Source organism: Panthera pardus, unplaced genomic scaffold (assembly GCF_024362965.1).
Source record: "Panthera pardus isolate Hobbes unplaced genomic scaffold, ASM2436296v1 HiC_scaffold_8, whole genome shotgun sequence".
NCBI classification, from domain to species: Eukaryota; Metazoa; Chordata; class Mammalia; order Carnivora; family Felidae; genus Panthera; species Panthera pardus.
In genome coordinates this window covers 1,343,590-1,457,966 of record NW_026527013.1, presented here as the reverse complement: position 1 = coordinate 1,457,966, position 114,377 = coordinate 1,343,590, and the positions used below count along the sequence as shown (strand labels likewise).

At 60.1% G+C, this 114,377-nt stretch overlaps 5 protein-coding genes across 14 annotated transcripts; 2 read left to right on the top strand and 3 right to left on the bottom strand.

Moving 5' to 3' along the window:
- The first annotated feature begins 5,450 nt into the window (after positions 1-5,450).
- JSRP1 (junctional sarcoplasmic reticulum protein 1) lies at positions 5,451-9,171 on the top strand. Of its 2 annotated transcripts, XM_053896870.1 has the most exons (7): positions 5,451-5,508; positions 6,341-6,650; positions 7,035-7,072; positions 7,232-7,361; positions 7,707-7,883; positions 8,446-8,546; positions 8,649-9,171. In XM_053896870.1, the coding sequence occupies exons 2-7, from the start codon at positions 6,533-6,535 to the stop codon at positions 9,078-9,080; spliced, it is 996 nt and encodes a 331-aa protein (XP_053752845.1). In that variant the 5' UTR covers positions 5,451-5,508; positions 6,341-6,532; the 3' UTR covers positions 9,081-9,171. The 2 variants fall into 2 exon arrangements, with proteins under 2 accessions (XP_053752845.1, XP_019289651.2); XM_019434106.2 differs by lacking the exon at positions 5,451-5,508 and having other exon boundaries at positions 6,275-6,650.
- A 218-nt stretch (positions 9,172-9,389) lies between these two features.
- Positions 9,390-12,478, bottom strand: AMH (anti-Mullerian hormone). Its single transcript, XM_019434074.2, is given in 6 exon segments — positions 9,390-10,385; positions 10,463-10,578; positions 10,580-10,623; positions 10,717-10,825; positions 11,035-11,177; positions 11,748-12,478. Coding segments are annotated over 6 exon segments (1,761 nt in total). The 5' UTR covers positions 12,187-12,478; the 3' UTR covers positions 9,390-9,475.
- A 474-nt stretch (positions 12,479-12,952) lies between these two features.
- Positions 12,953-23,599, bottom strand: SF3A2 (splicing factor 3a subunit 2). 6 transcript variants are annotated; one of them, XM_019434077.2, is made up of 10 exons: positions 23,485-23,599; positions 19,105-19,188; positions 18,621-18,784; positions 17,339-17,410; positions 16,257-16,303; positions 15,719-15,828; positions 14,551-14,600; positions 14,327-14,467; positions 13,972-14,040; positions 12,953-13,867 (listed from the first exon to the last, which is right to left on the bottom strand). In XM_019434077.2, exons 3-10 carry the CDS (start codon positions 18,744-18,746, stop codon positions 13,067-13,069), a joined length of 1,416 nt encoding a protein of 471 aa, XP_019289622.1. In that variant the 5' UTR covers positions 18,747-18,784; positions 19,105-19,188; positions 23,485-23,599; the 3' UTR covers positions 12,953-13,066. The 6 variants fall into 6 exon arrangements, with proteins under 6 accessions (XP_019289622.1, XP_019289624.1, XP_019289623.1 ...); XM_019434079.2 differs by having other exon boundaries at positions 19,129-19,188; XM_019434078.2 differs by lacking the exon at positions 23,485-23,599 and adding an exon at positions 23,269-23,387 and having other exon boundaries at positions 19,129-19,188.
- Positions 23,600-23,748: 149 nt separating this feature from the next.
- On the top strand, positions 23,749-26,095 carry PLEKHJ1 (pleckstrin homology domain containing J1). 2 transcript variants are annotated; one of them, XR_008420168.1, is made up of 7 exons: positions 23,749-23,956; positions 24,069-24,136; positions 24,230-24,296; positions 25,160-25,250; positions 25,342-25,405; positions 25,487-25,681; positions 25,911-26,095. XR_008420168.1 is itself a non-coding variant. In XM_053896875.1 (6 exons), the coding sequence occupies exons 1-6, from the start codon at positions 23,749-23,751 to the stop codon at positions 25,550-25,552; spliced, it is 564 nt and encodes a 187-aa protein (XP_053752850.1). In that variant the 3' UTR covers positions 25,553-26,095. The 2 variants fall into 2 exon arrangements, 1 of the variants encoding a protein (XP_053752850.1); XM_053896875.1 differs by having other exon boundaries at positions 25,487-26,095.
- Positions 26,096-28,609: 2,514 nt separating this feature from the next.
- On the bottom strand, positions 28,610-90,948 carry DOT1L (DOT1 like histone lysine methyltransferase). 3 transcript variants are annotated; one of them, XM_053896850.1, is made up of 29 exons: positions 90,619-90,948; positions 73,953-73,996; positions 65,438-65,512; positions 63,333-63,396; positions 61,736-61,964; positions 60,818-60,912; positions 60,398-60,460; positions 53,517-53,572; positions 51,384-51,463; positions 47,665-47,733; positions 46,935-47,041; positions 46,616-46,657; positions 45,651-45,761; positions 45,282-45,516; positions 44,770-44,883; positions 44,039-44,130; positions 43,621-43,722; positions 43,219-43,356; positions 42,406-42,531; positions 40,687-41,171; positions 40,361-40,496; positions 39,825-39,971; positions 38,596-38,710; positions 37,085-37,647; positions 36,648-36,850; positions 33,761-33,825; positions 32,350-33,273; positions 31,040-31,592; positions 28,610-29,549 (listed from the first exon to the last, which is right to left on the bottom strand). In XM_053896850.1, the coding sequence occupies exons 1-28, from the start codon at positions 90,697-90,699 to the stop codon at positions 31,075-31,077; spliced, it is 5,079 nt and encodes a 1,692-aa protein (XP_053752825.1). In that variant the 5' UTR covers positions 90,700-90,948; the 3' UTR covers positions 28,610-29,549; positions 31,040-31,074. The 3 variants fall into 3 exon arrangements, with proteins under 3 accessions (XP_053752825.1, XP_053752826.1, XP_053752827.1); XM_053896851.1 differs by having other exon boundaries at positions 36,648-36,769; XM_053896852.1 differs by lacking the exon at positions 31,040-31,592 and having other exon boundaries at positions 90,619-90,946.
- Positions 90,949-114,377: the final 23,429 nt, after the last annotated feature.

The window sequence follows — 114,377 nt, the reverse complement described above, 5'->3', positions numbered from 1 at the left end:
ACCAAGACGGAAATCAGACTGTGGGAGCCTGTGAGAGGCGAGGACCCCCAGACTGTAGGGTAGGAAAGAGGCATATCAGGGAGGGCCTCGTGGAGGTGGTGAGAGCTGAGCTGCTGGTAAGGACAGCAGAGGATGTGGTGCCTGACGGTGAGCCCAGGCTTCATGTCCCGGTGAGATCAGTGTGGCGAGGTCCGATATCTGGGGGCACCAGGGAATCTGAGGGTCTCACTCTGATTTTTAAAAAGCATGTGTAGAGTATAGTTGGCTGATTCACAACCTCCCCCTCAACATCCGCATCCTAGTTCTGGAATGTGTGAATGTGTCACCTCACCTGGTAAAAGGGGAACAAGTCAAGGCCCCCGAGGCGGGGGTGGCCCTGGGGCCCCGGGGGGGGGGGGGGACCAGCCCTGCCCAGGCCTGGGCGTTAGGACTTCTGACCCCAGAGCTGTCAGAGAATTGATGTGTGTGGTTTTAAGCCCTCAGTTGGTGGTGATTTGTCACATTGGCCCCGAGGGACTCCCACTTAGAATGATGTACGTGGGTCAGTGACGTGGGGCGTGTGGCCATGTAAATTCCGTCCAAACGCACGGATCTCCGGCTCATGCTGCAGCATTTCAATATCCGCAACCGACTTTGCAATAAAAATTCAGGGGGGCGCCTGGGTGGCTCCACTCGGTCGAGTGTCTGACTCTTGATTTCAGCTCAGGTCACGATCTCACGGTTCAAGGGTTCCAGCCCCACGGCTGCACTGACAGTGCAGAGCCTCCTTGGGATTCTCTCTCTCCCTCTCTCTCTGCCCCTGCCCCACTCATTCTCTCTCTCCCTGTCTCTCTGTCTCCCTCTGCCTCCCTCAAAATAAAGAAACCTTAAAAGTAAAATAAAAAGTAAACATAGAAAAAGCTTGGGTCTCCCTTCATCAGGTCCACCTGGCCCTTTCTCCCAACCTCACTCCCAGGAACGAGACAGCAGAAGGGTCTTGGCCCCTTGAGCAGGGAAACGGGAGCTAAGCAGTCACCAGCCATTCTGAACACGTGTCACACAGCCCGGCTGTGCGTCAGGCCCAAGGAAGGCTTCAGACGGCTGCAACCTGGCCACGAATCCACACAGGCGTCTGCGGCCGTGCGATAAAGCACAGGACACCAAACCGTGCTGGTGACATGGTGACAGGCCGGTAAACACGCGGGTTCAAAGAACCAGAGGGGGCGTCGACCAAGAAACGGGTGCGGAGTATCTCACACGGGCCAACTATTTCTTTGTCTCGTTGATATTTTCCGATGCTCTCTTCCTTATTTTACTCTGCGGTGCCCAAGTGTTTTTACAAAGGTTTCATTTTAGAAAGAAAATGATCCACAGGCTGCCACCCGAACGTAACGGTGGCACCGCTCTTTGTCCCGCCCCGTGTGGCCCGCACCTCTGTTTTTACCACGCTTTATCTTCGTTTCTGTAGAATTTCTGTTGCTAAATACAAGAGCAGCCGGTGGGCGTGACTCTTGATCTCGGGCTGTTGAGTTCGAGCCCCACGTTGGAGCTAGAGATTACTTAAAAAGAAATAAATGCAGGAGCAGAGGATGTTCACTGAGGAAACGAAATACACACAGGCATGTTTCTTACAGACATTTCTTTATATATATATATATATATATTTAATTTTTTTAATGTGTATTTATTTTTGAGAGAGAGAGCGCGTGAGCTAGGGGAGGGGCAGAGCGAGGGAGACACAGAATCCGAAACAGGCTCCAGGCTCCGAGCTGTCAGCACAGAGCCCGACGCGGGGCTCGAACCCGCGAACCGTGAGATCATGACCTGAGCCGAAGTCGGCCGCTTAACCGACTGAGCCCCCCAGGCGCCCCAAACCATAACATGCTCTTGAGAGAAAAGAAAGCGTAGTTTATCAAACAAGATGTTCAGATCCTCACGGATGATGCTGGTTTTTAAAAAGTGAACACGTAAGTGATGTCACCACGGAGGGTCATGGAAACAGCGAGGAAAGAATCCTCAGATGTTGACAGCGTCTGCGTTGGGACGGGAGTACGCTGGGCTTGCTAAACACTGTCCTCGCCGAGCTCGTCTACGTTTTCTAAATGTTCGGGCTTTGTCGTGTAATAGGAAGAATGCGCTCTGTTTTGGGGGCGCGGGGGGCCGCTGGCCTCAGCTATGCGGGTGGGCACATTTGTCAGCTTTCACGGTGGCTCCTGGGGGGAACTTACTCGCTCAGGGTTTATGCTGCTGGTGACCCACTGCTCCGATCCACCTCCCCTTAGGGTCCCGAAGGGGCTCTCGCTTTCCAGCTGCAAACCCCTGGGTCCGGGTCTCAGGATGAGCCTTCGAATATGGAGAAGAGAGCCCAGAGCCCCCCAGAGCAGGGGACCCCTGCTTCTCTGCACGGTCACGTGGGGAGAAGGAAGTTTGGGGATGTATGTGTTTCTTGCAGCTGCCGTAACTAGTAACCGCAAAATGAGGGACTAAAAACAACTTCTGGGGGCAGAGTCTGGAACCCAGGCATCCGCAGGGCGCCCTCCCCCTCTCTGCCCTAGAGGTGGGGAGGGAAGGGGGAGGGCCCTTCCTGCAGCTCCTGGTGGCTCGGACATTCCACCGGTGGCCGCGTCCCTCCGTGTCTGCCCCCCCACCCCCCGCGTGTATCTACATCATCTCCTCCGTGCGCGTGTCTGTTTCCAAAGTCCCTTCTCCTTACAAGAGCCCCATCCTGAGAATGTCACAGACTGGGGGGGTTGTAAACAACAGAGATTTATTTCTCGGTTTCGGAGGCTGGGAGTCCAAGGTCCAGGCGTCGGTAGATTTGGTGTCTGGTGGGGGGGGTCCCATTCCTGGTTCGTGGACGGCTGTCTCCTCCCTGTGTCGTCGTGTGGGGAAGGGATGGGGAGGGTTCTCTGGGGTCTCCTTCATGAGGGCATTGATCCCATCCACGGGGGCGCCAGCCTCACGACCCAATCACCACAAAGGCCCCACCTCCAAATACCGTCACGCTGGAGATTAGGTTTCAACATACAAATTGGGGGGGGGGGGGACACACGCCTTCAATCTGCAGCGGACCCCAATTCCCAAGTAAGGCCACGTCCTGAGGTTCTGGGTGTTAGGACCTGAGCATGTGTTTTGGGGGGGGGGGGGTACAGTGAACCCAGTACCGGAGTCAGAGGCGTGTCCCAAAGATCAACCTTCCTCAAGGGGCCTCATGTGAGCCGTGGGGGAAAAATGTGGGAACGGGTCCCGTAGGGCGAGGGCCCTCCTGACTGAGTGCGGGCACATTTCCCACAAGCGTATGACTTTTACAGCAACCATGGGAGCCCGGCTGCGTGAAAATTGATTGGGATTCCACGCGGGGGCTCTCTGAGCCCAGAGACCCCCGTCCCAAGTCCTGATGCTCCTGCTCCCATGCTGCCTCACGGGAGACCTGTTTGCACTGGGTAATTACTATGACAACCAACGTGTGTCTGGGGTGGAACGGACTCACTAGGTTCTGTCCTGATGGCGGGATATAGTCCACCGTGTTTTGACAGTTTAAATTCAACAGGGTCTCCTCCCGGTGCCGCTGACATCGGGGCGGGTCACTCTGGGGGCAGAGCAGCGTCCCCCCGCCCCCCCCCATGGCTCAGCATGGGGCAGAGTCACCCTGGCTGAGAACCACAGACCTACAGTTACAGAAATCGTGTCTTGTCACATATTTTAAAATATATGGCTCATCTACGGTATTTGAAAGGTTTTGGGGGGGCGCCTGGGTGGCTCAGTCGGTTAAGCGGCCGACCTCGGCTCAGGTCACGATCTCACGGTCCGTGAGTTCGAGCCCCGCGTCGGGCTCTGGGCTGACAGCTCAGAGCCTGGAGCCTGCTTCGGATTCTGTGTCTTCCTCTCTCTCTGCCCCTCCCCTGTTCATGCTCTGTCTCTCTCTGTCTCAAAAATAAATAAACGTTAAAAAAAAAATTAAAAAAAAAAAAAAGGTTTTGGAGGCTTTCAAAATAAGCTTATGACTTTTTTACTCTGACGGTTCACGTTAGTTACTCAGGGGGTTCTGTTTATCCAGACAGCTCCTGTGGAAGGTGGGGACTTTTTTTTTTTTTTTTTTTTTTACAGGTGATGAGTCTGGCATGTAAAGGGCATCTCATAAATCCGGTATTAAGAAAAAAAGACTTCAAAGCAGGGACTCCAACAGGTATTTGGACCCCCGTGTTCATAGCAGCATGACTGCTGTCCTTCGGTGGATGAAGGACAAACACGCTGGGTCCACTTACACCCCCGAGTATGACCCAGCCTCAGGAAGGAAGAACGTCCTCCCACCTGCCACCGCGTGGAGGGACCTGGAGGCCACTGTGCGCGGTGACAGGAGCCGGACACAGAAGGACACGTCCCGCGTGACCCCACGCACAGGGGGTCCCCAGAGGAGTCCCGTCCACAGAGACAGAGAGCAGACGCTGGGAGCCAGGGGTGGGGCAGGGGGCGGGGAGTCCGTGTTTACTGGGGGCAGCGTCTCAGTCTGGGGAGATGGAAAGCTCTGGAGACGGGTGGTGGGGGCGGGTGCAGGACAGCGTGAGCGCCTGACGCCGCTGAGCTGTGCGCTTAGAGACGGTTACGATGGTGAATTTCAGGTTGTGTGTATTTAATAACCACAATAAAAAAATCAACGTATAAAAATCCACGATGAACATGATCTCGACCTTTTCTAAAGACGGGATCTGACCCGGGGCTTGACCACCCACCACGTCTTCTCCTCTCCCTCATCTCACCCTGTCGGATGCCAGCGAGCGGATACGCGCCGCGTGTCCGCCCCCGCCGCCCGGCGGACGGACCCGAACACGCGGCGCTCAGCGAGGGAACCCGACACGAGCGGCCATGCGGCGTGTGAGTCCGCGTGTGAAACGTCCGGAACGGGCTCATCCGCGGACGGGGAGGGGCCTTGTGGGGGCCGGGGGAGGGGCGGTGACGGTTAACGGGGAGGGGGTTGCTGTTGGGGAGACAGAATGTTCTGGAGTTGGTGGTGGTAGAGCCACCGCGCCCATGGTTGTGAGCGCGGATTTCATATGGATTCCAGGTGCGGAAACAGGCGTCCCAGCTGGCGTCTTGCCCTCAGGCCCCTGGCCCCACAGGCCCCACCGGGCCCCAGGAGCAGGGGTGCAGCTGAGCCCCGCAGTAATCGATGCTCCACATGCCTGCTGATGGAATTCGAGGGACCCTCCCTGGGTGCTCCCGCCTCCGAGACCTCCCTTCCTGGGCTCGGGGACGGCAAGCAGCTTTCCCAGGCCACCGTGGCCAGCCCAGCAGCGGCTCTGTGCTGCAGCGGGGGTGGGGTCACCCTTGGGCCAATGCCCAGTCCTGCTCTGAGCGTGGGGGCCACCCCAGCAGCAACCTCGTGGCCGGGCCTCCCCCCCTCTCCCTGCAGCCTGCTGAGCTCATTGGCCCAGGCCGCGGCCTCCAGGCACCTGTTGCTGTCTGTCTGGGGGCCACCCTCCCCGTGCTCCATCTGTCCAGCGGGCTCACTGTGGCGGCTGTGCACAGTAAGTAGGGCAGGGGGAGGCCTGGGCAGAGGTGGGGGGTCCCCTGGGTCTGGGGGAGGCCATCTCGGAGGTCCGCGGGAGTCCCCAGCTCTCGTGGCGGCCCCCCTACATACCTGAGGGCACATACCTGCGGCCTGGCCTGTTGGGGCCCCTCCCCCAATGCCCTGCTCCAGCCCCAGGGAAGGGTCACTTTTCTGGCCGGAGACGTGACACAATGGTGCTGGCAGCCAGGGGCACTGGAGACCCCAAAGGCTTTGGGAAATCGGCAGGACTGGGTTCGACCATAAGCTCCCTCTGACCTCCGGCTGACGGCTGTCTCCAGAGACTCAGTTTCCTCATCTGCCCTATGGGAGCAGAGGCAGTGGGAGGAGGCCCCAGCATTGGGGTCAGGAAGCTCCCGGGGGGCCCCTGCCCCTCCCTGCCTGTAGTGGCCAGAGTGAGGCTGGTCCTGACCGCTGCAGCGTGAGCTTCTAGATTTAGGGGTGGGGGGGGGTGCAGCAATGGCAGACCAGGATGGTCCGGAGACCCCATGTGGACAACAGCCTGGGAGGGGCTGGCACCACGTTGGCCTGTCGCGCTGGCTTCCGGCGCCGGATAAAAATAGTCCCTGCTCTCAGAGAACATGAGTCGACCCTGGGGCCAAGGGTTCTGGTCTGGGCTCTGTCTCATCTCCGTGTGACCTTGGGGGGGGGGGTCCCAGCCCTCTCTGGGCCCCAGCAGCCTCCTTGTGCTCAGGGAGGGTGGGCTATGGGGAGGGGTCCCAAGGCAGGGGGCGGGGGGCATGAGGGCAAGGCTGTCCCGCCACGCCAGGCTGAGTGTGAACTTGCCAGGTGAAGGGGGTTGCGGGCAGAGGGGCCAGTAATGGCTGAGGTGAGAGGCGGGGGCCAGTCGATTCGTGTACACGGGGCGCCCCCCAGGTCAGGCCCACAGCAGGGCCTCAGCAAGTGCAAGACGCCTCTCAGGCGAGACGCCTTTTCTGCAGCCCTCCTCCCGCCCATCTCCGGATCCCAGGCTTCTCAGACGTCTCCATGACAACCAGGGCCTTGCAGGAGCTGGATGGGGGCCTGGGCAGCTGCCAAGCAGGCCAGGACCTCTCCACGCTGGCTGACCCCTGCCCTGACCAGCCCCTGGAGGACAGGGCTCGAGGTACCCACAGAGGCACTGGCAGGATGGAACCCAAGCCCCTGTCTTCCCATTGAGCCGGAGGTTGACCTCCAGAGACCGGGACCTAGACTCCCACGTTGGACTGGTTTAAACTATGCTCCCCGTTTCCGACCTCTGTCCGTTAGTGCCTTGGGGATCTACAAAGAGCCCCAGAAACATAAGCGCTGGGCCCCGCGGGTCAGGAGTCAAATCCCCGCTTGCCCGCAAAGTGCTGTGTGCCTGTGGGCAGGGCTGCCTGTGGGCCTGTTTCCTTTCTAATCTGTAAAATGGGAGCCATCACCCACCCTTAGCCCTGCAGAGCCTAGCAGAGGGTGGGATGGGCCCGGGGGTCTCACGACCTTGACTCTCTCTCTTTTCCTATTACAGCAACACCGAGGCTGGCCGACTCTAGCAGCTGGTCCCATGTGAGCAGCCGGGGCCCCGGGGTTTCAACCTACGATGCCCCTGCAGCCAGGGATACGCTGGCCAAGGGGGTGGCTTTCTATACTCCGTGGGAAGGGTGTGGGCTCCCTTAGGGGAAAGAGACAAAGGAAACACCCCAGGCGACTGGTGACTCCTCATAGGATTCTCAAGAGCCGGCAGCAGAGGGCAGCCCCACAGGCAATGTGGATGCCAGGCCCAAGAAGACCGAAAAAGAGCCTGTGACCAAAGTGGCCCTAGGAGCTGGGAAAGAGAGGCTGAAAGCTGGAGCAAGTAGGCTTGCAGAAGGCAGGGGTGAGGTGGGGCGTGGGTGCGGCCCAGCAGGGCGTCAGATCCTGGGCTGCTGGGGCTTTGGATGTAGGGAGAAGGGAACGGGGCGCAGTGGGGCTGCTGGCTGGGTTCTGTCCCGGGTGTCACCAGCGGTCACCAAAAGGGCTTGGGACCCTCTGCTAAAGCTTAACACAACCTCAGCCTGGGTTAATTACCTTCTAGATTATTCTCCCCATCCCAGGGAAGCTCCGAGGCATGCAGGGCCTCGAGGCCAGGCAGGGAGGAGCTGAGATCAGGGCCCAGGTCTGCCCCGTGGGGCTGTGCCCAGCCCAGCACTTGCTCCCGCAGCTCCCCGGAGCCCCGCCCGCAAGAAGGCGCAGGCCGCCCCTCCCCCGCAGCGGCCACCGCCGCCCCCGGCCCCGGCCCTGAGCGAGGAGCTGCCCTGGGGAGACCTGTCACTCAACAAGTGCCTGGTGCTCGCCTCACTCCTGGCGATGCTGGGTTCGGCCTTCCAGCTGTGCCGCGGTGAGCCTGCGCCCTCCGGGGTGGGGTCTTGAATACCCGCCCCCGCCTCCCCGGGCTGGTCCCCTTCCCCCTCCCCCCGCCCCCGCCACGGTGTGGACCTCAGAGGAGTGCTCGTCCCCCCACTGCCCCGCCTTGTGCAGGCACACTGCTCAGCGACTGACCTTGGGCGCCCCCAGGGCGGGGCCTCCTCCCCCACCCCCACCCCCACCCCCCACCCCCACCGGCGACCTGACCCTGGGCCCTTCCTCTCCCCACGTCGGATTTTGGCGCTCCTCCCCCCTCGGTGAACAGGTCCTCGCCCACCTCGGGCCCTGCCCCTAACCCCGCCCAGGGCTGGCCCTGTGAGCCCCCTTGCTAGTGTGTGCGCTCCGGGCAGCTCTTGCCGCCCTTTTGCACCTGGAATGAGGGAGACTGGGAGGGAAGGGGGCGCCGCAGCAGTGAGACCCTGGAGCCTTCCCTTCGGAAGGCTCGGAGAGGGGAGGGGGGAGGGCTCCAGCGGGGAGGACGCGGGTGGAGGGCGCGGTGTGCGCCTTGGCCTGGGCTGACACCCCTCCCCTCCAAGATGCTGTGGCGGGGGAGGCAGGCACCCCTGCACCTGTCCCCGAGCCGTGGGTACCGCCCAGGTCGGCACCGGAGCCAGCGTCGCCCCGGCCCCCGCCCCCGGTAAGCGCCTCCTTTAAGTGACCGCGGGCGGTGGGGGGAGGGGCCTGGGCCGGCAGGGGAGGCGTGCGCTGACCCCGCCGTCTCACACCGCCGTTGTGGCAGCCGAAGCCCGAGGCCTGGGTCCCCCCATCGGGACCGCCCGCGCCCCAGGTGGAGGCGGAGGAGAAGGCCGAGGTTCCTGGGAGCCGGGAGGCTGCAGACAAGGCTGCTGGGGAAGAGCGCGCGCCCAAGGAGACGCCTCGGAAGGAGGAGAGGCCTCGGAGGGAGAGGCCGCCGAAGGAGCAGAGGCCGCCGAAGGAGAGGCCGCGGAGGGAGGAGAGGGCTCGGAAGCAGGAGAAGCCACGGGCCGCCAGGGAGCCCCGAGGGGCCCTACCGCGGCGCTGGGAGGCAGGCGAAGGGGGCCGTCGGCCTTGGACGCAGGACTCCGGAGACCCCGGGCGCAGGAAGAGGCAGGCCTGGGGCTCCCCGCGGCGGCCGGACGAGGACCGGCCTCCGGGCCGCCAGAAGCAGCGGGCTGGCAAGGGGCGGGACTGAGCCAGGCCTCGGTACTGTGTGACACACAGTCCCGGGACCCCCGCTCGGTGGCCCCCGCGGTTCAGTGAAATAAATTGAGTGCTGCAGCCCCCGGGGCCGCCTGCTCCTTTGAGCCTCGACGCCGGAACCTGCCTGGGCCTGAATGGCGGAGATGGCAGCTCTAAGGGGAGATGGGGGGAGGGGGGGAGGGCGCCGGCCAGGCAGCGACCCGACCCCGCCCCTCCTGCCAGGGGCGAGCTGGCCGGGAGGAGGCCCCCCCCCACCCCGGCGGTCCCCACCGCGCGCGCGCACACACACGTATACGTCAGCCTGTGCTTGCCGGTCTTTATTGGGGCGATGATGGGGGTCCGAATAAATATGGGCGGGGACGCCACTCGGGGGGCACGGTGCGGGGCTCACCGGCAGCCGCACTCGGTGGCCACCATGTTGGGCACGTGGTGCGCGCTGATGCGCTCCTCCGACAGGCTGATGAGGAGCTTGCCCGCGTAGGCCGTGGGCACGCAGCAGGGCGGGCGCGCCAGGGCGGCGCCGCGGGCCTGCATCTTGAGCAGCAGCACCACGTGGTTGCCGTAGCGCGGGTTGCGGTCGGACTGCGGCCAGCCGCACGCGCCCTGGCAGTTGTTGGCCTGGTACGTCTCCGGGATGAGCACGGAGCGCTCGGCGCGCAGGTCCACGCTCAGCTCGCGCAGCGCGCACGGCCCGTCGGCCGCCCCGGCCCCCGCGCTGCGCTGTGCCCGCGCCGGTCCGCCCTGCTCGCGCCCGCGCCACTCCGCGCGCAGACCCTGCAGCGCCTTGAGCAGCAGCAGCGCGCGCAGCGGGCCGCCGGGGCCGCCGGGGGCCCCCGGGTCCCCCGAGTCCCCCGAATCGCCGGGGCACAGCGCGAGCAGGCGCGCCAGCAGCGGCGTGGCGGCCGGCGGCAGCCCCGGGAGCCCGCGCAGCTCGGCGGCCGCGGCCTGCAGCTCGGCGGCCACGCGACGCGCTAGGCCGGCGGCCCAGGGCGCGGACGCCGGGCCGCGTGGAGGCGCGGGGTCCCCGGCGGCGGCGGCGGCGGTGGGCGTGGCGGGTGGCAGCAGAAGCAGCAGCAGCGGCTCGTCGCCGCCGTTGAGCAGGCGCTCCTGCGCCGCAGGGTCCGACAGGTTGACCAGGCCCTGCGGGAAGCCGGCCAGCGCGCCGGGGTCCAGGGCCAGGCGCGGCGGCGAGGCCTGGGCCGGGGGCCCCCGCAGCGCGCGCACCAGGCGCGTGAGCGTCTCCAGGAAGGGGTCGGCGCTGGACCGTGGCTCCTCAGGCGCCTGCTCCTGGGAGGGCCTGGAAGGCGGAGTTGGGCGGTAGGGGGCAGGCGCAGGGTTCCCCTCCCGACACCCCCAACGTGGGCCTGCGCACACCTGGGCGGCGGGAGAGGCACTTGGTCCAGCAGGCCACGCGCGGGCAGCGGTGCAGGCGCGGGCCCCGGCAGCAGGAGCAGCGCCGGGGTCATGCGTGTGAAGCAGCGGGGGTCGGGGTCCGAACAGCAGCTCCTGCAGCTGGGCGGTGCTCAGGGGCGCACCTGCGTGGCGGGGGGCCCGGGGGCCTGGCTGAGCGGGGGGCCGAGGCCCGCGGGCCGCCCGCCCTTGCCCAGTCCCTCTCTTGGAGAGCCTACCGTCTCTGCGGGGTTGCAGGGTCAGGGTGAGCCCGGGGCTGCGCCAGGCCCCTTCTGGGTGGTCCACCGCCAGCACCAGGTAGCGGGTGTCCCGGGACTGACAGAGGTTCTGTGGAGACGGGGGCTCAGCCTAGCCAGGTGGGGGGGCGAGGACACCAGCCCTGCTCTGCCCATTGCCCTTGACACCCCCCTTCAAGGTTCCAACTAGCAGACTTGGAACCTTTCTGTTCAGCACAGTTAAAAAACCCCATTCCCCCTCCTCTGCTGGGTGAGGGCTCCTGGAGGCCCCAGAACTAACCCCCTTCAATACCCTGGTACCTGGGTGCCTGGCAGCCCAGCTCCTGTGACCGTGACCTCGGGGCCAGGGCCAGGGTACAGCACCAGCATCGCCAGCTCTAGGGGACCGGCCCCTCCAGGCGGGGGCTCCTGGAACTTCAGTGAGGGTGTCGGCTCCCATGTCACTGTGGCCAGGAGGGACAAATAGGGAAGGGGCAACACCTGAGTCACCGAGGCCCCAGCCCCTCCCCGAAGCCCGTCTTGCAGTTCTGCGGGGAGAGCCCCCACCCCTACCGGGAGAGGCTTGACACCCAGACATCGGGTGCAGGGCCTTGCCCCCATACGAGGAGCCTGGAGCACCCCTGGGGTCTGTCTGGGGCTCTCCTTAGTGGGGGGAGCCCATAGGGTCCCCTGGGAAACCATTTCCTCCAGCAGCTCCTGGGAACAGGCCACACACTACCCTTGGAGAGGGGGTGTGGGTGCAGCATGGCTCTGCCCCGACCCCCTTCTGCTCCTTCATGGGGTGGGGGGGTGGTGAACACCTCCCAGGAGGGCTGCAGGAGAGGTGGGCTTGGAAGCAAAGCATCGGGGGGTTTGCAGCCCCCGGACACGAAGGGCCCCCACTTCCTGGGCCCTCGGCCTCAGCCTTCCCAGGAGGCCAAGATGGGTCTAGAGTTGGGCTCCGGCAGGACCTGGTCTGGAAAGAGTGGTGGCAGCGTGGCCCCCCCCCAGGCCGTGGCCCCCTCCCTACATACCTTCCTCCAGGTGCAGCACCACCAGCCGCCGCCCCCCGGGCTCCCCCAGCCACGCCTGCAGCTGCCGCAGAGAGAACAGGGCGGCCTGCCTGTCCCTGGGGGCGCAAACTCCGAAGGTGGCCAGGCCGTGGGGACCCCAGCGGGCCCGCCGCACGGCCTCGAGGAAGGCGTGCTCGTAGCCTCTCGGCGCCCCCACCACCCGAAGCGGGGAGCCGCTCCCGTTACCACCCCTGTCCAGCGTCACCAGGCACAGGGGGTCTTGGGGACCGCCCGGGGGCTGCCAGTCCCAATCCGGGTGGAAGATGAGACCCCCGGTGCCTGTGGCTGGCCCTCCGGGCAGGGCCGGGGTGCCGGAGACCTCTTCCCCAGGGTCCCCGGCCATCAGCAGAGCCCCCATCACCGACAGCACGAGGGCCGGCGGAGAGAGCAGACCAGGCATCCTAGCTGCTGCGAGGGGCCGTGTTGCTCTAGCTTATATGGAGGAGACCGGGATGTTTGTGCAGGAGCAAAGCCCCTATCTCCTTCTGGGGTGTGACCTTGGGGGCCAGTGTCTGGTGCCCCACCATGGGCCCGGGCAGGCAAAGGAGCCTCTCAAAGCCTCTTCTGTTCCAGCCTGACCGCCTATCTTCCTACCCGTGATACAGAGTGCCGCCCGTGCCCAATTGGTCCAACGACTGTCCTTGATGAGGTTTTCCCCTCTGCAGGAGGGAGTGGGAACCAGACCAGGGAGCGACAGCGCAGACTATCAACAGCTCTGGGATGGGGGCAGGGGGGCAGGCGCCCTGGAGGACTCCAGCACCCAGCTCTGATGGGGACCAGAGATCTTGGTGTTCAGACCGCTGGGTGCATGGGCTTGGCCGGAGGGTGGTCTCCCAGCGAAGCTGGGGCTCCCCAAGTGCTCGTTCACACTGCCTCTTGGCACCCTGGAGCTGCAGAAGCACAGCCATTTGGCTGGAGACCCCAAGGAGGGTGAGCGGCCGCAGAAGAGAGCCCAGACCCGCTGCTGACTGCCTGGGTCTGTCCTTCACCCACCGGCATCCTGGGAGGACACAGGGACACTGAGGCCCCAATTCCAAGCTCCCCACATATATGGTGGGGGTGCACGTGGGTGTTCGCCAGCAGCGAGTGAAACTACCACACCTACTGACCCACAGAGCCCCCCCCCCCCCCCCCCGGTTCCCCCACACAGCAGGTCACTTTGGGCATCAGGGGAGACCGTTTAATGACCGTCGGGGACATGGCACAACCCTGCACAAAAGCACATAGCTTGGAGAGAAACAGGACAAGACAGCGAACTGGCCTGGAGAAGGGGCAGCTTTTTAGTTGGCTGGGGGAGGGGGTGGAATGTTCCCAGGGCCCTCGGAGGGCAGCGGGGGCCTCAGCATCGGAGGCATGGGAGTTGGGGGGTGCACCCCGGGATTTGAGGGGTGAACTCCAGGAGGCTGGGGGTGAACCCCAGGAGCTGGGGGATGGACCCCAGGAGCAGATGGGTGGACCCCAGGAGGTGGGGGGTGAACCCCAGGAGGCTGGGGGTGGATCCCTGGGGCTGGGGGGTGGACCCCAGGAGCTGGGGGGTGGACGCCAGGGGCCTGGGGGTGAACCGCGGGAGCTGCGGGGTGCACCCCCGGAGCTTGGGGGTGAACTGCAGGAGCTGGAGGGTGGACCCCTGGGGCCTGGGGGTGGACCCCGGCAGAGGGGGGAGGGTGGACACCCGGGGCGGGGGGGTGGACCCCTGGGGCTGGAGGGTGGACGCCCGGAGCAGGGGGGTGAACCCCAGATGCTGGGGGGTGCACCACTGGTGTCGGGGGGTGGACCCCGGGAGCCGGGGGGTGGACTCCTGGTGCCGGGGGGTGGACCCCAGATGTTGGGGGGTGGACCCCAGGAGCTGGTGGGGGCAGCTGGGGAGGGCCCGGGGGCCCGGAGGGTGCAGGCCCGCTGGGCGGCATGGGCGGAAGGGGCAGGCCTCCTGGCGGTGGCGGGGGCAGAGACTCTGGCAGCGGTGGCCGGGGGGGCAGACCGTTCATCAGGGGGGGCGGGGGGCGCTTCACCCCGGGGGGCCCAGCGGGGAGGCTTGGCGGGGCTGGAGGCTTCTCCATCTTGAAGTGGAACTGGAGGAAAAACTGGAGAAGACGGAGGGGGCTGAGCGGCGGTCCAGAGGGGACAGGCCGGCCGGGGCAGATGCCCAAGGCCCCACGAGCGCCTGGACCCAGACCGACTCACTCACCTGCTTTGTTTCCCGATTCCAGTGAGTCCAGAACTTGCCCTCGGCCTTGTCGATCTCCCTGCTTGGCACCTGTGTGGGGAGGGGGGTGGCGGCAGCTGATGTCCCAGCCCGGCTACCTAGCAGCCCTGGGGCCCCGGGGAAAGGCTGTGCTCTTTGCCCGGGACGGGGTTACGGGTCCCCAAACAGCCTGGCCACAAGGGTGTCTTCCCACCAGGGCCACGTCAGGCTCTCTGCCCTTCGGTGGGGACCCACCTCTGGACGCCCAGCCCCCGGCTGTCGCTTCACACAGCTCCCCAGTCTTCCAGAGGCCACGACCCACTGGGGGACGGCTGCTGGGGGACCCCGTGGGTGCTACCTTGAAGGCAATGGTCTCGTAGGGCTCGGCGGCCATCAGGAGGTACTGCCAGCGCCGGTCCGGAGGCTCGATCCTCTGCTCGTAGGCGGACATAAAGCGGTGGCGGGGCATGACGCCCTCGGCGATCTCGGGGTAGTCGATCTGGGGGGTGGGGGAGGGCAGGTGGCAGCGCCGCCATTCAAGGGACCCCCTCCCGCCCCCAGTCGGGCTCCGGCTGCCCCTACCTGGAAGAGGAGACTCTGCTGGCCCATCTCTGTGTCCCTCTGCTTGGTCACTGCAACACACGAAGGTTATCAGGTCCAGGCCAGCTCGTGCTCCCGGAGGCTAGGGGACCACGGGTGTGGACGAACACCACCCGCGAACGGGAGGGCAGGACGCTGGGGCCCGTCGTCTGGCTGGTGAACCAGGGCTACCCGCCCAGGACCGTGGGGTCCCTGCCTGAGGTCACAGAGTCAGGGGTGTGCGTGGGCAGGACGCGGGCCCTGTGGCCCTCACCTCGAGGCCTGGGACGACACTCAACGGAATCTGAAGAGGGCGCACACTGTGCACACACAGCAAGCGGGGTCTGTGCCCCTGCTTCTGGGAGGACGCCCTTCACGTTAGAGCCCTGCAGCCAGGCCTCCAGTGGCCCTGTTCTCACTTGCAGACCGCTCTCCATATAGCTCTGGAACATGCCGCGCTCCCCCCCAAGCCCTCCAGCGTCTCCCCATGACACTCAGGACAGAGACCAGGTGGCCTACCATGGCCCAAAGGCCTTTGGTGGCCTCCACCTGCCCCCCCACCCCCCTCAGATCCTGTCATCCCAGCCCTAGCTTATCAAGCAGACCTGCCCCAGGACCTTTGCGCTGCTGTGTCGGGCTTGGAGTGCCAGTCACGCACAGACATCACTACCTTTAGTTAGAACAGCTGCCTGCTAGCTCTTTCTTTCTAACTCCCGGAAACACAGTCCACTATATTCCAACGGAGCCACTTAACCTACTTTCTGGCAGGTGATCCAAGAACCCTCCTCTCTGCCGTCAGTTCCACTAAGTAAGTGGTTTCTTACAGAGACCTTCATCCTCTCCTCCGTCAGGCTGAAGCACCAACACCCTGTCCCAAGGTCAAGGAAAGGGCCCCCCCCCCATGGTCACTCATGTCCCCCAACAGCATAGTAAAGAACCACCTGCTCCTAAGACACGGGGACACGGGGCCCGAGAAGCCTTGACACTCTGTTACGGCTGTTTGGGAACGTTGACAGGAAAGGGGGGCCGCCGGTCCCAGCCTGGTCCTTCCGATGGGAAACAGGAGAGGCACGGACAAGTGGGGGTCTCCGCAGCAAAGGGCCAGAGAACAGCAGCTACTGTGTGGCTCAAGGACAGGGCTGCGGGCCAGACCGCCCCCAGACAGAATTACCTTTGTAGCCCGGGCGGCCGATCTTCACAAACTTCTTCACCTCCACCTTGACCTTCTCTGGCGCCGGCTGGGCGGGGGCCTCTTTGGCCTCCTTGGCGGCTCGCCGGGCCCTGCAGGCGGGACAGAGACGGCACTGTGGCCCCCCACACGGGCCGCCAAGGCCACAGGCCCAGGTGCTGGGAGCTGTCCAACCCTCACAGCGACCTTGGGAGTTTGAGAGGCCAGGGGCACGGGGGTGGGGGTGCTGGCTAGGGGTCCCAGGGTTCGCACGCAGTGGGGCCGGGACAGGCTCGGGGCACCTCTGTCCCCATCACATTTTGTGCTGCCCCTCACTAGGGGGTCTTCTGTGACCCTCACCTCTCTCCCCGCGTTACAGAAGCCCCAGGCTGCAGCACGATCAGCTTGACCGCTGGGGAAAGAGCACCTCCCGCCCCTCCTCGCGTCCACCCTCTGCTCGGCCCCAAGGCCCGGGAGACCCCGTGACGCAGCTCCTGGAGGGGCTGGACCCCGGGCGCCGGAAGGGGGCGCAGCTACTCACAAGTTGGTCTGATGCTTCTTCCCCTGGGTGTGCGCCAGGTAACTCCCCTGTAGCGGGAAAAGCACACGGGTGGTTCGAGACCAGGTGAGCGAGGGCGGGGAGGGCAGAGAGGAGCCGGCCTCTGTCCACAGGCCCTGCCTCGAGGCGGGCGCTGGGTGGCTGCCGGACAGACAAGCTCCGGCACGTTCGCACGAAGCGGAGCAACCCCGAGCCGGAGAAGGCGTCTGCGAGCGCCCGCTGGCACGGCGCGTGGGACTCGGGAAGGCTCGCCGCCCAGCGCCGCGGGGGGTGATCAGTGGGCCCGGCTGCACGGTGGAGGCTGGTACCCCCCAAGTGACGTGCCCCGTGACCGCCGGGTCCGACCTGACGACAGCCCAGGGGACCTCTCCACACGGAGCGGGGCGGACTCGCCGTTTCTCGATCGCCAGGGGAGCACCGGTGGCGTCTGGGGAAGTGTGTGGTGGTCGTGACCGGGGCGGTCCTGGCATTGAGCGGGTGGGGGATGCGGCTCAGCACCCCCGAGAACGACCCGACTCCTCTGTCAGCACCGCCGAGGGGGACAGACCGTGCGACTCGGCACCACTTGTGGCCGCAAACAACCCGAACGCTCAACAACGGGAAAGGGGAAAGCCGGATCTACTTGCTCCGGGGCGGATCTGCGCACCGTGCGCTCGTGGCGGACTACGCCCTCCCGGTCACTCAAAGAGCCCACTTGGAGCCACACCGACGAGATCCCAAAAACCGGATCTAGAACTCCCGGGCACGGGCCTGGCCCAGGGCCGACGGCACGCTCCCGCAGTAACGGTAGCGGCGGGGGTTACGGCGCAGCGGGGGGACCGGGGGGGGGGGGGGGACATGCAGACCGGGGACGGGGTGCTTGGCCTGCGCCCGGAGCACGCAGGGTCTCCCCTAAAGGACGTGCCCGAGAGCGCAGTCTGCTGAGGTAGCAGGCCCGAGCCCCTCCACCCTCGGGCGGGCCCTGAACGATGTCCCGGAATTACAAAGGGGGCAGCGTTGCCGGGCCAGGCGGCGGGGGACCCCGACGCGCAGCAGCAGGATCCACCCCAGAGCCGAGAACACACCTCGTTGTTGTGCAGGGTCAGGCACAGCTTGCACTCGTAGGAGCCCAGGTGGTTCTTCATGAAGTAAGGGTCCTGCGGAGGGAAACATCCGTCAGCGGCGACCGTGGCCCCGCACGCGCCGTGAAGAGCCAGAGCCCGGTCTTCGTCCAAGCAGCAGAGGCGGCTGCTTTCCCTCGGGCAGGCGTTTGAGGACAGGGGGCCAGGAGGAGCCCGTGGCCCAGGCTCCACGGGGCCCTCCTGAGGCGGCACCCGCCCCCCCCCCCCCCCACCCCCCCGGATCCCGTGGACACAGGCCGCTCGGCAGGGCTGGGGGCCCACGATACTGGTTCTCCACCCGGCCCCGGTGGCGGTTCCAGGTCCGGAAGGAAGCAGAGCCAGGACGGCATGGCTGAGCGCCCGCCTCCCAGGCCAGGCCAGGCCAGGCCAGGGGCCCGTCGCTAACCTCGCCGGCTTTGCCAAGCTCTGCGGCACAAGCCAGACACCAGAACAAAAGCAAACGCCTCAACGAAGGCCCGTGGAGACCCTGGTCTCTGCACGCGGGGTTCCCAGGCCAGCCACGCAGCCTTCCACGAATAGGGGCGGTGGCACAGACCCACGGGGGTTCAAATCCTAACTCGCTGTCCCGTGACTGTGTTGTTGTTGGCCGTGACGGTTCTCCCTCGTCTCCTTGGGAAAATGGGGACGGGAACACAGCTGACCTCACAGGTGAGGCCTGGCACAGGGTGAGAGCTCTCGTCTCAGAGGAGTCTGAAGTCTAAGGGGCACCATGCGTGGACCCAGGGCACACTGGAGTTCGTCACAGTTGGGGTGATCCTGGCACTGAGTGGGCGGGGGCCGGGATGCTGCTGGGCTGCCAACAGCACCCAGGATGCTCTGGCCCTAAGTGTCCGCAGTGCCGACGGGCAAACCCCGGTCTACCGACAGCTCTGAACCGCCAAATAAAACGTTGCCCTTCGCTGCTCGTGGCCAGAACGTCGATCCACACGACACTGTCTTGGTCCTCGCCACTGGCAATTCCCCACGCCTCTGGTAAGTCAGTCACACAAAAAACTCACGCGATAACCCCCCTCCCCCCCCCGAACAGCAGGCGGTCTCTGGGGTGGGCAGCTGGAGCTGCTCTAGGTCAAGTTCTCTTGATTACAGACCGGGACCCGAGGCCCGGAGAGCTGGGCAGCGGGGCGAAGGGCACCAGGTGCGGGCGTAGTGAATGTGGCTCCACTGACAGAAGGCAGAGCGAGGGAACACGGGACGGAGGGGGCTTCCTGCCCTCGGTTCAACCCACCTTGTTGATGTCAATGGTCTCCAGGGCCAGCTGCCGGAGGCGCTCCCTGCGGTCTCGGTTGCTCTCTGAGGAGGAGGCCACGCCTCCACTCCCCGTCTTACCCCCAGGGCGATGCTGGAAGTCCATGGTGATGGCCTTGGGGCTTTACCAGACCCCGGAGAACCCTGCAGGGACAAGGGAGAGGCTGTGACAGTGCAGGAGAGACCCCCTCCCCCCACCCTCTGCAGTCTCCCATCCCTCCCCCTGCCCCCCACCCCATAGTCTCCCACCCCGCCAACTCCTGATGGGGACAAGCCTCATGGCCTCCCACCCTCCCCAATCTTCAGGTAGGCTGAGGGCCCAGAATGGCCCAGGCACGCACAAACCAGGAACAGGATAAACATGCCTGGCCCTGGGGGAGGCCTGGACAGGAAGCCCCCGCAGCCCGAAAGGTGTAAAGGCTCAGAGACCCAAAAGGGCAACGAGGAAGAAACGGCCAAGCCACCTGCTTCAAGAAGCCTTCCCGGACCTTGGCCCGAAGTCTCTGTGTCTGCTCACTTCTCCGGAGTCCTGTAGCTCAGCCGAAAACCTGCTGAAGAGGAGGAAGAGAATCTACCTGTTCTTCCTAACGCACAAGAGACATTCAAGACCTGACTGTGGCCCAGGAGGGCTCCCCTGAGCCCTCGATACCCCGTTCCGCTCCCTGCCACAGTGCCTCCCACGTTCTTCCAGACTCGGCTCAAACCCAACCCCCAGGCACCTCTCTCTCGTCTCTGAACACTCTCCCTCTTGACTGGTCAGTATCAGCCCCGCTGGCTTAAACCCACACTATCTTGTCTCTGCAGAAGTGAGCTCACAGGGACAGGCCCAGCAGTGAACATGACCGCACAAAGACGCCCCCATTCTAATCCCTAAAACAGTAAACGTGGAACCACATACGGCAAAAAGGACCTTGCAGGCGGGATCGATTCAAGGTCCCAAAGTGGGGGTGACCCTGGGTTCCCTAGGGGCCCAGTGTCCTCACGAGGGAGGCAGAGGGTCGGAGGCTGAGAGCCAGGCAAACCCTGTGCTGCTGGCCGCGAGGATGAGGAGGGGCCACAGGCCGAGGACGCTGTGCCTCTGGAAGCCGGAAAAAGGGGGAGACGGGGCTCCCTGGGGCCCCTAGAAGGAGCACGGCCCTCCATTTTATACTTCTGATTTCCAGAACTGCACAGTAATAAGTCTGTAGCCCTTAAACCACTAACTTCGTGGTGATTTGCTATAGTGGCCACACGCAAGGAACACAGGGGGTACAGACCAGCTGTGCTGTGGACCTTGGAGTCACCCTGTAACTCTAGAGGAACCTCGACCTCTCCCTGGCCCGGTTCTTATCCTCTCGATGAGCACACGAAGACCTCACACCCGGAAACCAGCAACGGGACGTTCCGGATGGCTGCCGACTCAGGGCAGTTATACCGGTCACAGGGTCAGACCCTGTATTACAGAAGGACGCCTGGAGCTTCCCACTTTGAAACGCTGTCAGGCCAAGTGCGGAGGCCAAGCACCGCCAACTATCCCAATCACTCCATCAAACGGCACTTGGTCCTGAGAAGAGGGTACCACGCCAAGAGCACCCCCTGCCAGGGAGGCAAGTGCACCGGCCCACGGAACCCCCGCTGCCTCGCCACCTGTGCCGTTTGCGGCGAGCCCAGGGAAAGCTGCACCCCAACCCTCCCAGGGGGGATCCCCGTGGTCCTGGCTGCCAGACCTGGTCACAGGCTCCGCGGGGGAGGCCCTGCCAGGGGCTGAGCTGTGCCGGCATCTGCCATGAAGCACCCGCTGTGCCTTGGGAGACTCCAGCGTTTCTGGGGCAAGTGGTGAGAAACTCCTGGGGTCAGGGGGAAGGGGGGAGCACAGAGGGACACGACTGGCCCTCGCTGCTGCCCACAGCACGGCCGGGGGCTGGGGAGGTCTCTCCCACAGGTCTTGAGTGACTTACGGGCCTCCGTGGGGAGCCTCCCACCTTCTCAAGGACGTTACGGGAGAGCGTTCATCCAAACAATGAAATGGGGTGCCTGTGGGGGAGCGTGTGCTGATCAAGTGAGCAGCAGCTGACAGTAGATGAAAACGTGCTCAACATCACTGTCCCCAGGGAACCGCAAATCAAAACCACACGGACGCACTGCCTCCCGCCCATCAGGATGGCTGCTGCCAGAAACAGAAAACAAAGGCAACTCTCCGGAGTCAGGGCCGGACTCAGGAGGAAGCGGTGTCCCCCCCGTCTGCAGAGGAGAGGACGACACAAGCTCAAGGCCCAGGACACAGTCTGTGCTGATGCCTTGTTTCCCGTCATGTGTTACATGGGTGACACTTCCGGAACACTCCACGGACCGAGTGGGAGCAAAGAGCTGCCCAAGTGACTCGGAAGGCAACGTTTTAACAAAGCCAAGGGTTCCCACAAGTTTGGTGATGAGCCCGGTTCCTTCTGAATGGCCAGATAAGCCCCTCGAATGTTAGAGGCCGGCTGGGGAGTGTGCCCCGCGGGTGTCAGCTCAGGGAAACCCGACTCAGATACTGAACTGGTCGCCACGTCAGAGGGAAACCAGTGACCACTAGAGACCCAAACTGCTGGCTCCTAGCAGCGCACTGCATACATCATCCCTGTCCCCGCCTCCATCCCCAAGAGACCTCGTGCCCAGGGGCCTCGACAGACTGCTCGCACAGACCGGAGTTTTATCGTCAGAAGGACTGGAACGAAGGGACACTGCACTTGGGCTGGCACTGTGGGGGAGAGCCCAGGAGAGGAGGGAGGGCCAGGCCGAAAAGAGGGAATCCCATCAAAACCTGCCCACCAAACAGCAGGCAGCCTGCCCTTCCCCCACGCCTTGCCCAGCAGGGCCAGCTGGAGGCCCCCGGCAAGAGCACCAGAGACCAGCTCCTGGGACTCTGGCCGCTGGGGTCTCGCACGCCCCAAAGAAAACACCAGCGCCTTCCCAGGCTGGCCGGGCAGTGAGACTCGCTAAGTGAAGCTGGCAATTCAAACATAACCAGATATGAAAAACCCCATGTATCAAGAAAGGAAGGAAAGGAAAAGGAAAAGGAGAAAAGGAAATGAAGCAAGGAAGAAAAGGAAGAAAGAAACCTGACAGAAACCTCCCCAGATGATGGCAGCGTCCTCCTTGATTACCCACTACACCACGAAAGCAGTGCAACCCGCCAAAAGTTAGCAAGGCGAATTAAAACCAGAAGGAAACTTCAGAAACATGGAATGATCCAAACAAAACACAGAACACGAGAGCTTGGAAGTACAAATTAAGCAAGCCTTTTACAAAAGGGAATAAAAAAGGGGAAGATAGGTCAGATTTCAGAGCAATAATAGAAAGAAGCATGGGAAGCCTTACCAAAGATATGCGAGAGCCTTACCAGAGAGAGAAACAATATCCCAGGGCTGAGGGAATCTGACAGTTCAGATAGAAACAAACACACAAAAACCCATCAATGAAAACAATCGTGAAACTCTACACCACCAAGAAAAACCTCCAGTTTCTATCAAAGGAAAAAAACAGAAACAAAAGGTCAGACACCAAAGGAGAATCAGAGCAGAGATAAGCAACACTTTCTCAGTCTCAAGATGAATTTTCGACCTAGACTTTTACACTCCAATTTCCAACCGCGAGAGTAAGGAAATAACCAAGGACTCAAAATCAATTCCTTTGAAAGCTATCTGGAGATGCATCCCGACACAACAAAGGAAAACAAACAGATAATCCGACTGAAAACAGAAGCCAATCAATAGGTGTTGAGATGTTGGGAGCTTCGAGGAAAAAACTTAACAGGTCAAGAAAACCAGGCTAACAGGAAAAATGCAGAAATTAGGGGTTTTTTTTGGGGGGGGGGAGGGAGAACAATGGAAGAAAAGCACACAAGTGACCCCGATAATTGCCTTCGCAGCAGAGAATACTTTCAGCCTTAGGAAACAGGTCTAACGATGTCGCTAAAACTCCTGCAGAAAACACATTCAGAGAGCGGAAGGGGAAGCTGCAGTGGGTGGGCGGGAGGCAGAAACAAGACCCACCAATCATGAGAGAAGTCAGCAGGTCAGGCCCCAAACCCACACGGCCAGAGAGACCCGCTCCTTACAAAAGCAAGGGCTCGCTTTACGGAGAGGGAGGCGGCCTCCGGGGCCCAACGAGGGAGCGGGAAGCTAGCAAGCGGATGATCAGCGCCAGCTCCTCTCGGCCAGGAAAAGCAGCCCCGGACACGCGAGTCTGACCAGGGCCAGTTAACGGGCTCTGGCCGCCTGGGGGCGGCGCCGAGCGCCCCGCCCCCCAGGGCCGCGCTCCCTACTCGGCGGGCCCGGGGCGGCCGTTATATCCCCCACACAACAGGGGCGGGCATGGAAGCTTCCCGGACCCGAGAGACTCAGGACCGCACAACCACGGCGAAGAGCCGCAAATCAGTGCTCGCAGGGGTCCTAGGGGCGCGGAGGGCACCATGTGAGCCGCCACCCGACCCGATCCCACGGGCCTACGGAGAGACTTCCGAGGACGCGGGAGTCGTTTGGCTGTCCTGGCGCGCGGCCGTCGGGAACCCCGAAGCCGCCCGGCCCTCGCTCGCACCCCCCGCCGCCCGCGTACGCTCCCGTCCAGGGAAGCCAGGGCCTCGGGGCCCCCCCACCCCCCGCCCTCACCGTGCTCCGTTCCTCACTCCGCGCCCGCCGCCACTACGACTACGTTACGCGCAAGCGCATCTCATCCTAGGGAAATACTTCCGGGGACGAAGCGGGCAGGGCCTCCCGAGTGCGCATGCCCGCCCTGCCCGGAGAGGTGGGCCGGAGGCTCGGGAGGCGCGAGAAAAGGGGGCGGGACTGAGAGTATGGGCCGGGATTCTAAGTGCGCGTGCGCACCAGCCTCTTGACGACTTCTCGGTGGCTCTAATTCGCGCGGGCTCAGGTCTCGCGGGAGGTCGGGTTGCGACTCGTTCCGCTCCGCCTGCTTCTGTCCGCTTCGGCAAAGGGCACCACTGGTCGTGAGGGTACCTTACTCTGTTCCCACCCCGGGTCCAGCTTATTGCGCAGTTATATGTGACGATCGTCTGTTTTGCTTACTGTCTCCTGCGCGCCGCGCGCCCGAGGTCGACGGGATGGGTGGTTCGGCAGCGCGCAAGCGCAATGGCTGCGGTAGTACTTCCGGGAGGACGGCGCTGTGGGACTTTTTTGGCGCGAGGGCGGCCGGCGGCCCGGAGGGCGCGGCTCGCGCTCCGTGTTTTGGGTCCGGGCGGCGCCATGCGCTACAACGAGAAGGAGCTGCAGGCGCTCTCCCGGCAGCCGGCCGAGCTGGCGGCCGAGCTCGGCATGCGGGGCCCCAAGAAAGGCAGCGGTGAGCGGGCCGGGTCACCGAGGCGGGCGCAGGGGGACGCGGGCGGGCGGGCGGGCGGGCGGACGGGGGTGGGCGGCCACCGAGCCCGCGCGAGCCTGCCCTGTGCTCGCAGTGCTGAAGCGGCGACTGGTGAAGCTGGTGGTCAACTTCCTTTTCTACTTTCGGACGGACGAGGCCGAGGTAGGCCGCCCGGGGGGCGCCCTGGAGCGCACGGGGGCCGGGGTCCCCCCGGAGGCGCGCCCCCACCCTCGCCTGCTCCTCCTCTTCCCGCAGCCCGTCGGAGCCCTACTGCTGGAGCACTGCAGAGTCACCCAGGAAGAGCCCAGCGGCTTCTCCATCAGTGAGTGTCGGGCGTTGCGGACGAGGCCGGCCGCGACCCCAGCCCCGCCCTGCCCCGCCTGCCTCTGCCGAGATCAAGTCCACTGCCCCGGGCTGCCCAAGGTCGAGCTGGGCCTTCCCGCTGGGCGGGCGCCGCATTCTAGCGCCCCGCGGTGCCCGCCCCAGATCCACTAGGACTTTGTCTCTCGCTGGGGAGCCCTGCACCCCTCGGGTGCCGTCCTCTGGGCGCTGCGGAGCATCCTCCTGGGTCCTGAGGGGGTCGGGTTGGCAGGGAGGAAAGACGGAGTTTCTACAAGTTTCCCATGCCACACTTGAAGGGCTTAAACGGCAGGAACGTGTGCTCCCCCAGATCTGGAGGGCGGGAGTCTGAGATCAGGGTGTGTGCAGGGGTGGTTCCTTGTTAAGAAGACGTTTTGCCATGCTTTCCTGACTTCTGGGGGTCGCCAGCAATCCAGGGTGCTCCTTGCCCGCGCTTCTCTGTAGAATCCTGTCCCCCCAGCCTGTGTTCATTCTCACGTGGTTTACTCTCCTTGTTTGTGTCCAGATTTTCATTTTTGACAAGGACACAAATTCTATTAGACTTGGTGCCAGTGTTACTGTAGGCTAATCTCATAGTAAGTCATTATGTCGGTAACTGTTGTGTATTCAAATAGGGTCACGTGTTTAGGTTCTAGACTTGAATGTACCGTTTTAGGGACAGAATTCCATTCAGGGCACAGCTGGTGAGAAGTCCTGAGCCTGGGCTTGGACTGGAGGAAGGGACAGTTCTGGACAGAGGTCGTGGGAAGCTGAGGCCTGAGGGGGAGGGGGAGGTGGGGGGGGGGTTGAGCCGGGGAATGAGATGGGGACTGCCTCCCCCTGCAGGCTTCATCGAGGATCCGGAGAGGAAGTATCACTTCGAGTGCCGCAGTGAGGAACAGTGTCAGGAGTGGATGGGGGCTCTGCGTCGAGCCAGGTGGGGTGTGGGCCCGGTGGGGGGGGGGGGGGGGCGGTCTGGGCCGGGGGCAGAGCAGGACTCTGTGAGCACACGTCGCTTTCTCCCCCAGCTACGAGTTCATGCGGAGAAGCCTTATATTCTACAGAAATGAGATCCAGAAAATGACCGGCAAGGTGCCCAGAGGGCTGGGGGCGGGGGTGGGATGGAGTGGGGCCTCTGGGGCCTGAGCTGACACCACCTGTTCACCCGCACAGGACCCCCTGGAGCAGTTTGGCATCTCCGAGGAGGCCAGGTTCCAGCTGGGTGGCTTGAAGGCCTGAGTGTGGGGTGGGGCTTTTCAGCTTTTCTACTGGGGCTGGAAGAGCCCTCCCCGTCCTCACCAGGCCCTGGGGTTCCTGGCCAAGCCTGGATTTGCTGCAGCAGACTTCAGAAACCCAAGACTGGTGGAGGTGGGCGGGGGCAGGTTGGAGAGACAACCCAGTGACCCCACCCCCACCCCGGTGCCTCAGGCCCACCCCCTGACTCCCCCCCTCCCCCAGACTGGTCTGGCACCTGCTGGTGCCACATGCTGCTACCGGGGGATGAGTGTCCCCTCCCAGAAGCTGTGCCCAGCCCTTGGGTGTATCCATCTGGGGCCTGAAGCGCCCAAGGCTGGTGCAGCCCTGCTTCCCTGTGCAGGCTGAATGTACGAAGCTAGATGATGCTGTGAAGGGCGTGGGGGCCGGGCCTCCTGGAGCCACTGTGAATTCTACTCCTACCGACGGGCAAGCCCTGGCTGGGCGCCTCCGGGCGGGGAGCTGCAAGCATTGACTCAGGCCAGCGTGCTTGTTCTGTTCAAATAAAGGTACCTCTTTTCCACGTGGGACGGTGCTGCAGTGGACACGTGGAGGGCTGGCGGGCCGGGTGGTTGAGCCGGCTCCAGAAGGAAGCAGGGCCTAAGTGGAACAGCAGTGCTCTCCAGGCCAGAGGTTGAAGTTCCCCGGGAGGAAGGGCTGGCCTGCCTGGATCAGAGAGACCTAGAACCAGACCACGGAGAGACGGGGAGGCTGGGTGAGGAACCCTAAGGTGATCCTGACTGCACCCCACTTCCAGTTCCCAGGCCTCCCTTGAGTCCAGGCAGGACCTCAGGAAGCATCTTGCCAACGTAAAAGTCCTAAATTAGTTGGTTTTACTTCAAAAGGGAAGTGTGCTGGGTTGCGCTGACCTATTCAGGTGTAGGCACAGGTGGGGCGGGCCCTCCCTGAGATGGGTGCTCACAGTCATGGTCTCACGGCTGCCTTGGGGGGCTTTTTCTGTGAGCCCCAGTCCTCCCACTTGGGGAGTGGGGAGTGTGGCCCCTGGCCCTCATGCCTCTCCCTCACCCTGTCGTAAGCAGAAAGAAATGGTTCCGGCAGACCAGGTTCAAATGAAAAGTATTTTATTACAGCGCCTAGAGGTGGAGATGCAGAGTGCATTGGGGTTCTCTTAGGACAGGAGGAGGGTCGAGGCAGCAGCCCGGGGAGGGACAGGCCATGCCAGCACCCACCCCCAACTGGAACACAGTCTACCAGAAACACAAAGCGAAGCCCCATCTGAGTTACAAATTAAGGTGGACACACGAAAAACGAGCCAGTGTGGCTGGACCATGGGGAGGAGGACAGGGGCCGGAAAGGAACCGTGTCCTGCTGTGGAGCGAGCGGTGTGGATCAAGAGGGGCGCGCAAGGCTCACACGCGTCAGTCTGTAGCTGTGAGAAACGGCGACTGCCCGGGGGGCCGTTTTCCTTGTTGAGTTTTCCTGAGCAGAGCCACCCTGCGGCCCACCGGACTTCCCTGAAGGTGCCCGCAGTCAGCGGTGGCACCGGGGCCTTGCGCACCACCGCCGCGCTGCCTTCCCTCCCACAGCCGGCCTTGCTGTTGGCGGCGGGGGGGGGGGGGGAGGGGAGGGGCACGGACTGGGGACTGATCCTGCGGTCAGGAGGGCCGAGGGGCTCAGGAAGGAGACTCCCTAGCCTAACCCGCCAGGGACAGCGGGGCCGCTGAGATTGCACACCGACGCTCGTGCGTGTGCGCCGTTTCTATCGGGAGGGTGCGTATGGCACGTCGCTGGGGACCCCCCCGAAGCGATGCAGTGTTTGTGTACAGGGTTGCCCTGTTCTAGACCAGGGACTTGTGCCGTGACCTCTCCGCTGCCCACCCTGTAGTTTTTAGGGAGCCCTGGGTTCCTGACACGGGGTGGGAGGGCACCCTCTCAGAGAGGCCGAGCAGACACCGCCTTGTCCAGGAGGCCAGGGCTTGGGGTTCACAGGGGCGAGGCACAGCACCTTCACACGCCGGGGAGCACCGGCCCAGAGGGAGGGAGCCATGACCACCAGTTACAGGAGGATGAGCCAATTTCAAGAACCCATCACGAGCACCATCTTCTGCCTCAACTGTTGGTCTGGACCAGCGACGTCACCCCCAGGGCAAGCAGGGAAGCAGGGCTCTCGCAGGGAGGGTCCGGCCAACTTCCAAAGCTGAGCCAGTGGCCAGACCTGCCCTGCATAGACTGGTCCGCCATCTTGAGGTGGCGGCAGGCAGAAAACCATCCTCCAGCCCCGCCTGCCAGAAAGGCTGGCTCCAGCCCCGCCCCTGGGGGTGAGGAGGAAGTGGGGCCTGGCCTCGGCCCACCACACTGACGCTCCCAGGTAGGCAGAGGACTCCTGACATCCACACTTGGAGGGAGGCAGCCTTGCTGGCCAGACCGGACGCGGCAGGAGCTCAAGGCCTTTACTTGAGCAACAGGTTAGACCCTACACACAGCCCACCTTCGGAAAGAGGCAAGCTGCCTGTGTTCCTTGGTGGGTGCAAGCACCTGAGGACAGGGCTCTGACCCCTCCCCCATCTTGGGGTTCAGGTCCCCGCCCAGGACCTTGGCTGACATTGGCCCTTTCAGGGGATGGAAGGCTTCGGGCGGGGGGGGGGGGGGGGGGCACCCTTCTGAAGACTGTGGAGAGACACAGCACTGGCCAGCTGGGGGACCCGGGACCAGTCACAGACTGCTATGCTGGACCCTGCTGGCCACCTCTGGAAACATCTAAAATGACTCTCCTGACTCTTCCCTGGTCGCCTGCCCCCCCCCCCCCCCCCCCAGTGCATTCATTCCCAAGCACCATCAAGGCTGCTCTGGGGTAGGGGCCGGCTGAGACCGGGAGCAGCAATGCCAACTGGCCAGAGAGACACGGGCAGGACGCGGGGCCTGTCCCCTCTGCCCCAGGAGCCGCGGTGACGCAGAGTCCGGGGCTGAGGGCCGGCCCTGGGCCCCTGCCACTGTGTGCACTTGAATAAATAGAAAGGTTTCCCCCCTCACTTTTTTCTTTTTTAGTTTACTGTGCGTTATACAATCTAAAAATAAATGAAGTCAAGTCTATGAAATTTATAAATTTTCATCACATCTCTATAAAATACTGTCACTCATCAGCGTGACTCTCTTCTGTACACACACACCAGGCACCCGTGACTAACCTGCCCCACGTCACCGGCCAACGTGCCGTGAGCTTACTACGCGCTTTGGTGGACGGCGGCGTGAGCCCGAGACGAGCAGAGACGCACAAAAGTAAACGCACTGGCCGCGCCAGCGGGGAGTCGGGTACCAGCCCTTCCTCGCGAGCACCACTCACAACGGGCTCCGTGCAGGAGCGGGGAGGGCCTGGCCCTCCCACGCCCAGCGGCCGTTCCTATGCCAAAGGCGCTGATCCCGGGGCCGGGGGGGGGGGGGGCGACGGTCTGGCGGGAGCCGTTCACAGTGATGGGGAGGGGGCTTCTTCGGAGGAATGTCACAACAGAGCGAGCCACCCCCCGCCCGGAGACGGCCGTGCCTTTGGTATAGGAAGAGCGGCGGGGACAAACAGGGCAGGCGCCTCACGGCCTGGGTTTGGCGTTGGTCAACCTCCAGTCAGCACCAAGAGGACGAGGCGGCAGCGAGGCCCGCGTCGAGATAGCACCGGGACCGGCGGTCAGCGTGTCCGCGGGCGGGCCGGTCCTTCGGGCGGACGTCTTTATATAGATCCTCTCATATATAGTATTTACATTTCTCAATAGGTCGCCTTTACGACTCCGGTGGAGTAAAAGAAGTCAGAATGTCTATACTTTTTAAAAAACGATAAATACTTTATCTAAAACTATCAACAGTACGAGCTGCAGCCAGGCCCCAGCATCTCCCGCAGGTGTGCGCAGCGCTGATTCACAGTAGAGCCCCGTCCCCGGTCCTCGGTCCGTCCCGCCGTCCCGTGGCCGCTGCCGCACCGCCGGCCCAGCCCGTGCGTGCATAGGTCTCACGGTTGAGGTAGAATCCTAGTTACCTGCGGAGACCAGCGCGGGAGGAAAGGCAGCATTAGCGTTCCGCTCGGTGGGGGGGACCCGCACATTCCCCCAGGCCAGGGAGCCACACCTCCTACAGACAAATGGCGGCGCACGGTCAGACAGACAGGCTGTGGTCGCTGCAGGCCCCACCTCTGCCGGCAGGGACCGCCCCCTCCCCAGCCCCGCCCCCCGCCCCCCGGTCCACACCCCCTGGCCCTCCTCCCCAGGAGCCTTGGAGCCGAGGCCCTCCAGGCCGGACGCCACCTGCCCGGCACTGCTCACAGTCCCGCCCCGGGGGGGGGGGGGGGGGGGGGCGGGGGGACCGCGTGCGACAGCAGCAGCGGTCCGCTGTGGGCCAGGACCGGAGCCTGCTGCCCAGACGCTTCCACGCGTACACCTCTGACCTCTTCGAAGCCAGTCTCGGCCGCACAAAACGCCTGCTCTGACAGCGTGAGGCCACCACACGCGAAAGCTGCTCTACCTTCTGGACTTTTCCAACAGGACTGAGGCACAACCTCAGGCCGGGCTGTCTACCGACCTGCACTCTGACTGGGAGGGCATCAGACTCCAGCGGCCCCCGCCCCTCCCGTCTGTTTCCACTTAAACACGCGGCAGACGGTTGAGGACGGCCCGGCCCCAGCACCCTGTCAGCGCCCGGCTTCCTTTTCTCAAGTCCTCGCCTGGAAGGCCCCTCACCCCCAGGGACGCCAAGCAGCACCAGAAGTGGCCACGCCAGCTGCACCAGGGCCTGGCTTCCTAACGCGGGCACACAGCCGGCAGAGGAGCGGACGCAAACCCTCCCCGAACAGGCCTCACGGAGACCTTCCTCACCCGTTTCCAAGCACGGGCCCTTCCTACACTGCCCTCCGCTGAACCTCCACTGACCGCCCCAAGGCAGGGGCCGCGTTCCTCCGAGCAGGAGGGGCTGTGTGCTGCAGCCGCCAGCACAAAGCGCTGCCCACGACCTAGGCAGCCCCTTCCTCTGTGGCCGGTGCCACGCAGCCCCATACCCACTGGCTCCCAGGGCCTGCAGGCAGGGGGCTCCAGCTCAGGAGCCCGAGGCTCGAACGCCAAGTTTGGATGGCTGTCTACACACTGCCTTTTCCTTAAGACCTACAAAGCGCGCCGGGGAGACAGGCTGCGGGAGGCCCAAGAGCAGACAGACGGCGAGGCTGAGCTCCGAGCTGCCCCTGTGGCCGGGGACCCGTGGGGCTTGCCCTAAAGGTCTGGGCCGGGCAGCGAGAGCCGGCCACTCCCTCGAGCTCCGTGGCGGCTGCTCAGCTGTCCTGGAGGCTGGTACACACGGCCAGCCCCGGTTTCCCTGGCTTTCCCTTGCACCTCTCAGAACCGACCGTCTCCACCCGAGGCAGAACAGCCTGGGTCCCCTGGGCCCCTCCACGGAGCCCTGCGGGCCCGTCCACTCTCTGTGGAAGGAAGGACAGACAGTTCAGGGTCTCATACGGGCCCCCTAGTTGGGCTCTAGCCTTACCTTACAGAATACGAACCGCTAGCTAAGCAAGGTCTTTATCTTGGCTTAACCCCCGCAAGGCGCGCGGCATACGGAGGCGGCATGCCAAGGGAAACCCACACGGCGGACGGCCCCGTGGAGCTGGCCTGTGGGATCACGGGCGCGGCCTGGGCCAGGGCCAGCCCGGGCAGGGGCTGGTGGTGCACCGTGAAGGAGGGGCGGGGGGCCTTGTGCGGGAGGGAGGCGAGCTTGATGGACAGAGAGGCGTTAGCAGGCTGCAGAGAGGCGGCAGAGGAGGCGGGTAAGAAAGCCTGGTTAGCCGGGAGGGACGCGAGGTTCTGCAGAAGCGCGGGCTCAGAGTTAGCAGGGAGCAGCGCGGGGGCGGGAGGCAAGGCGGCGTTAGGGGGAGGGGGCGCGGGGAGGGCAGGCTGCCCCGGTGGGGGCGGGGGCGGGGCGCCGGCCACCGCCTGCAGCGGGGTTAAGCTCAGCGTGGCGCTGCGACACGCAGCCCCGCTGCCGAAACTGGCTCCAAACGGATGAGCGGAGGCGGAAGGCACCGCGTGGTTAAAGACACCTGCAAACAGGAGAGAAAAACTCAGCTTCAACAGGGGGGCACTCTCCAGTCGGGCGAAGAGAGCGAGACATCGGGAAGCAGACAGCGGCCGCAGCTCTGCGTGCGACGCGGGGGGAGGGGGGGCAAAGCAGCAAGCAGCAGGGGGGGGGGGAAGGGAGGTGGGGGGCGCGGGCGGCCGGTGTGACTCACCTGCGGGCGCACCTGCCCGGGGCTCCCAGCCGCAGGACGGGGTCCTGCCCGCCTGCGCCCACCACAGAGCTGGCTGGGACCCCGCGGTGGGCCCGGCCCAGCCCAGCCACGCGGCTCCTCTCCACCCCTACACGGTGCCACCACGCGGCAGGTGCCGCGGCCGCCGGCTCTCGCCCAGCGCCGGCCCCCCGCGGCCGCCCGGACCCATGGGCCGTGTCAGGTTCGACAGGTGGCCTCCACGGGGATGAGACAAAGCCCTAGTCGTGGCGCCAGCTCTCCCGAAGGTACAAGGGACGCCGTCACGGCCCGAGGACCTGACACAGGCCGACTCACGCGTGGGCGCTCTGCCCACGCCACAGGCGCGTCTGCAGCTCACGAAAAGGAACGAGGTGACGGGTGCAAAGTGGACCCGAGGGGACACACGGGCACAGCCTCTCGCCCCTTAGGGGGCCCTGCAAGGGAACCTGGAAAGCAGTTGTCATTAACCCGGCGGTCCAGGAGGGCGTCGGCGACGGCGTGCGGCCCACAGGACCCGAGAGTCACACAAGAGAGACGTGCGTCCGCCTACCTCCAACTGCGCCGCCTGCCACCCCGGAGGGAAAGCTGCCCATGGCGTGCGAGTTGGTCAGTCTGGTTGCGGCGGACGAGACGTGCACCAGGCCGGCGGCCGGCACGGAGCCAAACAGGGACTGCAGCACAGACGAGCCCAGGTTGGCCTGCAGCGACATGGGGCCCAGGGCGAACTGCGGGCCGGGGGCAAATGTGCCCAGGAAGGGGCGGTGCGCCTGGGTGGAGGGGGCCGCACTGACCACCGAGGACGCCGCCGTGGCGAGGCCCGGGCCACTGAGGAGGCCGCCGGGGGGCACGTTGGCGGCCGCAATGAAGAGGTTGTGGCCGTTCTTCAGGTCGGGCTCACGGTCCCGGCCCTTGCCCGGCTTGCCGTGCGCCAGCGAGGCCTTGTCCGGGGGCCCGCACGCCGGGGGGCCCGGCTCGCCTGCCTCCCTGCCCTTGGGGCCGCCCGTGCCGTCCAGCTGCCTCTTGTTCACAAAGGGCCCAGGCTCTGCAGCGCTGTCCTTGCCCCGGGGGGCGGGAAAGCTCAGGGGGGCGCCCAGGCCTGCCGCCTCGGGGACCTTGTGGGAGAGAGAAGCACCATCACTGAAGCTGTGTAAACTGAGGTCGGCGGCCAGGCCCCCGCTGAAGGCGAAGCCGTTGGGAGGGTTGCTGCTTGGGCTCAGCCCGCCTGCCCCCGACAGGGCACCAGGGAAGCTTTTCCTGGGGTGGGCGGCCAGCTTGGCGTCGGCCGAGCCGGGCTCCTCCAGGGGCGGCCGGAAAGCAAACAGGGAGTTGTGGCTCAGGGCAGAGCCGGCCTGCAGCGGGCTGTCGGCGCACTTGGCCAGGCCGAGGTCGGAGATGGGCGAAAAGGTAGACTTCCACTTGCTGCTGTTGGCGGGCTCGCCGGCAGGGGGCGGCTTCCTCCCGGCCAGGCCACCACCTGCCGAGGAGACGTGCAGCCCGTGAGGCGCAGGCACCTCCGAGGGCCGAGCGGGGCAGGAGACGAGGTGCTGGGCCTCTGAGGGGCCGGGGGCTCAGAGACACCCCTCCCACCCAAGGGAAGCGTGCTGTGGTCCATAACTAGGCCTGTTGGGGGGGGGGGGGGGGCCGGGTGGTGCCGAGCAGGCCGAGGGTGGGGCGGGAGGGGAGCCGGGCACCAGAGCCTGTGCGAGAGGGGACGAGGCAGGCGTGTAAGCAGAGAGAGTCAGACTCCGGCCTGGGCCAAACAGGAGGGGACGGGACTGCCGCCCGGCAGCACCGGAACCAACAGCCGTGGGGACGGCTTTCCAGGTCCCGCTGTCCACGCAGGTGGCACTCAACATTGCCCAGAGACCATTCTAGAAGCCGAGCGTCCAGGCCACGCCTGGGGCTGAGTCACCTTCAGCCCGGGGGAGATACAGGACAGGACGGGGAGGAAAGTCACTCACCGTTTTCCAAGGTTTTCGGAGGAGATCTGCTTTCTAAGGAGATTGTCGCAATTTTTCTCTCAATTCTATCGAGAAAAACACAGGCGGCAGATGTTTGAAATCCATTTGCACGGCAGAGGGCTGTGTGCGCACGCTGCTGCCTGGGGAGGCGGGGAGGCGGGGAGGCAGGCGGCACGCAGCCCGCCTGCCCTCAGACCCCTTTACAGGCAACTGTGGCTCCCAGGCCTCTCGTGTGCCGTGCAGGACGCCGCCAGTGGCAGGCGATAGGGCCGAGGCTCAGGCACAGGGGCGCCATCTCCCGACACAGAGAGACACCCACAAGTCCCTGCTGGGGCCACCTGGGTGTTAACTTGCCTCCCAAGCTTTGTCAAATCTTGGCGCCGGCTGTGGCTACAGGCGCTGCCTCATCTACGGCGTGTCCCCTGTGGCCGGTAGCACGTGCTCACAGGGGCACCAAATCCGTATGTTCTACGTGCCAGTATCTCCAAAGCACGTGCCAAGAATGCTATGACCTCCAGAAACACAGGAAAAGTTCCAAAAGGATTTGGAAACTACGAGGTTGGACATTCCCAACACAAAACAAAAGCACTCGAGTGCAAAATTCCTAGAAACATAACTTAGGTACGCGGAAGAGGAACAGAATGAATCACCCTAGACAAGACACCAAAAGCACAGGCAGGAAAAGCAGGCAAAGAGGAATGGGACTGGACCAAAATCTAACTCTGCCCTTCGAAGGACATCAGCAAGAAACTGAAAAGAAAACCCAGAGAAAGGAAGAAAACGTTCAAGGATCAGACCCCTGATAAAGGATGGTGTCTAGAACACGTGAAGAACTCTGACAGTCGAACAAAAACCCACCCAACGACGCCACACACAAGCAGCACCTGGACGCACGTTTCTCCAAAGACGCACAAATGGCCAAGCAGCGCACGAGACGATGCTCACCGTCACTGGTGATTGAAAGAGAAGGAACCCACAACGACGAAACGCTGTGCCCATAAGAATGGCTGCTACGTTTGGGGCGCCTGGGTGGCGCAGTCGGTTAAGCGTCCGACTTCAGCCAGGTCACGATCTCGCGGTCCGTGAGTTCGAGCCCCACGTCAGGCTCTGGGCTGATGGCTCGGAGCCTGGAGCCTGTTTCCGATTCTGTGTCTCCCTCTCTCTCTGCCCCTCCCCCCCTTCATGCTCTGTCTCTCTCTGTCCCAAAAATAAATAAAAAACGTTGAAAAAAAAATTTAAAAAAAAATTAAAAAAAAAAGAATGGCTGCTACGTTAAAAAAAAAACCCGTTGGGGCACCTGGGTGGCTCAGCTGGTTAAGCATCCGACTTCCGCTTAATCATGATCTCGCGGTCCGTGAGTTCGAGCCCCGCGTCGGGCTCTGTGCCGACAGCTCGGAGCCTGGAGCCTGCTTCGGGTTCTGTGTCTCCCTCTCTCTTCCCCTCCGCCCACTTGTGCTCTCCCTCTCTCTCCCACTCTCTCCCTCTCAAAATAAATATTTTATTTTTTTTTATTTTTAAAAAAAATTTTTTTTTTAACGTTTATTTATTTTTGAGACAGAGAGAGAGCGTGAATAGGGGAGGGACAGAGAGAGAGGGATACACAGAATCTGAAACAGGCTCCAGGCTCTGAGCCGTCAGCTCAGAGCCCGACGCGGGGCTCGAACTCATGGACCGCGAGATCATGACCTGAGCCGAAGTCGGACGCTTAACCGACTGAACCACCCAGGCACCCCTCAAAATAAATATTAAAAAAATCGTAAATAGGTAGGTAGATGACAAAACCAGAAACTAACAAGTGACACGGAGAAACTGGCACCCTCACCCGCAGCCGGAGGACGAGGCAGCCACTGCGGAAAACAGTCTGGAGGTTCCGCAAAAAGCTAAACAGAGTCACCGCGTGACCCAGCAATTCTACTTCTGGGTAAACGGGAAACGCTATTTTTTTTGGAAAACATTTTCAAACAAAAACACGCGTGTGAAACTTCACAGCAGCATAATCCTCATTAACTGAAGAGCGGCAACACCCACCCCAGGGTCCCTTAGCAGACGAAGGATGACCACGATGTGGTCCACCCACACGCCGGAATGTGGCCCAGCCCCAGGGAGGAAGGACGTCCCGCCGCCTGCCGCCACGTGGAGGGACCCGGAGGCCACTGTGCGCGGTGACAGGAGCCGGACACAGAAGGACACGTCCCGCGTGACCCCATCACAGGGGGTCCCCGGAGGAGTCCCATCCACAGAGACAAAGAGTAGACGGTGGGAGCCAGGGCTGGGGCAGGGGCGGGGGTTGACGGATGAGGGGGCTTCTTTTTGGGGTGACAACAACCTCCCACAATTGGCACTAGCGACGTCTGCACCCCTCTGAACACGCCCCCGACCCCCAGATCGCGCTCCAGACAGAGACGTGCTGCGGGAATCCGCACCAGTAAGAACGCCACGCACCACCGAAGAGAAGCCCTTCGCGACCCATCACGCCGCGGGTGAAGCGTTCACCAGCAGCGCAGAGCTCGGCCTCCTCGAGCGCTTTCCTGCCGTGGCCGCCTGCGCCCCGGACGAGAAACAACACAGCGGCCCCCACGCCAGGGCCTCCAAACCCGGATGGCCGGCCCTGCCCTGGACCTTGAATCTCGGGTGGGAAGGCGGCCCGGGCCCTTCACAGACAACAACTCACCGAGCGGAGGCCAACACCCCAGAGACACTGTCCGCCCGAGGACGGCCGCTCTGGGGGACCGCGGACAGCAGCCGACGGGTCGTGCCCCCCGTGCCCCCCCAACTAATGACAGCCGGACGCCGCCTGTCCTTCACCCGGGCCCTGCCCTGGGAGGGGCCCCGCCGGATCACGAAGGCCTCTCCTCCCGCGAAAGCTGCCCTGCCTGGCCCCCCTCACCTGGTGCTGCCCGGCTCGTCCTCAGAGCCCTGCTCCTCGTCCGAGGTCAGTGGGGAGTAGTGGGCCCCGTTGGTCTGGCTCAGGGGCTTCTCCTTCTTGAGGACGGGCGGCTGGTCGCTGTCCTGGTAGGGGACAGGGGAGCTCTTCAGGCTCTCAGGGGACGAAATGGCCGTGATTTCCAAAGGCTGGTTAATGTTGCTAACCTGAGGGACCGGCACAGACACAGCACGACCCCGTCAACAGGCTCCCAGAGCACCGACACCCAGGGCTGTGCTTGGGACCCTCTCACCCAGACCCGCTCCGGATCTCAGACCGGACCCTCCGGGGGAGTGCCGGGGCGAGGGGGCCGAGGCCTGGCTGTGCTCCGGGAGCCCTGCCGCCCCGGCCGGGCTGGGCACAGAACACGCCCTCCCGCCCCCGCCCGTTCCCAGCCTTACCATGGAGTTCAGGTTCAGGGGGGACCCTGAAGACTGCGTGAAGAGGCCGGCCACGGACGGCAGGGCCCGGCGCTTGGGCGACACGCCTGAGCTCAGGCCGGGGGTCCCTGCCGCCGCCCGCTTCCTTCTGCCCCGCTTGCGGCTGTCCTGCCCGTGGCCCTGGCTGCCGTCCCCACGGCCGCCCGTGGGCAGAGGGCTGGGCTTGCTGGGAGGCGACTGCTTGGTGCTGCCCCCGCCGGCCGAGACGGTGAAGACGATCCTCCGCTTGGCTTCGCCCTCGGGGTCCGAGAAGCCGGCCTCGGGAGGAAGGTCCCCTTTGTTGGCGTCAGGGAGCGGGCCCTGGGCGGCGCCGCCCAGGCGGGGGCTGGCACAGAGCGGGTGGGCGGGCGAGGCTGCGCCAGAGCTGCGGGGCTGCGGCAGCAGGGGCGGGTGCTGCGGGGTGGAGCCACAGGACCCCACGCTGGCAAACAGACCGCCTGCGCTGGGGACCTCGTCAAAGGTGCCGGGATCTGCTCCGGAAGCGAGGGGGGCTGGGCTGACGGCCACCGAGCCCGCGTAGAAGCCTGCCGGAAAAGACAGTTTCTCAGGGGAGCCCAGCGCAGAGTGGCCAAGGGGACCCGCGTGGGTGCAGCTGGTGAGGGAGCTCAGCTCCCACGAACCTGCCCTACACGTGGTTCCTTCGAGCACCCGGACACAGGCGCCCGCGAACCAAGCTCGGCGGTGTGAGAGATGCCCGCCCAGCCCCGGGCGCCCCCGGGCTCCCGGCACTTCTGGACTGGGGGCCCGCAGCTCCGGATGCGTGCTGGGCACCCCCAGGGAGCCCTTTCGCGGCCCGCCCCGGGAGCCTCACCAAGCGTGGGGGAAGCCCTGAGCACGTGAACGTCTTTTGTGCAGACCGAGGCCCGGCCCCGGCGCCAGGGGGGCTGCTGTGCCAGGGACTGGAGGCAGGGCCTCCCCTCCTACAGGCCGCGTGTCGGCACGGGGGCCGGCTAACTCAAGACCAGCCCGTGGGTCCAGCGGTCCGGGCGCCTGCTGCGTAAACACTATCGTCCTGCACACACATCCCGGGCCACGCGCTCTCCAGCCACAGAGCCGCACAGGGGGGCAGAGACCCAACGGACCGCGGAGTGCCACCTGGCTGCTACAGAAAGTCCGTGGGGCCTCTGCCGGCGCGTGCGGCCTCAACCACTGGCGCTCCCTGAAGGAGAACCGGCACCGGGCTAGAAACGCCCACAGCAGCTTGATGAGGACATCGCCTACCGGCTGAGGCCCACCTCCCGGGCTGAAATACAGCCAGAGTGAGCACGTTCACGTCGGGATGCCGAGGCCCGAGGGTCGCGAGCCCTGCCGAAGCCCACACGAGAAGCCCCCAACCGCCTAGAGCTGGTCGTGTTGCGTGACGACAGCCCCGATGCAACACCTCAGACCCCGCGGCCGGGAGGAGGTGGGCCAGCTGGGCCACGGGGGAAGGGCCAGGGGCAGGGACCCAGGAGCAGGAGGAGCCCACCGACCTGCAGGGGCTGGGGCGAGACTTTTGCTTCCGGCGCTGTGTGCATTAGTGCCCATCTGCTTTTCAAGTGTGGACAAGGACTCTCGGGTCTGCGGCACGGGGCTGGGGGTGCTTCTCTGTGGAGAAAAAGGATGCACTGTCAGCTGAGCCTGGGCTGGCAGGTGAAGGTCAAGAAGAGCGTCCCAGATGTAAGCCACGGGAGGTGCAAAGGGCCGGAGGCAGGGAGAACGGCAGGTAGGTGAGAGCCGGCACATAGGAGGAAAGGGACCTGCTTGGGTCTGAGCACCGTGGGCAGTCACCAGAAGGTTCTGACAAGGCGACTTGGGTTTGAAAGGATAGCTGTGGCTAACGGCCAACGTCAGGCTAGGGACGGAGGGATCAAGGAGAGACGGGACGGGCTGCAGCTATGACGCAACCAGTGATTCCACTCCCGTATGGAACGGGGCGAAGACGCCACCCACACCAAACCTGTGCGTGCACGTTCACGGCAGCGTGATCCACAATGGCCAAAGGTGGAAACAAACGTCCACCCTCGGACAAACAGAGAAGCGCAGCGTGGCCCTCCACACACGCACACGTCCCTCGGCCACCAGCAGGAGCGAGGCGCCCGCCCCCGCCACCCCGCGGACGGACCCCGAACACGCGACGCTCAGGGAGGGAACCCGACACGAGAGGCCACACGGGGTGGGAGTCCACCTGTGTGAATGAACCTGTGAACGGGTACGGCTGCATAACCGAACGTATTAAAACCACTAAAGTATGCTCTACGCGGGTGGGCCGTCCGTGACTCGTATCTCAATAAACACAAAGAAAGGCCCGCGTCACACGAGACACTGCCGTTTCTGCCATTCGCGGGGGCACACACGTGAGGCGGGACGGCCAAAGGTGAGCCACCAGGAGGGGAGACGGGCTGCACGCCTGTACCGAATCCAGACTTTTAGTCCCTCTCCACCCGCGCGCGCCCCCTTTTACAAAAACAGACCTGAAACAAACACGGGAAAACGTCGCCGTGAGGAGCCCCGGAATCTGGGCGTTCCAACGTCCCGGAGCAGGGCGGTCCGCTCCGAACGTACCAGCGCACAAGCTCACAAAAGGGAACTACCAGGCCTTGTGGGAAAAAATGAAACGAGACCCCCCCCCCCTCTGCCTACACACCACACCCCTGCAGCCCGAGGGCCCAGGCCTGCGAGAGCAGGTCGCCGGCACCTTCCCCGCCCGGCGTCCACTCACCACTTTCTCGGCACGGCTGGGCAGCACCACGCTGGCCAGAGGGATGCTGACGGGCAGCTTGCTGGGCTGCACGGTGCTGAGCGGGATGCTGACAGGCAGGCTGGTGATGGCCTCCCCGCTGCTGGCATAGGCACGCTCCTTCAAACCCTGCAGACACACGGCCACACCCTCCTTGCTCCCGCTGACCACTAACGCCGGGCCACGAGCACCACCCGAAGGACACGGGGACCTCCCGCCACAGGAGAAGGCCCCTTGTCCCAGTAAAACCCCCCCACGGCTCCTCCCGAAATTCGGGGTCCCGCCTCCCCCCAACCTCAGGTCCCCACGCCGTGACCCACACGCTGCCCCTCACACCTGCCGCCTTCCGCTCACGAACGAAACCACCGCCCTCCTCCTCCAGCCTGCGGGCAACAGCCTCCCACAGGGGCTCAGCACCGTTTCCAGGCTCACCCCCGGCCCCCCCGAAGCCTGGCGTGGCCCTCACCTGGCTCAGGATGCCTGCCGAGCACCCCGCACAGCCCACGCCCCGCCCTCACCTTCTCGCCGCCCCTCTCCCCTGTCATCTGTAAGGCCACGGGGGACGAGGGCCGGGGGTCCTGAGGGCTCAGCTTGATGCCGTTGGCGATGCCCGGGCTCTGGTACGGAAGGCCGTTCTCCTTGGCGTGCTCGGCTCTGGAAGAAGACGCATCTCTGGCTCGTTCTCCGGGGAGCCGCCAGAGCCGGGGTGTTGCACCCAGAGCTGGCATCCCGGGCCCAGCAAACGCCCCGAATCTCTTCTGAACCGCTGGGGTCTCGCCCTAAGAACCCCAAGGTGGCCCCAGGGCACCAGAGCAGGGCTGGCGCGTGCCACACGCAGACTCACCGCGGGTGCAGCTCCCCGGCCGCCGTCTTGCCGCCGGCCGCGTGGTCCTGGCTGAGGTGCCGCCTCAGCACCAGCTTGGCCGGGGACAGCCTGGTGTAGTCCGGCAAGGCCAGGCCGGACACCTTCTCGAGCCTCGGCCGGCTGCCGTGGCTGGGGGTGCAGGGCACGACCTCCTGGTCCAGCGGGGAGGCCAGGTACTGGGGGGTGTTCTGCTTGGACGGGGGCCGGCTCAGCGCACCGCAGAGCTCGTAGCTGGCCGCGTGGCCGTTCATGGAGAGTTCCGGGCTGGCGCTGCTGAAGTGCGGCAGGGAGAACCTAGAGCAGTCCAGGTCGAGGTGCAGCCGGCCGGGGTCCGCCTCCGGCTCCCGGCCCAGGGCGCCTTTCCCGCGCAGGTGCGCCGACAGGGCGTCGTCGGGCGGCACGCAGGACTTGAGCTGCAGAAGCTCTTGCTGCCGCTGGCTCTTCTCCAGCTCCACGATGCTGATCTGCAAGGGGAGGGGGGTCAGGCCCGCCGCCGCCGGCCTGGGGACCGGCCGGCCGGGCCGCGCCCAGCAAGGCACCCGAAGGACGGGCCCGGGAAGGCGGGAAGGACGCGGGCCGGCTTTGTGGGTGACGGAGAAGCCAGCGCCGCCAGCCACCCCGCACGGGTCGAGAAGCTCCGGGGCGTCCGGAGCAGCTCTGCCGACGCGCACTCATGGGAAAGGGGACGGGACGGGGCGGCCCCGGCTGTGAAGGAGGCTACGGGCGCTCCGTCCGCGGGGAGCCCTCCTGCCGCGCTCCCTCTCGGTCACTGGGGACACGAGACGCCCCCTCTGAGGCCTCTCTGTTTTGTTCTTTTCCCGTAACGAAAGCACCTCGCTCTTTACTACGCGGAAGGGTCAGGGCCCAGCAGCTCCTCCTGCTGGTGTGTCTGTGGAAACAGGACCCGGCCCGGCCGACAGGGTCGGCAGGCCTATTCCCTGTGCCACGTGCTGCTGGCTCAGCAGGACGGGACGCCTGGGCCACAACCCTTCAGAGAGCACAACTGGTCGTGGGGTCACCCGGTCAGCCAGCAGCCGAGGAACGTGAGGGCACGAGGACCCCCCTGCTCCCCCTTCCTTCTCGCCCTGTGTCCCCGCTGACCTGGACGCACACGTCACCGTCCTCAGCGAGCAGTGCAAGCTCTGTGGCGGGGTGCGCGAGCACTGCCCTCCCCGGGGGCCGCTTCGGCACCCACCCCCAGGTGGGTAGGGGCGCCGAGGGAATCCCAGGTTTCTTTTTTTTTTTTTTAATTTTTTTTTTCAACGTTTTTTATTTATTTTTGGGACAGAGAGAGACACAGCATGAACGGGGGAGGGGCAGAGAGAGAGGGAGACACAGAATCGGAAACAGGCTCCAGGCTCCGAGCCATCAGCCCAGAGCCTGACGCGGGGCTCGAACTCACGGACCGCGAGATCGTGACCTGGCTGAAGTCAGACGCTTAACCGACTGCGCCACCCAGGCGCCCCTGGAATCCCAGGTTTCTAATGGAACCCGAGCCGCCCCGGGAGCAAGTGGGGCCCCTCGGACGCCAAGCCCGGCGCCCCCCCACCCTCCCCGGGGGCCAAGATGGGGCATCAGGGCCGCCGTCACTGCAGCAACACAACCCGTATCCTGTCCTCGGGAGCAGGGTGGTTTCGGGGGGCTGGCGGGGGGCACTTCCCGCGTTCTTGATGCATCAAAGCCCAGAGGGGCCCCCACCTGCAACTCCAGGCAGTGCCTCTGCTTCTCGGAGATCTGGCTCCTCAGGGCCTGCTTCTCCTTCAGCAGGTTCTCCAGCGACAGCGTGGACCAGTCCAGTTTCAACTCCTCACACCGAGCCTTGAGCTGCGGGGATGGGGAGGCCGCAGTCGTGAGCCCGCGGGGAGGGCGGGGTGGGCGCAGGTCCACCCGGCACAGGGCAGACACCGGACAGGTGTCCCTGAGGGCCTGCAGGCCCAGGGAAGGGACCCCCCGCTGAGGGAAGGCGAGGCTGAGAAGGCAGCCCAAGGGGGAGACCGGGGTCCCCTGTGGGAACACCCAAGGGGGACAAGATGAGGGTCCTCAGGACCGAACGGGGAGGCCCCGTGAGAAGTGGCGCTCCTGCCCGTCCAGCAACGTGCCCTGGGCCCCGTGGGAGCGAGGTCCCGAGAGGCCCGCGCCCTAGCCCTAGGGGCGCATTCGGGAGCCCAGCATGGGTGGCAGAAACGCGAAAGCCTGGGCCACCTACAAAGCCACGTCTGGTGAAAGCGTCAGGGCCTTTGGCAGGGCCCTGGGCCCCGCTGGCTCCCGCATCCTTTGAGAGCCCAGGAAGGGACCTCAGCGTTCCCAGAATGAGCCGGACTGGAGTCGGGTGAGGGGGGGCCTGGGAAACCCGTCCTCGGGAAGGACGTCGGGCCCCACGAGCACCCTGTCATCCTGCCTGTCCAGGGTGCACACAGAATGACCGTTTCCAGGCCACCCCCCCGCCCCATGTGCCCCCTCCCCCGCCCCTCTCCCCACCCCGTGTGCCCCAGAAGGCCGCCCCCCACCCACCAGCTGCAGGCTCTGGCTCCTCAGCTCCCTGTTGTCCTCCTGCAGCTGCTCTGTCTGCTCCCTCAGCTGCTGGTTATGGGCCGAGATCTCCTTCTGCGCCTGAATCAGGTCGTTGTAGGTCAGCGCCTTCACCCCCAGCTGTGGACACACGATAGCACGGGTGGGCTTTCGTGCAGGGGTGCGCCATGGCGGGCAAGGGGTGGGGCCGGTAAGGAGGGGCCCCGGGGGCGGCCGCCCGGGAAAGGGGCGCGAGCCCTCCCACGTTCCGGAACCCGCCGTCAGAACAGGTGAAAGGTCAAAACCCCAGGAAGGAGAAGATCCTTCCAGATCTCCACTCCCTGGGCCGTGCCCTGGCCCACACGCTGCCCGCCCAGGGTGGTGATGCGGTCTCGGCACCCCTACCTCATCCAGTTTCTGCTGGAAGAGCCTCTTGATCTCCTCTTTCTGGGCCTGGCAGTGGCCGAACAGCTGCTGTGCGGCCCCCAGCAGCCGGGCGTTCTTCTCCTGCAGGGGCGCAGCACGGTGACGGGAGGCCCCGTCCCCCCACGCCCCTTCCCACGGCGGGACATGCCCCGGCCCAGAAGGCCGACGACCCTTGGCCCATCTCAGTGGTTGAGAGCATCGCTGCTCGGTGAGGAGCAACGTCCCGCAGCCTCTCCAGACCCTGCAGGGGCAGGTGACTGGGCCTGTGGAGACCGTCACTGCTCCTACGGGCATGGGAGCCCCTGCCGGGTTATGCCTCCAGGCCCAGGACAGCCCGGCAGCGTTCGGGACCCAGGGGGCAGAACCGCTCCGTGAGGGTGCCCAGGGCAGGGCTCACCTTCTCCTGGTCCAGCAGCTGCTGAAGGCTGGCCTTGTACTGGGCGGTCTTGGTGTAGGCCAAGAACTGCAGGTACTGAATCTTGAAGGATTCTAGGAGGAAGCGAGATGACTTCACTGCAGACGTGACCCCATGGGGCCCTTCAGAAACCGGTGTGGGAGGGCGTGGCCGCTGTCCCCAGAGGCTGCTGGAGGTCACCTCCTGCCATCAGGCCAGGGCCCTCGGTGCCCTCTGGAGCCCCTCGCGGCTCCTGCCACCGCTCCCCGGTGTCGACCTCCCCGCAAGGCCGTGTTATTGAATCTGCCGGTTTTTTGGTAAACACGGGCTACTGATGTTGAACCGAGGGAACCGGCGACGCCCAAAGCACGGAAGGGGTTTCCTTTGCCTGATGTTTAGACGAGCAACAGGTGCACCCGGCCTAGCATCGTGAGCACGTGCGTAGATGGGGCCTCCCCCACCCACTGCCGTAGATACGGCCCGGACTGTTCTCTGGGGAGCACTGCGCGGCATCCTGGGCCCCGCCCCCTCGAGACCAGAAGCACCGCAGTCCAGACAGCCACAGACGCCCCCCCTCCCCCCCCCCACCCCCCGGAAATGGCCCCACATGCCCTGGGGAGGAGCCCCGACCTCAGGTGACCAGGGGGCCGGGCTGACCCAAGGCCCAGCCGCCACCTGGCGGCACTGAGCCTGAGGCCGGGGCGCCCAGCGTGGGGGCCCGGCCCGCGGCTCACCTAGCAGCTTCTGCAGTGCGGGCGGGGTGGCTGCCAGCAGCGGCCGGTCGGGGGCGTGCCGCTGCACGCAGGGAGGTAGCTGATAGAAGGGGCTATGAGGTGACCTGTACGCATCTGCGGGGAGAAGCAGGTTCACGCGTCAGCGGCAGACTGACGCTCCCGGGGCCCGGCCAGTCCGTTCCACGGAACTGCCGGGTCTTTGTAAAGACGCGACCGAACGCGCTCGGCCAAGGACGATGGCAGACACGACATCCCGGCAGTTCCGGAAGCAGAGACGCGTCCCCTCGCGACCGAAGAAATCCCAGCTCTTCACCAGAGCCTGGGTCAGCAGGATGCTGGCAAGGCCCGGAGCGGGACACGCTCCGGGGCGGGGCGCCCGGGCGTAGACAGGCCCGGGGGACGCCCCAGTGCGCCTGTGGCACCGAGCCACTCGGCGCACGAGCCGTCACCGCGGCCTGAGCCCCGAGGTGGAGAGGTGAGGGGGGCTGTGGGCCCGCTCGCGGCCGACTCACCCTGTGGCGAGGGCGCCGCCGTCTGCGACGAGGCCGGGGCGTGCAGGAGGTCCAGTGCAGTTTGGCTCTTCCGGGGCTTGCGCTCGGGGTTGGCAGCGCTCATCTTCTTGGGGCGCCCGCGCTTCCTGCCGGCCATTTTCCGCCCCTTCTTGTTCAGCTTCTTCTTCCGGGCTTTGGAGGGGGACGGCTTTTTGATGGCGGTCGTCCCAGCCTTCTCTTCCTCGGCACCGGAATCCTAGCAGACAGCGGGCGGCGGGACGTCAAGGGGACGCGATGCCCTCGTCGGGGACGCGCGTTCCCGGTAAGTCACGGGAGCCGCCCGCCACGGCGCAGGGGCCCCCGGGCGCAGGGCGCGCGGCGAGCGCTCACCACGGGGGTGTCCGCGGCCACGGCAGCCTTGCTCTCGGGCACCTTGGTGGGAGTGGCCGTGTTGCTCTTGTTCTCTCGCTGCTGCCGGCGCCGAGCCGCCTCTTGCTCCTCCTGGAAAGCAAGCGGTGGGCGTTTGCGGATGCGCGGGCTCGGCCGGGCCCCTCCTGCACGGCTCGCGGTGCGCCACCAGCACAGGCGGGGAAACCGAGGCACAGCGGAGCCCGAGAGTGCAGCGCCCCCTCCCCCCGCCAACCTCTAGGCAGACGAGCCGCCCGACCGTCCTTTCCCTCCCGTGGGCGGCGAGCTTTGCCACACCGCCACACCGAGAGAGGCCTGTGCCCGAGGGTAGACGCTGCCGCCGGCCTGGGCTCCCGGCAACACCCGGGCGGGCCGGCAGCTGCAGGGCTGTGGGCACAGGTGCCCGGCTACGGTGGGAAGGACACAGGGCTCCGGGTGGCAGGAGCTGGCCGTCTGACAGGCCTCTCTTGCACACGGACTTGTCTGAGTCTCCAGAAAGAAAGAAAAGCTCTCGGAGAGACGTACGGAACAAACGGGCAGCGGCCACGAGGCCGCAGCGGGAAGGGCGTGAGCACTGGGAGGAATGCAGGAACCAGGCGGCCGGCGCAGTCAGGACCCAGGCTGGCGCCCCGCTGCGGGGGCGGCCGCTCTGCCCTCGGATGGCGACTCAGGCCGGGACAGCACGAGGGCCGCTCGCCGCCCTTCAGCACAAACGCCCACGTCACCAAAGCCCACTTCAGAGACCCGCTCAACCCGCTGCCGAAACGCGCATAAGAACCGTGGCCCAGCCGCGGCCGTTAAGAACGAGGCGGGTGTGCGCGGGCAGGGCCGTGACCCAGACCCCGTCACACAGACCAGCACCTGTGCGTGTGTGGCCACTTGCAACCCGCACACCCCAACAGGCAGCACACACACGCTGTTCAGGCGAGGGAAGAACACAGACTTACCCTGAGTTTTGGGTTTTTCAGACTAGAAAAATAGTTTTCAAGCTAAAAATACAAAAAGGAAAGGAAAACTCTTGTTAGAAGTCAGCCCCAACCCTTTCAGGACGAAAGCAACGTCCCGGATGCACAGCCAGCGGGCGCTCTCGGGAGGGTGGCACAGAGTCCCCCAGGCCGACGTCTGTAGGGGCCGACCCGACTCCGGGCTCCCAGCGTGTGGGGCCCGACCCTGTCACGAGCCACCCGGGACAAGGCCCGCCCCACACAAGGGCTGGGGCCGTGGAGAGCGCCGGGCCCCCCCACCCCGCACGCGTGGGGCACTCACTATGGTGCGGTCGATGGTGTGCAGGTAGTAGGAGACTGGCTTCCCCGTCCAGGACACAGAGCCCTTCAGGGGCGAGAGCTCCACGACGCGCATGATGGTGCCGATGTCTGCGCACAACGGGCTGCGGTTAGGGCCCCTCCTGCGCCCAAGGGGTGAGCGGGGTGTGTGTGTGGGGGGGAGGCTCTGCGCGGTTTTGTGGGGACTCTCTCCCTCCTCACAAAAGACAGGTGGGAGGCCAGGTGAGGTGCTCGCATCAGTCCCGCTCCCCCGAGGGGCTTGTCCAAGGAGGATGGCGACAAGCCCCCGTGGGGTCGGAGAGCACTTAGAGGGCGACTGAAAAGCAACGTGGCTGCAGGAGCCCCCAGCAACACACAAGAGGTCATGAGCCCCGGGGCCCATGTGGCTTGGCCCAGGGGCCTGAGGTGCAGCCCATGCTATGCAGGACAGCCACCTCTGTGACAGACCCCTCCCTGAGTTCTCCTGAGCTGTCCCGCCTTCGACACCCACCCGGGGCCACTCTGCCCCCAGGGGACACAGGGCAGGTCTGTGGTCATGACAACCAGGGCAGTCCTGGCATGGGGCGGGGGCGGGGGGGGGGGGGGGGGGGGAGGAATGCCCCCAGGGGGCGGTCTGCCCTGACATGAGCAGTGCCGGGGGGGACAGACCCGATGCTGACACAGCCAGATGCCGGAAATCACAGATCTTAATACTTCAGCAACGGAAAACTTACCGCTCAAGTTTCTGCTGTTTATTCTGAAGTTCAGAGGCGCAAAGGGCTTCGAGGACACAATTCTGCCACCTGAAACACAAACCTAGTTACTGCCGTTCTGGGGAAGCGCCTGCACGCACACAAATGAGAGGGAGACAGACGTCAGGGGAGCGAGGGGAAGCCGCAGGAGCAGCGGGGACGGCGACCGCGTGCACAGCAGCAGGACGGAGTCCCGTCCGCCTCCTACGAGGAAGAGCAGGACCAGGTGCCGCCTCCCAGCTTAACTCTGTCCCGCCAGCTGCTCTCCTGTGACAACGGTCCAAGGCCCCACGGTGCTGACCTCGGACCTGAAGGTCCCAGCTGGGGGCTCACCCATCTGTGAGGACAGACCGGGCGGGAGTGAGGACGGTGACTTGGCACGCCCCCCCCCCCCCCCCCACGGTCTGCGTGCTTGTGGGACGCGTCCCGCAATCGACAGCCAAGGCAAAGCCCTAAAGCCCCAAAAGCAGCACCGGGCCGCGTCGGCGGGGCAGCCACACAGGCCGCATCATCCCCAGTGTGCGGAGTTCTAAGGAGAGAGGACTCACAGAGGAACCCATGGGCTCAGGAGGGAGTCCGCGGCGCGTGCGTGACAAACACCGTGAACAAACACACGTGCTCCCAGAAGCCACGCTTCTCCGTATGAGGGAAAAAAGAGCCAGTCGGAGAAGTCGAGGAAAACAATAAGGTCACGTTCAAATTGGAAAAGTCCCGGGGCACCTGGGTGGTCGGTGGGCTGAGCGTCCGACTCTTGATTTTTGGCTAAGGTTATGATCTCACGGTTCGTGGGACTGAGCCCCTCGTCAAGCTCCGCGCTGACAGCACAGAGCCTGCTGGGGATTCTCTCTCTGCCCCTCCCCTGCTTGTGCACCCTCCCTCCTATCAACGAATCAATCAATTGGAAAATTCCCTTTGAGTGTAGTTCGACACACGCACACAGACACACACGGACACGGGCACAAACATGCCAGCCCGCCATGACCCCCGGCGCGGGGAGCACCCGCTGCCCCACCCGGTCCTGAGAACCGGCCCCCTGGGGGCGGGGGGTGACGGGCCCAGCGCCGGGCCAGGGACGAAGTCAGGGGGCGGACGTGTCGTGCCAGAGCACGAGCCAGAGCTCACAGAGCGCGCGGGGTCGCATCAGAGGTCTCGCAGCCAGGGGCTGAACAGAGCCCCGTGGGACGCTGGGAACCCAGGGCGCCTCTGAGAGCGTGGTGCCAAGCAGGATAAACGCCGGGTCCACGGGCGCTCCCGCTAGGAGCCCGGCACCCCGTGCTGCCCACTCGGCAACAGCCGGTGCCGCGAGGGCCCGAGAGGAGGTCACGGCCGGCGGCTGGGACCGCAGGGCTCGGCAGGCAGCCCTCCCATGGGAAAGCACGATGCAGAGACCCGGAGAGCAACGCTGCGCGGGACGGCGAGCCCGAGTGCCCGGCAGGCGTCCCCGACGAGCAGGGAGGAGACGTGCTGGAGCCAAAGCCCGCGAGGCCCCTGGCCAGGGCAGTGCGGCGGGAAGGCAAGCTCTTGGGCGGGCAGCGGGCGGAGGGGCTCCCCGGTCCGTCCCGGGGCAGGTGCACGGCTCGCTCCCTATCCTGGGACAGCCACCGCTCACTCTTCCAAAATGACCAAGAGACACACGTGTGCACGACCCGCGGCCGTCGGTGCTGAAGACAGCCGTGTCTACGCAGGGCGACCCTCTCACGGGCTCAAAACCTTCTATCACGAGACACAGGGGACCCAATCCCATTCCTCTCTAACAACAGGGACGAAGAGGGCACCCGGGGCCTTCTTACAGCTAGGGACAGGACCCAGGTGGGAGGGGCAGGGAAGGTGCCACACACAGGCCCCCTGGCTGGGAGCGCTGAGATCACATGCAGGCCATCTAGGAGTCTAGAAAGTTCTTGTAGCTTTAAGGAACTGTAGTGACAGGCTAAAGAGGAGGGCACTTCCTGGGGCTTCCCGGTCCAGGCCCCAGGTGGGCCGACAGCGTGAGGACGGCATACACAACCTCACGGTACAGCCACAGCTCACAGCCCACTTCCCCCACCAGGGCACACCCCACCGGGCGCCCGCAGGCCAGTCGCGCTCATGCCCGGAGGAACCGGAGAAGGACGAGCGCCTGAGGTCAGCGCTCTAACGAGGACAGCAGCAGCCCCTGGCCCCCACCCGGAGCCCGGCCGCCGTGCACCCTGGGCGCTTGTGGGGAGGGGAGTCCCGAGCTAGGGTCTGAGCGCTTGGCTGCAGACTGGACCCACGAGCGGTGGGCTCCTCTCTCCCGAAACACCGTGCACGACGGCCAAGGACGCGGGACTCAGCGCGTCACAGGGCTCGGCCCAACTGACCTGACTTTCTCCACGGGGAGAAACAGGTACGACCTCGACTCTTGGGTCACTGAGGACGGACGAGAAACAGGCAGGAGGCCGCACACCGAGGAGAGCCAACGGCCAGGCGACATGGCCCCCGTCCACGGAGACAGACAGGAGGACCCGCCGTGGCCCACGGGGTGCCCAGGGCCACCTACAGCCCACAAGCGTGCTGGCGTTTCTACCTCCCTACGGGAGCTCGCTGGGTCCTCTCTCCCACGCTCCGAGTCCGAGCACAACATGCTGTGTGGCCCACTGGCACTTACGAAGGCCGAACTGGTGTCCAAACAAACCAGCTGACTCCCACCTATTGAGAAGATTCTACACCGGATGTTCTCGTCCGTCTGACATTCCAAGCACACCAGGAAACCCCTGGCACGGCGGAGGGAGAAGAGACACCTAACCTGGGCCACCTGCGGCCTGAGCGGGCCCCGACCGCACTCCCGGGGCCAGAAGCCAAGAGCCGGAGGGAGCCTCCTTCCCTCGTCCCGTAGCCACAGAGGGCGTGCGGGCGGGGCGCGCGGCCCCACGGCACAGGCTCCTCGGGCCGCCACTCGGGACGGCCGTTCCCAGGTGCTCCCCCGGAGGGAGCGGCTGGCTGTGCCAGGCCGTGAAGCGGTCGTGAGGCTGCCAAGAGGCTGCACCTCGGCACGCGGCCTTGACTCTCAGCTTGCCGAGATTCAGAAAACACACACTCTTCCCCAGGCGGCTCAGGCCAGACACAGTGGAGGGCCTCACACGCCACCAAAGCACCAACACAGCTGCAAACCTAGAAGCCTTCACGGGCACGAGGGAAACACGACCCTAGGCACACGTCCGGCTTGAGAACAAGAGTGCGGCCTCCCCCACAGCCGCGCCGAGCAGCTGTGGCTGCGAGTCGGAGCCTCACACACAGCGAAGGGGCCGTCCCTCCTCCCCACCCCGGGAACGGAAGGCGGAGGCAGCCGGGCGGCGATGGGCCCAGCCACAAGGAAAACCCAGGAAGAGCAAAGGGGCCAGTCTGGACGGCCCCAGTGCCCTCACCACCCCAGGTTAGGGCCAGCAGATAAAACGGGGACGCCAGTCAAATCTGAGTTTCAGGCACGGACCGAGCGATCCTGCAGCAGAAGCGGGGACATCCTCGTACAGAGAAGTCACTCGGTGTCTACGCGAAACGGGAACGTAACCGCACGGCCTGGGGCCCGCTCGTCAGTCTGGCCGCCCACCCGGGTCCGATCAGCGGAACCCCGCTCCCGAGGCTGACGGGCACGGATAAGGGCTCCAAGGCCCACAACCGGTGCCAGATCCACAGACAGACCGGGCGTGGGGCGACGCAGGGCAGGGTTACGGGGAGCGCCTCACCTTCCTTCATGTTCGCAAACCGCTCCTTCAGCTGGTGATCCACCTCAGGACCAAAGGCAAAGTTATTCACAAATATAACACTGCAAAATAATATTCCAGTTGAGTACAACGAAGGCTCCATCCGCGCACGCGCACAGCACTCCGGGGCACACCGTGCCATGGCCTCCTCCACCAGCGCCCCAGCCCGGGGGCGGGGGGGGTGCGACCGGGGCCCGCGGGCCGGGACGCTGAGCCCGGCTTGCTGCTGGCTCGACAACCAGGCTGCCCGCTTCCCTGGAGGAAAGGTGGACACCTGCTCGCCAGGAGGAGGCCCCTGGGGCCGAAACAGGACCGCAGAGACGTCCCCTGGGGACAGAGGCGTGAGGACACAGAGGCAGCAGGAGAGGACCCGTGGGACCAGAAGCGAAGTCGTCCCCAGGGAGGGTGTGGCTCGTCCCTTCTCCGTTCTCCCGCGTGCCTGGCCCGGACACGCCGCCCCACACCCGCCCAGGCCCGGCTCTCGCCCACGAGAGGAACTCTGACGGCCGCGCTCTACGAGCAGCATGCCGCTGGCTCATCTGAGCCCACGAGTAACTCGGCTCTGTGCGTGGTCGTGTGGCTCCTGTCTCCCTACCTAAGGGCCTCCAGGTAAAAACTACGCCACAGCGAGAACTGGGCACAGCCGCCAGAACTGCGAACAGGGAGTTTACTTCCTCACCGGAACGTGACGGAAGACAGAGAGAGGGCCTATGGCCGTCCCCTCGCTGCTCGATTTAAGTCTTGATAGTTTAAAATTAAAAAGCCTGGAAACCTGGGGCACCTGTGTGGCTCAGTCGGTTTAGCGTCTGACTTTGGCTCAGGTCATGATCTCATGGTTCACAAGCCCCACGTCGGGCTCTGTGCTGACAGCTCTGTCCCCCTCTCTCTGCCCCTCCCCTGCTTACACTCTCCCGAAAAATAAATATTAAAAAAAAAAAAAAAAAAAAGCCTGGAAACCGTCACTGCACCCAGTAGCAGAATGGTCCTGGGGAGCCTGAGCAGGGCGAGAACAGACAGCACACCCAACGGGCATTAAAGATGCAGAAGCGCCCAGGGTGCTCCCCCCACAGCGCCGCATGGAAAGAGGGCGGGTGGGACTTTAGGCCGGGGCAAAGGCGTCCCTGGGGGCTGAGAGACTGAGCCCCGACGAGAGAGCTGGGTGCGATAAGCCCTGACCGAAGAAGGATGCTCTGAAGGCAGCCACCCTCTCATGTCTCAGAAGCCACCAGAAGCTCACTGAGGCCAGGCAAAGCAGGGGCAGACGCCCTAACGATAAGGGGGCTGCTGGGGAGGGGGCCCAGAAGCAGAGCGCCTGGGGCACGTCAGGGGATGCTCTGCGGGCCCAAGGCCCGTCCTGCTCTCCCACAGGCCCAGGGGCGGCGAGGCCCAGGGGGGCGGTGTGCTCGCCATGAGCTCTCACATCGCCAGCGCAACCAGAGACGGGACCCCTGGGCCTGGATGCTGCTAGCCAGCTCTCAGTGAGGATGGGGCTTCCTCTCCGCTGGAGAGCCCTCACATCCCTACCGATGGGGATGCTCATGGGGTCGGCACAAGGGGCTCAGGAAAAGAGGGAAGACTGGGCTGGCAGGGAGACCAGAGCGGACCCAGCACAGTTGGGGGACTTGTCACAGGAGCGCCACAAAGGGACACACTCTGCAAAGAGCCGCCCCCCCCCCCACCCCCCACCTTCTACCTGGCCCCCAGGCTCAGACGCTGGGGAACACAGGGCGGCAGGCGGTAAGCCTGCAGGAAAGGCAGAGAGGCCACACTGCCAGGTCCCCCAGACAGTGGCTGCTGCTGGCAAGGCTGACTTGTGTCCCAGGAGACCCACACGCCGGAGACCAGAGAAGGGGCCGCAGACCCGTGTCGGGCCCAGGGCAGGCCCGTGGGCAACGCTGCAGCGTCCCAGCCGGCCGCCCTCAGGGGTCAGGGGTGCGGACAGCCAGCCCCACGGCTGGCCGGAGGGCGGGGGATGGGCAGTGGGAGCCGGGGCCCGGCCACCTCCCCACCCCCGCCCGCCCCCCTCTGCTGTAGGTGAGGGGCCGGGAGAGAAAGACAGCTCGCACCCCCTGGCCACGGACCCTCCCCCGGGGCGCCCGCCCGGCCGGACCCTACCTTGTGTTGGCAATCCGCTCTCTCCACTCCTCCGAGAGGAAGTCGCCTCTTTCCAGCTGGAAGGAAGAGAACAGGAGCGAGGCTGGTGGGGCCTCCCTGGGCGTCGCGCCCCGCCCGCCCTGCCCTCGGAGAGAGGATGAGATGAGCGCGGTCGCTAAAGTGGGGAGGATGTGAGACGGGGGAGGGGACGGCGGCTCCTGGGGCTACGGGACCACCCACGGTCGGTCACTGCACAGCGGCCCGGAGCAGGGACGGGGCACACACAGGACAACAAGACGGTGGGCCGGAGGCTCCAGCTACACCAGAGGACACGCCGCGGGACCGCGAGGCACGGCCGCTTCTGTTCCCACCCGCTGGCGAGGCACTCAGGAAGCGCCCCGGGGCACAGGTCTCCGCCAGGTGACAGCGTCCGCACGGCTTGCTCTCTGTAACACACAAACACCCCCCGGGGCGTCCATCTGACCCCAGGCTTGCGCCGGCTTGTCCGCCTGCAAGGGCCCCGAGGCACCTTCCCTCCAGCTCTCCCTGCCGCTTGCTCGCGGCAGAAGGACATGGCGACTCCGGGCTCAAGTCTGCCCGGGAGCACCCGGTTCGTGACGACCCACGCGGCCACAGCCGTGGCGTTCCACAAGCCAAGAAGCCTAACTGTATCACTCTTTGAAAAGACAGTCATCGCCGCTCCTCTGTGTCCACCGGAGAATGGAAAACACACATCGACACACGATCCCGGGCACGCGTGATCTCGGCAGCGTGAGTGATTCAGAAGAGCCAAACCGTGGAAACAACCCAAAATGTCCACCAGCGTGTCCCCCACACACAGGAAGGTCCCCAGACGCGAGCAGGAGCCAGGCGCCCACCCCCGCCGCCCCGCAGACGGACCCCGAACACGCGACGCTCAGGGAGGGAACCAGACACGAGAGGCCACGCGGGGTGTGAGTCCACGTGGGTGAAACGTCCAGAACAGGCCCATCCACGGACAGGGCGGGGCTCATGGAAGCCGAGGGTTGGGGGTGACTGCCTTCACCTGCACCCCCACACATGCGGTGAGGTGACCCGGAACCCCCACCCTTCTCGTGAAGACAGCAGCCCAACGGGGCACCGGCCCCACAGGCTCTCACAAAGGGACGGAAGAGAGACCCGAGCAGAAAAGGTCCTGCGTGCTGCTGCCCCAGGGCAATGAGGCCGTGAGCCAGGGCCCCAGGCCCGTCTTCCGGTGCACACGCGAGGAGACCGCCTAGGGCAGCATGTGGTGGATGTGCTGTGACAGCGCACGGCGTGGGGGATGGGAAGAAGGGGCGGCCACCCTAACGCGCTCTGGCACCTTGGGGGGCTGCCCACACCCCAGTCGTCCTGTCTCTGAACCCCCTTCCCACCTGTGGAACTTTCAGGATCTGCACTCCCAAGGACAGCCCTGAGGGCCTGAGGAGTGGCTCAAGTCCGAAGTGCTTACTGTCCTGTGCAAGACAGAGCCCACCCGGGCCTGACACCTCCGTCCCCCAAGGCCGGCTCATGAGGCCGGCCCTCAGGGGCGTCTGGACCCGGACTCCGGGGCTCCCACCACCCTCGCCGGCAGGGCTCGTGTCCCGGAGCTGTCCGTGCAGACACGAGGTTTGCGCCGAGGACCCGCTCCCCTCCTGGGGTCTGGGGTCTCCGCCCGAGCCCGGCAGACGGGCCTGCTGACCGACCCCCGGTGAGAACCTGGGCGCTGGGTCTCTACGCCCCCTGGAGACCACACCTCACGTGTCGGTTTGGGGGAATTAAGCACATCCTGAGGGACACGCCGGGAGAGGATTCTGGGAGCTTGGCCTGGTGTCCCCACCCCTGCCCCACATGCCTTTGCCCGGAGGTCATCTTGCTTCCTATCCTTTCTCTGTATAAACCACAGCCTTGGGGCTTGGGGACCACCATCTACTGAGCCCTGGCGGTCCTCCCGTAAGACCCCCACCCTCGAGGGCCCTCCTGGCACATCCCTGCCCGTAGGGTGGGGTTCTGGGAACGGACAGGGGTGCCGCAGGTGTCTCTTGCCGTGGCCAGGTCCCTGACCTCGGAGGCTGGCTCACCGTCCACAGCAGCACTGTGGAGCTTCGGCCTCACATTCCAAGCAAGGAAACAGCCGGTGTCCAGGCTCTGCCCACCCAGCCCCTGCAGGCCTGCTCCGGGCACAGGCGGGCTGCGATCATCCAAGGGCAGTGACGGGCACAGTGACCAGCTGAGCCGGCCGTGCCGCTGGGCCCAGCGCTCCGGAGTTAACAGAGCTCAGAAGGACGTGCGTGGCCTTCCCGTGCGCCCCTGCCCGGGGGACCCCGAGACCTCCTTCTATAGAGAAACGGGAAGACGCGTGAGAGGGCCCCGGCACGCACAGGTGCAGAGGGTTTCAGTCCCCATGACCACCTTTCCCCGCCCTTCCCAGAAACCACTGATCCGCAGCCCACCCCAGGCTGCTGGTTCCTCCTGGAGGAACACGTCTCCGGTGAGGGGACGAGAGCCTGCTTCCAAGAACGGAGAGACCCAGCTTGCCCCCACCCAAGGTCAGGTGGCCCTGCATGCTCCGTCATTCGACGTTCGCTAACCTGCAGCCCACCTACTGTGGGCAGCCCAACCCACAGACAGACACAGCGCAGCTCGGCAGGACGGCCAGATCCTCTCTCTCAGCAACACCGGGTCGCCAGCAGCTCGACCCAGACCAAGACCAGAGGGGAGGTGAGCCCAGCGCGGGGCTCCGGCTGACCCGGCCAAGGAGGAAGCTGCAGGCACCACGGCGCCCAGCCACCCCGAGGGCCACACGGCATTGCCCGCCGGCAGCACTGGGCTGTCCTGACGCGGACAGGCCCGGAGGGGCGGCCGGCACCCAGAGGGAGGCCCCGCACACTTCCTAGAGAGGCACCAGCACGAGGGCACAGGCTGGTCCATAAATACTCTGGCACCTTCCCCACGTGGCACTTCCACGAGGCCACGGGCACCCCAGGTACCGGACTCTCAACGCACGACACCTGCTGTGCGCCAGGCCCACCGCCAGGTGCCAGCAGCAGGCGGGTCTCACCATGAACTGTGTGATGGGGGCCCCGGGGGCTGGACAGAGCACCTCCCAGGCGGAAGGGACAGAGGGGGTGCCCTGAGGTCAGACAGACGCGCAGACAGAAGCCAAGCAGAAGGGTGGGGGGGGAGCGGCTCTGACAGGAGGGCTGCATGGGGGGTCAGGGGGGCCCGGCGCCTGGCAGCTGCTGGGCTGCAGGACGGGGGTGGGGGTGAGGCTGGGGGTGCCGAGGCTGGCAGGGTGAACCCTGGCTGGGCGGCGCCTCTGTGGTGGCGGGAGGGGGACCGAGGCGGCCGCCCAGGGAGCCTTGGCCCGGAGAAGCACACTGGGCTATTTTTAGACTCCCACTGGCTTTGTTTCCTGTTCAGTCCGTAAGTAACGGGAGCGGGGCTCCGTCCGCCAACCAGGACGCCCGGTCAAAGCCACAGAAAGCTGGCAGGCTGGCCTCACCAGACCCAGGACACAAGTTCCCGCCAGATCTGGGCGCTCACGGTCGGCACAAATCCACCACACCCTGCTGGAGCTGGGCCGCGTGGAGGCCGGCAACAGAACGCCAGGGGCACGGCCAGCCGCTCGTCCACGCACCACTCCGAGGCCGTGCCCCAGCGTCCTTCCAGCCAAATTCCATTCCCAGCCCCTTCGCTGGGGCCCCGACAGGGCTGACGAGCGCGGGAGGAACGAGAGCCCCTCCTGTGTGCCAACCACTGTGCCACGAGGCCCTGACGCGCCACCGACTCTGGATGGGGACGGGAGGAAGCGGAGAGGGGAGGTGGGGGGAGCGGAGGCCCGCCCGGGGTGCGCAGCGCCCCCAGCCTCACCCCTGTCTCTTACTCCAGCCGTGAGGAACACGCCAGAGGCTAAAACCAGGCTCCGGACAGAGTGCCGGAGGCCGCGCACGGATCAACGCCAGCCGTTTCTGGGAAATCTCGGAACCTTCACGCTGTGGGCTGCAGCTGCCTGACCCCGTCACCAGAAACAGGAAGCATCTGAAAACTTGAAAAGCTAGGGCACCCGGTAGCTCGGTCAACGAGCGTCCGACTCTCGGTTTTGGCTCAGGTCACGATCCCAGGGTCGTGGGACGGAGCCCCGGGTCAGGCTGAGCGCAGAGCCTCCTTAAGATGCTCTCTCCCTCTGTCCCTCTCCCCTGTTCGCGTTCCAAGCTAAAATTTTAAGACACAAAAATGAAATAAAACAATTTAGGAAGTCACAGCTTTAGGAAAACGATAAGCCATTTGGGAACACAGCCAGCGTTAACAGCAGATACGGGAACCGTGCGGGAAGAAGTTCCCTGGAAACAGACCCACTGGACCCACCGCGCACTCAGCCCGTATAGCAAACACCAGGGGACCTCAGACACAGGGGCACAGGAGGAAGGCTGGACTGCTTGCCTTTCACGGAGGGGAGAAAACTCCGGAAGAAATCCCACCAGGAGACAGGATGGGCAAGTCCTGGCCCAAAAGGAGCAGAAGGGCACCTCCCCACTACGAGGCCGGCCTCACCCTGACACCAGAACCAAAGATGTTCCACAGGAAGGAAAATGGGTCGATATCTCTCAAGGACACGGGAGCGCCCCGGAAACCCGACACAGCGTGTGGAAACGACCGCGCGCCACGACCGAGTGGGATCCACCCTGGCGGGAGGGCTGGCTCCGCTCACCACATCAACGGGCCAAGGAAAGAGCACAGGCTCACGCCAGACGCACAGAGGGCCTCCATGACGAAGCCTCTCGACAAAATAAGGCAGAGGAGAACCACGTCAGCTTGATAAAGGGCGCCCACGGGACACCTGCAAACGCACATCGTCTCCACGGTGAGGAACCCGAAGCTTTCCCGATACCATCAGGACCAGGGCAAGGGGGCCGCTCTCTCTTCGTGACAGCGTCCTGCACACGTCTGCCGCCACGCCGGCGTGCCCAGCAAGACAGACCTACGGGACGCAGGTTGAGAAGGAAGGCGTAAAACCGCCTGTGTTCACAGACGACAGGGTCAAAAGAATCCAGAGAACAAACCAACAAACAAACCTGGAACTAACCAGCCGTTACGGCAACAGTCACGGAGTAAGGGTATTGCTGCCCGCGAACAAACCACACACAAAGGTCAGCTGCCTTCCTATCAAAGGGCAACGAACAAGTGGAACCGGAGGCTAAAAAGACCTTCACGTAAGCACCGAGACAGACAGACTCAGGCATGACCTTAACGGAACGTGTAGGACGCCCGCACGAGGCTCAGTACAAGACCCTGGTGAACGACCTCAACGAAGAAGTCAGCAGACGGACGGAGAGTCCCCGTGTGAGGGCAGGAAATACCATCTAGATGTTGGTTCCTCCCGACCCAACGTGCACATGCACACGCTCCCCCCGGCCCCGAGCCGGCGTGCTCTGTGACGGGCGCCCACAGACGGACTCCCGGGTTTATCTGGACAAGGCAAAGACAAGCGTCACGTCACGGGACGGCCGGGCGCTGCGGGGGCGCAGACGCAGTCCAGAGCCACGGGAACGCGGACGGCACGGGCTGGTGAGGGAGGCGGACAGCGGGACAGGACGGACGGCCAGAAACACGCAACTGGCGTGCGACACGCCTCACGGGCAGAGCGCCGGGGCGAGGGCAGACTGCAAGGACGGGGCCCGCGTGCCTGGAAAGGATCCGGGAGCCGACCTCACACCTCACAGCTCTACACGTCAAGCACGGAACACGGAACTCCCCAGAACGCCCAGAAGGTACCGAGGAGCAGGGGCGGGTGACCTTGGTTTGGGGAGTGCCTTTCCCACGCTGCAGCAGAGGCACGAGCGGGAAAGCGGCAGCTGTCAGGCGGTGCTAAGGGAGAGGGAGCCTCCCCGCCTCCAGCCCCCACCACGCCCCAGCCTGTCATCTCGTGACCAATCCTCACTCCCTAACACGAGCAGCTCAAAGCCCACGCCCCACGACGGCCCGCTTGGGGCCGATGACTACGGAGAGGGAAAGAAGTGAACACGAACGGAGGGGCAACGGGGCCCCCACCGCAGAGCCAAGTGGACCTCAGCAATCGGGGCCTCGACCTCTGGGTACGTGCAGGCGATGACCTGGGATGAGAGGAGGAGTCAAAGATGCGGTTTAGACACACTCCGTCTGGGCCATTCCCGCGGCAGCCCGGTGCGGGGAGACTACAGGGCAGCGGTGTGTCCACGGCAAGAGAGAGAGTGACGGACGGAGTCACGGGCCCAGACACACATTTCGAGGTGTGATGCAGGTGCCCGGGCAGAGGCAGACGGAGGCCAGGGGCCTCGAACCCTGGCCAAGGAGCCTGGGCATCGACAGGCGGGGCCGAGCAACGAAGGCCAAGGGGCGGCAGCCGGGAGAGCCGGGGGCGCGTGCGGCCCCAAAGCCGAGCCTTGCCAGGAGGGACTCACGGGCGGGGTCACGTACCGCCACGAAGGCAAGGAGAAGGTGCCCCAGAGCGGGCCAGCGGGCGAGGGAAGAGGCCATCCCACCCACACCCCACGGCCCAGCCTCGCACCGCTGCCGGCACGGACACGTGCCCAACACCCAAGGAGGGCTCCCCGAGAGCCCGCAGGGGCCTGGAGACACACGCACGACGAACTCCGTTCAGCGGCCGGGGGAGAGGAGAGCCGCCCCCGTTCTCGGACGGCAGGCGCAGGGGCCGCAGCCCCCGGGCAGCCCAGAGAGGGTGGAAGAGACCGGAGAGGGAGGCGGCACTCCGGTGACGACACGCGCGCCCCACGCAGGGCCGGGACAGGCAGGGAGGGCGTCCCGTCCCGGGATGGGAGAAGAACGGCGGGTCAAGGGGGAGGAAGAGGCACACAAATGGAGCTGGGTCGGTAGCCGCAGGGGCATGGAGCGATGGCACTCACTGTGTATTCTGCATGCTTTTTTCCATACCATTTCATCCACTTCCTGAACTCTCGGTCCATGGTCTGCAAGGGAACGACCACACAGCCGTCAGCGGCTCCCCGTGGCCCCTTCCTACCCCCGCGAGACGAGCGGGGGGCCGCCCGTGGACCAGGCCTCAACACGACCCCTTTGACAAGCAGCCCCGGGACAGCCCGGGGCCTGCAGGGTCCACGGGTCCGGACCACACACTCTAAAGGGGTTTCCGAAGACAGAGGCGCTGCCCCAACCCCACTGGCCCCTCCCCGAGCAGCTGCCTCTGGAGGGCACGGGCCGCCCTGTGGGGAGCACACGGAGACCCGCCTTGTTCTGTCCTCTCTCTGTGCCCCGCAGGTCATGGCCAACAGGAGCCAGACCCTGCACCCTACTCCAGGGTCACTCACCTCCGCGTACTTGGCTGGGATGTCGGCTTTCTCCACGCCGTAGTGATGTTTGCAGTTGGTGGCCGCGGCCACCTGGAGCACGACCTGGCCCACTCCTTCAGAGACAAACACAGAGACAGAGAGACAGAGAGGAGGAGGGGGCAGGGGAGAGGGAGAGAGAAGGAGGGAGGAAGAGAAAGAGGGAGGGAAAAAGAGGGAGAGAAAAAGAGGGAAAGAAAGAGAGGAAGAGAGAGAGACGAAGAGGGAGGGAGGGAGGGGGGGGAGAGAGAGGGAGGAAGGGAGGGAGAGGGAGGGAGACAGAGAGGGAGGGGGAGGGAGCAAGAGGGAGGGAGGGGGAGAGAGAGGGAGACAGGGGGAAGGGAGAGGCGCTGTCACAGACGCGCGGTCCCTGGGTCAGAGGCGCGACCTACCCCTGGTGCTGCCCACGGGGGTCAGCAGGCAGAGGCCACAGGCTCTCCCAAGTCACTGAGGACATTCTAGGGACACGGACCCTGAGCTGAGCCCCCACCCGCGGACAGGACGGCCGTCTCGCTCACACTGCCTCACACACACACGCCACCGCACGGCCCCCGCGTCAGGACGCTGTTCTCCTGAGACCTAAGCGATCCGCGAGACACGGCTCCACGAGACGCGGGAGCACCCCAAAGGCTCCGGCCACCCGAGCCCACCCCCGTCGGCGCCACGGCGTGGCGGTGGCGGGCTCTGACGCAGGGCCCCGCGCACCAGAGACAGGCTCTCCGGACCGTGCGTCCCGACGAGTGGGCCGCACGCACGCAGGCCCAGCCGTCCAGGTCTCAAGAGGCCACGGGGGCTTGCCGCGAGGGGCTGCGGGCAGCAGGGGGTGGTGACCGAGCCACCCGCTCTGCCTCCGGGGGCCAGGGAGGCGGCGTGCTGCCCGCACGGGCTGCCCGCACTCACCGCTGCCCAGGTCCACAAACAGGTCGTCCTCGGTCATCTTGATCTCGTCGATCATCTGCGCGACCAGGTCAAAGGAGGTCTCCCCGTACACCTCCGGGGAGAAGGGCTCGTAGTTGTTGAGCTTCTCGGGGTCCGTCACCGAGTGGTTATACACCTGCTGCAGGATGTGCCGCAGGAGCCCGTTGGACGGCCGGGTGTTCAGTTTCATGGGCTGAGTGGTCCCCTTCCACTAGGGCGTCAAAGGGAGCACGTCACGAGTGACCGTCCTCCCAGCACCGCGGACTCCGCCCGAGCCGGCTAAAGGCTCACACGCATGTGTCGTCCTGGGCGCCACACCCCTCAGGAGACGACAGAGGCCGCTAGCTGTGTGGGCCCCGCAGCCCTGGCCTCAGAGCTCTGCCCTTACCCGAGAGCCTGGCTGGGCAGAGAAGTGGGCCGGGAGCCGCGAAAAGGGCTAGCGCCTTGTGGGCCCTTGTTAGGGCCCCATGGCCGGGACCTCTGCCTCGGGGACAGGAACTGGGCCCGGAGGGGCAGTGGGTCCTCTGACCCCTCACAGCCCACCCCCTGCCAACGCACAGCAGCTGCCCTTCAGCCACCTGCAGCCATGACTGGGGCACAGAGCACCCCCGAGGACCTACCCACCTAGAGACACAGGGCGGCCGGGAGCCAGGCCACCACTGTGCGGGGGACCGGAGGCCGCATGGCCCGGCCCAAACCTCAGGCCCCGCCTCCTGCCCAGGACAAAACTGAGGCAGAGGGGTGGGGGTGCCACACAGCTGACCCCAGAAAAGCCTCTATGAGCCCCAGTCCCTTTGCACAGGAGGCCCGAGGCCTGACCATACTCGACTGACTCAGCATCCCCCTCCCCCATCACTGCTACTAACGGGGATGACTGCCCTGTCCCAGGCCCCGGTGCCACAGGGGGGTCAGCAGGCAGAGGCCACACACCCCACCACAGTGGGCTGTCACCCCACCACAGCCTCCCCCACAGCAAGGCTCCTGCCAGAGAGCCCCCACCCAGACCAAGAGCCCACGCTGTCCGGACAGCAGAACATCCTTGGAAACAGGAGTGACGCGCTCTTTGGAACTGCCTCCGCAGCCTGGCCCGGCCCGGCTGTCTCTGTTCTTTGCCAGGTGAGGCCTCCTAAGGCCCCAGCATGGTGGGTGAGCAAAGCGAGGACAGAGCCTTAGGCCTCTCCCCAGTCAGAATGTCCTAGGAGGACGGGGAGATGCTCACAACACTGCTGGCTGAGGGGCAGGAGAAGCCCCGGGAAGCTCCTCAGCGTGTCCGCCTGTCACAGTCTGTGAAGACGGGGCGCCAGCGGGAAGGTACGCGTGCGCCCGAGCCTGGGGACCACCGCTGGGCACGCAGGGCCCGAGGACGCACCCCACCCCCGACAGCAGCTCCCCAGACCCAAGCCACATTCGTGCGCCCCTGCAGACGCCTCTCAAGGAAGCCCACGCTCCAGGTGGCCTGCAGACTCTGGGAGGCGTGTGGTTAAAACCACCCGGGGAGCGTGAGGGCAGCCGGGTCGGGCAGCCCAGCACAGGCCCCAGGCAAGGAGCCGAGCGTGGGGGGAGGACAGAGGCCACCTACCAGCTGGTGGATGCTGTCGATGGCGCGGTTGTACTTATCACAGAGCCTCTGCATGCTCTCGAAGCTGGAAGGCAAGGGAAAGGCTCCGGTCACGGAGGAGCTCGGAACGAGCCGTGGGGGCCCAGCCGGCCTCTCGGGAGGGACAGCCCACGGCCAGGCAGAGCCAGCCCGCCCCCCGGTGGGCAGGCGGAGGACTCGGGCCCCCAGGAGAACCGCGCGTGGGCGACGAGGCTGAGCCAACAGTCTGGGGCTGAGACAGTCTTGGGCCACGTGCCGCGTGCTTGGGGCGGCCTGCGGAGGCCGAGGCTCCCGGGTCAAACCCAAGGTCAACGGCGCGCCCAGCAGGCGTTAGGTGAGGAGGTGAGGAGCCCAGCACAGACTTCACGTCGCGCTGTGGGCAGGACCCGGGCCGGCCGTCGCTGCCCCCGGGGCCGGACAGCAGTCCCATCTGACCTGCCAGCAGGACCCACTGCCCCGCCGGGCTGTGCACCGGCCCCACATGGTCTTCCTTCCCTGGCCGGAAACAGCCCCCGCCTCAGCCCTAACTTGATGGGTTTGGGGACAACCCGGCGGCAGCAAGGGCCCCCTGACTCTCCTGGGCACCGCCCAACACCGGCCTCTGCAGAAAGCTTCCAGCACTTTCCAACACATAGGTAGCACGTGTTAGATGCCTGAGGACAACCGGGCTGGGAGTCTGTCGTTGAGACTAGACTCTCCCAAACCCCACCATTTTTACTTCAAGTATGACTTTCAGTGAAATCCTCTAACCCAGGAGCCGCCCCCACCCCCCACCCAGGGCTGACTCTGCCTCCAGGGGACACTGCGTGACACCTGCGGATGCTCCCGGCATCGACAGGATGGGGCCAGGGACGCTGCTCAGCCTGCGACAGGGCCCGGGACGCCCCACAGAGGACGAGACCCGCTTGGTGTCAGCGGTGCGGGGGGGGACGTGCTCCAAGTGTCTGCCCCAAACCGGAGGGGGAGTCAGCGGCTCTTCCTACAACACCCACAAAACGCACACAGAGCAAGGAGGCTTCCCGCCCCGAGCAGGACACCAGGAGCCTGGGAGAGGAGCCTCCACACCCAGGGCACGGGAAGCGATGGCCGCACCGTGTACACCCCGGGCTTCCTGCCCCAGGCCTCCCTGCGTCTTCACCGACCGCCTGCCCCTCATCCTCGGCCGCGCCCCAGACCGGCCCCCCAGTGTCCACTCGCAATCTTTCCTAAGCCACCTGGACACGGAAGGGAAAACCACCTTGAAGGAAAACCATTCTTAAAAACACTGGCCGGGCACAGAGCAATCAGCCCTTTTCTGACGGTGTGCTTCGCTGGCCAAATGCCTACTGTTCAAGGGTCAGCGCCCGTCCGCACCCTCGCCCTGGGATCGGGAGGGGCGCACCCCAGTCCTCGGCCGGGCCCCTGCTGCCAGAGCCCAGGGCCTGAGCGCTCGGGACGACGGAGGGTGAGCACAGCCCCTTCCTTGCTTCTCAAATGCTGAGCTGATCAGGGAACGGGGTACGGGGCCAGGGCTGGCTCAGGCTGGAAGAGTGAGGCCAGGTCAACGACAGTGGGGTGCCGGGCCCCGCGAGGGGCTTCGGGGCTCCTCGGGGCCCAGCTATCGTGCCCGCAGGTGACCCAGTCCTCTTTCCAGCCTGCCCAGAGCTGAAGCGGCAGGAGTGGGGAAGAAGAGAAACAAACAACTCCAGGCAGGCATTCCAGAGCCGGCCCCGCCCTTCCCCACCCACAGGACTCTCCCCATCCGGATGTGCCCTCGGGGAAACTGCCAGAAGCTGCCAGAGGGTGAACCCCAGAGACCCTGCCTGGAGCCGGGCCGGCACCCGAGGCCGGGGAGGCCCATGCTGAGGCGCCGCTGGCGGTGGCCGCAGAGAAGGCAGCGCCCGCCAGCCGGGGCCGGCCCCGCTCACGGCAGGGGCAGCGCCCGCAACGCGCCCCTCCCAATCGCGTCCTCCGGTGTCTGATCAACGTTTCCCGCCAACAAAACCTCACGGAGGCGCCAGCCAACCCTGACAGGGAGTCTCAGACCAGAGAAGAGCCAGTCTGCGCCCCGCGCAGGCGGGCGGACCGCTCGGCAGAGCTCGGCTCACCTTTTGGTGTCGTAGTCGATTAAAACGTAGTTCTCCATAGCGAGCTTGAGGTCCGGGATCTCTTCGCAGACCCACCTGAAACACAAGTGTAGACACAGCGGTGAAGAGCGTTACCACTGTCTATTTTCCACTCTCAACGGTCTTAAACACGGTTTACTCCCGAATACTGAAGACAAAAACAAGAACAAATTCTCATTACCGAACTCAAAATGCACAAAAGGAAAGGGAGGCATCACTTCAGAACAAATCGCGTAACGTTAAGGACGAGGTTGTGACACACACGCTTCCGTGGCTTCAGTCGGTGTCGCCTACGGGGGGGGGGGGGGGGTAACTGGGCTCACTCGCGACGGAGCCTGGAAGCGGGCCTGCTCAGGTCAGAGCTTGAAAGGCAGCGGGTGGACTGAGGGTTAAAGGCAACTATTTTTCTCTTAAGTTTGTTTGTTTATTTTGAGAGAGAATGAGCGGGGTAGGGGCAGGAACAGAGAGAGAGAGGGACAGAGAGAATCCCAAGCAGGCTCCACGCCGACAGAGCAGGGCTCGAACTCATGAACCATGAGATCACGATCTGAGCGGACATCCAGAGTCAGACTGAGCCACCCAGAGGCTCCTAAAGGCGACTATTATCTCACGAGTTAACTGATCGCAAGACAAGGGGGTTTCTTCAACAAACAGGGGGAGCCTACAGATTAAAAGGGGCACAAAAATACACCAACGAACCCTAACATACGACCCTTCTTGAATCATGATGCAACGCTGACAGAAAGTCAAGGGAGAAGTCACTGCTGTAGACCTTACAAAACACCGACGTTATGATTTCAAACTGACGTGAAATGAACAAATTCCTTGAAACACACAAATAACCAAGACCTGACACGCCTAAGAACAAGTGACACCAATGAGGCTGGCCTTACCCCGGTGCCCAAACCAGAGGGAGACAAAGCCTCGTAAAGCAAACTCCGGGTAGAAAAAGGAAATCGACGGGCCAATTTCCCTCATGAAGGCAGACACAAAAATCCTCTACAAATATTAGCCGACAGGTTAGCAAGCCGTGTCAGTCAACTGAGCACCTGACTCCTGATCTCAGCTCAGGTCACCATCCCAGGGTCGTGGGCTCCAGCCCCGAATCGGGCTCCACAGTCAGCATGGAGCCCGCTTGGGAGGGATCCATCCATTCTCTCTCTCTCCCTCTCTCTCCCCCCTCTGTCCCTCCCCACAAGACCCCCTCAGGCTCACAGTCCCCAGGGCCAGCGGGGCACGCCCGCCTCCAAGCATCAACTACCCCGTGCTCTCTCAGACCCAGGGAGCAACCTCTCCGTGGCGCAGTCCGTTCGGCAGCCCACGTGGTTGATGTCAGGAGACCCGAGGGTACAGGAAGGTGTGCACCCTGCAGCGGCCACCAGACGGGCGGTGCGACACTGAGGACCCCAGAAGGGCAGGGACAGGTGAAAGACACTTCCCTCCAGTACTCAGTACAGACTCCGGCCAGCAGCACAGGGCAGGAAAAAAAAAACAGCACAAAGACTAGAAACGCAACAACAAAACATCTCTATTCACAGGCACACAATTTAACACACAGACCAACCTAAGGAATTTACATGGGAACTTCTAGAACTCAGGTGGATTGAGCAAGGTCAGAAGACATGGGGTCAATGGGCAAAAATGAAGTCTATTTGCATATGTCAGCAACAAAGAATTTTGAAATGAATTTTTTTAATGCCATTTAAAATACCAGTAAAAGCTAAACACCCAGGGATGATGGTTTTTTAATGTTTACTTATTTATTTTGAGAGAGAAAGAGCGTGAACTCACGAGCAGGGGAGGGGCAGAGAGGGAGAGTGTGTGCTCAGGAGGGGTAGAGAGACAGGGAGAGAGAGAATCCCACAGAGGCTCCAACCTGCCAGCACAGAGCCCGATGTGGGGCTCGAACTCACAACCCTGAGATCATGACCTGAGCTGAAATCAAGAGTCAGCCGCTTAACCGACTGAGCCACCCAGACGCCCCCCTCCCCCAGGAATAACTTTAATGAAAGATTTGTAAAACCTCTACACTGACAACTGTAAGACACTGCTGAGCAAACGTAAAGACGAGAAAAGGGAAACTCTGCTCACAGAAGACTCCACGTTGTTAAAATGGCCCTTCCCCCAAAACTGAACCGCCAACTCCAGAGTAGTGCCCAGTGCAAGCCCAGCAACTTTTGGAGAAGCAGACGACCTGGTTGTAAAATTGACACACAGGGCGCCTAGGGGGCTCAGTCAGTTAAGCGTCCAACCCTTGACTTCAGCTCAGGTCATGATCTCACAGATCACGGGTTCAAGCCCCGCGTCAGGCTCTGCGCTGACAGCATGGAGCCTGCTTGGGATTCTCTCTCCCTCCCTCTCTCTCCCTGCTCCTACCCTGCTTGCGTGCACTCTCTCCCTCTCTCTCTCTCTAAAATAAATAAATAAACCTTAAAAAAAATCTGATACACTGAAAACGTCCACCAGTCAAGATGCCATTAAAACCACAAGCAGCTACACTATGTGTAATGAAGTATCTCACGAGGCACCCACAGCCAGAATATGTCAAGAATTCTCACAACTCAGCAAGGACAACGCAAACAACTCAATCTCAAAAAACAGCACTGGGGCGTCTGGGTGGCTCAGTCAGTTAGGTGTCCAACTCTGGCTCTGGTCATGATCTCATGGTTTGGGGTTTCAGGCCTGGCATGGGCCTCCCGACAGCTCAGAGCCTGGAGCCTTCTTCAAATTCTGTGTCTCCCTCTCTCTGCCCCTCCCCTGCTCAAGCTCTGTCTGTCTCTCTGTCTCTCTCTCTCTCAAAAATAAACATAAAAAGAGGCACCTGGGGGGCTCAGTCGGTTAAGCGTCCAACCGGCTCAGGTCATGATCTCATGGTTTGTGGGTTCAAGCCCCGCGTCGGGCTCTGTGCCAACAGCTCGGAGCCTGGAGCCTGCTTCGGATTCTGTGTCTCTCTCTCTCTCTGCTCCTCCCCTGCTCACACTCTATCTCTCTCTCAAAAAATAAACATTAAAAAAAATTTTAAAAAAACATTAAAAAGAAAAAAGGCAGCACAAACTATTCTGTCATAAAAGAAACCAGGGGCGCCTGGGTGGCTCAGTCGGTTGAGCGTCTGACTTCGGCTCAGGTCATGATCTCGCGGTTCGTGAGTTCAAGTCCCTCACTGGACTCTGTGCTGATGGCTCAGAGCCTGGAGCCTGCTTCGGATTCTGTGTCCTCTCTGCCCCTTCCCTGCTCATGCTCTGTCTCTCAAAAATGAATAAAGGTTAAAAAAACAATTAAAAAAAAAAAAGAGAAAGAAACCAGAGCTCCTCAGAGATGTTGCTGATTCCAAGGTTTGGAACATGGGAGATTTCAGGTGACTCCAGAGCATCTGTGGTTCTAGAAAACAAGGATGTGCTCAGGAAGGCAGGGGGCATGCCAAAGGGACACGGGACGAACCGGAGAGCCCTCGGTGGCCAGCACAGGAACAATGTGAAACAAGGTTGTAACAGCAGGAGTGCATCACAGCTCATGGGATGAAACATGAAAACGGAGTTCTGATTAACAGCCGAGGAGAGGATGAGGCCTAGAACACAGCAGTCGGCAGTGGCGGCAGGTGAGGTCCACCTGTGGTGAGGAAGTCCAAGTGGAACCGTGATCTCTGCACAGTTCCCCAGGACCTCACCCGAGGTATGTATTAATTAGAAAGGGGGAAACGGTAACTACACCCCAGAGAAGCCTGGTGGACGCCACCTCAACCGGGTGGTCAAGCCTAACGTCACTCCACAGTAAGGCAGAATCAGAGGCCGGGTGCCTCTCGTGGCACTGAGGCTCCTACCAGGAATGGACGCTTTTTGTCACAACCGTTTTCCACACCTGTTCCACATTATTCAGAAGCAGGCCACAAATGTTACCAGTGTGTCCCTCACAAATACGTCAGCATTCCTCCTAAAAGTGACAGACTGTTTCTTGCAACATAACTACAATGCTGTGGGCGCACCTAGTAAAAACAACATCAGGAATAGTAAGGAATTTCCTCAAATTCATACAGCGCATCTGTGAAAAACCTACAGCTTACGTCATCTCCGTGAGGAAAGGCTGAAGGGCCTAGTCACCTCAATAAGACCAAGGAAAAGAGATAAAATCGTGAAGACTGAAAGGAAGAAGTAAAACTGTCCCTACTCAGAGATGATATAATTATTTCTTACAGCAAATCCTAATAAATCTACCAATCAAGTACCAGAATCAATAAATTTAGCAAAAGATCATGGTTAATGTATGAAAATCAATTGTGTTCTTTCTTATGAGCAGCAGGTAACTGGAAAATAAAATTTAACACAGAATCCCATTTACAGTGGTGCCCAAAGCTTAACTGCCTGAGAACAAATCTAACAAAAGGTGTCCACGACCCCACACTAAAATAACAGAGGGCTGTTAGAGAAACACGGAAAGACCTAAGTAAGTAGAAAGATATACCATGTTCATGGATTGAAAGACCCAATACTGGAAAATGCAACAGCAAATCTTTCCAAACGACCTATCGATTCAATGCAATTCCTAACAAAACTATGCAAAAACCAACAAGCTGATTCTAAAATTTATATGGAAATGTGGGGCACCTGGGTGGCTCAGTCGGTTACGTGTCCAACTCTTGACTTTGGCTCAGGTCATGATTTCACGGTTCGTGAGTTCGAGCCCCACGTCGGGCTCCGTGCTGATTCTGCTTGGGATTCTGTCTCTCCCTCTCTCTCTAACCCCTCTCCCACTTACTCTCTCAAATAAATGAAAACAAACTTTAAGATAAAATGTACATGGAAATGCAAAGGAGGTAGAATAACCAAAACAATGTTTTAAAAGAAGACAAAGAGAGAAATTACTCTACCCACTTCCAACACTTACTATACAGCTAAGCAACCAAGGTCTTCTTTGGCCAAAGGACACACATGGGGGTCAGTGAAACAGAACCAAGTCTATAAATAAACCAACTCCTACACTGTCAACTGACTTTTGCAAAGGCGACAAGGGTATTTCATAGAGAAAGGACAGTGTCATTAACAATGGTGCTGGAACCAGTGGACATCCACATGCAAAATAATAAACTTTCAACTCATACACTGTACCACATGTAAAAATTCCCTCAAGATGGATGAAAAGATTTAAAAAGAAAACCTAAACTGTAAAACTTCTAGAAAACATACAAGAAAGCCCTTGTGAGCTCAAGGGCAAATATTTAGGCAATATTTAGGCAAATATTTCTTAAGAGGCAAAAAACACAACTTATGAAAGAAAAATGTGAACAAGTCGAACTTTTATTAAAAATTAAGCTATTGGGGAGCCTGGGTGGCTCAGTCAGTCGGTTAAGTGTCCAACTTAAGCTCAGGTCATGATCTCGCAGTCCTGAGTTCGAGCCCTGCGTCGGGCTCTGTGCTGACTGCTCAGAGCCTGGAGCCTACTTTGGATTCTCTGTCTCTATCTCACACTCTGTCTCTATCTCAAGGTGAATACATGTTAAAAAAAAATATATGTTTTTTAAAAAGAATGCTCAAAATTCAATAGTGAGAAAAAAATCAGTTCTTAAAAATGGGCAAAAGACGAACGTTATTAGTTATTAGGAAAATGCAAATTGAAACCACAATGAGGGGCACCTGAGTGGCTCAGTTGGTTAAGCATCCAACTCTTGGTTTCAGCTCAGGTCATGATCTCACGGTACGTGGGTTCAAGCCCCGTGTCAGGCTCTGTGCTGACAGTGTGGAGCCTGCTTGGGATTCTCTCTCTCCCTCTCTCTCTCTGCCCCTCTCCTGCTTGAGCTCTGTCTAAATAAACAAACACTGAAACACACACACACACACACACACACGCACACACAATAAAGTACCACTACACAGCTCAAATCAGAAACTGCAAAACCAACCCACAGCAACACCACATGCTGTGCACTGGGGGCTACACAGAGGTTCCTGAGCTGGTGGTGTGGGTGCAAAGCAGGCGGATCCCTTTGGAAAACACCTCGGCAGTTCCTCTTCGAGAAAGTTGTCATAAAACCCGGTAACCCCACTCCCGGGTATTTGCCCAAAAGAACCAAAGACATGTCCACACGAGACCCCCATGTGGATGTTCACAATGGCTTTGTTCATAATCACCAGAGTCCAACAGGACCCGAACGCAGTCGTCAACAAACTGCGGTCTATCCTCCGAGGGAAAACTCCTCAGAAACAAAGAGGAAACACGACCACCTGAAAATCGTGTGGAGTCAGGAGAAAACAACAGCACTACTGACCAAGTCCATGTACGTAAAATTCTAGGACACGCAAAGTAACCTGCAGAGGCAGAACGCAGCTCAGGGCTGCCTGGGGACAGCGGTGGGGGGACGCAGGTCAGAGGACACGAGGGAGCCCGCACAGGTGACGGAGATGCCCGCTCCCGAGGCTGCCTTGGGCATGCGTGGACACGTCCACGCCCGTCAGAACGTGTACCTTACTTGTGTGTGGCTCTCGTACGCCCACTATATTCCAAATTTTTATAATTCTCCTAATCTTTCTTTCAACGTTTATTTTTGAGCGAATACGAGTGGGGGAGGGACAGAGAGACAGGGGAACAGAGGATCAGAAGTGGGCTCCGTGCTCACAGTGGTGAGCCCGACATGGAGCTCGAACTCAAGAACCACGAGACCGTGACCTCAGCGGAAGCGGGAACCCCGACCGACCGAGCCCCCCAGGCGCCCCGCAACTGCGCTTTTAAAACATGCAACTACGGGAAGGACTAGAAGTGTGTGCAGGTACAGATGACACTTAGGTGGCGATGAGCTGGTCGCTGTCGGGCTGGGTGACGGGAACCTGGGTTCAGCATACCCTCTGTCTACCTCCGTATCTGCTGGACATTCCCCACCGCACCAAGTAACATAAGAGAAAGAACACTGAAGTAACTGACCATCTTGCCAACGGACAGAACGGGTCTGCAGGGACAGCAAGGAAGAAGGTGAAGCCGTTTTGAGAGCCCGATGTGAGGCTCCCCGCAGAATGGCCTCGGGAGGGGACGAGGCCACAGGGGACTGCGGACAGAGGGCTGGCTCCAAGGCCGCAGAGCCGATGCTGAGCCCCAGCACCAGGGACAAGTGACCAGCCCTACACACGAGAAACGGCTTCCAGCCCACCTGACTCACAGCCGCTGTGTTAAGCACCACACTCCCACTTCCTAACCAGCGGACTTTTTAAAAAATAACATAAATCAGGGGCGCCTGGGGGGCTCAGTCGGTCGAGCGTCCGACTTCGGCTCAGGTCGTGATCTCACGGCTCGTGAGTTCGAGCCCCACGTCGGGCTCCGTGCTGACAGCTCGGAGCCTGGAGCCCGCTTCGGATTCTGTGTCTCCCTCTCTCTCTGCCCCTCCTCCGCTCATGCTCTGTCTCTCTCTGTCTCAAAAATAAATAAACATTAAAAAAAATTTTTTTAATAACATAAATCAAACCAAGCCAACCAGTTACCACTACTGACTGGTTTCAGGCCCACCCTACAAGATCTGCACAGATTATTTCACTTAAAATTGCAAACACTCTTGCAAGGAGACTCGGCTTGGCCTCAGGAGCAAACCAAACGGGCTCAGGCAGCCGGAGCGCCGGGGGTTCGGTGGCCCCGCCAGGCGGCAGGGAAAGCACTCCCATCACAGCCGGACCTCACGTCCTGGCTTTCTCACCAGCCCAGTCCTGCCAGCAGCCTCGGCAGGTTCATGTAGACTTCACGGCTGTGGCCTGGGGGGTGGCTGTATGCTTAAGGCCTTTGAGGGACAACACAGCGAGAGAGGTCAAAGCCACGCACAAACACCAACGGCCCTGCCGCAGGAGCTCAGAGAAGAACGGGGTTTCTGACCGTGGAACATGTAGACAAGAAGCGGTCCAGCCACGACAGCATTCAGGACATCCTTCCAGACCCCAGGCCAGCACGGGAGAAAAGGCCCACGAGAAACAGAACGGCTGGCAGCCTCCCCCGGGTCCTGTCTAGGTCGCCAACCTACTGGCCCAGGAGGGCCCGGGGGGGCTTTTCTCCACTCGCACACAGGACAGGCCAGCAAAAGGCCGTCCCAGGTACCGAGGGGAAAAGCAGCCGCAGGAAAGCTGAGTCAGCACCCAATCCAAGAGGGAGGAGAGGGAAACGAGGGGGTGAGGGGAGGCGGGGAGAGCCCCCGAGGGCCCTGCCGGCTCAGCATTTCCCTCCCCTTCCACAGGAAGGCACCAAGTCTCAGAGAAGCACTGAGACCTGTTCCGGGCCACACGTGGACAACCCGGACTCCTCTGACCAAGTGGTCACTGCCTCTCAAGTCTTCCGGAGGTGCTCCCAGGAGGAGCCACGCAGGGCAAAGTGGGGTCAACCCGCAGACCAGACCATATGCCCAGAGAGCACAGGTGGGGTGGCCTGCACGGGGGGGAGGGGGGGAGGGGGGAGGGGGGAGAGGGGAGGGCGGGGAGAGGGGAGGGGGGAGGGGGGCCCACCCTGAGACTTCACCCACCCCAGCAGGTGGCACACTCACCGGATGGTCTCGATGATTTCGTGAGCAGCATCGTGGTGTTTGTCCTGAAAGACAAAGGGACAGGTTTTACACCCTCCGGTGGTACAGGGTGTGGGGACCAGGCAGGGCCTACCAGCCAGTTTCCGCCCCTGGCCCGAGCTGGACCTGTGGCACTCCCTCCCAGGCGGGCAGGGAGGAGGGACCCGGGGTGACGTCGATGCCCCGACCCTTCTCTCCCCACCTCGCACCCCCACCTCTGCTGACTCTTCACCCACAGCCCCCATGTGTTCCTACAGCCTGGAAGCCGCGGGCCTGGCTTTGAGCTACTGAACATCTCCAGGCCTCTGTTTCCCCATCTGCAAAATGGGGAAACACGAGTACCACAACCACGGGGAAAGCTCATGTGGCGGTCCTCCCGCCAGAATGCAGACACCTCCCAACCCCACAGTCGATCACGCCAGGTTCCCACAATGCCTGTCACACGGGGCGGGGAGGGGGGGTGGTGCTCACTGTTGCTCCTTCCTCACAGAGGAGGCCAAGGGCTCGCTCCAGGCCTCTCACCGGGGTCCGGACAGCCCTGACCCCAGACCTTGAAGAAAGCAGGACCGGATACGGCGAGTGGCCTTTCTCTGGCCCCCTGCTTCTCTGATACGAGCACCGCACCTGCTGCGGCACAGAGAAGGCGTGCGCGGTGCCGAGAGGTCAGGTGCAGAGCCGCGAACAGCTGCTCGTGGCAGTGACCGCACCTCTCAGGCCAGGCTTTCCAACAGACCCTGGGGGTGAGGGGGGTGAGGGGGGTGGGCGGGGGGCGGGTCCTAGTGCAGAGCCTCCGGTCCCGTCCCGCACTCAGTGATGGTCAAAACAACCCCAAGGACCTTGGGCCCTAACCTCAGTTTCATGGCCACAGCTCTCTGGGGACAGCTCCTCCCAGAAGGGGGCTCGCCTGCTCCACGCACACAGCCCAGTGGCTCTGGTACTTCCAGAACTGTGCGACCAAAGCACTATTCCAGAACTCTTCTCACCCCAAACAGCTACCCCGTCCCCACTATCTGCCACGGCCCATCCCCCCGCAACCACTGACCCACTTTCTGTCTCGCAGGATGTGCCTGTTTCTGGACATTTCACGTGAATGGAATCACACACCGTGTGGCCTTTTGCGCTAAGCCTTAGTTTTTCTTTAAGGTAAAAGAACCAACTCGCAGCGTTCTCAATGTATCCTCCCACGGACGAAGGATCAGGTGACAAATATTAATTGTGCAAGAGGGGTCACGGGCGGTCCGGCACAGGAGACCCCACGCAGGCCAGGGGTCCCCACTGAGGGGAGCCTGACCACCAGCATGACTGCCACCTGCTGAGTCAGAAACCCGGGGTGGGGACCGCTAACGGGAACTCGTGGCCCGGACACCTCGCGGTAGGCGTCAGAAGACAGCTGGGGGGCAGGTCTGCTGGGCGCGTGAGGCCACACCGGTCTCACGGGTACAACGGGAACCGGCAGCAAGGAGAGCCGCCCTGCAGGCCGCGGGGACCGACGGCCCCAGGCCCAGTGCGACTTGCCCCCGTGTTCTGGGGAGGGCACGTGGAGCCAGCAGAAAGCCCAGGCCTCGGACACAGGAGCCCCACGCCCGCCTGCGCCAGCCTCTCTGGGCCCCAGCGGGCGGGAATGCAGCCCACTGGCCCGATTCCCCAGGAGGCCGTGCAGGAGGAGGAGCCGGTGACACAAGGAATCCCGGCAGCTCGTCTGCTGTCTCAGCCTCGACTCCACACCTCCCGGCTCGACGGACGCAGAGCTCCTCTTAGCTGAGCCCGGCGGAATCTACCCCGCTACCTTCGGGGCCCCCACAAACTCCTTGCGGGCATTTCCCTGCTGTTTGGTGACACAGCATCGCGAACAAGGGGGAGGCCGCGATTCCTGCTGCTCCGACCGCTCGCCCCAACCGCGCAGCGCCCGGGCCCATGGCTGAGCCCGCCCTCCGCTCAGCCCTGGGCCCTCTAGGTCCACACCCCCCCATCCGGACGCTAGAGAGGCGTAAGGTCTGATGGCCACAGCAGCGGGAGGCGTCCACAGAGCTCGGGAGAGTAAATGGCAATGCAGGGGAGTAGGTGACACCTCCAATGAGCTCAGATGGCACCAAGCCCTCTCCACCCGTGGCCAGCATTGCTCCCAAGTACGAGTCCATCCTGCAGATGGGGGCACAGGCTTCGGTGATGAGTGGGAGGGCCAATCGTAAACCTCCGGGGAAGGAAAAACAGGTCAGGTACGCTTCATCAAAATGAAATGATTACACTTAAGGACATCAAGGAAGTGGAAAGACAAACCACAGAAGAGAGAAAAACTTTGCAAACCATCCATCTGGAGAAGGACCTTATCTCTCACGGGCACACCTCGCTTTGCCGCCCCGTGCAGGCACGGCGTTCTCACAAACCGAAGGCGGCACGGACCCCCTGATGAGCGCGCGCCCCTCGGCACCCTTTCTCCAACTTGCTCACGCGGAGTCCGTGGCACGTCTTGGCCACTCTCGCAATCCTCCCAGCTTCATCACTGTGGTATTTGCCGCGGAGATCAGCGGTCAGTCTCACCGAAAGCTCAGGCGATGGTGAGCGTTTTTGCAAATCGTTTGTCCCTTAAGGTACGCACGCTGCCTTTTCTTCAGACGTCATCCCGCTGCACACTCGGTGGGCCACGGTGTGGCCTAAACCTAACTTGTATGCGCACAGGAAACCAATCTGCGTGAGTCGTTTTATGGAGGCGCTCGCTTTACTCTGGGGGCCCGGGACCAAACCCACAGTACCCCCGACGCGTGCCTGTGTGTACAGACAACTCGGGAGAGCTCAAAACAAAATGACAAATGAAGCCACGAAAACATATTGACACTGATACGGTTACAGAGAAGATGCTCCAGTGGCCAGACAGTGGCCAGACAACGAGGCTAACGAGGCCACGAAAAGATGCTCTGCCACCTGAGCCAGGATGGGACCCGAATCAAAACCACGAGGACAGCTAGAACGGGAGTGACGGGCCTGAGTGTTGGGGAGGAGGAGTAGCAACCTTCACACCTGGCTGGTCGGAATGTCACGTGCAGCAGCCACTCTGGAAAGCGGCCCGGCAGCTCCTGTGATGTTTAAACAGAACATCCGCGGGACCCAGCGACTCCACCCCCAAGCATACGGACGCCCAAAACAACAGCACACGTCCAAACACCTGCGCGCAGGGGCCTGGGAGGGTTGGGAGGGTGATGGCTGATGGGGACGGAGCTTCTCTTGGAGGAATGGAAAGTTCTGGAATTCACAGTAGCGGTGGTCGCACGAGTCTGTGAATATGACATTCTACATGGGTCAGTTGTACGGTATGTGAATTATACCTCGAAAGAGCTGTTAACAGCAAAAACATCCACAGAAGAAATGCTCCCCACCATTAAAAGCACCCCCCGCCCCCGACCTCAGTAGGAAAACGCGGAGTTCGTAAGATTCTCACACGACGATTCTGCCCTGTTGCCGCTCAGTAACGTTTAACGAAACCCAGACACACAGTCTTGGCAAGAGCTCACCGGACTCCTGCATGGACTGACCCTGAAAAGCGGAGAAAACGCCATACTGTGTCGCAAGGTCTATGAGGGCAGTTAGTCTAGAACTTTCCACCAATTCTCTCTCGGATCACACTCTAGGAAAGCCAGCTAGCTGCTAGGTCACAAGCAGCCCCACAGAGAGGCCCATGTGGAGAGGAGCTGAGCCCTCCCGCCAACGGAGGGCGTCGGCATGAAGAGCTCCTCCCACCTGGTCCAGCGTTCAGACGAGGCGGCCCTGGTGGATCTGTGTTGACCACACCACGGTGTCTCGTGGGAGACGCTGAGCTAGAGCCACGCAGCTAAGTTGCTCCCGGACTCCTGACCCACAGAAATCATGACCTAATAAACTGTGTTGCTTCCAGCTGCTAAATCTGGGTTAACCTGTTACGCAGCCATAGCTAACCGATACAGACTTGGCGTTAAAGCTAACAAACCTTCCTGGGAGCACACTGCCTAGGGGAAAAACCCTAGAAATGCCCCTCACCACAGGGCCTGATTCAAGTCCTCACCGCAAAGTCACGAAACGAGCTGCACACCCTTGCGAAGCCCCTGGGCGCCAGGCGGACGCGGGCACAGAGCAGCCCGAGCAGCCGCGGCGCGGCGGGCACGTGTGGGTGCTGGGCTCACATCGCACCCCGGCCTCCGTCCTCACAGGAACCCGCCACAGCCTGCCAGCTGACTTGTCTCACACCAAATCCTGCACACGTGGGGAGGAGCCTGGAATGTGGGCTCGTCTTGTTTGTGAGAAGAGGAAATCCAGCAGAAAAAAAAGGAGCGCCTGGGGGGCCCAGTCAGTCGAGCGTCCAACTTGGGCTCAGGTCAAGATCTCACGGTTCGTGGGTCCGAGCCCCACGTCGGGCTCTGTGCTGACAGCTCAGAGCCTGGAGCTGCTTCGGATTCTGCGTCTCCCTCTCTCTCTGCCCCTCCCCTGCTTGTGCTCTGTCTCTCTCTGTGTCTCGATAACAAATAAACATTAAAAAAAAAATTTTTTAAGCAGAAAAAAGGAAGGAAAAAAGTTGACAACTATGCCTCCAAAGATCACAGAATGACCCTTTCAGGGACTGGCCAGCCTCCACTGGCAGCTGTGAGCTGTGTAATTTAAGAAGCGCCGATCGCCATAAATGATTCAGAAAATCCAACTTCTTGGACGTGGCCTCCTCCTACTCCTCGGGCCCTCAGGGAAGACGCCAGACGCCGACCGGGAAGGGGGGACTGAGAACAGCCCCGACGAAGCCTGGATTTAGGAGAGGCCCTTGTCTTGTTACCCAGGGACAGCCCTCCCCCATCCTCCTCCTCCATCCCAGGAGCCCCAGAATCCCAGGTCTGTGCCCCAGGCCCCGTCTCCCTGTAGGGACCCCCAGCCTGGCGCCGGCCCACGGCAGGAACGTCAGCTTGCTGCGGCAGGGACTGACCCGCTCTCTCATCACTAAGCGCATCAGGGCGCCCAAATGAAGCAACCAGAGACGTTTCTTCACGTAACACCTGTTTGGCGAACGCTGCTACCCAGGAAAGCTGGCAACGGGCACTCAGCTTCACCGGGTCCCCCGCTCTGGGGAGCGCACGCAAACGTCCACCACACGGAGAGCAGTCACCACACCTGAGATGGCGCCATCACCCAGCTCCCCAGTCGGGTGCTGATGTGAGGCCCCGGCTTCATTCCTCCAGACGCCCTGACCCTACTGTCCTCAGCACCACCCAGCACACAGAGCGCGGGTGTGGGGATCCCCCGCTGTCGTGCTCGGCCCCAGCCCAGCCTCCTCTTACGCCCTGAGGACAAAGCTAAGAACAAGCACCCCTCGAGTCTCACCGCAAGGAGTCTGCACAGGGGTGTCTGATGCCCTCCCCCCTCACCGCCTCGACTCGGTCACTCTGCGCGTCCGCATGGCTGGCGGGGGCTCTGTGCTCAGGGCGCGGAGGCAAGGGAAGACCAAGAGGGGGACAAGATGACACGGGGAGCCCGCGGTGGACGCTCTGCGGACGTACTACTGCGACGAACCCACCCGCCAACTCCACTCTCCCGATTCCCATTTCCGATAAGAATGTCGCCCAAGGAGCACCGTCCGCTCCCATCAGGGATCACAGTAGGAGGGCAGACCCCGAGAGGTCCTGGGAGGTACCAGAAGCCCCCGGAAGGGCTCGTCAAGTACAGATGAGGCCCACCCACAACGTTTCAGAGTCAGGGGTCTGGGGTCTGCGTCTCTGACAAGTTCCCAGATGACGCCGAGGCTGCCGGCTGGGGGACCCACTCTGCGAACCACAGCCCTAAGGACACAGAAGGCTACACTCACGCACGCCGTGACGTGGGAATTGCCGTGGACAGGAAGGCGGCGTGGGGACAGAGTTCCCAGAGTGGAGAACAAGAATGAAGGTGGGTGACGGGACATGGCCCAGCTTGGCCGGCAGATGTCTGCCGGAGGGCGAGAAAGGACACGGCGAAATCAACAGGCGTCCCGAAAACTCGGTCCGGGAGGAGGCCAGCGGGGCAGAGAGCACAGGGCCCGGGGGGCCCGGCTGGGGCGCTCGGCCTCATCCATCCGCCTATACGCCTGCGCACCTGGGGGCCGGGGTTGCGAGCGGTGGCGAGGACGGCGGGCCAGCACCACGCGGCACGTGCGGGGCCCGAGCACCAAGAAGGGGAAGGCTGTCAAGTGGAAACGCGTGAACTCACGCAGCAGCGGCAGCAGAGAATCCTAGCAGCCGGGTCCACCATCAGCCCCACGTGTCCGCACGCCCCCGGCAAGGGGACAGCAGGGTGGCAACAACAGGTGCCCTCGCTGCAGACTCCAGGAAGGCGGCGGAAGGCAGCCCCGCCAACCATACCCGAGGAGAGGACAGCCCACAGCTGAGGTCTGCACGAGGGACACAGGCCTCAGAAGAACAGAGCGCCGGGCCAAGCCAGGGCCATCGCAGGCAGGGGAGCCAGCCAGCAGACTTCAAAGGAGAAGAAGCCAAATTAGGGGCGCCTGGGTGGCTCAGTCGGTTAAGCGTCTGACTTCTGCTCAGGTCACGGTCTCACGGTCGGTGAGTTCGCGTCCCGCGTCAGGCTTTCCGCTGTCAGCACAGAGCCCAGTTTCAGTCCTCTGTCCCTTTCTCTCTCTGCCCTCCCCTATGCGTGCGTGCACACTCTCTCTCTTTCCCTCTCTCTCAAAAGTAAATAAACGTTATAAAAAATAAAAAAAGACGACGACAACCGCAGACAAAGACACCAACGCGGAAGCACTCTCAGGGCCGCTGGAGGGGCCAGGTGGGAAGACAGAGAGACTGTAAGGAGCAGAACGTCTGTGTCCCCAAATCCCCATGCTAGGGCCCCGACCCCAGCAGAATGGTCAGGAGACAGGGACTTTGGGAGGTGGGGAGGGTCAGGTGAGGTCATGAGGGACGGTGGGAGGGACGGTGGGAGGGACGGTGGATGGGACCCGCCCCCACCCCCCATGGGATTAGTGCCCTTGTTAAGAGGACGAAGGGACTGGAGTGCTCTGTGTCATGTGACGACACGGCGAGACGGTGGGGCTGCCGGCCAGAAGTGGGCCTTCCCCAGGCACCAACGCCGCCAGCCGTCATCTTGGCCGTGAGAGGCCCCCCACACCCCCTCCCGCCGCAGGGCTCTATTACTACAGTCCAAGCAAACTAAGACAAAGACCCCCAGGGCACACACAGGAAACAGCCAGTGTTCACAGGGTGACTCGGGGGGAAGAGAGGAGACAAGGAGCGGCCGAGGAGGAGCAGGCCTCCGACCGAAGGCAGGGAGAAGGACACAGGTGGGAACGCGGAAGTCCAACCAAGAGTGCCGGCCGGGAGCGCGGAGTCTCCCCCGGCAGCAGCACACAGAGCCGGACGTGGCTGCGGACGGCAGTTACTGACGGAATGAGCTTCTGCAGCGGGACCAGGGACCCTGGGGCGGGCGGGGCAGCCCAGCTCCGAACCCAGGTGCGGAGCACCCCGAGCCACCCGCCCACGCCCCGCAGAAAGACGGCCACAGCCGGGAGGGCGGTCCCCTCCACCCCCGAGGGCCCATGTGGAGACAGCCCCGGCCCCGTAGCGATGAAGAGGGCTGCGTGGGTTTAAGATCCGGGTTCACAGCACCGCGCCTCAGCACCGGTGCCCCGCTCCACAGGGCCCTGAAAAGAACCGGGCTCCTTGGAGGGAGGGCTGATTCCAGGGCCAGCGCAGAGAACACACAGGTGAGCCCGAACATCTGGCACAGCAGGCAGCCAAGACGTGTCCCAAAAAGGGGCACAGGCGTGCCAAGGGCCCAGGACAAAGCCCCGGGGCGCTCCCGGTGGCCAGTTCTGGAACACGAGTGACAGGGTACTGGCTCACAGACCGGACAGACTGGACTGTGGCCCGGAGACGGCGTACACACCCAGGAGCCACACGGAGGCTCAAAGTGCAGAAGCAGGACGCGGGCAGGACCCAAAGCGGATGCAGGAGCAGCTGAAGGGCGGGGGAGGGGGGGGAGGGGGGGCGGGAGGGCGCGAAAGCCCCACCACACCAGTGCTGCAGGCCAGGCCCCCCTCGGGCCAGAAAGCCCATGGGCCGACTCGAGGACCAGGGTCCCCGACAGTCTCGAAGCGCCCCTCGCAGGGGGAGGGGAAAGTGGCAGCAACGTGCCGGTGGGACACCCGCCGAGAACACACAACCACTTCCGACCCCACACGGGAGCCCCTCTGCAAGGACGGGCCGTTCTCTGCAGGGCACACAAGGCGCGCAGGTCGGGACGGGTGCCGGCCTTTCCTCGGACGTGAGGAGCCGCGGCAGGTTCGAGCTGAGGACACACGACAACTGAACACAAAGGGGACCCTGGGCTGGGCCTGAGCACACAGGGACACGGGAGGTGAAGTCACTGGTGTCCTCAGCGCCGGCCCCGCTCTGATCCCGGTGTCATGGGAGCTGAGTGAGGCGCAAAGGAACCCTGTTCTGTTTGTGCAACGCGCTTTCAAGTTTAAAACCCCTTCCAAGGAAAACGGACAAAGTTGCACAGGGAGGTCGGACCCAGAAGCTCCCGCTGCAGTGCAGCTGGGCCCTGCCCTCAGCCCGCCCTCCCCGGGAGGCCCCCCCATCCGCCTGAGGGAGACACCGCAGGCCGCCTTTGGACTTGGCAGGAGCGGCACCAAGACCCTCATGGCACACCTGGGGCTCCGGCAGGCCCAGGAAAAGCACGCGGCTCCTGATCCTGAGGCTGTGAGTTCCAGACCCACGGTGAGTGCAGAGGTCACTCAGAGAGAAAATCTTGGGGGCGCTTGGGCGGCTCTGTCGGTTGTGTAAGACTTCGGCCCAGCTCATGCTCTCACGGTTCACGAGTTCGAGCCCCGCGTCGGGCTCTGTGCCGACAGCTCGGAGCCTGGAGCCTGCTTCGGATTCTGGGTCTCCTTCTCTCTCTGCCCCTCCCCCGTTCACACTCTGTGTGTGTGTGTGTGTGTGTGTGTGTGTGTGTGTGTGTCTCTCTCTCTCTCTCAAAAATAAATGTAAACATTAAAAAGTTTTTTTTTAATCTTTAAAAGAAATATAGCATACTTGAAATCTTTCGAACATGTTAATCATTCCATGAACTTCACAGTACCTTTCCCCAGCTAAAATTCTATATTCCTCAACTCAAAAATAAGAAAAATATGTAACATAACACTCACGTTAAGGAACATATCAAAGTCTGAATCTGTTTAAACATCTTAAAACTCAGTGTGGACAATTTGCTATTTTAATAGTCACCTTAAATTTTATCCAGAAGCTTCCCTCTGACAAGTCCAGCCACTTGAGCAGAGAAGGCCCTGTGACAAAATGAATGCTCATTCCTGACCACTTTATTTTTTTAATATTTTTTATTTATTTTTTTAAAAAATTTTTAACATTTATTCATCTTTGAAAGACAGAGCGTGAGTGGGGGAGGGGCAGAGAGAGAGAGGGAGACACAGAATCCGAAGCAGGCTCCAGGCTCGAGCTGTCGGCACAGAGCCCGACGCGGGGCTCGAACTCGCAAACCGCGAGCTCACGACCCCGGCTGAAGTCGGAGGCTCAACCGACTGAGCCCCCCAGGTGCCCCCTTGATACTTTAAAACAAAGAGCACCACTTCAGTCTGAGCTCCTGCTTAAGATCACCGGACAAGAGCAAAAGCAATTAACTTGCGGTTTGTCCTCCCGATGACCAAGTCAAGAATCACAAAAGCACTTTTACCAGCTCAGAACAAGAGGAACTCAAAACGAGAGTCCACATCTAGAGACAAGAGCAAAGACAACGGGACACGGCTGGGGTAGGAGAGGATTAGCCAACCCTGGAGATCAGCCAGGAGAGGGTCAGGACGTCAGAGCGGCACAAGACCCTGGGAGCCCCGTCACCCACCCCCCGGAGGCGGGGGACAGCTACTGGTGAGGCTCCAGGAGGGGAGCAAGGGGCGGGTCTCTGGCTCACGTTTATCGTCAGGCCAAAGTGCACAGTGGGGCAGGGGACCAGGGCAGGCTGCCTCGGGCCTGGGCAAAGACAGCCAATCAGGCCGGCGAGGGCACCCCTGTTCCAACGTGGTCAGCCGTCCGCACTGAACCAAGCACGGAGCCCTCCTGCTGGAAGGCCTGCAGTCAGGAAGGACAGGACCTGGCGGGGGCATGTCTGCGCGGCTCCCTGGTCTGTGAACTGGCGCCTGTGCTGGACAGCCCCCCTCCTAGTCAGGCCGGTCCTTCTCCTCTGCCCTCAACTGGCTGGGTCTTCAGACACCACATGCCCACACAGAGCGCTGCGCAGGGAAGGCAGCCCCGCGGCTCACAGCCCTGGCGTCTACGCGGCAACGGAGACCGCTGGGGCTCTGGGCCTGCCGTACGTCCGTGGCGGGAGGCGGCGCGGGGAGAGAAACGTCTGTTCTGAAAGACCCACACGGTGACTATGGCCACACGGGGGCACCCGCGTGGGGGTGCCAGATCTGGAGCCGAGTGAGGGGACAAGCCACTACCCCGCAGGGAAGCACGGCACCCGCCGAGAGCGGCCAACGCACCTCCAGGAGCTGCGCGAAACGTCAAGGCTGCTCGTCACGGCTTTGGAGCTTCGCTAGTTTTAAGGACTAAACTTAACGTGGCCCCCGAAGTAATGTCACGCTGCAAAAGGGGCCAGAATGGGGGCAGCTGATGCTGCTCAGGTAACCTCCCTCCAGGGAGGAGGGTGCTGGGCCAGGCGCTCTCAGGGAAGGCCTCTGCTCTGAGACTCACGGGGAGGGAGGGCGCGGCCCCCGCCACCACCTCCACCGCACCCCCTTCCCGGCGCCAGCGCTGACCTGTACAGGCCTTGCGACGGACGAGGGTGCTCAGAGGCCAGGGCCGCATCCAAAAGCACCCTGCCCACCACCCCGGCAGCCCCAGCTCCGGGGGGCAAGGGAGTCCCACCGGACACCCTCCCATCAGTGTGCCAGGCCTGCTGCGTGGCCCTTAGCAAACCATCATGAAGAGCGGCTCCGGTGGACGAGTGAACATTTGAGCCCCTCGAGTCTCCGTGGGAAGAAGAGCCACAGGGGTGCCACGAGGCCTGAGTCCAGCTGGAGGAGAGAAGGGTGAAAAACCCGGAGGGCGTGAGGAGACCTCGAGCGGTCCCAGGAGCCAAGCACGGCATCAGGGACGCCCACCCTACCGAGCAAGCAGGCCAGAGGGCCGGGCCGGGCCCATCACAGCTTACCCCTGCGCAAACTCGGTCCCATACAGCCCCGCACGCCGTGCTCTGCGGACCCCAATGACCAGGGGGTCCGGAGGACGGAGCCCCCACAAGGCAGGGGAGTCTAGAGCTATGCCATCCCAGCAGCAGCCGCTGGCCACCTGGTGCCCAAGATCCCACGACCTGGACCATCCACGTAGGGGAACGTCCCTCGGCCGCGAGCAGGAGCGAGGAGCCCACACCCGCCGCCCCGCGGACGGACCCTGAACACACAACGCTAAGGGAGGGAACCAGAAACGAGAGGCCACGCGGGGTGTGAGTCCACCTTTGTGAAACGTCCAGAACAGGCTCATCCATGAACAGGAAGGGGGTTCATGGGTGTCAGGAGCTGGGTGGGGTGGGGTGGGGGTGGGGGTGCTCGGGGGGTGGCTGTTGTGGGCGAAGGTTTCCTTTTGGGGTGATGTAATGCTCTGGAATTAGAGGTGGTAACTGTACCACCCCGTGAATGGACTAAAATCCATGGAATCGTACTTTAGATGGATAGATGGTACAGTGTGTGCATCATATTGCAATAAAGCTGTTACTGATGAACAAAAACCACAAGACCCAGCACTGCCCCTGAACCCCACCCCCCCACCCCCAACTGTCATCCTGGTCCCTCCCCATCCCGCCTGGCCTCCTGTGCCCGCCCCTTCATGGGAGAGCAGATCCACCCACAGTGAGCCACGGGCAGCCCAGGGAAACAGAACCCCGTGAGCCACTTTAAACACGTCCCCGCAAAACAGCCATCCAGAGCAGCCTGAGCCCTCCGGAGCTCCTGTGGTCCCGCAGGTCACAGCCCCCCCACCGCCCCAGCCCCGCCACAAAGCCCCGGAAGCCCTGTTCCCCAACTCCTAAAAAGAAGCTTCGGGTTTTTAAATGATAGAAGTATTATCAGAGTGAACATCCACGAACGCTCACCCCCGCTTGCACCTGGAGTGAATTTAATGCTCTCTGCGCACTAGCCCACGCACCCCCGTGACTAACTGAAGGGAATTCAGGCTGAAGCCTCTCCAGAAATGAGGAAACTGAGGCTTAGGGAGACTGCACGATACAGGCCAAAGCCCCTGACCTCCCGACTCCCGCTAGCAGCACCCCAGGTGCTGTGCACCAGAACAGGGGCTGGTCCAACGCAGGGGAGAGGGCCTGCGAGGTGCCCAGGGGATGCAGGTAGGGGAGAAGAGAGAATCCGGTCCGGGAGAAGAGCACGGGGCAGAGGAACAGCAAGGGGCGTGCAGGGAACTGAGGGGCGCACCAGAGCCACATGGGGGCTGCGGAGTGGCAGACGCACCCCGGCACCCCCAAAATGCGGCAGGGCCTCGGCAAACATAATCAATGCCATGGGCCGGCACTGGCAGGAGACACGCTGTGGAATTGGTAGGGACAGCTCGAGGGGACAGAGAAGGCAAGGGAGAGGCTTCTGGAAGTACAACCCTGAGAAAAAGGAAGCAGGAACGTTATTCCCACAGCTGGGGAGACGAAGACACAATTGCAGGGGCATCAGGCAGAGGAGGAAGTTTCCCAGGAGAGACGCATGGGGCCCAGGACCCGCTTACTCCCAGCTGCAGACCGTCGGCACCCCGCAGGTCCCGGCATTCAAAAGAGGACCCTGGGGCGCCTGGGTGGCTCAGTCAGTTGAGCACCTGACTCTCGGTTGCAGCTCAGGTCGAGATCCCAGGGTCGTGGAATCGAGCCCCACATACCGGGCTCTGTGCTGCACTGAGCCTGTTTAAGATTCTCTCTCTCCCTCTGCCTCTCTCCCCCACTCACTCACTAAAAAAAAGAAAAAACTCCTAAAGAAAAGAGGACCCCAAAACGCTTCGTATCTGGATTGTACCAATCTCAACAATACGATCGTTCTCCTCACTGGTTGTAAAATGCCACCACTGGGGGAAGCTGGGTTTAAGAACAGGGAATGTCTCTATTATTTCTTATGGCTTCCAGTGAATCCGTGATTATCTCGAAATTAAAAGCTTAAGAACAGAGGCGCCTGGGTGGCTTGGTCGGTTGAGTGTCCGACTGTGGCTCAGGTCATGATCTCACAGTTTGAGGGCTCGAGCCCCGTGTTGGGCTCTGTGCGGACAGCTCAGAGCCTGGAGCCCGCTTCGGATCCTGTGTCTCCCTCTCTGCTCCTCCCGTGTTCATGCTCTGTCTCAAAAATAAACATTATTAAGTTAAATTAAATTAAATTAAATTAAAAATTAAAAAATGAAAGTTTAAGGACAAAAAGGACAGAGCTCCCAGAGGGAGGGTAGAGTGGGCAGGCAGGTCCCCTGAAGCTCTGCCACCGCCTCCCTGGAGAACCCCTGAAGTTCCCAGCTCCCTCTGGCTCCCACCCATCGGGAACAGAGCACCAGCAGGCATTTGGACCTCAGGGACCACATAGGAAATTCAGCCCTTTCCGATTATCCCTCCCCCCCTTTAAAGAGGCTACTCCACCCACACGAAGTTATCTAAGGGTTGATCTGCCTTCCACCTGAGTGTGGATTAGGCAAAAGGCTCACACCAGCGAGGTCAGTGTCAGAAAATATTTTCTGAGTCACAGGGAAGGATGGCTCACTCTGCCCGCCCACTTCAGCTACTACTCACAGCCCCGCTGAAAGGGCATGACTGCTGGAGGGCATTCGTCAGAGAAGTCGTGGGCTCCCGGGGAGGAAGCTGAAGGCGGGGACAGTCACGCTGGGGCCGCTCCCCCGCCCACAGGCTTAATAAGTCAAGGAGGGGAAGGGCCACTCCACACCCTGCCACCAGGCAACCAAAAATACCACAAACTCCCCTCCGGTGGAGACCTGGTTTTCCCACCAAAAGCAGGGCCACCGTGAGCAGCAGGCAGGTATCCCAGAACTCTGAGTCAGGGAAGGATTACAAAACTCAGCCTGCCCCCTCCCCCTTGTCAATTTCCCCAAAAACCCTTTCTGAGGCTGGACATTCCCAGTGTGGGTGGCTGTGGCTGTTGACACTTCCTCCTCCAGATGCCCGGCCACCGCCTCCGGGAAGCCACCCACACCTCCCCCCAGGGTGAAACCAGCAGCCCTGCCCTCTAGGACTAAGTCGGACCGTCAGTGCCCTTCTGTGTGTATGAGTCACCTACCTCCCCGCGTTTGTAGGTTTCTGGAGCAGAACGCTGCCCAGTGCCCTCTGCGTCCCCAGCAGGTGCTTGCAGGACGGGTAAATCAGTGAACAAACAGCCCCGTCATCTCACACATGCGGTCAGACGAGTGACGTGACCTTCTGGAGAGTTAACTCACCAACCGGTCCATTTTCCTAACATTCGTCATCGAGCCGTCACAGAGTACGAACCCTTCCAAAGGTACCGCCTCCCCCTTCCCACGAGAAAGCACAATCCCTCAGTAGGGGTGCGGAAAGGCCGCAGGCGTCACTACAAAGCGGTGACAAGCGAGCTGCTGCGGCCACCGCAGCTCGCTGAGGATTTCACAGGGCCGTCCTGCCCGCTGGCCCGGCAGTGGCACGACGATGCCAGGAACGGGCCTGCTCACGTCAGGCAGAGCGCCGGGCCAGGCGGGCAGCACAACCCTGTCCCCTGCCAAACGAGGTCGAGGCCAGTGAGGGAAAGAGGCTCTGCAGTTCAGAACCACCCGCCACTGGGAAGCCAGGTCCTGCCAGGCCCGACACAGAAGGGCCTATTTACAGCAGGTACGAATCGCTGTGGCCTTGCTCCGCTCCAAATAAAAGACAGCGGTGGGGACATCGTGACTGTCTCCGGATGAGCTTTCACCATAGTATCAAATGCCTGGAGAGTGGCCCGCAGTGAATTTCCTCACTCTGCCAATACTCAAGAACACCCGTCTGTAAGATGTGCAAGTGTCAAACACAGCAGAGTGCCCCCCCTACTCCCCAACACTTTCCAAGGGGAAAACTCAACTTCAGGTAGAAACCTGCCCCCACACGTTCACAGCAGCTTTATTCGTAACCACCTCCGCCACCAGGAAACATCCCCCGCGTCCCGGCACCCGCCTGCCAAGGGGGAAAGGAAAACACGGAACAGGACATGGCAATAAAAAGGCGTGACTTCGGATACCCACAGCAACGTGGATTAAGTCTCAGAAATGCTCGGCTGAGAGAAAGCGGCCAGAATCCACTTATCTAACTTCCTGGAAAAGGCAAAACTGCAGGGATAGAGCCAGGAGGAAAGGGGCGAGTTGGCAGCGAAGGAGCAGCAGAAGGGAAGGCCGAGGGGCGAGGGATCCGTCAAAACCCCCAGGGCTGCGCTGTGCTAAAGAGAGCGGCCGTAGTACGTGGGAGCCACCGCGGGTAAAAACCAGTTCCGTTTCAAAGAACGCGCTGGCCAGCCAACTGGTGCATGCCGAGCGCTGTCACAAGGGCCGAGAGAGGCGGAGGCCCGTGCGACGGTTGGAGTTTTGAAGGTTCTCCCCGCTCGCGCGTCGTCACCTTGGACGTCTCCCCGCCCTGCCCCACTGCTCGGGCCGCCGGCCCGGACGGACGGACGGACACACACACACACACACACACACACACACACACACACACACCCAGACGGGCGCTGCCAGCCGGAAAAGCCGGAGCCCGGGCTCGACCCCGCCTCCGGCCGCAGGATAAGCAAAAATAGAAAGCTCCGGAGCGCGCGCGGCGGGCTGGCAACCGCGAAACCCTACGACCGCGGAGCACCCGGGGCCGGGAGCCAACACCCGCTCCCGGGCGGTCCCAGCGCTCCGACCCCGCCCCTGGCCGCGACGTTTCCAAAAACTGACACACACGGAGCGCGCGTGAGGGGCGGGGCGCGCGGGCTTCCCCGCCGGGTCCCCCGGAGGCCCTGTCTCCCCGCGAGGCGTTCGCGCCAAAGGGCGCCCCCACGCCGCCCGCCCGGGGGGCCCGCCGCGCCCCCCCCCGCCCAACGGCACACTGCCCGGCCCGAGCCGCCCCGGGGCCGCGGACACCGCGCCACGCCGCCCACCCCGCGCCCCGGCGCCCGGCGGCCGCCTTGGTAAATTTCCGCTCGGCCTGTCATCTTCCAAGGGTCACTCAGCACCGGGGGACAGCGTGTCTCGTGCCCCAGGTCCGGCCGGCCCACCCACCCGGGACCGGGGAGCCGGGACGTCCCGTTTGCAAGGGTCCGGCCAGCCCACCCACTCGAGAGCAGGGGGGCTAGAAAACCCGGCGCGGAGGGAAGACAGGGCATCCCCCAAACGGAACAGCCGGACACACTGACAGCGCAAAAAATAAACTACCCCAAACAGAAGGAAACCCCGGTGTCAGCGCACACACCGCGGCACGGCCGGCTCGCCTGCCGGCCCGGACCCCCCACCCCCATCCCGCCGCGGGCACCGGCAACGGCAGCCCCGCGCCCCGCCGCCCGGCCCCGCAAACGGCCACGGACCCGCAGGGGGGTCCGCGGGACCCCGGCGGCACCGTCGGCGGGCGGGCGCGGCGCGCCGCGGGGACCCGGGGCCGGGGGGCTGGGGGACGCGGGGGCAGTACTCACGTAGACCGGCAGCGGCCACGGGTAGACGGCGGGCTCGGCCCCTACGGGCGACTTGAGCCTCAGCTCCAGCTTCTCCCCCATGTCGGCGCGCGCGGCCGCCGCACCATGCTAGTCGGGCGGTTGGGGGAGGGGCGCGGCGCCGCCGGCGGGGGCGGGGCGGCGGGCGGAGGAGGGCGGGAGGGCGGGAGGCTGAGGGGAGGGGGGGGCCCGGCCTGGGCCTCGGCCGCCGCCGCCGCCGCCGCCGCCGCCGCGCTCCCCGTCCGGCCCCCGGCTCCTCTTTGTGGTCACAGGCCCGGGGCCTCCAGCGCCGCCGCCATCTTGGGCCGGCGTGAAGCGAGCACAATGAGCCGGGGGCCGGGCCGAACCATTCGCCGCGCGCGCGCGGGGGGGGCCCGGCGCGAGGAGGCGGCGCGCGCCCGCTGCCCCGCCCGCCGCGCCGCGCGCGGCCCCCCCGCAGCCCCGCCCCGTGGGCTCGCCCGCACGCACGCACGCACGCACGTCCTCGGCTGCCCTCGGCTACCCACGCCAGCCCGACGCGGGGACCCGGGGAGACCCCGCGCGTGTGGGATGACAGGTTCGAGCCCCGCCCCTGGAGGAATGGGGCCCGCCCCCCGCGCCGGCAGTAGAGCCGTAATTCCTGGTTAAGTAGGAGGGTCGGCCTCCAGGCCGCCGCCGCCGCCGCCGCCGCCGCCGCCGCCGCCGCCGCCGCCGCCGCCGCCGCCGCCGCCGCCGCCGCCGCCGCTCGCCGCTCGGAGTACCCGACTCGCCCAGCAAGAATGCAGCTTGTTGAGTACCCGCTGGGCGCGGGGCCTGGGCACTCGTTAGTGACCAGGGGGAAATACCCTGCCCGCAGGGAGCTGCGCTTTCCGAGAGGATCACCCAAGAGCGTGCCTAATCTCCTGCGTCCACTACATTACTCCACATGCGGCCAGGAGCTACTTTTCAAATCGGTGGACTTTAGGTAAAGGACGTGGTTACCCGCCATGGCGTGGGTGGGCCCCGTCCAATCAGGTGAAGGTCTTTAAGAGGAAATAAGTAAGCTTCCCCACAAGGAGGGACGTCTGTCTGCAGTAGTCTTCAGACTCCAGTTGCAACATCAGCCCTCCCTGAGGTTCCAGCCTGGGGGGCCCGCCCTGGAGATTTCTGACTTGCCAGCCCCACCTCCGAGTCCCATCGCCCAGTTCCCTAAAAGTTCGTATGGATCTATAACGTGTACATACACTGAGCATATGCACACCTACGCATTTATGTGTGTACGTATATACATGTAGTATATGTGTAAGTAAGTCTGTTTACAGGTGCGTGTGTGTGCGTATATGTATTATATATGCATACACACGAGCATACTACATGCACGTGTATGTTAGCTGTGTATACCTATATATGCGTGTGTGTATATATTGTATTATGCACCTGCTGTACATGTTTAGATGCATGTGTATATACATGTATTGTAAAAACGTGCATATGTGCATTGCATATTGTATATGTACAGAGTACATCTACACACCTATATTTCCCTATATGTGTGCGTAAATACACACACACAGACATTCTCTGCTTGGCTGGAGAGCCCTCACTAACACAGACGCTTGTGATAACTGAGCACCTGGCATGTGCTGGCAAAGGAGCCAACCGCCTCTGCCTTTTCGCTACGTCCCTTAAGTGTCACAGCCCCCCAGGAGGGCGGGTGATGGTGTCTGCTCTTCCCAGGTGAGGCGCCTGACGTCAGGGAGGTGCAGTGACCTGCCCAGTGTCACACAGGTGGAAAGATGGAGCTCTGGCAGGAGCGCGGCACGGCAGTGCCCACACCCCCGTAGGGGCTTCTCAGGGGCGATACGGAGGGAGAGAGGCAGGGTCCGAAAGACAAGCTGTTGGGAGCTCTAGACCAAGGCCAACTCACCGAGGGCATTAGAAGTCTGGACAGTGGTTAGCCCTGGGCGGGGAGGGGGGTGGCCAGAGGAGTTACACAGGGACATTCACCTGTGAAAAAGTAGCCATCATGTGCTTTTTATATGTCTATCAATAAACTTTTTTATTTTTTAATGTTTTTTTTTTTTTTAATTGAGAGAGAGAGACAGCACCAGCGGGGGAGGGGCCGAGAGAGAGGGGGAGACACAGAATCCGAAGCAGGCTCCAGGCTCTGAGCTGTTAGCACAGAGCCCGACGCGGGGCTCGAACATACGAACCGTGAGATCATGACCTGAGCCGAAGTCGGACGCTCAACCGACTGAGCCACCCAGGCGCCCCAATAAAAAGCTTTTTAAAAACAGATTCTCCTGGTTGCTATGTTAGCACACTGGAAGATTGGGGTGGGGGGTGGGGGGGGCAAAAGAAGAACGAATAAGAGGAGTGAGGAGGCCAGAGGGTCACCCAGGCGACAGGAAAGTTGGGCTCAGACAGGGACAAACCTCCCATGGGTCACGCAGCCAGCCTGGACTCCAGCTTCGTGAGCTGAGGACACCTGCCAGCCTTGGAGATAAGGGTTAGGGTCCCCAGCCTGAGAAGCCCAAAGCCCAGATGCACCCCTTGTCCTCCCAAGGAGGGCCAGTCACCCTGGGCTCCAGGGCCCTCAGGCTATTTTCAGCCTCCATCCCAGAGGGCACGTCTCAGGAAACACCCTCCCTCCCTTTCTGCCTCCCACTCCCTCCATCCTCTCCTTTCTGCCCAGAGACCCCCAGGGACCTCTCACACCCTGTCCAGCAGCCAACCAGGGAGTGCCTACTCACAGCTGCTTCCGTCCACCCCTCCCCTGCCCACCCCCCACTGGCTGAGGGATGTCAAGGCAAGCCCTGAAGGAGTGTGACCTTGGCCCAGGGCCATCAGCAAGTGCTGTTCCCTGGCTTGGAATCTTCCTAAGACTCCTGCCTCTGCCATCAGTCTTGTTCTCTGCTCGCTTCCTCCAGAACATTCCTGGGCTCCACAGCCAAGGTGGGGTCCCAGACTATGCTTTATACCTGCCTTATGCCCACAGAATTCCAATCTCGCCCCCCCTTCCCTGCGGGGTGACTTTGGGTGAGTCAACCTCTGCGGGTCTCCTCATTTGAGCAGCCGATGATGCCAGCAGTCCGTGCCTCGGGGTGTTCGAGAGGTTTGAGTCAGTTACCATAGAAAATGCTAGAACAGTGCCTGGCACACGATTTGCCATCAGCACTGCTCTCGGTACTGTGACGGTGGTTTGTAGGGTGACCCACTATCCCGTTTGCCCGGTCTTGGCTCCGGAAACCCGGGGGACCCCTCTGTTCTGGGCAAACAGGGATGGTTCGTCATTCCATCTAGGACTTACCTTCCACTCCCACGCAGCCGGAAGGGAAAACTTCCCCCCACTTCCCCTCCTTGCCCGTAACCCTTCATTCATCTACTCGTCTCTTTGCTCGTCTACTTTATTCACCGAGTGTTTCTTAAGCATCTACCACGTGGTGGCGCCTCTTCCAGGCGCTGGGAACAGAGCAGCCACGACGGGACAGCGGATGGAAATCCCTGTCCTCATAGAGCTTACGTTCCAGAAAGGACGGCAAACGATAAGTTGCTAAGATGTAATTTATGATACGGGAACGACGTCTCAGAGACCACTCAAGTAAAAGGACAGGGAGAGGGGGGCGGCTTCAAACGCAGGCCCGCGCCGGCCGCCTCAACACCACCGTTCTGCCCCCGGAGGGATCCCGCCCCCAGGGGACACTGGGCCAGGTCTGGGGACATCTGTGGTTGTCACGACTGGGAGTGACGCTGCTCAGCCCCCCACAGTGTCCAGGTCACCCCTACAGAGAACGACCCAGGCCCAACATCAGCAGCGCCGAGGGGCAGAGACCCTGCTCCAACATTACTCTGGCCCATTGGTTCCCCCAGAGTCCTGCAAGGGCGGGGACTCTATCCTGGCCACTGGTACACCCTCAGAGGTGACCTGGAGTGAGGCAGCCAGGCAGGGTTGACCCAAGCCTCGGGGATGAAATGATAAGTGTGTGTGCCCATCCACCTGGCACCCAGAGCTGGGGAGGTGGCACCCCCACACGTGATGGCCTCTTTCACCCACCTTGTGCAGCTAGCCCTTTCCAGAGTCACCTCTTCTGGCCGCTGGCCTGGTCTCTGTGCTGGGTTGAGTTCCCTGCAGTCGAGGCAGGTCGATGATTTCAGAAGTGCAGAGAAGAGTGGGGGGGGGGGGAGACAGGAAGAGCCGGTGCCTCTGACACCAGCTGCCACAGTGGGAGCCCCACCACCACAGAGACTGTGGGGTGCGCAAACACGTCCCTTGGGATTAGCGTCCCGGGGGGGCGAAGGGGATGTCATCGGTGGAAGGGGGGCTGTGAGTTCCGCAGCACTTCCGGCCTGCCACAGTCCTGGACAGTCCGCACACACGAGGTGCAGATTCTGGCTGCTGGAGTCTCGACACCGAGGTCATGTCCAACAGAAAAGGTCAGGGCAGCAGCAGGGGCAAATCCGGTCCCCAAGTGACCTGACTCATCCTGTCCTATGGTTCTAAATTCTCCCGGAGCCTTCAGACTTCCACCCACGATTTTAGTCTTGAGCTCTAAACCACCGGCAGACGACCCACACCTTCTCAGGGGGCTGGTGGGCAACTCCTGTCATTGATTGTAAGATGCACCCAGATCTCAAAATTGTGAACACGGAAAGAGACTGGGACATGTTCAAATCAAAGACATACATTATTACCTTTGTTAAATACATGCTTAATTTTAGAAGAGTGAAGATTGACAAAAAAGTTGCAAAGTTGGTACAGGATATTCCTATGCCCTGGCATCCTGTCCCCCCCCCACCCCACCCCCATTTTCACATGTTACATTAGTTAGATGTACTTGTAGCAGCCAAGGAACCCATATCAACACATTATTACTAACTAAAGCCCAATTTTTATTTGAATTTCCTTAGTTTTTCCCTAACATCTTTTTCTGCCCCAGTGTCCTCTGGGCTGTGAAGGTTTTGGTACCTCGGAAGTTTTCAGGAGCACTAGTCAGGCATTTGGTCCCTCAATTTGTTTGTTTTTCTGATGTTTGCTGTCTCTCTTTCTTTCTTTTTTTTTTAAGTTTACCTGTTTTTGAGAGACTGAGAGAGAGAGTGAGCAGGGGAGGGGCAGAGAGAGAGAGAGAGGGAGAGAGGGAACCCCAAGCAGGCTCTGCGCGGACTCAGAGCTTGAACCCAGGAACCATGAGATCATGACCTGAGCAGAAATCAAGAGTCTGACGCTTAACCGACTGAGCCGCCCAGGTGCCCCATTTTTCTTCTAGTTGGTGTGGGGTTATGGGGTTTGGGGGAGGAAGACCCAAACAGAGATAGAAGGCTATTCTCATCAGATGACATCTCAGCGGGTCGATACCTATGACCCAGATGTTGACATTGGCCGCCTGGCTACTATTATCTTTTAAATGATGGTGGACGTTCCCCTCCCCCGAGGAAGCAAAACTAAAGAGGCTGACAACGTCTAGTGTTGATAAGAACGGGGAGCCACCGGAACACCTTTCCTGCTGATCCCAGCTGGAGTGATCCATTGGAAAGCTGTCGGCCGGATCCACTGGAGTTGACTGCACACACCCCACGTCTCTGGGACCCCCCCCCCTCAGTGCATGCCCAAGAGAAATGTGTCTGAGTCCACACTAAAAGACGTGCGCTGGGGCGCCTGGGTGGCTCAGGAGTTGAACATCTGACTTCGGTCACGTCACGATCTCACGGTTTGTGAACTCAAGCTCGACTTCAGGTGAGCCCCACTTCTCTCTCTCTCTCTCTCTGCCCATCCTGGGATTCTCTCTCTCTCTCTCTCTCTCCCCATCACTCACTTGCACCCCCCGTCTCTAAAATAATAATAATAAAATAATAATAATGATAAGAAAAGACGTGCACTGAAATGTTCACAAGGACTTTATTTACAATAGTCAATCACTGGAAATGATTTTTTGAAAGTTTTTTTCATCTCATTTATTTGAGAAAGAGAGAGAGAGTGAGTGGGGGAGAGGGGCAGAGGGAAAGAAAGAATCTTAAGCAGACGTGGGGTTCCATCCTAAGACCCTGGGATCGTGACCTGAGCCAAAATCAAGAGTGGGACGCTCAACCGACTGAGCCACCCAGGCGCCCCTTGGAAATGATGTAGATGTCCTTCCAGAAGAGAGTGGGTGGAGAAAGTGTGGTGGTACGCAGGGAAAGGGATGCCACACGGCGCCAAAGAGGCAAGAAGTGACACACGCCAGCGTGGGCGGGCCACCGACGCGGTGGCCAGGTAAAGGCAGTGAAACAGCACGAGAGGGACTTACCTTTTTTCTTCTTCTTTTTTGAGCAGTTAGTTCATTTGTTTGGCTGGTGTTTTGTTCATCATCAAGTTTTAACTTTTAGTTCCAGTGTAGCTTCCACACAGTGTTACACGAGGTTCAGGTGTGCAACGTAGCAACTCAACAATTCTCTGCGCTTCTCCCCGTTCATCGGAAGGGTGCACTGCCCCTGTTTCATCCGCCTCCCATCCCCGAAAGGGACGGACTTCTTAACTCCGTTTATGCGAAGGTCAAAACCAGGAAAATGAACGAACGGTGTTGGAAGTCAGGTACAGGTTGTCTCTAGGGGTTGCGGTGTTGACTAAGAAGGGGCTGGCTGTGTTCCAGCTTGTGGTCCGGGTGCTGGTGACTTGGAGATGGAAGGGGGGGGTTGGGATTCATCAAGCTAGAGTCACTTGAGAGTAGCGAGTGCACTTCTGTCTGTTTTGTACGTACGTCACCCCTCATATGAAAAGAAGAAAGAATAGGGGCGCCTGGGTGGCTCAGTCGGTTGAGCGTCCGACTTCAGCTCAGGTCATGATCTCGCGGTTTGTGGGTTCGAGCCCCGCGTCGGGTTCTGTGCTGACAGCTCAGAGCCTGGAGCCTGCTTCGGAGTCTGCGTCTCCCTCTCTCTCTGCCCCTCCCCCGCTCATGTTCTGTCTGTCTCTCTCTCTCTCTCTCTCTCTCTCTCTGTCAAAAATAAATAAACATTAAAAATTTTAAAAATAAATAAATAAATAAATAAATAAATAAAAGAAGAAAGACGAGAATAAATGAAACCAGGTCTGGGGTGGTGGGAATGTAAAATGCAGCTGCTTCTATGGAAAACAGTTTTAGAGGTCCTCAAAAAATTAAACATAGAGTTACTGTATGATCCAGTAATTTCGTTCCCAGGTATATACTCAAAAATATTGAAAACAGGGACTCAAACAGACACTTGTACACCCATGTTCACAGCAGCGTGATTCACAATAGCCAAAAGGTAGAAACACCCGGAGCGTCCACTGATGGACGAGTGAACACAGTGTGTCCATCCACATGCTGAAGTAGGATCCAGTCTCAGGAAGGAAGGACGTCCTCCCACCTGCCACCACGTGGATGGACCCGGAGGACAGTGTGTGCGGTGACAGAAGCCAGACACAGAAGGACACGTCCCACGTGACCCCACTCACAGGGGGTCCCTAGAGGAGTCCCGTCCACCGAGTCAGAGAGTGGATGGTGGGAGCCAGGTGGGGGTGGGGGGGGTAGTCCGTGCTTCATGGGGACACAGTCTCAGTCTGGGGAGATGGAAAGTTCTGGAGATGGATGGTGGGGGCGGCTGCACGACAGTGTGAGCACGGCTGATGCCACTGAGCTGTGCACTTGGAAACGTTACAATGGCGACCACATTTACGGGGGTGAGCGATTCATAATGTATATAATTTTCAAATCACTATTTTGTACACCTGAAACTAACATATAGTGTATGTTAACTGTGCTTCAATAAAAAAAAAACAATTAAATGGTTAATATGGTAAATGTTAAGTGTATTTTATCACAATTATTTATTTATTTATTTTCCTAAATGGCTGCTTTATTTTTGAGGGGGTGGGCAGAGAGAGAATCCCAAGCTGGGTCCGTGCTGTCAGCACAGAGCCTGATGCGGGGCTTGAACTCACAAACTGTGAGATCGTGACCTGAGCCAAAGTCAGCCACTCAACCGCCTGAGCCACCCAGGAGCCCCATCACGATTTTTTAAAAAGCGGTAGCAAATATAATCATAACAGCCAGATTTTGAGAGCAGGGTAGGCTTCTGCCCCAGAAATACAGAACCCTCTGGGAGTCTGCATTCCTGTTGTGTCATTTGCTTGCTCCTAGGGTCAATGAGATCACTCTTGGCAAGACGGGATGCATCTGTGTTGCAGGGAACAAGGATTACAAAGCTGTATGCCAAGTTAAAGGTCATCCAGCAGATGAAACTGTGGAAAGATGTCCTCGCGGAGAAAGATTTACACGATGTGTGATGTGAAGAAAGCAAGGTGCGGGTTAGCGAGCTGAGCAAGTTCATGTTTGTATTTAAATATATACATATATACATACATAAACACGCTTGCATATAAGTAGGGTCTTTCTGGCTCACAAGAAACACATCGCAGGGGTTGCAACTGGAAAGGGACAAGTAGACTGTTGGAGTCTCCCGACGATGGGCCTACGCACGTGCACACCCTTGGCCATGTGACTTTGCAGGGTCTCCCGGCAGAGCTGTCAAAACATACATCCCGGCTCTGTGAACTCTAGGCCTAACGACGTGTATCAGTCATCCACTGCTGCGTAACAAGCCGCTACGAAACACAGTGGCTGCGAACAACCATCATGTAGTTCGCTCCTTGCTCTGTAAGGTTAGCACATTGGACTGAGCCCAGCTGGACAGCTCTCCTGGCGGTCTTGCCTGGGTCTTTTTACACACACGTGGTCGTTCAGTGGGTCAGCGGTAGGCTGTTTGGTCTCAAGGGCTTTAGGTGGGCTGGCTCATCTCTATTTTCTGGCCTCATCCTCCAGTAGGCGAGCTCACGGTAAGAGGACAAGAACGGAAGCGTCCAGACCTCTAGAAGATATTTTGGGAGGGGCTTTAACGGCCCATACTTTCTCCTCTAAGGAGAGTTGGCTTAGGACAGGGTCTAATCCAGTCCACCCCTTATTTTTGTAAATAAAGTTTTATTGGAAACAAACACACGCATTCACTTACACATCATCCAAGACTGCTTTTCCACCACCACTGGACGGTTGAGCTGTTAGAGCCAAAGTATCGACTCCCTGGTCCTTTGCGGAAAGTGTGCCAGCCCCTGACACAAGACATAACATGTGCCTTTTGGAAACAGCTGCCTAATCATGCCTGCCATGCTTGCAGGGGGCTGGGGCAAAGCACCCCTGGACCCTCAAATGTAACAGAAAGCTCCCCAACGTTCTCCTGCTGGACTCGGCCCCAGGGACTGTGGTTTGCTGACCCCCTGCTTAAGATTACAGGAGCTCAGGGATGCCTGGGTGGCTCAGCCAGTTGAGGGTCCGACTTCGGCTCAGGTCATGATCCCACAGTTCATGGGTTCGAGCCTGGCGTCGGGCTCTGTGCTGACAGCTCGGAGCCTGAAGCCTGCTTCATGTTCTGTGTCTCCCTCTCTCTCTGCCCCTCCCCTGCTCTCGCTCTCTCTCGCTCTCTCTTGCTCTCTCAAAAATAAACATTAAAACATTTAAGGTTTTTTTTTTTTTCATGCTAAAGACCAGCATGCACAGAATAACATCTGATTGTCAGGTGCTTTGGAAAATCTCAGTGAATTCACCAACTTTCCCCCAGCGGGGAAATCATGGAGCTGCTGGCTCCTGGGGCTCCCTTTAAAGTCTCAGAAATGACAACAGTAACTGCAGAGAAGTGAAGAACTATAGGTTCCTTCTGTTCCAGGATCCAGGCCACTGTCATCTCTGAAGCCCAGGGTTTCTGAGTTCCCTGCAATGGGAACTCTACCATTTCCAGTTATTGAGCACCAACTGTATGCCCGGGCTAAGCCAAGTACTTTACACACAGTCTCTCTTGACCCTGCAAGGATCCCAGGAGGGATAGTCTTTTCGTGTCAGTTTCCTGTGGCTGCTGTAGCAAAGGACCACAAATTGAAACACACAAATTTACTACTATATGTACATTGTATCTGGAGAACCCTGACTAACACACTGGGCTAAAATCAAGGTGTCAGCAGGACCTCACTCCCTTCTGGAGGGTCTAGGGAAGGATTCATTTCCTTGCCTTTTCCAGCTTCTAGAAGCTGCCTGCATTCCTTGGCTTGTGGTCCTTCCTCCATCGTCAGACCCAGCAGCATCTCAGGCCGCTACCTCCCTGACCATCTTCCACTTTGAAGGAGCCTTATGCTGAACTTGGGTCCCCCCCCCAGATAATCCAGGATAAACTTGTCATCTTAAGGTTGGCTAATTCACAACTGCAGTTCTATCTACAACCTTAATTCTCTTCTGTGTAACCTATTCACGTGTTCCTGTAATTAGGATGTGGACATCTTGGAGGAAGGGACATTTATCTACCTGCCATACCTTATAAACATTCCATTTTGCAGGTGAAAAAAGTCACCAAGGCTTAGATGGGGTTAGTGACTTACCTGAGTCACGAGCAGCTAGTCAGTGGCCAGGCTGGGTTGATCTAACTGCAGAGCCTGTGAACGAGTGCTGTTACATGCAGGACTCCAAGTGCCTGTGGGCAGAGGGAGGGCAATGGGGGGCTGAATATAGGGTTTAGAAAAGCGGGGACCCAGTCTCTCAATAAGTGAAGTAGGCAGAACTATTGGAGGGCTCACCACGCCCCCCGCAGTAAACTCGCTGTGGTCTGAGGTTGCACCTCTTCCGTCCCCTCCGTCCTGGCCACTGCACCTGCCCCCCACAAACTTTGACGGGATCTGGACGCTGATCTTTTTCTGGGCAGCTCAGAACTATCCGTGGTACTGAAACACCCCCCCCCCCCCCCACTCCTTACCCCCCACCACTTGCCTGTCTTGGCCAAGTGTTTGGGTCTGTAGCGTTCTAACTCCTGCTTTGTCTCGCTAACTACACCCCAGGACTCCTTTTTTTCTTTTCCAGGTCCTTCCTTGGCATCGAGTTGGGGAGAGGTGGGGCGTCAGCCTTGAAATCTAGGGCGGCCCAAGAGCTTAGAGCTTTCCTGGAATCTCTAAATACTTTCACATTTGGAGAGTCCCAATGGTTGTGCAGTAAGTAGATTCATGATGGAAGAGTGCCCTCCCTTTAATGACACGTCTCTTAGTCACTCCTGGACAACCTCAAGGGTCCCCACGTTCTGGCTTCAAATTAGACCAGTTGGTTCGAGCGTGCTGATGAAAAACAAGGCGAAACAAACAAAAACAAAACTCTCTTCTGTTATTTTGACCGCATGGCAGAGCCTCCAGAAGCCATCTGGTCAAGCACATAGGTTTCTTGGAGTCTGTTGTTGTTGTTGTTGTTGTTGTTGTTGTTGTTGTTCTTAATTGCGGCAAAATACACATGCCATAAAATTCATCATTTTAAAAAACTGTTAAATTTTTTATTTATTTTGAGAGTGCATGCTCAAGAGTGGGGAAGGGGCAGAGAGAGAGAATCCCAAGCAGACCCTGTGCTATCAGGGCAGAGCTGTACTCGGGGCTCAATCCCACAACCGTGAGGTCGTGACCTGAGCCAAAATCAAGAGTCAGGTGCTCAACCGACTAAGCCACCCAGGCGCCCCTAAAATTTACCAACTTAACCAGTTTTAAGTGTACATTTTAGTGGCATTAAGTACACTCACAGTGTTGTGCAACCATCACCACCATTGATCTCCAAAACCCTTCATCTTCCCAAATGGAAATTTCTCTCCCCATTAAACACTTAACTCCCCCCTGCACTCCCCCACCCTTTGGTCCCATCACCTACTTCCTGTCTCCATGACTTTCCCAATTTTATGTCACTTTTATGTTCCAGGATCCCATCCAGGGTACCGCATAATATTTAGTAGACATATCTTCTTGAGCTCCTCTTGGCTGAGGCGGTTTCTCAGATGTTCTTGCTTTCGATGACCTTGACAATTTTGAGGAGTGCTGATCAGGCGTGTTACAGAATGTCTCTCAACTGGGGCTTGTCTGGAGCTATGGGTTTTAGGGAAGGAGGTCACAGAGGTGAAGGGTCATCCCACATCAAGAGTCCAGCTATCAACAAGACTTATCACTCTTGATGTTAATCTTTGAGGTATGTTGTCTGCACTGTAAATTTACTCTCCCCTCCCCCCTTTCCATCCTGTACTCTTTGGAAGGACGCTGTTATGCATAGCCCACGCTTTGGAATTTGGAAGTTACGCTCCCTCTCCTTGAAGATGGAGTGTTGGTGTGAATTGTTTCGAATTCTTCTGTCTGGGAGGGCTGTTTTCCACTTATTTCTTTAATCATTTATTTACATCAGTACGGAGTCATAGATATTCATGTCGTGTTTGGGGTTTAATCCAATATTGCTTTATTTCATTGCAAAAATTGTTTTAGCTTTAGGGACTCTTTCAGTGGGTTCCCGTGTCCCGTTGACATACCCTTCTGTGATTACAAGATGCTCCAGGCTCATATTATGTATTTCCTCAGTCTAGAACCAGCCATCTCTCCACGGAGCCCTGGTTCCTTTTGTTGGAGAATGGTGTTAGAAACCCAGGTCTGGGTGCTGGGCGTCGTGGATTTTTGTGTTACACATGATGGGACAGAGATATATGATGTGAGTCTGCACAAGTGGCTTCTGTTAAGCACATCAGAGTGTGGGACAATGTTGTTCTCTAAAGTCATAGTCTGTCAGAGTTTTTGCTATTTTCAGTCTTGGTGGAAATACAACCTCTTCCTCTTGTCTGAAGGGTCTGAGCCCTCCAGGTCACTTCGACCCAGAGAAGTACTCTGGATTTCCAAACCAGGTGCAGAGCGTCTAGGCTGTCTAGACACAACATTTCACACAACAGTTTCCAAGGAAACAGGACCTTGCGTCGGTATCTTAGCCCAAGCTTCACGGCAGCCTCTTTACTCGTAAGTCTGCTGAGCTTTGAGCCCATCAGACTCCACTCCATGTAAATATCACCTAAACTCTGCTTTTCCCATAAATCTTATCATCTGTTTCCTTTTTTTCCTTTTCTGGTGAGACACTCCATTCCTCCTCTGTTATGTGGTCTCCTGCCATAGCAAGTTAAAAAACCAAACTTTCTGGGACCACAGTTGTGTCCCTGGAGGTCTTTAGATGGGTTTTAACAAGTGAAGGGGACGGTGGTGGGGAAAAGGCTATTTCTGAAACACAGAGAAAGAAGCTGGGATTAGCTTTTGCTAATGTCGGATGAGCCACCCGTAGCTCTGGGCCACAGCCCTAGCCTGAGCATAATGGGGTCAGTAAGTTTGTTCATTGTTCAAACGTCCAGTGGATGCTGCGATAATCAAAAAAAGGAGAGAGAAATGAGACATATTTCCACATCCTCTTTATGGGAGGAAAGAAGGGAAGGGTCCTGGGCAAGAGTGGGGTTGCAACATGGGTGGGAGCAGGCAGGGCCAGGATTGACCACCCAGAGACTTAGTCCCCATCGTACAAGGATAAAAGTCCTCACGAGCTTCTTCTCCCTTCTATGGGTTCCCCTCTTCTCCCTATGAACCGTCCGCAGTGGAGAGTCCCTGGAATTAGGATTGCCAGATGTAGCAATTAAATATACAGGATTCCAAGTTAGAGTTGATTTCAGACAAACAATAGACAATTTTTGTTATGTAAATATGTCCCGAATATTCAATGGGTCACGCTTACACTAAACAAAATTCACTGTTTACCTGAAATTCAAATTTAATGGGCAGTCCTGTATCCTAGGTGGCATTCCTACCCAGAAATCCAAACACCTGCCAAACACACACCAGCCTGTTGGGGGGAAAGGGCCCGAGTCCCTTCCTGAGTAGCCATATTTATTATCACGTGACAAAGTCATGTGATCATACTTCCTTAACGGGGATTGGCTCCCCAGCCAAAGCAACCAGCCATAGGTTGGGGAAGCAGCCTATCAGGTGGGCAGGCGTTCTAGCCAATAGAGGTTTAGACAGTGACTTAGTGGCCCAATCGCAGCTTCGGTCTGTGAAAATATTGCAGGTGGATGTCCTAGGTTGAATGTGAGTTCAAATCCTGTCTCCGGCAGTTGCCTGTTTTGGAGGAGAGTCATCAGCCTCTGATTTTGATATGAACCCCATATGGGCATTAAGCGAGGTGCTATAGATGAAGCTTACAGTAAATGCTCCATAATTATGCCCATTATTATATTATCATAACTACCAATGTCAATATAATTAACACTTTTGCTCTCCCTTCTCCCCATGACATTAGGCCAGCAGGGAATAAATATCATTACCCCACTTTACAGCTGAGGAAACCAAGGACAGGGATCCGCTGTCTGGCTGAGTTCCTGGTGGAGCGGTGGCTGGGACCAGGCCCTTCCGGGGCCCAAGGGCCACCTCCCTGGAAGCCTGGCTTGCACCTCAGTTGCCACTTCACCTCGGCACCCTCCCAGCAATCCTGGTCCCTGTGGTGACCAGGACCACAGGTGACGCAAGATGATGGGTTCGTTGCTGGGACCTCCTCTCCGGCTACCAGGGGACTGAAACAGCCTAACTGGGGTCTCTGGGGGCTAGAAGTGCCAAATCATTCACGCCGACACCAGGCCTAGCCCTAGGGACTCCACCCCTCACAAGCAGAAATGAAAGGCGTTTTCTCACTCGGAACCAGAGGACTCATTAGAGACCACCTCTGTCTCCAATATCTAGGTTCCTCACCTGCCAGCTGGCACTGTAACAATCGCCCACGTGGGTGTATTCGTTGGACGCTTGAGACAGACAAGTGTGGGCACGAATATCATAGCTCTGGAACCTCGGCCACTGCGGCAGGGATGGGAAGTTCGTACGACACTTTGGAAAACTGACATCATCTACGAGACGTGAACATACACTTACCCATGACCCTGGATGTGAAGCCAGGAGAAACGAGAGCACTTACCCACCAAAAAATATGCACAAGCATGTACATCATTTAGACAAATTACACGTCATCAGAATGAAAACCTTTTGTGCTTAAAAGAGCTCCACTGAGGGGCGCCTGGGTGGCGCAGTCGGTTAAGCGTCCGACTTCAGCCAGGTCACGATCTCGCCGTCCGTGAGTTCGAGCCCCGCGTCAGGCTCTGGGCTGATGGCTCGGAGCCTGGAGCCTGTTTCCGATTCTGTGTCTCCCTCTCTCTCTGCCCCTCCCCCGTTCATGCTCTGTCTCTTTCTGTCCCAAAAATAAATAAAAAACGTTGAAAAAAAAATTAAAAAAAAAAAAAAAAGAGCTCCACTGAGAAAATGAAAAGACAACCCACAGAAAGGGAGAAAATATCTGTGTATCAGGTATCTGATAAGGGACTTGTATTTTGAACGTGTAGAGAACCCTTACAAGTCAACAGTTTATAAATAATCCAACTGGGGGACACCCGCGTGGCTCAGTTGGTTACGCACCCAGCTCTTGATTTTAGCTCAGGTCATGATCTCACTGTTTGTGCGTTCAAGCCCCGCGTCGGGCTCTGTGCTGACAGCTCAGAGCCCGGAGCCTGCTTTGGATCTGTGACTCCCTCTCTCTCTCTGCCCCTCCACCGCTCACACTCTGTCTCTCTCTGTCTCTCAAAAATAAATAAACATTAACAAAAAAAAGTCTCTTACGGTTTGCCTCCCTCCCTCCCTTCCTCTCTGTTTGTCACTATTTTTTTTTCCCTTCCCTTCCCCCATGGTCTTCTGTTAAGTTTCTCAAGATCCACATATGAGTGAAAACATATATCTGTCTTTCTCTGACTGAATTATTTCACTCAGCATAATACCTTCCAGTCCTATCCACGCTGCTGCAGACGGCATGATTTCATTCTCTGGTGCTCTTATCACTCAGGAAAAAGTATGCTATATTTTTTTTTAAGATTAAAAAAACACTTTTTAGGGGCGCCTGGGTGGCTCAGTCGGTGAAGCGTCCGACTTCAGCTCAGGTCACGATCTCGCGGTCCGTGAGTTCGAGCCCCGCGTCGGGCTCTGGGCTGATGGCCCAGAGCCTGGAGCCTGCTTCCGATTCTGTGTCTCCCTCTCTCTCTGCCCCTCCCCCGTTCATGCTCTGTCGCTCTCTGTCTCAAAAATAAATAAACGTTAAAAAAAATTAAAAAAAAAACTTTTTAATGTTTACATTTATTTTTGAGAGAGAAAGGGAGAGAGAGAGCGTGAGAGAGCATGAGCGGGGGAGGGGCAGAGAGAGGGAGACACAGAATCCCAAGCAGGCTCCGGGCTCTGAGCTGCCGGCACAGAGCCCGACGCGGGGCCCCCATCTGTGATACTTTTGTATCACAAAAGACTCAGACGGTATATGATGGTCCACCACTGCACATCTCTTTCCAACTCTGTATTCAGGGCTGTCTCAAAGGTCGATTGAAAATCAGCTGCGGTGGGAGCATTTACACCACAGAAATTGGGGAAGGCGACAACCTCCCCCCACCTCTAGATAGCTGTTAAACATTCAACAGCACACCGTGCTTGGAATATAGGTGGGGCAACATAAATCTTGGAACCAGGACCAACTAAGATACAGTTAGCTCTACGGATGCCCCGCTGATTTGAAGATGGGAATAGATGATTACTGTCCAAGCCACGGAGCTTTGGTGTAGTTTGTTACCCAGCGTTAGCACAACACTTGCCAACTCATACACCAGGCGTTCACCTTCTTGGACTGAGAGAGCTTCAAAGCAGTGAAGCCAAGTGAAGATGAGAAAATCTGTTAAAGGTGACACAGTTGGGTTCAAAGGTAGCTGGGATTAGGAAACAAACATGAGCCCTGGGTTCAAATCTAGAGACTTAATAGCTGTGGGGTTTGGGTTCATGGACCTCACTTCTCTGAGCCTCTGCCTTCAAGACAAAATTGAAATGACCCTCACTCATTATCTCAGAGATCAAAATAGAGGAACACATATGGGAAGTAGCACAGGCACTCGGTGAATGCTCCCGTAAGCTGATGCCTACCGACCTTGCCAAGCTCACCTTCCTCTGTCCCCCTCTTTGCTCGCCCTGCTCCGATCACGCCAGCTCTCTCTCCGTTCTTCCGTGCTAACTTTGTCCTGACATCTGCCCGGTCATTTTCCCCAAAACTTCTCTTGGCCATGACTTTGTTCTCCTGCTCATTGCCAAAGTCGGCACAGAGTAGACACTCAGTATGTTGCTATTGAATGAATGGATGAATAGACAGAAGGATGGACAGACAGGAGGATGGCTGGCTGGCTGATGGGTGGTGGATGGATGGATGGATGGACAGATGGATGGATAATGCGTGGATGGGTGGGTCACTTATGGATGAAAGAACTGGTCGGGATGGAGCTGGGATTGATCACATGTGTCCAAACCTCTGGCTAGATGCCATGCTGGGGGCTCCAAGCCAAGATCATTTCAGAGAACAGTGGCCCCTTCTCTGAACCTGGCTAGCACTGCTCTCTGCTGGATGTCCTAAATATTGCAGTAGTCTACCAGAATCCCATAGGCAAAAATTGGCCCTTGTTCAAAACCATTCTTCAGTACACCCTGGATCACAAGTCCTACTAGGGTCTCACTGGGCTAAAACCCGGGTGTGATCAGGGCTGGTTCCTTCTGGGGCCCCAGGGAGACCCTCCTCAAGCCTTTTCCATCTCCCAGAGGAACCGCCTCCTTGGCCTGAGGCCCCGCCCATCTCTTTGACTCTGACCCTTTGCCTCCTTCTCATGAGGACCTCCTGAGGGTGCTGCCCTCCCGCCCGACTGGTAGTCCAGGGTCATCCTCGTCTCAGGGTCCTCATCTGTAAAATCCCTTTAACCATATGAGGCGACCTATCTACCTCATATGGTAAAAGATTAGGACGTGGACATCTTTGGGGGCCATTATTCTGCCAACCACAGCATCCAAGACATATCGGTAAGTGAAGGCAAGCAACGGATCAGCACGCTGACATGTTTTTCAGTGTTTATTTATATTTATTTTGAGAAATAGAGAGAGAACCCCGAGCAGGCTGTGCACTGTCCGGTGCCCCAGCATGGTCTCATTTGTATGAAAATGCATTCACCTCCAAACGGACCAGGTAGAGACCAACGTGCATAAATGTAGAGAGAAGGGTCTGGAAGGGAACATCCCCAACTGCTAACCACTGTTAGCACTGTTTTCCTCTGGGAAGAGGATATTGAGGCGTGAGGAAGACGGGTTTGGAGAAGGCCATGAGATAGAAAAGCCAAAAGGTATGCTGTGTCCCTGAAAGTCTGAACTCAAAAGATGCGATAAACACTAAAATATTAGAGGAAAAATAGGATGAGAAACAAGATATTACATAATCTCAAAATATCTCCCCTAAGATATTTATTGGTAAATGAAATATCTCCCCTAAGATATTATTGGTAAGGGGAGCGACAGATCAGCTTGCTCTCATGTGGGTTTTTCTTTACGTTTATTTGTTTACCTTGAAAGAGAGAGGGAGAGGCAGAGAGAGAGGGAGAGAGATTTTGAGGTTTTACAGATATCTGTTTTTAATTTCCAACCTAATTACATTGTAGGAAACTATTCTGCATGATTTCAATCATTTTGTATGTATTACATGTTTCATGACCCAGCTCATTATCCAATCGTCTTGATGAATATTCCATGTGTTTTTGTCTTTAATTAATTAATTTTGTATAGCTCCACGTGCTTTTGAAGAGAATGTACATATTGCTTTTGTTGGTTGATAGTGTTGCTCAAATCATCTATATCTTAACTGATTTTCTGTTTACTCTACTAATTATTGAGAGAGGGATATTGATATCTCTTGTCATAATTGTGAATTTGACTTTTTTCTTCTCATTCCAGTCAAATTTTCCTTCATGTATTTTGAACACAGTTATTAGGGGCATACATGTTTAGGATTGCTACGTCCTTTTGATGAATTGTTAATGACCTTCTTTATCCATGTTAGTATTCTTTGTTCTGAATTCTTTTTTTTTTTCCTAATAGAGATATAGCTACTCCAGATTTCTTACGATTAGTGTTTGGATGGTGTATCCTTTTTCCATCTTTTCCATTTTTTTCCTGCCAATGTAAAGTCCCCCCCTCCACCACTTGTAGCATTCCCCACCTCAGCTTTATTTTTTTAAAAAAAGGTTTTTTTTAATGTTTATTTATTTTTGAGACAGAGAGAGACAGAGCATGAACGGGGGAGGGTCAGACAGAGAGGGAGACACAGAATCTGAAACAGGCTCCAGGCTCTGAGCTGTCAGCACAGAGCCCGACGCGGGGCTCGAACTCACGGACCGTGAGATCATGACCTGAGTGAAGTCGGACGCTTAACTGACTGAGCCACCCAGTCGCCCCCCCACCTCAGCTTTATTGAGCTATACTTTACATACAATTAAATTCACTTTACTATAAAATTACAATTTGATAACTTTGGGCCATTATTTATGGATGTATAACCACATCATGATCCCAATATAGGATATTTCCGTCACCTCAAAGTTTTTTCTCCTTTGCAGTCAACCCTCCCCTCATCCCTGCCCTCAAGGCCACCACTGATATGTTTTCTGTCAATATTGTTTTCCTATGTTTTTTTAATCCACTTGTCTGTTGGTGGATACTTAAGTAGCTTCCACTTTTTGGCTGCTATGAATAAAGATGCCATGATCATTTGCCTACAAGTCTGTGTTTGGAAATGTGTCTTAATTTCTTCTGGGTAAATCCCTGTGAGTGGAATTGCTCGTGCATATGGTAAATGTATCTTTAACTTTGTAACAAACCACTAAGCCATGTTCCAGCGTGGTGGTGCCATTTTGTGTTTACTCCAGCCATTCCTGAAAGTTCCAATCTCTAAGCACCTTTGCCAATACTTGGTGTTAATGGGCTTTTAAATTTATTCTTTCTAATAGATATACTGTGATAACCCACTGGGGAACATTTCTCTAATGACTAATTCTGCCAAGTATCTTTTCATGTGCTTAAGGGATGGCTATCCATAATCTTCTTTGGTAAAAGTATGTGCTGTTCAAATCTAATTTATTTAAGAAATTGTGTGGCTTATTTTCTTATTATTTCTTAGTATTTTCTTTTCATTTGTCACATGTGTATTGTGAATACTTTCCCCAGGTGGTGCTTGTCTTATCACTTTTTAAACATTTTCTTGAATAGCATTTTCTTTTTAATTTTGGTAAAGTCTACCTTATTGCTTTCAAAAAATGGTTTGTCCTTTTTGTATCTTATAGAAAAGAAAGAAAGAAAGAAAGAAAGAAAGAAAGAAAGAAAGAAAGAAAGAAAGATCCGTGCCCAAAGTCATAAAAACTTTCTCTTGTGTTTTCCTCCAGAAGCTTTAAACTTTTAGCTTTTACATTTAGGTCTGTGATCCATTCTGAGTTATATTTGTGTATGTACATTAAGAGTAAAGGGGTGCCTGGGTGGCTCAGTTGGTTAAGCGTCCAACTTCAGCTCAGGTCATGATCTCGCAGTCCGTGAGTTTGAGCCCCGCGTCGGGCTCTGTGCTGACAGCTCAGAGCCTGGAGCCTGCTTCGGATTCTCTGTCTCCCTTTCTCTCTGGCCCTCCCCTGCTCATGCTCTGTCTCCCTCTGTCTCAAAAATAAATTAAAAAAATAAAAATAATAAAAATTTAAGAGTAGAGACGCGAGGGCGCCTGGGTGGCTCAGTCGGTCAAGCACAGAGTTTGGCTCAGGTCATGATCTCATGGTTGGTTTGTGAGTTCGAGTGCCTCATTGGGCTCTGTGCTGACATCTCAGAGCCTGGAGCCTGCTACGGATCCTGCGCGTCCCTCTCTCTCTGCCCCTCCCCCTCTCATACTCTGTGTGTGTGTGTCTCTCTCTCTGCCTCAAAAATAAATTAATATTAAATCATTAAAAAAAAAAAAAAAAAGAAGAGAGATAGGGATGCCTGGCCAGCTCAGCCGGTAGAGCATGCAACTCTTCATCTTGGTCATGAATTCAAGCCCCATGTTGGCTGTTGAGATTACTTACACACACACAAAAAAAAAGATTAAGGACAACTTTCTTTCTATTTTGATATTCAGGTGTTACAGCAGCAATTGCTGAAAAGGCTATTGTTTCCCACACTGAGTTATTTGGCAGTTTTGTTGCAAAGAAATTGACAATATAACCGTGAGTCTACTCCTTGGACTCTCTCTCTCTCTTTTTTTTTATTGTCTTGATTACTATAAGTTTACAATAAATCTAAGAACAGGTGGTCCTCCAGGGGCGCCTGGCTGGGTCCGGGGGTAGAGCATGAGACTTGGAGTCCTGTGTTGGGTGTAGAGATCCCTAAAGAAAATAAATAAACTTTAACAAACTTCAGATAGTCCTTCAATCTTGTTCTTTTAAAAATTGTTTTTAAGCCTTTATATTTAAAGCCCAACCTATAGTTGGGGCCATGCTGACAGTTTCTGTCCCTGGACTAGTGTTTAGACATTTATATTTAATAGAAGTATGGTTATGTCTAGGTTTATTTGTTTATTTTAATGTTTTATTTATTTTTGAGAGCAGAGGAGGGGCAGAGAGAGAGGGAGAGAGGGAGGCACAGAATCTGAAACAGGCTCTAGGCTCAGCTGTGAGCACAGAGCCGGACGCGGGGCTTGAACTCTGACTGCCAAGATCATGACCTGAGCTGAAGTCGGATGCTCAACCAATTGAGCCACCCAGGCACCCCAATATCAGTTTCATTTTTTACCTATAATTGCTTTGTTTTATTTTATTTTATTTTATTTTAAGTGTTTTTTTGTTTTTTTTTTTTTTTTTTGAGAGAGAGAGCGAGAGCAGGGGAAGGGCAGAGAGAGACAGAGACGGGAATCCCAAGCAGTCTCTATGCAGCAGAGAGCCTGATGCAGGCCTTGAACTCATAAACCACAAGATCGTGACCTGAGCCGAAGTCGGATGCTTAACTGAGTCACCCAGGCTCCCTGTTTTATTTTATTTTAATTTTTTATTTAATCAATTTATTTTTTTAAGTAGTCTTCACCCCCAGCATGGAGCTCAACGCCGGGTTTGAACTCACAACCCCGGGATCAAGAGCTGAGCTGAGATCAGGAGTCAGATGCTCCGGGCACCTGGGTGGCTCAGGTGGTGACGCAACTGACTCTTGGTTTCAGTTCAGGTCATCATCTCACGGTCATGATCTCAGAATCGTGACATTGAACTGCGCTGGGCGTGGAGCCTGCTTGGGATTCTCTCTCTCTCCCTCTTCCTCTGCCCCTCCCCTGCTAGTGTTCTCATTCTCTCTCTCTCTCTCTCTCTCAAAATAAATAAACTTAAAAAAAAATGCTCTAGGGGCCCCTGGCTGGCTCAATCAGTTAAGTGTCTGACTCTTGATTTCGGCTCAGGTCATGATCTCACCATTCGTGAGTTCGAGCCCCACGTGGGGCTCTGTGCTGACAGTGCGGAGCCTGCTTGAGATTCTCTCTCTTTTTCTCTCTGCCCCTCCCCACCTCTTATATGCTCTAGAATAAATCTCATGATACATTGCCGTTACTTTTTACGTAGAGTCAATGATCATTTAAAGAAATGAAGAAGTAATCCTATTCCCCACGTTTGAAACATTTCTTAGGCTCTTCCTTCCTTTGCGTAGATCCACATTTCTGCTTGCTGTTATTTTCCTTCTGTCCAAAGAACATCCTTTGACATCATCTCTTTCAATGTCAATCCACTGGTCACAAACGTACTTGGCTTTTATTTGTCTGGGAATGTGTGTCGTCTTTGCTGCTAGGTAAAGAATTTTAGCGTTTTTGTTTTGATTGCTTTGTTCCTTTTGGCACATAAAAATATCGTAGCCCAATGTCCTCCAGTGTGAATTGTTTGTTAAAAATTTCAGTCATTCTGGGGCGCCTGGGTGGTTCAGTCGGTTCAGCGCCAGGCTTCGGCTCAGGTCATGATCTCCCGGTTCATGAGTTCGAGCCCCGCGTTGGGCTCTGGGCTGACAGCTCAGAACCTGGAGCCTGCTTTGGATTCTGTGCCTCCCTCTCTCTCTGCCCCTCCCCTGCTCGGTCTTGCTCTGTTTCACAAAAATGAATAAATGTTAAAAATTGAAAAAAAAATTGAGTCATTCTTATTTTTGTTTCCATGTATGTAATGTGTCTTTTTCCTCTGATGTTTAAAAAATATTTTTTTCTGTATCTTTGGTTTCTGGTTTATTTTAGTTTTTTGAAATAATCTCCAAACCCCACATGGGACTGCAACGCATGACCCCGAGTCAGAAGTTGCACGCTCCAGGGCCTGAGCTAGACAGATGCCCCCCTAATCCTTTTTTTTAAATTTATTTTTTAATTTACATCCAAGTTACTTATAGTGCAATAATGATTTCAGGAGTAGATTCCAGTGAGTCAGCCCCTACGGATAACACCCAGTGCTCATCCCAGCGAGTGTCCTCCCTAATGCCCCTTGCCCATTTAGCCCATCCCCCCACCCGCAACTCCCCTCCGGCAACTCTGTTTGTTCTCTGTATTTAAGGGTCTCTTAGTGTTTGTCCCCCTCCCTGCTTTTATATTATTTTTGTTTCCCTTCCCTTATGTTCATCTGTTTTGTCTCTTAAAGCCCTCATATGAGTGAAGTCATACGATTTTTGTCTTTCTCTGACTAATTTCACTTCGCATAATCCCCTCCAGTTCCATCCACGTAGTTGCAAATGGCAAGATTTCATTCTTTTTGATTGCTGAGTAATACTCCATTGTGTGCGTGTGCGTGTGTGTGTGTGCGCTTATATATATATATATATATATCTCATCTTCTTTAGGCATTCATCCGTCGTCGGTGGACATTTGGGCTCTTTCCATCCTTTGGCTATTGTCGATAGTGCTGCTATAAACATGGGGGTGCATGTGTCCCTTCGAAACAGCACACCTGTATCCCTTGGATAAATGCCTAGTAGTGCAATTGCTGGGTCGTAGGGTGGTTCTATTTTTAGTTTCTTGAGGAAACTCCAGACTGTTTTC

Coding starts and splice junctions, on each gene's coding strand:
- JSRP1 (XM_053896870.1), top strand. CDS start 6,533: ATGACAACCAGGGCCTTGCAGGAGCTGGATGGGGGCCTGGGCAGCTGC. Junction 7,884..8,445: donor GGCCTTCCAGCTGTGCCGCG/GTGAGCCTGCGC, acceptor CTCCCCTCCAAG/ATGCTGTGGCGGGGGAGGCA. Junction 8,547..8,648: donor CGCCCCGGCCCCCGCCCCCG/GTAAGCGCCTCC, acceptor CCGTTGTGGCAG/CCGAAGCCCGAGGCCTGGGT.
- DOT1L (XM_053896850.1), bottom strand. CDS start 90,699: ATGGGGGAGAAGCTGGAGCTGAGGCTCAAGTCGCCCGTAGGGGCCGAG. Junction 73,997..90,618: donor CGTGGCCGCTGCCGGTCTAC/GTGAGTACTGCC, acceptor TTTGTCTTTCAG/GACAAACACCACGATGCTGC. Junction 46,658..46,934: donor ACACCATCGACCGCACCATA/GTGAGTGCCCCA, acceptor TTGTATTTTTAG/CTTGAAAACTATTTTTCTAG.
- SF3A2 (XM_019434077.2), bottom strand. CDS start 18,746: ATGGACTTCCAGCATCGCCCTGGGGGTAAGACGGGGAGTGGAGGCGTG. Junction 15,829..16,256: donor AAGAAGCATCAGACCAACTT/GTGAGTAGCTGC, acceptor TCCCGCCTGCAG/GGCCCGGCGAGCCGCCAAGG. Junction 13,868..13,971: donor GGAATCGGGAAACAAAGCAG/GTGAGTGAGTCG, acceptor CGTCTTCTCCAG/TTTTTCCTCCAGTTCCACTT.
- PLEKHJ1 (XM_053896875.1), top strand. CDS start 23,749: ATGGCTGCGGTAGTACTTCCGGGAGGACGGCGCTGTGGGACTTTTTTG. Junction 24,137..24,229: donor TTCGGACGGACGAGGCCGAG/GTAGGCCGCCCG, acceptor CTCTTCCCGCAG/CCCGTCGGAGCCCTACTGCT. Junction 24,297..25,159: donor GCCCAGCGGCTTCTCCATCA/GTGAGTGTCGGG, acceptor CTCCCCCTGCAG/GCTTCATCGAGGATCCGGAG.